Below are 127,495 nucleotides of genomic sequence, written 5' to 3'. Positions count from 1 at the left end.
TTTAGTTCCACCCCCCTGCCATGGGCAGGGGCACCTTCCACCAGACCAGTGGAACCCCATCCAACCTGGCCTTGAACACTGACAGGGATGGAGTAGCCACCGCTTCTCTGGGCAACCTGTGCCAGTGCCTCAGCAGCCTCATAGCGAAAAATTTCTTCCTGATATCTCACCTAAATCTCCCCTTTATAAAGCCATTCCCCCTTGTCCTGTCACTTCATGCCCTTGTAAAAAGCCCCTCTCCAGATTTCTTGTAGGCCTTTTTTAGTCACTGGAAGCTGCTCTAAAGTCTCCCTGGAGCTTTCTCTTCTCCAGGCTGCACAAGGCCAGCTCTCTCAGCCTGTCTTCATAGGAGAAGTGCTCCAGCCCTTGGAGCATCTTTTGTGGCCTCCTCTGGACTCGCTCCAACAGATCCAAATCCCTCTTGTGCTGGAGGTCCAGAGCTGAACGCAGCACTGCAGGTGGGGTCTTACGAGAGTAGAGGGGCAGGATCACCTCTTTCAACCTGTTGGTCATGCTTCTTTTGATGCAGCCCAGCACACAGCTGGCTTTCTGAGCTGCAAGTGCACACTTCCCACTCATTTTGAGGTTCTCATCAATCAACACCCCCAAATGCTCCTCAGGGCTGCTCCCAATTCAGTCCCTGTTATATTAAGAATACAGGCTTCTCATTAAAAGGCAAGGCAGTTGCAACACAATACTGTGATTCAACACACATTCATAATCATTTCTTTTTCTGACTGGCAACGCATATTACTACTCAAGAACCTAATGTGTTTCATATGATCCCAGCATAAATCAGGATTGTCTTTCCTTCTGAAAGGTATCAACAATTGCTGTAAAGTACTTTGGACAACTCTGGTATACATGGATGATCAGGAAATACATCAAGATTTCGTTTCTTTGGCAAGAAAGCATGCATATTTTATTTCTGAATATGTGATAGGTGAGGTGGGAGAAATCCTCCTCAAAGAAATCCTTGGAAATTCAGGCCAGCTTTGAAAAAAGATGGCTTTTTCTTGGGGCAGGATCCTAATATTAACTGGATTTTCTCAGCCTAAAATCTGATGAGCTGAGCTCATCTTTTAAGAAAAGAAGCTGTATGAGCTTTTACTCAGTAATACCTGTGTTGTTTGCTGCTCTCAAATCTGTTATTGATTTGCTGAACTGCCACAACCTTGACAGCTTAGTGACTGTAGTTTTTTTGTTCCAGACATTTTTCACTAAGGTAAGCCGTGAAAAGGGAAGTTGGCCCTTTTTCATATGGAAAACCAGTTGCCCTGAAGGTCACTGGAAAAAAAAAAACAACTTTCTAGACACAGCTAATTTAAGAGACAAAAATATCCTGTGAAAACCAGTCCACACACAGCATGCCCTTTGAGAGAGGGGAAAAAGCTGAGTGTCCTGGGAGAACATTACTCCTGGGCTTGTTCTAGTACCAATGCCCTTTGATACAAAGACAGGTGCTGAGCTAGCACACTCTCTGCAACTGCTGTCAGGAAAAAGGAATACTTTTGCCTTTATTTATGCCGTTTCATGGAAGAGTTTCCAAGGTGATACAAGGAAAGCGAAGGAGCACAGTGCTTGCCAGAATAAATAGCTCCACTAATTCCCAAATCAGTTATGAAAGTCAGGTTGATTTGGTATGAAGTCTCTGACTTTCTCTGCAGTGAACAGCACCTGGCCAAACTTTAATTTGCTGCTGGTGAAAAGAGAATGGTAATCAGTAGCTCAAGCAATGGAACACTGCAAGAAGTGCAGAGCATTACAGCAGTTTCTCTCTAGCAAGAGACCCTCTACCACCACAGAGCCAAATACCATTTAAAAAGGTGAAATACAAGATTGCCTGGTATGTAGAGGCCTTAGGACTGAAGCCTTTAAATGGGTCATTTAAAATGCCTCACTGAATAACACTGTGATGCAGCAGCCTGTTGGAAGATGCCTGCTCCCTGGGATCACTGCTCACCGGACATATCTGTTAGCTGATAGTGAAAATAATTCTGCACAGAATGCCTGAAGTGTCATTAGAGCAGGTTTTTCCAAACCCTTCACTGGAGCCCAGATAGATAGCGAGAGGAGAACTGTTTCCAGGTGTACACTGCTGAAAATGAAAGATGAAAATCTGCCTTTTATCTGTTTAGAGTTCCTGGCCCCAGGGGATGATCAATGCCAGTTGCTTTGGTCAGCAGCTAGTGAGGATGTAATCAAGAACTACCTTAACACCATCTGGTTTAGTTACAGAGGCTCTCTGAGATATGGGGCCAGCAGGAGACAGTCCCTTGGCATTCAGTACCAGGCTGCTCCCTGCCAGCGAGCAGCAGCTATGGCTGTCACAGCCTTTCAGAGCTGTTTCGGCTGAGTCAGGAGTTTCTTTGTTTCCCTGCGCTTTTGATCTTCCATGATGGCTCTGTTTCCCTCCCCTCTGGCTTGCCTGCCCCTTCAGCCAACACCACTGCTTTACCTGCACTTATATTCAGTCTATTAAGTAACACATCCAGCCTCCCAGCTGATATTTCTGAGCAGCTTTGCACCTCTAAGGAAGAAGCTTGTTCCTTCCCTCCATGTCTCTTCAGTCTGCCTTAAAAATAAAAGCACTTACCTGTTTCAGTTTTGTCTACTGCATAGTGCAGTCAAAGGGCACAATACTATCTGACCAAGCAAAGCTAGAGGGACACCCACCCCCCATATATACATATATATATATAATAAATGTATATACATTTATGAGCTTGCACAGCACTTTTCTGTCAGGACATGTTCAGTCTCTCAACCAGTTTTACTCCAGTCCTGTGCAAAGCCCCTTTGATTACCTCGGCAGAACATCCATGCGAAGACCATCTCTGTACCTGACACCATGGTCTAGCCACCCTTCAGCTCCAGCGAAAAACATCTCTATTGCCACTTGTCTGGTTTTATAGGCTTTATGCAACTGCTTTCAGAAATTAATTAATAGTGCTGTTTTTCAGTTTAGGGTCCTAAAGCAGCCATCGCCATGGTGCTGTGCTCTAGGTCGTTACTGCCTCTCCTTGAAGAAATAGCCTCCTTTTGACAAAATATTTCAGGAATAACACTTAAACTAGTTATTGAACCCTGTTTCCCCAAATCACTGAGGTCTTTCCATCCCAACACACGCATGCCCATGAACCGCAGCTCTGATTTTTTTCCTGCTTTTCCAGCTGGGCAAAATTCAGCAAGTGGCCAGTGGCCAGAACATAGCTGATTGCAGAAAGTCTGAATCATGCTTTATTTTCCTACCTAGGCACAGTAATTTGAGCATGATCACACTTACTTAGCTCTTCCTTTATCGTTTGCAGTTTAGATGTAACTGGCCCATGGGTTGAAAAGGTGGTAGAGCAGCAAAGACAAACTCTTCTCCATAAAACCCCTGCTACACTAAAAGCATTCCAGAGGTGACTTTCCCCCCACGTTCTTAGAGCTCACTTCAGACCTGGTGAATTATTCCTGAGGACAAGTTCAAGCTCCCATTACAGCTCTAGTTCCTCGCTGGGTACAGCTCAGGTCATCTTACTAATTCATGATTGTTAGCCAAACTGCTTGCCCATCAGCTCTGCCTCCCTCAGCTGCTTTTAGCACACGAGAGCCAGAAGAGGCTCCAGTTGCAGAGTGAGTTTTGTATGTTCACGGGCTCAACCCCTCTTCTCTTTCTCAATGGGGAAATGGAAGTTGCAAGGTTGGTATCGTGGATTCCTTCCATGGGGCATAAGGCAGTTTCTGTGAAGCCAAGCACATCGGCATGCCTTAGGAGGCAGGGTGTGTGCTCCATTTTGGGAATAACACTGCTTTGAGTTCCTGCAATAATACATTCCCTTCATGGGGGAGAAAAATACTTCGTACCTATTCTGTCCTAAGCATGAAGTTTAAAGCACTGCACCCTGCAGGTGTCTTTCCTCCTAGTTAATCTCATTAAATCTCATCTCTTGTATTCTCACCTTTGCAGGCTCATTTTTTCCATGCACACTCTTTGCAGCTTTCACTCTTACAAGTTTATTTTTAAACATACTGGTTTCTCATCATCATCTGCAGCTGAAGTTTTCTGCAAACTCAGGTACTATGAAGCTGCTTCTGCAGAGCCCTTGAAACCGAGACTCTTGAAAAGCCTAAGCTTACTGGGATGAACGGGTAAGCAGCTAACTAACATTTTTCATCCCAAAATACCTTTCCCTAACTGGGAGGAACGTCAAATAATCTTCTATTTTCTAAGAAACAGTTTGCTTAGTGCTATCCATGTTTGCTTCAATTATAATGTATAATTGACATATTACACAGTCTTGCATTACAATATATTTAACTTTTGTGATTTGTTGATGGTGGTATTTACTTTGATTTAGTGAATTCCGATACACAGCCCACATAGGACTCCTAAATGCTAATTTCTTCCATTTAGGTAGGTCACAAGGGAGGTTGCAAAGGAAAGGAAAAAAAAAAAAAGGTGCCTTAAGATATCAGATGTATTACAGACAACGGTGCTTTTTAATACTAAAGACTCCCCGCTCATTTAGGTCATTTGTAGTAAATACTTGAAGTAATTCAATAAACAGTATGTTTCCAGACTCGCCAAAGCTCTGCTAAACTAAACAAGCATTTTTCCTGCTTGTTGTGCAACAATCACTTCAACCTGAAAATGTCTATGAACTGGATTTTTCTTCCTACCTGGTGTCCAGCCATTCTGTAAGTCATGATCTGTCAGACAATTGAAAAGTAGTGCACTGCAAGTAGTTTTAGGCTGTTTCTGGTAACATGAGACAACCATTTACACGAGGATTCCAAGTGCTTCTGAATGCTACCTCTCCTTTTAAAGTGACTTTATTACTGCATTAAGTTGCTTACAATTACGATCAATAATTATCTTTGTATTCTTTCTTTCCCATCATAGCCAAAGAACTTACTTGGATGTTGTGTGTCATGAATCACAAACAATGAGAACTGTTTTACAGGTTACAGACATATCTTCTGATGCCACTCACATTAGCACCATTTAATTTTGGTTTCCAGAAGAACAGTTCCATGAGTAAAGAACAATTTTAATTAAAGGTGGACACTCAATATTTGTTTCTCCCTCCTCAGCATTTTTTAACCTTTGTTTCCAATTATTAATGGCTGAGATGTCAATACTCTAAAATTAGAAGAAGTTAAAATTTCAGTTTGGTGCCGGGTTTGATGCTGTGGGCTCTAATCCTGAAATAATGATGCAAAATGTAATTGAGTTATGTCTGATGTATTGGGTTCCACATTACAACTCTCAAAACCTCTCAAAACAACTCATCTCCTTTAATTACTACGTAATCTTCTCTTTACCATCAACCATATTAAGAATTGCTTTTCTAAAAGAAAAACATATTTATACAGTATCAAACCAAACATATTGTGAAGTCCCGATACAGCTATATTAAACCCACAACCTTTAAGAGTACGTATCATCTTGAAAAACATCCCCCCAGTCTAGTCAGTAAAAACATTCCCCATAAACTCGCACAAACGCACCTTGTATCATCCTGCTTTTGTTATCAGGCAATGGAGTCCCAAGTCAGATTGTTTTGCTTCAAATTGCTAATTGCAAGCTGTTAGTTTGCAATTCCCTGTATTGTTCCAATAAAAATTTCAGTCTGAGAATAGGAATCCCAAAATAAACTCACACTGGCATAAATATACTAATAACCATAAACACAAATAAAAGGTCCTCCATTAATAAGCTACTGAATGGTTGCAAGTGCACTTTAAATGAAGGCCAACAAATTACTGAAGTGTTCTAAAAAATTATTTTCAGTCCATTACATCTTGTTGCTGCTAAGCAAAACATAAACATTTTGAAATCAAGTGATCTGGTAGGTTTAAAGATGACAAAATATTTCAGTCTTGAATTTGGCAGTCCAGATGGAGGAGTTCAGAGTTATAATGAGAATACTTCTACTGAGACTTGATTTCAACAAAAGGTAGTTAACAGTATAATCAGAATTTTATCTTCTTTTTAACAAGGCAAGTACCAGCAACTGAGTTACTTGGCCACATGATGTAAGTGGAGCTGTTTGCAAGAATGAAACAAAGTCCAAATTTTACAGCTCAATGTGAACCTTTCCAATTTAAACACTGCTAAAAGCATAAACCTATTTTACAGGGCACCATTTGGGCCTGCTGTTAAGTCTTCATCATTAGTTTTATCAAAGCACCATTCTGAGATTTACAATTAAGATGTTCAAGAAAGCTGTCACAGTAATGAAGGACAGAGAGTCCCAGTTTAAAAGTAGAAACAGAGGCAAGTATTATGTCAAAGAAGATGCATCTCCAGAAAAGTCTGCCTTCATCCTCCAAGTAGTTTATGATCTTAAGTTTAATGAGAATGAAGTGCATGTATTCATCATCCTCCAAGTAGCTTATGATCTTAAGTGTAATGAGAATGAAGTGCATGTATTCATCCTGAAACTGCTTACACCTGAACGACACTGCTAATGGCTTTCTGAAAAATTAAGTCAATAGGCATTAACTGTATAACATTTTTATTTTACTGTATTGACATTTTATGCACAAATATTTTATCAGAGTAAAAATAGAAAATAATTGTTTCATGTAAAATTACCAAAAAAATGCAAAACACAAAAGAAATACATAATTATTAGCAGAGTATAAGTGTCTTTATTTAAAGAGTAAAAATTATGCAAAAACCCTTCTGTTTTACAAAAAATTGGGAATATTCTTTCTATGTTTTCCTTCTGGCAGCAACAGAACCACCTTTGACAATATATTCTACATCTTTTATTTTATTGAAGACATCAAGTTAGTCACAGATTTCTCCCTCGGATACAGAGAATGTGACAGTGATTTTACACCATTTGAAAGATTCCTTCTTTGCTAATTAGAACACGGTGGAAAAGGAGGTGATCCCACAATGAAGAACCCAAAGAACTGTCACACCTACTGAAAAGCTGCAAAATAATCAGGTGTATTTACAAAGAAAATGTGGTATACCAGACGTTTCCCCTAGAGGGCTTACCATGTAACAAGACTATTCAGGGGAATAAAGTATTGATAACCAGCTTTCAATTTTGCTGCTAGTTAATCCTCCCATAGCCCAGTTTGATCCAGACAGCTGATATTTTAAGCTTCTCTTCTTTTTATACTGTATTTTAAATAAAAAGGCCTCCATGAACTCTGCTAAACAAAACCAGTGACTTGTATCAAACTTGTAACAGAGCAGTGTTATACACATCATTGCTGCCACTGAACTATTGGCTTCATTTTAGATCTTTGATTCAAGTGAACCTGCATCTACTTGCATAAGTCAAACACTTGCCAACTGGTGGAATCAGGTTACTGTATCAGTAATGAATGGATTGATGGCTGACTTCTTGTGACAGACGCATTCATTGTTTTGCTCAGGGCTTAAGATTTTTTTCAAATACAAAATAAACCCAGCATACTCCGTAGGTGAAGTGCTTTAAGAGCTCAAGAATGAAAATGATATCAAGAGTTACTGAAAGAACCTGGCAAAAAAAAAAAATTCAGAATCATGGTGATGATGATAAAAGTAGGCCAGACCTACATGGAAGATTTCTTGTTAAACAAAAACTATCTGCAGGTGAATATCCACCTATAAACAGTTTTGCCCTCAATGCATCTTTAAAATACACAAGTCTTCTGTGTACTTTGACCTCTGCCTGCAAGCATGACCAGTCCTTTCCAGATCAAGAGCAACAGTCCAGTGCTCTCACTACTCAGTATAAACACATTTTGTTTAGAACGTCACTGTACAAGCACTTTTCATGTAAGGTGTAAGAGCAGCTTGATCCCCCCCAGAATTAAAAGGTTTCCCTTATACATTTGCATTTTAATTGTTACCAGAGGGGGATTACTTAGAGAAAAGTGGAAAAAATGCATTGGTGACATAATACTTACACTGTTTAACAACATGAAGAGGCAAAACCAAACCTAAAATCGCATAATTTTCAGCCACCAAAAGAAACAGTCTGATAGGCATCAGTACAGAAGCTCAAAAGCTGCAGCCTACTTTTTACTGCATGTGAAAGTTTGCACAAAGTACTCTCCGTAGTGCAGAATTCACAATACATTCCAACTATTTCTATTCATCATCCAGACTTCAAATTGCACCCAGCTCTGAAGCATGCATTTGGCTTGTGAAGCTTCCAAAAACACCACTTGAAGTTCAGAAAGAAACTGATTTTAAATAAAACACACATCTTTCTATTTCAATATATGTCAGACTGTACAATAATTTGGAAATCAAACTTCAGTTCTCTGTAAAACTATTTTCAACTTGCATTTTGTTTCTAAACAGGGACTACTGACTGTGATTAACGTAAGTCTTCAGTTACTAAGGCTGACTACCGAGCAGGTATAAGCACCTTGCAGAACAGAGTATTTACTGCTCCCCCCCCTCCCCCTCCCCCCCCCCCAACTACTCTTTGGGTGAGGGCAACTTTCTCAAGTTTTAAAATCACTTGATGGGGGTGGCAGTGGGGAAGATGTTTGTCTTCACTTGTTGCTAAATGGCTAGCCTTAACAGTGTTTTTCAAAACAGGGAAGTATTTGCCCTCATATATGCATGTTATCTACATATTACAATGAAATACTCATAATTGGCTTTTCACCTAAGCCAGATCTAAACCTGGATCTCCTTCAGCACTGATCTCCAGTTCTGTCTACTCTTAGTTTCCCTTGCTTATAAACACAGAAGCTATTTTAAGAACCTGATGCTTTGTAACGTTTAATGAGCCTTTTGGTTCTGCTTGATTAAATGCAAATAATGAACATATTTAACTTTGAAAGTATCGAACGCCATTTGGTAGTTCAGCAGAGAACAAAAGACTGGAAAGGACTGAGTTCACGCAAGCGATCAGCCTGCTTTCTGCAGGTACTCCATTTTTGTAAAAAGTGCTGCAAGAATTACTTTGTACAGCTGTGGACACAGAGCGCTGACTAGTTCCACCTTCCTCGCCCATTTCAGATGGCATACCACAGAGGCCCTGGCTTAAAGCTGCAGAAGCTGTGGTGATCCCTTAACTTATATTGAAATAAATGCTGTTAAAGGATCCAAATTTATGCAAGTCCCAGTTCTTTATAGAAAATCATGCTCTATTCTTTTTTGTACTGTCAAGAAACAAAAGTAGTTTCTAATTCTGACAAAGGTAAGAGCAGCACCTGCTCTGGTTATATAGGAAAGGCCTCAGGTTTCCACTTTCAGTTCCTAGTGCTTAATTATCTTTCTCTGTTTGCAGGGATGCTGTAGCTAGTGCCACTGCTGTAACTGGCTGTGCAATGCCATGGAGCTGCATCTTGGCGAGTTTCTTCTGCTCACATTCCGTGACCAACCGATTCAACTCCCCTGCGCTGTATCCAATGAGAGTTTTCAAGTCGCAGACGAATTTGTACACAAACCTCTTGCCTTGCACTTTGCAGATCATGTCTCCATCATAGTAATACCTGCAACAAATAAATAATAAAATCAGTGTATATTTTCAACATCTGTAACTTCCATACACATTGCCTAGTTACTTAGGGTCACACAGAAGTCAAAATATGAAACTTATTAAGATTACCATATAATTTCGTGCACCAAGGTACTATTTAGGCATTTTCTTACATGAGAAAAGGAAAGAGGGTTGAAAATTGTCCCTGCAACTTGACACATTAAAGAGAAGCAAAATATAGTAATTATTCTATAGGTAGTCTGGACGCACCAGAAATGAAGGTCTTAGAGCAGTTTAAAAACAGACTGGGGGGAGAACAAGTTTTATTTAGAGTTTGCCTTAATAACAAAATGTCGCCTCTCCCCCTCATTAGTCCTTTGCTTTCTTTATTCTTGTCTTTGCTTTTCTGAAGAAAAAATTCATGTTGGAAACAGTTTGAGAATTAGCACTGTAGTACCTATGATACTGAAGCTGCTCTCTCCCTACTGTTTTCAATGATGGAAGTTAAACTATAAAAGCATGTTTGTTTATTTGTTTATAGCTCATATACTGGCAAAACTACATCCTTCATCTTTATTTACAACTAAAAGTAACTTCTCTAACTATGTGTACTTTTTACATTGTGCCACAAAAGAATCATCAGACTAGGCAGAAATGAAGAAAAGACAACAGTCTGTATGACCCACTGCATTCCAGAGACATTATAAAACTTTAGGTGATACCAATAAGACAGAAGTTCGAATTTTACAGTTTTGTTGCTGTTCTTGTCTCACCGCAGGCAGTAATAGAATGCATGTCACGTATCTCATTAAGAAAGCCTAAGTGCCTGGCACATTACTTGGACTTGATGAGCTTAACAAGCTTGTGATAAATTTGGAAAAAAATCAAAAACAACCAATACCCCCCCCCCCAATTTAATTTCCTCAAAACCATCACCCAAATGTAGTACAAATCAGCCCAGATTCCTTGACTGTCTAAACTCAGTCCCCTGAATGCCATGCTTACAAAGCAAAGATGGTCATTCACCAGCAAAATAACTCAATTAAAAGACTAACTTCTGTCTCCCAGCTCTAGCGGAAAAGGTAAGTTACTAAAGAACGCAACCAAATTTCCTCAGACACCTCAAATTCTGGAAAAACAAAACCACAAACCAAACAAAAAAAAAAAAAAGCCAGAAAAAAAAAGCCTTTCAACTTCTTACTTTTGGGGTCAGGATCCAAGCAACAGGACCAAAGCAAAGACAGGATGAGAGAGGCTTTATAGAAAAAATACTGAGAAACCTGCTGGTTGCTGATGTCATACAAGAAGCCACAGAGGTCTGTTACAGTGTACAAGAACTGTCAAATCAGCTCTGCTATTGCTCTGCAGGTAAAGTTTGGTCTGTTTGTCAAAGCTCACCTTCACCTTCCTCCTGAATGACACATAGTTATATAAAAGCTTCCTCTTTGGTCCTCCTCACTTCACCTCCCCCAGGCTACCACCTGTGCCTCCCTCAACTCCTCTCTGTTCTCTTCTCCATATCATTATGCTTGCTCTTAACTGCTACTGCACTCCCACTCAGCACTTCTCCACACCAGCCCCAGCCTGCAAAGCACCCTCTTTGCACCACCTGAAGGACCTGTTGTTGTATGGTGTCCACCACATCCAGCCTCCTAGCAAGGCAATGAGGATTAGTTGTAATGGGTTAGATGAACCCTGCAACCTCAAGGGTGGGAGGATGACTTATGCTCAGTTTTGAAGTACAGTCTTGCAGTACTGTGCAGAACTGAGGAAGGATGTGCGATATCCTGGTGTATCCCTTCTGTGTGAAATAACAGTATAGCTTAGAGCGTGGGAAACTGGGCAGGCATTCATGTTCAATGTGATAGGTACTGGGCACCAAGAAATTGGGGAACTGGGAGCTGTGCTCACCATGTCAATACAAAGAAAATCAGAGTTCGCAAAATGTGGCCACGGCACATTTGCACATATGCCAAGTGCCACTGGATAATTTTAAGCTATTTGACGCTGTACAAACATTCACATTTACATTGTATTATAACACCTGTGCCAAAATAGTGCTGTAGAAAAAATGCTTTACATAACTGAATGTCTTCAAATGATCAAGTCTGCATTACTGATATGACCAGAAACAAAAAGGACAACAAGAAATTAGTCTGCCCAAAACCATGCAAGATTCCCACGTCTTGTGCTAGAAACATTCAAGCTAAAATTGAGGCAATGTAGCCAGAGCAATTTTTCAATATTAATTTGAATGGATTTCTGATTACAGCATTTGCTTATTCAAAAGTCTAGAAAGAATAATACCCATGTTTACAAAACCTTAGTTATTGGAATGTTCTGAGTCACATGAAAACTTTGTTTCAGAGTAATAGAGCGGATGAAGTATTTTTCTTCAAGTCTCACTTCCCTACTGGATAACTAAACAAATGGTGATTTTAGAAAATTTACCAAGGTGTATGTATCAAAAAGAGCTTCTCTTCCATTGTCTTACCCTGCTCAGGTTTCCATACTGCCTGGTTTTCCTACAGCTGAGCAGAAGAACAAGCATATTTCTCAATAATATCAACATCATTTTCTATATTAATCAACAATTGACAGAGTAATTTCAGTACATTAGGAAACTAAATATATTAACATTTAAGAAAACTTTAGCTCGGCAACAGTCTTTATCATGTGAGTAGCAAGAGACGTTAAATATCCCTTCAGACATTCAAGTGGTTAGAGAACACGTCAATATTGATTCAGCTGCCAAAATGGAAACATTCTGAGGAATGATTTCTGTAATTCTGTGACTAAAATATAAATGCAAAACTTCTCTAATACTGATTTATGCAAATTACTGTGAAGACATCTGGTTAATATCCCAGTGATAACATTATTCTAAAGTTCTTCAGCTGCCTTTGAGATCTTCTGCATAGTTTATTGACACACACACCCCCCCCCGAAATTAGCATAATTTACACCGTTCTTATGTTCGAGGAAATTTTCACATATATCTTCAGAACACAAAGGCATACATTCACAAAATCAGGTTGGAAATCTGGGAATGGTATTGCAACAATACAGGCTGGGGAGCAGCTCCACTGGAAAGGCCCTGCTTTGGGCCACACTCTCCTTGAGGCCCTTCTCACCCATGGGATTCTGTGATCCTCCAAAAAATTTAACAGCCTAATATATAAATAATGCAAGAGCAGTCATACAAGACCAGACTAAAGATCTATCTAGAACAGGACAGACTCCAACAGACCAAAAGAGAACACGTAAGAAAAAGCATGAAACTAGAGTAGGCATCTATTGATGCTCTTCCTTGCTCTCAGTGATTTGGGCCTCAGGAACTCATGGAAGTTGCATCTTTCTTTTGTTAATTTGTCCACTTACCTCTCAAACTTACAAAATAATTTGGGCATCCACAATACTCTGTCTAAAGAAGTTAGGAGACAAACAAAAGGATGTAATTTAGTTGTGTATTTGGTGCCTGCCAGTTTCTTCTGATGCCTCCTGTTCATGTACGGGCAGCCATTCTTTACTGACTCTATGCCATTCATGGTTTTCCAGACCTGGGTCCTCCCCAGTGAAAGTACTCATTCACCCTTGTGCATATTGATTTTATTTAAAACCTCCCCAAAAGCCTAAAGGAAGCCAGATTATGGTAACTTTACCATAATTTCTCACACAGCTAGTCTTAAACAGAAGTCAGATTTTTTTTTTAAACAGTGCTAGATGTGTATACTTCCTTTAAAAAAAATAATGTAGCCGAATGTGAAAATGCTGAACAGTAAATCTTAGATCTCAGACTAACTTCACTCATATAAAAAGAGTTCCTAAAACTGCTTAAGTAATTTGCAGGATTAGGCAATACGTATCTTTCTTTAAAAGTAAGTCAGTAATTCTGCGTATTCAGATATCTTCTTCTTTAAGGGAAAAAAACCCAAACCAAAACCCAACAGAAAAACCCAACAACTCAAACAAATACCTCACCCCTAAGACTAGTACAATCTGATGGGAAGGAGTAGCTTCAGAGGATCTGAGAAGATCTGTTTATGCCTTTATTAAAAAAGCTGCAAGTCTTGCATTATGATAGTTGAAATTGCAAAGTGGAAGCAGACCACTTCATACCTGAGCAGTTCCTGAAGTTTCTTACCTCAAAGCTCGACTAAGCTTCTCATAGTTCATAGTGGGTTTGTTTTTGCGCTGTCCCCATTTTTGTGCAACCAGTTCTGGTTGATTCAGTTTAAACTCTCCTTCATCACCAACCCAAGAAATACAGTCCCGAGCATCTTTGTCAGTGAGAAGTTCTAACAAAAACTGCCACAACTGGATCTGGCCATTGTTTCCTGTTGAAATGCAAATAACAAGATCCATTTAAATTAGTCCTTTTTATAGTCCCTTCATATCTAAAATTTTCAACCAACATATTAAAGCAGACCAGCATAGACTGTATGATGGAAAAAATACTTGCACTTAGTTAATTTCTTCTAATTATTCTCTTGTACAAATTTCGAATTTTCTTGCAAAGTCATCAGAATTAATCTATTAAAGGGAAACTGAGGAATACAGAAAAAATAAATACATAAAGATTTCTCACAAATCTGCTCCTACGACTTCAGGAAAAAAACCCAACCCATTATGTAACACTAAACAGAGTCATTTAGACATATATCTGTCCCTAAAACAAAACAGATGTAGAGCTGCTTGTTCCTCTTCAGGCACTCACATACACATACAAAATAGAAGTTGCTTTTTGAAAAAATAGTTTAGTCTCCAATTTCCCCACTGATGTCAGCTGATAAAATCTTGGCCTAAGAATCCTAAATGACATCAGAACAGGCTTTTATGGAGAGTTTAAAATGAATAAAAATTCAAGGGCAAGGAGAGTATTAAACAGAAAAAATCAGAACAGTGAGAGAACCAAAGCAAAATTGTCCACAGGAAGGCCATGAAGATGCTCAGAGGGCTGGAGCACTTTTCCATGAAGACAGGCTGAGAGAGCAGGGCTCGTGCAGACTGGAGAAGACTCAGGGGAGATGTTACAGCAGCTTCCAGTGCCTAAAGGGAGCTGGAGAGGGACTTTTTACAAGGGCATGTAGTGACAGCACAAGGTTAAACTGAAAGACAGGAGATTTAGATGAGATATTAAAAAGAAGTTATTTACTATGAGGGTAGTGAGGCACTGGCATTGGTTGCCCAGAGAAGCTGTGGCTGTCCCATCCCTGGCAGTGTTCAAGGCCAGGTTGGATGGGACTCTGAGCAACCTGGTCTAGTGGAAGGTATCCATTATCATGGCAGGGGGATTGGAAACACAAGATCTTTAATGTTCCTTCCAACCCATTCTGTGATTCTATGAAAAATCACAGCAAGAAAAAGTAAGATAAATTGAGCTATCAATAATCAAAGAGAAATATGTGCGAATAACAGTAATCCCAAAAATAAACTGCAGATTCAGTGTGTAGTTTTCCTGAAGGTGCATTCATTTAAAAAAACAAGAAATCTGAGACTTGTTAAATTCTAAAGTCACTAACAGAGCGGTGTGGAAACAAGTATAGGCTAGGATTCCACAACATGTAGCTTATTTTCTCCCCTTTCTGCAAATGGAAAGCGGAAAGAAGTTAAAAGCTTGAATAAATGCTATGCATGGTTTGAGAGGACAGTTATAGAAACAATCTTAGGCATTTTATTTGCTGCAGGACTCAAAAGCTGCAGCACCACACAGTGCCTCCACGAGGTAACCAACCTGCCAGTTGCTGGTATTATATTTTGTAGTTCCAGTCCTCTTCATACCACATGGACTTCTACAAACACCACATGCAGAATGACAAAGATGTGTTCTACAAAACTGTAATTCAACTTAATGAGTGTTTACTGCACTTGCATTTAAAAATAATGGAGACAATACCTGTTCTGTTCCCAGGGGAACTTCTGTCTTCCCCAGAGATCCTTGGAGCTCTCTGTACTTTAGCTGCCTTTGCACTGCTGTTTATTACTTTAATGGTGGTTGGGGTAGCAGGCTGAACAGATGCTGGAATAATCTGCACAGCTGTAAAGCAGAGAACATTGCAGAACATCAACTGTAAATTGTTGGCACAGAAACAGACATAATATTTCTTATCTGCATTATCATATCATCTATGAGCTAGTTTTTTCCTTTGCTAAAAAGATATACTGTAGAAGTCACATTGCTAAGAATAATTTACAGACTTTTTACCTCTTACAGTGGAAATTGTTGTTTTAGACGCATAGTAGAGATGCCACAATACAGATGAAACATCAGCTTTAATTTACTATCATATGTATTATATGTTTCCATAAAAAAAAAAACCAACAAAACAGACCCTCTCATGCCTTCGTTTTCATCTTTATGTTGTTCTCTGTATGATCTACCCTAATGCATTTTTCTCAGTGGTCACTGTACAGCCCTAAATACCTGCTGTTTCAAACAGCAATTAAACACCCTTCTACTGCAATGGTGTAAGAAGATGCAAATGCTCCACTGTAGGTGGCTTTAACTAGACGCAAACCCAGGATGTAATGCATGGTCTATTTAAGCTGCTTAGAAGTATGCTGAAAATTGATTAATTTCAATAATTCATGACACTGCTTCAGCTGGAAGAATGAGTGTCAGATAACTTCAGTTACTTTAATATATTATTTCTAATATTGGTTTCTAAGGAAGACCTCTTTTCCACATCTCCTTTCAGTTTTTAGAGACACTTTCTTTTGAAATCATAATATTTTAATACATCCATTCATTAATTCAATATATCATAGAATCACAGAATAGTTAGGGTTGGAAAAGACCTTAAGATCATCTAGGCTGGAACCAGAGGAGGGATTCCAACCCTCCTGCCATGGGCAGGGACACCACACACTAGACCATGTCAACCAAAACTCTGTCCACCTGGCCCTGAACACTGACAGGGATGGAGCATTCATCACTTCTTTGGGCAATCTGTTCCAGTACCCCACCACCCTCACAGTAAAGAACTTCCTTATACCTAAGCCAAACTTCCCCTGTTTAAGTTTGAACCTGAAAACTTATAATAGAAAATATAACCTAAAAACCCAGAACTACTCAAGACCTCAAATATGTATCCTAGACAGTTTATTTCAAGAGAGTGGAAAACTGACCATCCAAAAGTAAAAGTGAAAACTCTCATAGTTCAGGTCACACACCACCTTTCTGACAGTAACAAGATTTCGAGAAACCCAACATTTTGCTCTGAAGTTTAAAATATGCTCTCCTCCCCTCACCAAGTAATGTGCCACCCCTCCCCTCCCCTCTCTCTCTCTTTTTTAAGAGAGTGATTTTTTAAATGTTGCACTATTATAGTGCTGAACCAAAGTGCTAAACGTGCAAACAGTTAATTGTGCAAATTAACTGCTGACACAAGTACTTACGCTGATCAATAGTAACAGTTGCTATTTCTCCGGAGTGTTCTTGGCTAGCCAACACATCTGCAAATTAAGAAAGAAACCCAAGTTTTTATTTAATCACAAACTGCAAATCACCTGAAGATCAAGAACTTTCAGATTTCATATCAGAAAAATTCAAAATATGGTAACAGTTTTAAAGAGACATGCATAGCTCAGGGTCTTATGAGCAGAGACATTTAATGTCTGCCATTCAATTTATAGAAATAAGGACATACATTTCAAGGTGAATTTCAAGGTACATATGCATTCTCCATCACCTAAAAGCCTTAGCTAATTCATGCAAATGAAGATGAAAATAGTTTTTAGTCTGCAAAGTTACATTCAAGCATGGTAAATCTGAAATGAACATATGTATTATTGCATCATGAGTATAAACACATCACTTTATCAGTTGTGTACTAAGGATTTCATTGCCTACGCTTAATAATCTTCACTTCTATATGACACAGAGATGTACATTAAATAACTCCCAATCAATATTTAATTATAAAACTATCAAATTTGGGAGATGCACAAACTAAGAATTTTTATTAAAAACAAAGGAGGAATTACCAGTCATTACTTCCTATTAGTTAGGAAGTTTAATAAAAGATGGGCAAAAAGCGTTCAGTGTGCAGACATTTTTCATAACAGCAGACACTTTCAATAATACCTCCTGTCATCCTGTATTGATACCCTCATTTTTACTGCCAATATTAGAATCATAGAATAGTTAGGGTTGGAAAAGACGCCTCACACTAAACCATGTCACCCAGAGCTCTGTCCAACCTGGCCTTGAAAAACAGGGATGGAGCATTCACAACTTCCCTGGGCAGCCCATTCCACTGCCTCACCACCCTCACAGTAAAGAACTTCTTCCTTATATCCAATCTAAACTTCCCCTGTTTAAGTTTTAAACTGTTATCACTTGTCCTATCACTAGAGTTCCTAATGAATAGTCCCTCCCCAGCATCCTTATAGGCCCCCTTCAGATACTGGAAGGCTGCTATGAGGTCTCCACGCAGCCTTCTCTTCTCCAGGCTGAACAGCCCCAACTTCCTCAGCCTATCTTCACATGGGAGGTGCTCCAGTCCCCTGATCATCCTCGCGGCCCTCCTCTGGACTTGTTCCAACAGTTCCAGGTCCTTTTTATGTTGAGGACACCAGAACTGCACACAGTACTCCAAGTGAGGTCTCATGAGAGCAGAGTAGAGGGGCAGGATCACCTCCTTCGACCTGCTGGTCACACTCGATGCAGCCCAGGATACGGTTGGCTTTCTGGGCTGTGAGCGCACACTGCTGGCTCATGTTAAGTTTCCCATCGACCAACACCCCCAAGTCCTTCACTGCAGGGCTGCTCTGAATCTCTTCTCTGCCCAGCCTGTAGCTGTGCCTGGGATTGCTCTGACTCAGGTGTAGGACCTTGAACTTAGCATAGTTAAACTTCATAAGGTTGGCATCAGCCCGTATTAAGTAGAAGGAAAACAACTGCTCACAATTGTTTTCATCTTGAAAGAAAGAAAGGAAGAATGAAAAGAAAAAAGGAAGAGGGGAATAAGTAAAATCAGTTACAGAAAAATCTCCCATACACTTTCGAAGCAGCTCCAAATGGCTCCACAGGATCTCTCCCCGTGGGACACGCTGGAAGAAGTCTTCCTGACTGAGGCTACATAGCTCCCGCCCAGGAATGCTGAGTGCGTTGAGGTCAATGTCAGTCATACTGAACTCCTTCATCACCCACACCACCCAGTGGAGCACCTGGTCTGTTGACCACTGCACAGGGTCTGTAAAAAGAGAGAAAAAATTGCAAATAATATTATCTATTGCAAGATTCCTCCTCAATTGCATAATAACTTCTATAAAAGTAAATACAGAATATCAAGAAGCACATTGTCGTGGTTTAAGCCCAGCCAGTAATTCGGAACCATGCAGCTGCTCGCTCACTCCCCCCTGCTCCCAGAGGAGAATCAAAAGAATGTAAATCCTATCTACGGGTGCATTCCCAGCATCTGGCCTACGATAGATCATCTCTAGAATGGCTGATTCCGTCCAAGGACTGGATGCCTTTCTCTATTGTGGTCCAATTGGCTGACACATAACACCACCCTTGTAGGTAAACCTTTCCTTCACAGCTGCCAAGAGCTGCCTCCAAAGGCTGAGTGCTTGTTTCGCTTCTGCAATTGCTTTGTCAATCCCCCCTTCTCTAGCAAGTGATCCCAGGTGCTTGGCTTCCCTACCTTCCAGTTCATGACCGTTGGCCCCACTGTCCCAGCACTGGAGCAACCAGGTAATGATGTGCTCACCTGGAAGATGGATGAAATCTTTTTGTGTATTCCACAGCTCGGTTGAGGTCTGGGATTGAGAAGTTACCTCTTCCTCTTAACTCCTGTAGTAACTCCTGTTCAGATGCTGTCTCTTCTAGTACATGGATTGCTTCTTCATCTTTCTTCACTGCATGGGTTGCTTTTTGCGGCTATTGTTTGCTTTTCCCCTTGCTTATAGGGGCAACTGATATTGGTATGGATTGGCCATTTGGTTCAGCTGCAGTGTCTGTTGTCGGGGTTGGTGTAGCTGCTGTGCTTGCGGGTTGAGTGGCTGCATTGTCTGTTGCTTTGTCATCAGATCCAGAGACATCTTTTTCCAGATGCTCTGTAGGCATAGGTCAAGCCCCAGCACGTTGCCATGATTTGTCCCTCTCTGGTATGACCAGAATGACAACACACCTCATTTAAGTGTTTTACTTTTTTTTTCAGATTTTGCACTTGTTCGGGGGTGAAGTTCCAAAGCGCTGGAGGGGCCCACTGGCCTAGACAATTGCCAATACTGTCCCACACATCCTGCCACTCATGACTATCCAGCCTCGGGGAGAATCTCTTGGTGGTCCTTGTAGATCATAATTTAACCTTAGACAAGACCTGAGCCTGACCCTCCTTAACTTTTGAGATCAGATGAAATAGAGCATTCTCAAGGTGGTATGGCCGTGGGTATATCGCATCCCCTACTATGCACCAGCCTCTGGGAAGATCGAACGGTACAATGAGCTGTTAAAAACTACAGACAGCAATGGGTGGTGGGACTTTCAAACACTGGGATACACATTCAGCAAAAGCCACCTAGTTGGTCAACACCAGAGGATCTGCCAACAAGGCTGTCCCAGCCCAATCAGAACTTTTACATACATAGAGGGGGACAAAGTTCCAGTGGTGCACATAAACAATTTGCTGGGGAAGACAGTCTGGGTTATTCCTGCTTCAGGTAAAGGCAAACCCACTCGTGGGATTGCTTTCGCTCAGGGAGCCTGACATCATGGACTGAATGAAGTTCAGAGAACTTTATAGGGATGATCCATGGACTAAGGAATGGTACCTCTCTCTTTGTGCATGTATATATACACATACATATATAAGAGACAAAAAGTGATGGTATATTAAAAAATATGGGATCTGAGCATGACATGAACGGTGTGGAATAAGGGGTGGATACTGTCCTGGGTTCAGCTGCAGCAGTCATTTTTATTCTTTCCTAGTAGCTGGTGCAGTGCAGTGTTTCTGACTTTAGCCTGAGAACAGTGCTGATAAGATGCCGATATTCTTAGCTGTTGCAAAGTAATGCTTACTAAGATCAAGGACTTTTCAGTCTCTCATGCTCTGCCAGTGAGGAGGGACACAAGAAGCCAGGAGAAAGCAGAGACACAGGACATGCAACCCAAACTAGCCAAAAGGATATTCTGTACCACAACACGTCATGCCAGTATATAAACTGGGGGAAGCTACTGGGAAGGCCGGGATAGCTGCTTGGGTCAGGCTGGATATCAGTCAGCGGGTGGTGAGCAATTGTATTGTGCATCACTCGTGTTTATTATTTTCCTTTTCCCCTTTTAGTGTTATATTCTCTCCCCTTGTTATTTCCCCTTATTACTGATGGTAGCAGCAGTGGTTTGTGTTATACCTTAGTTACTGGACTGTTCTTATCTCAACCTGTGGAAGTTACATTCTCAGGAGACTGAGAGAGCAGCTGCATGGTTCTGAGTTACCAGCTGTGCTTAAACCATGACACACAGTTACCATAACCAAATCTGACTGGATGGAAAGTTGACTGCTCTTGAAAATTACTATCTCAACAAAAAGGAGACTGGAGGGTGGCCTTTATTTTAGATAAACAGCTATCAACAGTTGAGTGAATCAGCTGCTGGTGGTAATGTCTTCCCCAGTCAGATAGAGAATTAATGTGTGGCTCAGCCCAAAATAAAGTACACGAACTAGACAAGAAGCAAAGGAGATTTGAAGAGACCAATGGCCTTGAGCTGGTTTTAACCCATGTATTCCTTCCTAGCGGCTAGGGACACACAACATCATGATGGTGATTGCATTATAGAGACAAATAACGGGAATCACACTGATACTAGGATTGAACAATATATTGCAACTGTTGTATTTTAATAAGTGTAATTTACTCTTGTATTATGTTTTAGTGTAATTTTTATCGCTTTGATGAGTCAGAAATCCCATACAACATCAACCTTTCTTGAGTAAATTTGATATTAAGCATTATACCCTCCACAACATGCACAGCATTTAAATTCTGTTGCCAAACACAGTACAGATTGTGTACAGTCTGTACAGACAACTCACACAGCAGAGGAACATACAGAAATGGCAATAAATAATCAACTCAAGATATGTGCAATACATGACTTGTTGACTCAACACATTTTAACATAAGAAGTCTGTTGTTTCAAGCAGAATTAGTATAAACAACCTTGAAAGAAGATGGGCAAGTCCAAACATTATCATAAGAACTTTGGTAATGTTGTATGCAATACATTAAAACAAGAGTATGAACTGGAGATGGAAACTAAAGTAGGGATATTTAACTGTCTCAAGGGTAAAAACCAGAAGCAGAGTAATTATGTACTTTTAACTTATGAGACACCAAACAGATGTCACCTTGACAAGTTTTTACGTTAAGAATTAAAGAAAGCAAAGTTTTCTCAGTCTATAAACATTACCTAAGAGCTACAAATTCCATTTTGCTTAATAAGAGAGAGAAACATCGCATCATTTTTCACTGTTGCTACTTAAACCCATGCAATGGGAAAAGCCACAACAAAAGGGCTTTGGTTTTCAAAATTCATCAGCAGTGAATTTTCATCAGAAAGCTGCTAATTTGCTCTTATTGACATAATCTGCAAGGTAATGTAAAACATTTTCTCTAACCAGTTCCATGGTTTCCAAGCTTTCTGCTGTTTCTTTTCCTGGCTTTATTTCTCATACAAATTAGTGTTTTCCTTCTTAGGGAACTCTGCAGTGGTACCAAATTGGGGGATTCTATTAGTAGAAATAGCTTTAACAGCTAAAAATCTGTGATCTTTAGTAAAACTCACTGAAACATAACACAAAGGGAAAGCACATCATTTTCAAGACCTGCTAAATGCTAATTTTCTATTTGCAGCAAAACAGAGAAACCTGTGAGGATGCAAGGATGAAGATACTGAACCCATGCCCTTGTGGATGATGATTATTTACTGACTGGACTTGACTTTCAATTTCAACATAACCCGTCTTTTGGAAAGATTCAAGGAATAATTTCATCGCAATAATTTCAGAGAACTTCACAGAACCAAGCCTCACAACTCTTTGAAGCAAACTGTCCTCTTTTTCTATGTTTTAAGATGTGTAAGTGCTGGGGGAGAGGGAAGGCTTTTTGAGGGGACTATATAAGAACCTTAAGAATATTCAATCACAGAATCAACTAGGTTGGAAAAGACCTTTAAGATAATCAACTTCAACCTCTACCTCGTAACTGCCAAGCCCACCACTGAACTATGTCACTAAGAGCCTTATCTACACGTTTTTTCAACACTTCCAGGGACAGTGATTCCACCACTTCCCTGGGCAGCCTGTTCCAATGCCTGATCACCCCCTCGGTGAAGAAATTCTTTCTAATATCAAATCTAAACTTCCCCTGGTGCAGCTCGAGGCTGTTACCTCTTGCAACATTCTTTATTCATTTTACATTCTTTATTCTCAGAAACTTTCGACTGTATCATAATGTAAAACATAGAGTTGTCTTATTTCAACTCAAGGCCCTGCGACATCAACTCAGGTAACACTGAAAGTTTTATTCTGGGAAGACAGTTTAGCACATTTTTCTGGTATCAAGAGAACACTATTATTAATAGAGATCTCTGCCATCATGAACTAGTATGATTTCCCCGGAAAATCTGTACTCCCATGGCACAAAAAACATTAAACTTTTAAAGTCACTGTTGTGGGTTGTCACAGCAGCATTATTCTTAAAGCAGCATTATTAAAGTTTATTAACAACATCATTCAACATAATAATAACATAGGTTTAAGTAATGCTCTTGTTATATTAATGGGAGAGGACAATGAAAGGTATTAGTCAGCTCCTGATAACACCTCACCTTCCTCCTGCCTCCTCCAAACCATTATGCATTAAACCCCTGATTATCCAGACATAGCATGATGAAAACTAATTTGGAAGTGCTTGCTGCCAACAACCACCACCACCAAAAGGCATGAAAATGCCAATGTTTTAGTATCAAAAAATACATTTAAGATACTGACAAGCTACACATCCTGCAAAGACCTGTGATTTCACTGGAATCTTAAACACTTCCAAGTATCCCACTTGCTAGATACATTCCAGTTTTGCAGGTCTGCTTAGATACTACAGCTTTTTGTGGTGAACATGCCTTGGCAGTACGTTTCTGCATGTCAGAACAAGCAACTCAGCTGGGTAATCTCCTGAATGTGATGCAGGTCTAAAACTCAGTTTCAGTTCAATCCTAAACAGGCATTCACAAATGCTTTTTTCTAATTTAACATTAAATTGGCAGCCTGCTGCATAAAAATATTAATTCCAAAGAGATGATAACATACCAGGATACTTATATTCAGTTCTGAAACACCTTTTTCCAGTATGCAGAAGTACGGCTTTCCATGCAACATCTGATTTAACACCATACTCTGTACTTTACGATCTATGAACAACTTGTTTCAGTGCTTTTAAAGTCAAACCCCACCAAGCACCGAGTCTACTTCACATTCAGACACATGAGAAAAAGCTTTATCACTAACATATATAATTTTAAGGAGGGGAGGAAGAAGAAAACTGCTTTCTAAAAACTGCAATGAAAAGAAGCTTGTAGAGCATAAAGCACTATTTTAACAGAAATATCACAAGCACTGATTCTCTTTAGTCCTTTCTTATGCAGGTTATTTGATTCATACCCATGTCATAAGAAGCTTCTGAGGTATTGGAGCATTTTAATTATATCGCCTGTCCTGGTTTCAGCAGTAGCAGTCATTTTTCTCTTTCTTGGTAGCTGGTGCAGTGCAGTGTTTTGACTTTCAGCTCGGGAACAGAGCTGATAACAAGGATGTTTTGGTTTGGCCAAGGACTTTGTGAGCCTCATGCTCTGCCAGGGAGGAGGGGAAGCCAGGAGGAAGCAGAGACAGGACACCTGACCCAAACTGACCAAAGAGGTATTCCATACCACAGCATGTCATGCCCAGGAGGTAACTGGGAGTTAGCCGGAAGGGCTGAGAGACTGCGGGGTTGGAGGAGGTATCGGTCAGAGCTTGTTTGGGCTGAGGGGGGGCAAGTTATCGGTCGGCTGGTGCTGAGGTGTTGTATTCTCTTCCCTTGTTATTTCCTTTATCATTATTATCATTGGTGGTAGCAGTAGTGATTTGTGTTATACCTTAGTTACTAAACCTTTCTTATCTCAACCCGTGGGAGTTGCATTCTTTTCGATTCTCCTCTCCGTCCCTCTGAGAGCAGGGGGAGGGCAAGAAAAGGGGGGGAAGTGAGCGAACGAATTACCTGACTGGGTTTAAACCACGACATCGCCAAAATTAGTCATTTATGAAAACAAACAAACAAAAAACCCCACCCCAAAACAAACCCCCAAACAATCCCCCAGATGAACAAAAGAACCCAGCCCCCTTTTAAATGCACAGAGTCATGTATTATTACCGTAGGGTATTCCAAGGCGCTCCTGCTCCTTGCGGTAGCCTTCCAATGCTGCAGCCCATCGTGTCACTTGTTCAGAGGTTTCGTCTGAAATTGTTGTAATATGTTTTGTTCCATCCAAGGTTATCACTTGAGCTTCTTCAACAAGGTGAGCTTCAGCCTCTCCATGATGAGCATCTGGATCAATCACTACCTCTACAGTCTCCACAGGCTTTACAATTTCAAGGATGTTTAATTTGGGCTCTAACCCTAGGTACAGAAAGAACAAACACAAAACTTAAAAGACAGCAAAGCAAATATAATTAAAAAGTTGTTTTAAATCTTTCTGATTAACAGGTGTTAGCACACCTCAGAAAGAAACATGACACAAAAGCATCATCAATTTTCTGCAAGTGTCCTAAATTAGAATGACGTATTCTATTATACAGCATATACTTCAGTAAATACAACACAAAACTGCCACTTTATAACACAAAGAATAGAAAATTGTCCTTTTTCCCTCCCCCAGTACTAGAGCTTCCTGATCTGTTTAGGTGATCCATTTCACAAATCTTGAACAGAATGTTCAGCATGTGGCATAAAGAACAAGTATTTTGACCTGTAAGAAATATATTGAATCAAAGGGGGGGGGGGGGGTAGGAAAGCAAACCCAAAAAATCCAGAACAAGCATCCACTTCTTTCCCCCAGCCAAGAGGCATTTCTTTCTGCCTTTACAATATTTCCCTGCTATCTCTGTAATCTACACAAAGGAGTTAGTATCTTCTTTCAGTACTCAGCAAGCAGCAATGTGTTCAACAGCAAGTTAAAAGAAAACTATAAAGTTCTTTGTGTTTTATATCTTTGTATGAAATGCTATAAAAGAACTACAATGGACTATACTTCAGCTGGTGTTTATTCCTTTGAATTTACAGGTAGCTAATCAAATTTTATAAGTTGCTTAAGAGTCAAGTGTCACGGCCTGAATAACAATACAGAAGATCAACTTGAAGTTATACGCAAGTATTTAATACTCGGGTGTTTCTTTCTTTTAAGGGGATGGGGATGAAAGCAACGCCTGTGCTACATGGTCACTCACCTCAGTTTTACATTCAAAAAGAAAGAAAAACAAACCAAACCTCAGGAACTAAATGGAAGGTAATAGTTAAGATATTTATCACCCGCATCCTTTTGAAACTGGAAGGCTGAGCACTGCATGCTACAAGTTACTGGGCATGAATTAAGAACAGACATTCTAGTTCCCTGAAGGGTATTTCTACTCTGTATTTAAAACCAGAAAGCTAGTCCAATCCCCATTACACATGGGGAACTGCAGATTCAACCTAGCACTAGTCACCTGACACTTAGCATTAAATACAAATCAGTTTTACTTAATACTGTTAATACAAACCAGAAAGGCTTCCTTCTAATTACACTGAAACCACAAGAAAACAAAATGTGCTCCCCAAATTTTGCTGATCTACTTGGATGACCTAACTGAAAACAGCAATTAAAATACAAACTACTTCAGTAGGAACTTGTCACTGTTTGTTTGACAATATGGCAACAAACATCTGTAGCTCCTCCCAGAGCACAACATGAATGTTGTCTTCAATGAGTGTTGGCACAATGTTTTACTCTTGACTTCTCATCCGAAGAAAAAACAGATAATAGAGATCCCAGCCTTGCAAACAGATTTTGACTTAACTAAATATACTCTCATAATCGAATCATTCACAAAGCACACAAGCACACCTCACAAAGATGAAGCTGTCACCTACCTAGAAATAAAAAATCTTTTGCCTGCTTAGATACTCATTCTGGTATGAGTAACTACTGACTGTTAACGAAAGCCTCATACTGTAACTGTCACTACCTGGCCCGGGTTTGCTTGAGTTTGGGGGCAGGGGCTGTTGGGTTTTTGGATTTTTTAACTTAGAAATTGATATAATGTTACTATAAAAAAACATTTCAAATAGCATCAATCTATGACATTTATTTTAATTACTACTACTTATAACCACAGCACACAATGGAAGAGACTTTCAGAAGCTATGTGACCATTCAGTGATATTCTCAGTTTTACACCAAGGAATTAGTAGGGCATTCGGTTTACTCACAAGTATTCCCACAATATTAATTTGTCTGTACAACAGACAAACATAACAGCTTACCTTGCCTAGATATTACTTGCACGCTGAGTTGCACTGTTCCATCTGTTTTTACTCCTTGATCAAAAAGACTTCGATCTGGGTCCAGCTTGATAAAAGCAAAATAAACATTACAAATATGAATTAGTCTCACAGTTACAAGGAACTTACTCTCCTTTAAACTTCAGAAACACCTAGTGCCTGCAGCAAATTTTCTGAAGAAGCATGCACATATTTTTAGCACTACGTAGACAAAGAATTTGATTGGAATTTGAAACTCGCCACTCTGTTCTAAGTAGTTTCACAGGGACATTTAACCTAAAAAAAGGCAATGCAATACCTGGAAGTACCTTCACTTTGTGAAAAGTATCCACAATTCCCACTGTCAGTTTTTAAGACTTTCATAAATATTTTTCTCTTTAAAGCAGTATTCTCCCTGTTGTTTCTGGAGAAGCCACAGATGTCTGATTATAATGACAAACAGAACATCCAGGTACACATGATGCAAAACAGTTATACTGTCTAACATGTGGTGATGCCTGTAATCATAGGGAGGCATTTCTTGAGTAATGTTTTGCTATCTATGCACCTGAAGAGTATAAAAACCTTCTTGCTTTATGCAGATTCAAAACAAGATTAGACTTGCAGAAGTTCAGGCAGCAACAAATTACGTGGGTGTCCTGGATTCAGTTGTAATAGTTATTTTTCTCCTTCTTAGTAGTTGGTGCAATGCAGTAGTTTCAACTTTAGTTTGAGAACAATGTTGATAACACACTGATGGTTTTGGCTGTTGTTAAGTAATGTTTACCCTGATCAAGGACTTTTCAGTCTCATGCTCTGCCAGTGAGGAGGTGCATGGGAAGCTGGGAGGAAGCAGACAGGACACCTGACCCAAACTATCCAAAGGGGTATTTCATACCTCAGCAAGTAAGTCATGCCCAGTTATATGGGCTGGGGGAGGAGTTACCCAGAAGGCCCAGATCTCTGCTCTGGTTGGTCTGGGTAGCGGTCGGCAGGTGGTGAGCAACTGTATTGTGCATCACTTGTGTTTATTGTTTTCTTTTCCTTTTCCCCTTTTAATGTCATATTCTCTCCCTTTTTTTACCCCCACCATTACTATTATTAGTGGTAGCAGTAGCGGTTTGTGTTATACCTTAGTTTCTGGACTGCTCTTATCTCAACCCATGCGATTTACATTCGATTCTTCTCCCCATCCCTCCAGAAGCAGAGGGGAGGGGAAAAAGGTGGGGGAGTGAGCGGGCAGCTGCATGGTTCAGAGTTAACGGCTGGCCTTAAACCACGACAGTGAGCTACCTCAGGAAAAGACAGTACTGTTGTTGCCCTCGTTCTTCTTTCACCTGCAAGGTGGCAATTTTTTCCTTTCTTACCCCCATGCCAGGAACCCCAGAAGTATTTTGATTTTATTCACACAGAATTAGTATGTACATATTAAATGGTCTGATGATAACAAAACTAACGTAAGCTCTTAATTGTAATTATTATATCAAATAAAGCATGAATTCCTTGAACAATGGAAGGGACAAAGTATGCAAAATGCTTCTCCACTAAGAGGTTAAGTCTTTCATAGCCTTTCAGTTTACCTGGATATCTTGCAAGCAAATTTCATGTGTATCCAAGGAACACTGCAGTCTGGGTTCCAGCAACTTCCTAAGATTTCCAATTGGTTCATTGATGTCAATTGCTTGACTCACAAATTCTGCTGTTGTAAAGGTTTGCTCAACGATGCTTAAATACCAAATTAATATAACAAATAATTACTTACACGTTAATACAGTGGTATAGGAAAGCTTTATAAAAGTTAGATGTGAACTACACAAAAGGTAATACCGGCTCTGAAATCTTAATACATGCAGAAAAACTCTTAGCTTGAGTAGAGCATGAATTACTAAGTTTGGTCCCATTGATTTTACAGTCATGCAACTTTCATTTTACACTGTTGCCATTAAAAAGTTAGGTTAAATACCGAGATTATTTTCAGATCACCATTTTCAAGAGATTGTCACAATCACTACATTAACTTGCAGATAAACTGATTATGATTTGCCTATACCACACTTAAAAGCTATTAAAGTTAAAAGCAAACAGAGAAACTTAAAAGATAGGGGGGGAAAGGAAGAAAAAACATCTGCCCTCATACAGAGTAACTGTCTATGCCTTTTCACTAGTCAGCACAAGGATTAAGCTTAATGCATACAAGAGACAACCACAAATAACACCAGCAACATGGAGCCTTGAATGAAACATTAGTCATGTGCCATGGTTGTCCTGCAGCTTTGGCACAGGCGTTCAGTAACATCGATGTCATATGACTCGTGTCTTAACCTTAGACATGTTACTGGTCTTTCCAGATTTGCACAGAAGGAAATCAGAAAGTGTACACAAATAGTCAGTTCATAAGTACTAAAAATTTACAAGGAGCTCAGAGTAAGAAGTATGTCGTTTTGAATCAGTTCTCCAAACCAGATTCTTAAGAAGCAGGTGATCTGCCAGCCTCAGCTATTTCTACCCAACACATTAACTGCCTCTCTGTGCTTTGAAAAATAGTTGTAAAAATTATGAGGGGAGCGTTAGGAAGAAAAAACCCCAAAAATTACAAACCCAAGGACAAAGCTGAGGTAATTAAGTCAAAGGATATCTGACTTCAGAATCTACTGTTTAACAAGGGCCCTAACAACAATATAGTCAGATACGGAATGTAATTTCTGCTCTGTAAAAAACAAATGACCCTGTGTAACAGTAAAGTAATGGACTGAGAGGTTCACCTCAGTTACAAGGACACACTGAAGCTGAAAGGTTTGTAGCATGTACATGTAGACATATTCCTACACACATGAAAGCAGGGGAAGAGAACGACTAAGAATGTAGCAAGAGATAAACAACACAGTTTCGGATTTAAGCAATTAAGATTGAAGAACAGTGACAGCACTCTACTGGTTGCCAATAGTGGCTACGGCTCCACTTCAAGAAAACCACCACTGGATAAGAAACAGAATAACTGGAGTGTGCACAAGCAAAATTAAGAACTCTCTATGCAGCAAGAAAGTTGAAAAACTGTGGAAACAATCAACAGCAGGGTTATAGAGATCATACTGAGCCAGACGCTTTTGACAGTTTAAAGTTACTTCTTTTGCCTAGCTAGAAAACACTTGTACTTATTTCATAACCATGGCCATCTCTGAAGCATTACACAATACCTAATAGTAAATAGATTTAGTGTGTGTAGCCACAAATCTGAAGCCAATTAAAGAAAACAAATAATTGAATCAATTGCAGCCTAAGGACCCCCAAAAGCAAACACAGTACCTACCTTTCTTCAGTGCATTCCTGTTTTTCAGTTCCATCGATTTCTATTTCTATCAGCTCCTCTGCTTCTCTCTTAGTCATGGCTAAAATACCTTAAGAACAGACCTGTGAACAGAAAAGGATTTTTTTGGTAAGTCACAGACCAACAAAACTAGATGATAAATTGTGTCCTATCAAACATTTTTTAAACTAAACACTAAAAATAAATATGCAGTGTCAATGAGAATGTTCTCATTGACACTTCAGATTTTCATGCCCTGTAAAATACTGGAGTCGGTTGGAACACAAGGGGGAAAGAAAGAATTAAAACATTTGGTCTGTAAAGACATAGTTTGTATATTATTATGTTTCACTAACCATCCCATACATCATAAGCATGAAATACGTATGATAAAGAACTCATCTGAATTATATTAAAAGTTCAAAATAAATAACATCACCAACTCACAGGAAAAGGAGTAGGACGTAGGAGAACAGAGTAAAAAAAAAAAAAAAATAATAAATCACAGCAGAAAAAGCAAAAGATGTTACTATTTAAATACCCACAAAAGATTAGCAAGATTTCCATCCTGGAATCATTCCTTTCTAGGGTCTACTCTATGCCAAACCCAGCTGTTCATAAAAGAGTTTATTAAACACAAGTTAGTAAGGGAACCTGAAAACTTCTCAAAAGGAACAGTGACCAACTACGTTATACCACTGCTACATAAACGGTTTAAAGAAATCCAAACCGCTCATTATCTCCTTCAAAAACTATTATGTAAAATCAGTTTCAAATAAATCAAGTGCTGCCATGTGACATCAAGCTATAGGAAGCTACCACGGCTTGACAGAAGGTAAACAGCACTTCATTAATAACTTACCACTAGAAGCAGAACCCGAATTTGTTCTGCTCACAGATCTGACTCTGAAAATCCCCTAGCTGCTGGGTAGGGCCCACTGAACTGACATGGTGGCGTACACTGAAGAGGGCCCTGGGAGTCCAATTCCCAGATCACTTAAATCATCTTCATGATAAATGAGGAAGAATGAAACATCACTTCTAAAGAATGCAGGCAAGCTTAATTAAACAACTGAAACAACTGGCACTTGCATGGCTACAAGTGATCTGGTTGACTGTTAAAGATTTGAGCAAAGTCAATGAAAATTCCCAAAGAATCTAACTGGTATCATAGAAAAGGGAAATAATTCATTCCTGTATTAGCAATCAACTTAAAACCCCAAAACAAGAAGAGTTATCATTTTTCTTGTGATGGAGTTTACCAGTAAGGTCACAAAAGGTTTTAAGCTAGGATTTCTGTTCCTTCACGTATTCACAAGTTATTTGAGAAAACTGTGCAGGCCTGCCGAAAGATCATCTGCAGGTCTCATCTTTTTGAATCTTTGAATGATTTCTGGCAGAAAATTTTCAGTATTGGTAAATGCAAAACAATGCACAGTGAGTAAATATTATAACAGCATAGTAACTGTATTGAATTAGGTAAGATATTATGAAGTCCCTATGGACTGGACTTCAAATTGGCAGCTAGACTAATCACTCACTCTTCAAAGGCAGCTTGTGGCTGCATCCCACAGGCTCTACTACATCTCTGGTTACCATGCAGAGGGAGAATTGAGCACAGGCACAGACGGCAGGTATACAGAGGGAGAAAGATGGTTCCACTGAGCACAGATGTGAGAAAGGAAGATGATGAGGGGATTCAGCTTAACCATTGTGAAAACATGTAAAGTCATTAATAGTTCTGAGAAACCTAATGGGGAAAATTACTCAGTCTTTCTCATGCTAGAACAGACAGACTCCTAATGATATAAATCATTTCACACGAAGTCTGTAGAAATTTGTTGCTGATTGGAAGAGTACATAGGTTCAAATGGGACTAAGCTTCCTAAGCCTTCCCTGAAGGCTACTAAGAGACAAGCAAATTGAAACAGCTCAGCTTGCTAGGAAACTCAATATGGTAGCAATACCATACCAAATACAGCAGCATTTGTTTGGAGGAACATAGAAAACCGTGTTTGATTTGTGGAAGGTTCAGCCTACTGATCTCTGTTTGGATCCATTTTTCCCTCAACCTAAAAAGCCCCAAGACTCACCTGCTATCCAAGACAGTATCTGACCATAACGCCTGACACAGGCCTCCATTAACATAAAAGAAGGCACCTGTGAACAGAAATTTTTTTTTTTTTTTTTTTTTTAATCCCTGCATGACAGCCCAGCATCTTTTACTGTTTGGCTTTTGCAGTCAGGGGAGAAGTCCCAGTGATCTGTTAAAAGCTATCTTTTCCCTAGAAGACAAGGAATTAAGTAACACACCCACGATAACAAGGGCACAAACTCTGCTAGCACAATTACTGTCTGCTATCCTACCAAATATCTGTGAAGTGGGGGATAACTACTGGAGCCCACCTGCATTATCATCTTACACTGAAGCCAAATCACTGGGGATATTTGTGGCTCTGAGAAACTCTGGTGTTCACGGATGATTTGGTACTATCAATCCCTATTATTAACAGAACTGTAACACCAACACGAAATAGGTAACGCAGCAGACTACCTTTTTACAGATCGATCAGATTTTGCAAGTTATCAGCTGATTTGGATTTCAGACAGTGGCCCACTAAACGGGGTGGAGGCATACCAAGTTTTAAGTGTTCTGCTTGCTCACCCTCGTCAGGAGTTAAAAAATAAACTCGATCTAGGAAAAGCGGTTGTGCAGCCCGTACCTGCCCGAACACCAGGAAACGAATTATTCACGCCGCCAAACACTCTTTTAGGTTTTCACCCAAAATAAGTTTTACAAACAGAGGCAAGCTTCACGCCCCGGAGAGGCCCGCGGGCCTCGGTCCGGGCTGCCCGACTTGGGACCAGAGCGGGAGAGTTGCACCCTCCTCCCGCGGGCCGGCACCGCCGCGACCCCAGAGGAGGGGTGCCTCTCCGAGCCCCGCCGCCTCCATTTCCCTCTCGCGCGACCCGACCGGCGGTGTCGAGGCCCCTCGGGACAGGGCACCTCAGAGCCACCACCACGGCCCTCCCGCGGGCTGGAGGGGAGCAGGCAGCGCCACATCCAGGCCACTGCATTCCAGCCTCCGGGGAAGGCCGCTCCTCCCCACAGACCCCTGTTCTCCCACCACCACCCCGCCCGCTTTCCCCCTCCCCCTCCTCTCGCAGCGCCTCGTCGTTGTTTGAACCCGAAACGGAAATGAGACTCGCGGCGCCGGGGAGAAACGGAAACAAAACACGGGCCGTGCCGCCAGGCCGCGCCGCAGCTCACTCACCCACTGCCGCTGTCCGGTCGCCGAGCGGAGCGGAGCGGCCGCACCACAGCTCCCGCCGGCCGCGGCTCTCGCAGCTCCCGTGGGTCCCGCCGCCGCCGCCCTGAGGAGGCCGTCGCGCGCTCGGGATTGGGCAGCGCGGCCCAACGCGGGCCCGGGCGGGGAGGGCGCGCGCCGACACCGCCACCCCCCGCGCGGGAGAGGGAACTACAGCTCCCGTCGGCCCCCTCGCGCCGCCAATCCGCGTGTGGGCGCGGGGCTGCTGGTGGCTGTTACTCCGAACCGCTTCTCCTCACCCGGAAGCGCATCGCCGGCTTCCGACGGTAACGGTGCGAATGGGGGGTTTCCGTGCTCACTCTCCCCGCACCTCGACTGGCCGCCGGGCGGGACCGTCCGGTGGCGTGCGCGCCGCCCCCTTCTGTCCGGGTACCCCGTCTGCAAGAGCGCTGGGGTCGGTGGTGTGGCGGCGGGCTGGGCCGGCTTCCCGGTGTGCATTGCGCGGAGAGGCGGGGCGGTGGTAGCTGTGGCGACTCCTGTCCCAAGGTGACTCGAGCTGGGTCGGTGTGGTGCCGCCGAGCGCCGAACCCTTCGCCCCGCGGAGCTGGTGGGTGCTTGGGGGGTGGCTCTTCGTCCGCCGCCGTTGCCTTGTGCTTCGGGCATTCGGGCCCTGGGTGTAACGGCGATTCCCGGGTCGGGTGGTCCAGAGATCGCCATGGGGGGAGCCGTTGGGCCGCGTCCGCTGCTGGGTTGGGCTGGGTTGAAGTTACTACTTTTCCTTTAAGCGAGGCAAAAACTGACATGCTGTGTTTGTCTCGGTGCGGGCAAAGCGATCGTGATCGTGCTCCGCGGGTTCAGCGGCTGCTCGAGTTTCCTTCCCAGATTGCTGCCTGCTTTAAGTGTTTGTTATGGTTTAAAGCTCATCTCTGAACTAAATATGTTGATTTTTTTGCACATTGTGGAAAGAGCTAATTCTGTGTCCCTGTTCAGGGTTTCTGGTTTTTAGCTGAAATACTGGTGTCATCATGATTTTGAACCAGATTTTGCGACTTTCATCCATTTTTCGCTCCGCTGTCTCCACTCACTTGCGCAGAAACATAGGGCTTTCTGCTGTCGTCTTTAATAAGGCAAAAGAGCTCGATCCAGTTCAGAAGCTCTTCTTGGACAAGATCAGAGAATACAACACAAAGAGCAAGTAAGTAGAGGAAATTATTTTGAGGCTGATGGCAAAAGGGGGAATAGCGTTTCTGACAAATGCTGAAATGTGCTAGGTTTGTGGGTTAGTCTGTAAATGCTCAAGGTGTTCTTTCCTGAAACACTTGATGGTAGTGTCACAAATAAGGCGGCTTGTTCTTGCTTACCTAACAGACAATGTCCATTCTTTACCCCATTAGGGATAAAAAAAAAGGTAAACCTGATGTCTGGCTTCCTGGGTAGTTAGGGCATTCAGTACATGCTACACGAACGTACCAGTATGTTAATTTTTACCCATATATGTGTTCCGTAAATAGGAAAAAAAATAAGACCACCACCCTGCCTTTTTTTTTTTTTTTTTTGGTCGGGGTAAAGCAGCTGTTTTTCAGTCCTGTTTGCAGAAGTGGAATGCAAATAGTCTCCAAAAGCAATTGAGAATTAATGGAACTGTGAGGCTGATTCATTAAACAGCTCAAGTTAATAAGCAGTTAATTCAAATGGAATCTTAGATTCTTGTAATGCTTGAATAAACTACTTAATAGGAAATTAAAGCTCTAGCAATTCCATGTAATTTATTTTTGGGAAAGAAATTAGTCATTTCTTCGTTCTGGGAATTCTGTGTGATATATTTTTGGGAAGGAAAGCAGCCATTTCTTAGGTGTATTGTTTCTTAGGTCTATTAGTTTCCACACCTACAAACTAGCCTGCTTATGAAGGTGTATTTTTGGTGGCTTTACCAATCACAAGTGTGATGGCTTAGCTGAGCACTGGTAATCTACAGTTACTATTTTAATTGTTTTACCTTTGTATCCGAAGAAATTCCTGCCTGATTCTACATGAATGCAAGGTGCCCTGCCTTGTCTCGTGAGTCTTTGCTTGTTTAGTACTCAACACGTTCTCTTTGCAAGAACAGTTAAGCTTTACTAGCCAAGATCACTAATTCAGAAATAGCAGAGGTACAGATCACAATTTTATTAGGAAGACCCACCTGGAACAACTGAAACTAAGAATTCTGAAAGCCTGGATACTCCATGTAGCTTTATGTTTCAAAAGGCTACCTCAGTCACTTGGATTTTCATCACTGATAATAGAAAGCCTGTACTTTACTCCAAGAACCCTGTTAATGTGGAAGACCAAAGGTGTCTCATATCTTGACTTTTGGAAATACTTTAAATGGCTTGCTTTAGTTGGTTGTCAGAAAGGTTCTGAATTCATAAATGGCCATAAAAATGTAGAGCTTCCACATGAAACTTCAGGACTGAAGTGTTAATCAGAACTTTCAATGGTTGGTTTGTTTTTTGGTTTTTGTTTCTTTTGTAGGCAAGCTGGAGGGCCTGTTGATGCAGGCCCTGAATTTCAGAAGGAAATAAATGAATCGCTTGCTAGACTTCAACGGGCATATGGTGGGGGAGATCTAACCAAGTTTCCAGAATTTAAATTTGAGGGTGAGTTAACAATCTAGCTTTATTTCTAATTGCAAGTAAGGGTATGTTCACTGACTGGTTTTCTTAAGTAATTCCCATTTAGTTTTTATTTGGTCTGTTAAGTTTCATGTAAGATGCCCTTGGTCAATCTCCTTACTTTTGTAGACTTCACATCTGATTCTATCTGGCTCCTTTTTTTGATTACTTGTCTTTTCCAGTAGAGGTGTGGACTTACTTATCCTGATGCTTAACAAAACTTAGATCTAGCTATCTTAAATTACCCTTCAAAGACCCTGTAGAAATATCCCATGTCCTATTGTTTTGGGGCTTTTTGGTGTGGCTTTTTGTTTGTTTGTTTCTTCTTCTCATCCTTCCAAAGATGTCATCAAACTAATTTCTGAACTAGTTTTCCATGTCATCCAAAGTGCAATCTGTAGAGTTTGTAAGCTCGTCCATAAAGGCAGTGATTTCAGAAAATGAACCCAGAACTTAACTTTGCTACTTATGACTACTCTGTGACTAAATTACATTAAACCTTTTTTTTCGGTTATTTGGGTATGGTTTCTGCTTAACTGCCGTAAGTTTGTCTTAGCATGTTTCCATATTACCCCAATTGATTATGACAAGAAGAATGCTTGTGACAATTGTTTATCAAGAATATAGAGAAACTGCACAGACTCTGTCTGCCTCAGAACATAAAGGCAACTACATTCCTGTAGTTCTTTTTCCTTTACTTGCTTATGTAGGTACAGCTCAGAGTCTTCATTGTTCACAAACCGTTTGAGCTTACCCCACAAAACCTGTCTTTAGCTGTCTTTCTAGTAAGCTGTAAGTAGGTGGGATTCCACAGTGTTCTGAATATGCCAGTGTATTTGGTTTATGTGGCAAGGTTTTGGTAGCGGGGGCCTAAGGGTGAGGTGTGTCTCCACACATCAGACATAGCCAGTTTCATTTGGCTTCAAAATGGACCCACTGCAGTTTGCAGCTGAGCTAGTCAGTGATGCTAGTGCCACCTCTGTGACAACAGAGTATTTAAGGTGCCTTTATTTGTAACCCTCCTGGAGAAGGTGGTTGGGGAAAGAGCAAGAGAGCACAAGGATGGGTATATACCTTGCAGCTAGCCAAGGTCAAGCTACCATAGGCAGACTAACTGGAAACTGATACAGACTAGGAGCACATCTAAAAACATTTTGTGTTTCTGTGGTATTTCAGTTAGATTAAAAAAGGATTTAGTGTCAGATTGTTACTGGTGCAAATAAAACAGAGCATCTGTAAAGCAGGATCTATGGCATTTATTTTCCTAAGTTTTAGGGATGCAGTTTCTTTATATTCAGCTTTATTTCTATGTACTATTTGAAACAATACATTAGTATTTCTTTGTAAGTAAACAAAATCTTTGTGACCGTAGGAACAGCACAAAGGAGGGGGGAGATTGTGCTTTTACCACTGTTGCCTATGCTTAACTGAATTCCAACAAGTTTTCAAAATTAAGTGCCTAATGGGTAGAAACATAATTTTTTGTCTTAGTGAAGATTAAGATGAGCCTTACCTCTCAGACTCTTTGTAGCAAGGAGAACAGGTGTTAATAGTCCACCTGTCAAAAGCCCTAACCCTTCTGAGTTTGTACCTTTGACATCAAAAACTCCTTCATCAGTGTTTGTATGTGGAGAGTATCTTTTGCTGAGTGGAACTGGAATTGTGTGCTCCATTCTGTTAATCAGCTGTAAGACACTAATCAAGGAAAAAGAGCAGCTTGATTACTTGTTCTTACACCAGAGCTATACTGGAAATACTAGTGTCAAGTGCAATAGGTTCTGGTTGATGACTTCATCTTCTCTGTGCCTTCTCCCCTTCCCTAGGTGATGCTAAAGCTGTTTAGGCAGAAATGTTAGTAAGGTGCATGTCTGTCTTAAACTTTATGCATAACTCCTTTAAGAGGGAAAAGACCTGTTGCCAGCAGTTTATTCTTTAGTGCTGCCCACATCCAGTAATATACCCTGATAAAAATTAAGTGGTGGTGTACAAGACTGCAGTGTATAAGAGCTTGCTTTAGCTTGCCGTCTTAATGTTTAGCTTTCTTTAAATAACAAATGACTTGTGCTGTTCAAGGTTGTACTGAAAAGAGGCTAATATGACTTCTCTCTCCCTTTCCTCCTCTAGAGCCCACCTTTGAGGATACTCCAAAGTGATCTCTGCAGGTTGCATGCCAAACAGCAGCATACATCAGTGGAGTTGCTGAACATGGCACCAGTTGTAACTTAATAAATGCAGTGTTGCAGTTCGATTTCAGAAGCGTGAATGATTTAACTATACTGTAAGCGCAGTTAGCTGTGATCTTCAGGTGACTGAGGCAGCTGAGTAGTATTTCTTAGTATTAACTGCAAAACTATGTTGTAGTGTTGAGAAGTTCTGACATTGTTAATGACACATCAAGAAGGAGCTACTTGGTTTTTTGAGTTGATCAGATACAGAAAGCTTCTGCAGAAAAAAATCCCATGAACCCTAAACGAATGGACCTGCAGAGCCAAAACCGTAGGCACAAGGTCTACTAATTTTACAGATGAAGTGTTATTCTTACAGAAGCATCTGACACCTGTTAATGAGGTTGTGAGATTTAAATTTTAATAATTTAACTATTGACACAAACACTTCAGGCTCAGCGCAACTATTTATTTGTGATGCTTCAACAACAAGGATCCAGATACTACAGCCTGAGTTATACTGGCATGATTTTTCTTCAGAATGAAATTACATATGCAGTCTACAGCGAAAGTGAGAGACTGCTTTGTGGAAGAGAAGCTGTAGGCATTTTGTATTAGACAATGAACCACTGTTTCAGACTAAATTACAGGATGCTTTATTCTGTCAGGATAGTGAGTTTAAAGTCTGAACAACTATTTACAGTCTTATAGGTGACTTTGGCAAACCTAATACAATGTCAAGGTACTAAGTTATCAGAATTTCAGGAAAGTTTGAGCCCTTGACAATGATGGGTACATAGGTAGGAGAAGCAGTGGTAGCAAGATCACCAGTGAAAATTCCTTGAGTAGACTGTTGCAAGCTGTAAGAGGGAATCCAATATTGCTGCATGTATACATGAACAAAATGAGACTCGTAGAATGGTTTGGCAGGGAAGAGACCTTATTGATCACCTATTCCTAACCCCCTTCCACTAGACCAGGTTGCTTAAGAAGTCTCAACATATGTTGACTTGTATATTAAATTTAAATCTATCTTTAAATTAAGGGGGTTTGGTGGTCTTGGGAGTGGGAGGCTTGTGCAGTTTGGGGTTTCTTTTCGCTCCTGAAAAGCAATCACAGTTACGTTGACTGGATCTGAACATTGGCAATTTCTATTTTCAGCATGTAGTGCATGGAAACTATTTACAGAGTAGAGGTCAAAAGATCCCTTTGATACTTTTGTATAACAAGTAGTCATTTGATGTCCCTCACAGAGGCAGAAATCTTCTAAATAACAAAGGACTTGGTATGCTTGAAATCCTAAATGAAGCAAAAAAGTTAACATAAGTAATAGTTCAAGGATTTTAACCAGATTAACATTGAGTGTACATTTCAGATGAAACTATGGCATCAAGTTTCATATATATTAGGTGAAGGAATAAGCTTATGCTGTTTTGTATCTTCTGTTTTGATTAAAGAAATGGGTGTTGTTCAATGAGCTTTTAAGGCTATTAATGTAACCTTAAATTACAGATAATAAGTTGCTCCATTTGAAGTTTTTTATTTGGAGCTCCATTCTTGCATCAATCTGAAAAGCTGGAGCAATTAATGTGCAGTTTCTCTCAATGAGAAAGGGGGGTGTGTGGGGGGAAGTAGTAAGTTTAACTTCCATATTCAGTCAAGCCTTAAAGCAACTAAAGCCAAACCTTCCCTTCACTGCTGATTTGGACTCCAAGTTAATTTCCTTGGTTGACTGAATGGGCAAAAGCAAGGCAAAGTGGACGTTTTCACAAGAAACAGCATCATTAACTGGGCAGCTTAGAGGTGATACTGCCAAATAGTGTAAGGGTGGTTGTTACTCTTCAGTTTATCTGATAGCAGGAAAAAGGAAAATAATCCAGAACATTTGAAAGAAAAAGAATAAAAGAAGCAAATAGAACAGAGAGATAAAAAAATTGGAAGCTATAAATGGAAACAGACGGTATCTTCATGTACTGGTAGTGTGTACAGTTTGTCAATGGCAGGATCAGATGTGCAAACCCATCAGAAATGATTAAATTTTGAAGATGTCTAAAGTTCAGACACTAAACACAAAACACTTGCCTTTTCACTTGTAGATTGATAGTTGGTCTTCTTCCTGTTAATAGAGCAGGAAAGGAACACAGGTTAAATAGTGACTTTTCTGGTGTTAGTTTTAACCCTTTGAGAATCTTATTTATGAATAACGAGAATCTTATTTATGAACAAATCCATCAAATGCTTTTAGGTAGCTGCCACTGACTGTCAAGTTACCTTCCCTAGCTTGTCTTTTAAGGTCTTCCAGAAATGATTTTGGCTAGTTCATGGCCAGTATAAATAACAGAGTATTTTGAAGTAATGGGTTTAAACTTAATCCGGGGGGAAGTTCAGATTAGTCTGAAGAGGATACACACAACTGTAGCTGAGTTAGGGGTTTAAACTGTAACTGTAAAAAGCCACATCTCTGCACACTGATCACAGTAATAATGCTTTATTTCTTTTATGACCAACACACTGGTTCTCATAAGGGAACCAGCTGATGTGTAGGAGCAAAGGTTTATTTCAGTGTTCAAAAAGGCCACTGTACAAGAGTTGTGTGAGAAAGGCCTTGAACAATCGTCCTGGATTACTAAATCAGAAATGTATGTGAAGTTTGCAATGATTTGTGTACTACCTTGCATCAGGATACTTACTGGGAAGAGCTTTCCTCTGAAAAAGAAAAAAAGAAAAACAGTTAGCACAAGAGCAGTTTCCCTGGCTGATTTACAGTCCTTTGAAATAGTTATTCTGAGCTTATTCAGCTCTTCAGTTTCTAGGAGATCGTGAACCAATTGTCTCTTCTGGTGTGAGTTTAAACAGAAAAAAGATTAGATTGCTTTCAAAGGTAAATAAACCTCCAGGTGAACATGAACTCTAACAGCAGCTCCGTTAGCTTGTTACTTTCAGGCAGCGGACCTTCTCAGACCCCGACACTGGGCATCCCTTCTGCACGAAGGGTAAACCCTAAGGAGGGTAACTTGGTGCCGAGCTTTTAGCAGTCAGCTTTAAAAGCAAATTTTCCACGTGCACTTTCATCACAACCCAGAAGAGGGAGCCAGTTAACTTAGTTTCCCCTTCGTCGGAACTCGGCCCCTCACATCTTCTAGTGTGAAAGTGAACTTTGTGCGGCTTCCCCTCTCAAATCTAGAGCAGAGAGGCTCCAGGACCTAGGGTTCGGCTCCTTGTTCTCCCTAGATTGCCGTATGGTACCTTATGCGACTGCACAAACGCCTCCGTGTCGTTCTTTAAGTATCTTTTACCGCAGAAGTTGGCAGAAGAAAAAATGTCAGCACCAAAAGAGTTACTGTCGTAATGCTTTTTAGTACCATGGAGTTAGAGCCTTCATGGATAGGAGAATGCATTACTGTCCACAGGAGTGCAGATGCTTTTTTTTCCTTTTCCTTTTTTCCTTTTGACGTAAGAGTGATTTTATTTTACTTACTTGTAAAGTAGCCCTTTTTCTGGGCATAAAATACTCCAAGGCCACATGATGCCATTACCAGAGCCACAAATACTACTGCGGTGATGATACCACTTACATTGAGGTCATCTGTAATTACAAGACAGAAGTCCAATGTTGTAAGTTGTAAAAGTTTCCACTGGCTTTATTTGTTTCCCCCCTAATTACTACAGGCAGCATTTGTAGCGACTGGAGGTCTTTGGCCCAAGCTGTGTAAGTCAGCTGGTAACACTTGAATGTAGATAAGCAGTCCAAAAGCACTACAGTATCATAGCCACATTGACAGGAGTGTTAGACATACTTCAAGCGCTTAGTTCTGGTCAAAATTAGGGAACAACTATGAGACTTCAAGGGATGCATACTCCTTATTAAACCTATCCCAAATAAGCATTCAAGTAGTAGGTCTCTAGGAGAAAATAACTCACAATCTTTAAAAGTCTTAAATCAAGCATTTTCCTATCGTTAGCTTGCCTGAAATAACTGAAACAGCTGATGGCAAGTCCCAGTCCTGAAGAACTCTTCAGGCCAGTTATTTAGAATTCAGTGCTTTTTTATTTTTAGACAGCAAGGCCTTTAAAATTCAGTATGATAAAGACCAACAAATACTTTAGCCCAGATGTAACTGTCCTATGATCCTATGTCCAAAGTTGAACTCGACAGTGGGCTACCAGAACACCTAGCCATTTTTATTTTGAAGGGGATGACTCGTGCCCATTTCCTGATATAATCTCCAAGAGGTTCAGACAATCATTTGTTTTAGGAGAAAGAAGCACAAACTGGCAGAAATATTTTCACAGGTTTTTGTTATATGTCCAATTACCAATTCAGATTGTGACTTTAAGCATACATTAATGGTTGGGAATTTTATCCCCGAAGTTATCAATATTTGTTCATTAGTTGACAGCAATTTAGGACTTTTATTTCCACAGCAGAGGGATTTTATCTAGGTAGCTTGTAGGACACTTGACCAGGATAATAGACCAGGAATGCATGATACAGTGACTTTCAGCTAAGTTCTAAGAAAGCACTGGATAATTGCTTTATGGAATACTTGGACATGAAATTCTGTGCAGTATTTGTTAGGATTTGTTACTATCTGCTTTCCTATCCCATCTGCAAGACTAGTTTTGTATTTTGCCAAAACACTCTCACGTTTTGGGTTATTATAGACTACCAACTTTGCCTCTCTTGCCCTTGCTAAATTCTTCATTACCTAACCAATGTCTTACTTCACCTGCTACGCTGTGCACATGGAAAAGAAATAGGCAACATGGGGTTTTTTTGTGTTTTTTGTTTGTTTGTTTGTTTTTTAAGCTACACTGACTTCTTCAGTGTTCCTCTGGCAGGTATAAATGAGTTCATTCAGTTAAATGTCTGATCTGTTACAGTAAGATACTTTAAGATGTCACATGAATGCATTTGAAAAGGGTTATTTTCTTTATGAAGTGCCAGTGAACTGGCACAGCATCCTCTACTCCTTCCACAAAAGCAATCTGAATTATTAAGACTTTCACATGGGTACTGCTGTTCTGAAGTTCAGTGTTCAGCAACCTAAAGGCTGGTTATTGCAATAATTTTAAGGTACTTAGTTAGCAGCTTTTCTGTGAAATGCAGTGAGATGTGCTTGTGCTGTATGAAAGGAATGCTTTAAGTAGCCACAGTATCTACGTAGAAGGAAGTCATATTATTATTCCTCCCCCAGATGCCATAATCAAACAAAAATATATAATTCTTAGCTTCTCAGTTGTACCACACAATAGAATAATTCCTATTGCAATACTGTTTTCCTCCCTTATTTTGTTTGACACATACCAACTTGCATTCGCTTCACTGAGCATTTCTGAGATAATCCAATCCCATTGGAGGCTTCACAAAAATACTCTCCAGTGTCATTCTTTGTAACTGTGTTAAACAGCTGTTAAGAAAGAGTCCAAAACCATTATCAGAATGGAGAAGAGAAAAAATAAAAATCAGACTTTCCTGTGGGATAGAAATTTTGACATGTCAACAGGGATTTGTTTAACAAAGTATCATAATTCAGCTCCCTCATCACACTGCCTATCCTTCAGCTTCTGGCCTAAGTGAGACCTCTTGATGGACATTTTAACTAGATGGGGTGGATCTATGAGGAGATTCTTTTTCAGTGTATCGGTAGTTTCCAATAAAGTGCATTTTCTTAGACACTCTAATTTCAGAGCCCCTGAAATCAGAATATTTTGTTCATTTTCACAAACAAATGATAATCATGTACTACAAAAATGTGACCCATGAACTTCCTGTGGGAAATGCATCTGTCCCTGTCCGTGGGTGTCGTCCCTTCCTCCCGGCCCCGAATGGCACCTTCTCTCTTCTTCCAATGGAGAAATGCTTAACTGCACTATTTATCAAATACTTTTCACTGGCAAGTACTCTAACCATGCCACTCAAGTCTTGGAAGGCAAATGCAAGGACTGCAAGAATGAAGACCTTAGGTCCACTGTCGGGGAAGATCAGGTTCACCCTTAGTGCTGCACTCCCACTGAAGTGCATGAAGTTGCTATTCCAGATTTTAAGGTGCCACTACCAATAGAACTCTGTTGACATACTGAGAGATCATTCTCACCTGGCACTAGGTAGCTAACTGGCAAGGTGAAATTTGTCATAAATTTTCTATATTCTGCTCATTTTTCATTACTGCAGTCTTGTAACTCACCCAATTTGTATGTATCACTCTGTCTATGGCTTGTCATTAGTCCAAGGCAGAAACCACCTTCTACATTTGTTAGCACATATTTCAGCATGACATTGATCTCCAACAAAGACCTTGTGCATTTCTGGGTTAAGACTCCTGTGTGTCATTGTATTAAACAGTAAATTTGGTCTTCTTTATAGCTGGTTATGACAGAGTTGGTTATTACACTTACCAGAGTGCCAGACTTCTTATTCATGGTATAAGTTATGTTTGCTGCTCTAGCATTGCCTGTTCCTGTCTTTTCCAGTAAGGCAACACCGTTCTTGTACCACTGGTACTCAGATGGAGGAGACCCCTCTGTTTCCTTACAGCTCAGTTGCACTACTGTTCCTGTCATTGCAGAGCTGGGTACCTCACACACTGGAGTAGTTGGAGCAACTGGACAATGAAATTGCACTTGTTACACAGTTTTATCAGTACTGTCTGTAAGACAAGTTTGACAGTCCCTGGTGAGGAGGTGAGCACTTGCATGCGTACTTAGAAACTAGCACGTTAATGAAGTAAGGTGATGGAGACGGGGTTGAAGGCAGAGTCCTGCCACTAGAGAGCACAGCAAAATTTGGGAATTGCTAAAAAAAGATGCCTACTCCCAGCCTCCACCACCATCTGCTGTGCCATCCTGTCTCCAACCTATACACCCTCATGCAACCCCAGAAAGTTTGTTGTACCTTACTTCTTGTATGGGGTCTCTTGCTCGCACAGAGGAGGGATAATTCAGGCAATCCATAGTCAAGCATTCCCCCCTTCCCTGCCCCAGTACTTAAAAACAGAAGTGAGGAAGGTGTCTTTTTATATTAAAAGAAGTTCTGAAAAATGTCTGTCAGAAAGAATTACCAAGATTGGCCACCACCATAGCCATTGCGTAAATACCAAGGAACAAAACTAATTGGACGCTAAATTTCAGTATAAATTAAACACTCCCACATACAGATGCAGGAGAAGTGATCATTCCATCTGCCACGGAGATAAACATCTCTTTTCCAATTTTTATTACAAGAATAGAAAAGGAACTTAGGGTTTGTTTTGGTAACAGGAATCTATGTAGAAGAAAGCTAAAACTGAAGGGGCATGCATGGAACATTAAAACCACAGGTGACACCTTAACAAGTATTCATATTTTTTCCTTGACCGATTTTAAAATCGGAAGTGAAAATAAAACCAAGTGAAATACTAACTAATCCACATTAACTTTCAAAAAAGGTTTGTGAGCAACACACACACACACTTCTTTGGACTCTAAGATTTCAACTTTAAATTAAGAAGCCACGTTTATAAAGGGAAAGCTGTTGAGATAATGGAAGAAAGGAGGAATAAGTGGGGGTTTTAGTAGCTCGTTGTTGGAACTGATCAGAAGTTCAAGAATTTCTCATCCTTTATGAAGGACTTTCAGACTTTACTTTTAACTTTAAAAGATCTATTATTTTTTATAGAAAAAAAATCCAAAACTATACAACAATACCATATAGAAACTACAAAAGCAAATATTTCCTTTTCTCCTTATACAGAGAAAAGAAGAAATCCACCAACCTCTACCACTCATCTATGGGAAAAAATACCAGGAACAATATAAGAAGAATGTGTTCTCTTCCCTGCATTCCCCAATGGGGAAAGAAAACAAAGAGAAAACCCATAAAGAACAACCACCACCCCAAGCCAGCACCACCTCTTCTGTAAATAAAGACCACAGATTGCTTGCTCGCTGGCTGGCACTGCACAGACACTGCAGCAATTTCTCCTTCCAAAAACAGGAGGAGACTGTAGCATATTGAAACGAACTGCTGCTGAGGAATATTTGATAAGTGTTGACAGATGCTGACTTTCCAGTGCCAAACACCATGATCATTTTATCCAGATTCTCAGCCACTGCATGACTTCAATTTTAGTAGAAATGGAAGCTTCAGCAATACATAGATCAGCATACTTGCTAAGTTTCGAGAAGTGAAACCCACACTTACAGCAACAAAACCCTAGTTATATTTCTTTCCAATGCAAGTGTTCATTTGGCAAAGCTCTTTTGCGAGTACCTTGTAGGATGTGCATATGTACATGTGTTTATAAACCCAGCCCAAAGACCACCCAAAAACCCAGCAGCCACACACCATACAGACAACCCTACCATCAACACTCCTTGCTATCATTCAATTCAGTTACAGAAGCCCGGGTAAAAAAGTTTGTACCCAATACTGTGAGAGTAATAGTAGCCTCTCCCAGGCGTTGCCCCTCTTCGCTCTTTGCACTGATTTCACAGCGGTAGGTCCCAGAATCCCTTCTAGTCACATTTCTAATACGGATTCCTGTATTCAGCATCTCTGCTCGGCCTCGAAGATCACCTTTAAGGGAGAACAGAGAGAAGTTTCTCTTCTTTGCTTATGGCAAATGTCTGTGTCTCATTGGCTTGTTCTGAAATCACATGCAATTTATAAACTCCTTTATTCAGGGTTAGCTATCTATCACCAAGGAGCAACATGTAATCCCCTTCCCAAGACAGTAAAAACCGTCCACAACTTGTCCATTTGGTCTAAAAAACAACCTCAAAACAAAAAAAACAAACCTCCTACATCTGTCATATTTTCTAGTTGAAAGGTGGAATGTTTCTTTTCTGCAGATATTTCAAGAAAACATGTATAGCAGCAGTCAGGTGACAAAAAAAAGACATTATCTTCCATGAGAGGGACAGCAATCAGTAACTTCACTACTTTTCAGAAAGAACTGTGAGATGACAGCAAAGTATTTGACATATTAACTTCGCAAGAAAAACAGAACGCATTTAGCAAAGATATTGCCAGACTACCTACAATGGTTTTTTTTTCATTTTATAGGCTGTTATGAAAGTAAATGTACATGCACACACAGAACCATGAGTTCCAGTGTTTCTTTAAACTAAATATATGCAGAAAAAAAAACAAACCCCAAGTTCATCAACAGGACCAGTACATCTTGCAAGCTCTACAAACCAACAAAATCACTGTGCTTTTATTTTACTTCTCAACCTTCATTTGGTTGGTTAGAAGGTACCAGAGACTCATATGAAGCTGAGGTAAGTCCTTTTTAGAACATATAAGCAGAAATTCCACTTCTGAAAAGAATACAAATTATTTAAAATAAACAGCTGAGTTTATATTTTATGTATACAAAAATTGCTGCATTATTCATACCTAAGCCTCCAGTTCTACAGGAGGCTTCAGAAACGTCTTTGTAGCATAGAAGTGCAGAGCTTGCAGTAGTTTTGGGGTGTTTAGATCCAAATGTAATTTCATTTTTGAAAAATGACAAGGAATGTCATTTTCCTTACATTTGAGTCTTACTATATTCAACTTCATTAAAAAATAACTAATCATTGATAATCGTATTAAGTGCTTCCCCTCTCCACACCCCAGGGAAGACTTCTTTCCCTCAAAATGACAGCTGTTCAGTTCCTAATGTTATTCCCCAAAGAAAGAGTCGGTATCTATGCTAGAGGATGACATGTTAAACTATCAGTCTAAGTTTGTAGTACTATAAATTGTACCTGTAAATTCACTGTTGTAGTAGACAAATGAGACTCCTTGAGACTGAATTTTCTTCCATTCTATTCTTAAGTTCACACTTCTGGAAAACTTGTGCTTACAACTAAGAATAGCCTCTAGAGGGGCAAAAAAAAGAAATAAAGAAAATAATGCCAAGAGGACTTTAGCACCGTGTCTTGTCCACGTTCACACTCCATGAAGTTAATATTCTCTCTTCAAAAGAATTTGAGCAGTCAGTAGGGGCCATATCTACTTCTCAAGATGATGGCATCAGGCCTTCTCCAGATTTACACAAACAATCTATTAATTTTTTTCATACTTTGGTGGCCTTCAGATCAAACTTCAGTTGCTGGGGACCATGTTGGATGGGCACAGATTCTGTATTGCTACCCTCATTTTAGGTTTAAATATTTTAATCAGTGAGTATATCACCATTAAAAAAGGACTCTGATCCTGTAAATGATATTTTATGAATTACCATTCTGAATTCAGCATCAGTAGTTTAACTGTTTAAATGTAAACTTAATGCAGGTGGACAAAATGCTAGTAAGATGGTTAAACATTCTCCTAAGTAATTTGTATATTTAGTTACAATTTCACATTAGTTATTGTAAGGGTATGTGGAAGGTGAGAGTCTGCTTCATGAAGGTTTCCCAGTCAAGGACCTATTCAATGCAAAAGCAGTAACAAGTAAAAAGGGCTGCAACAAACAAAACCAGACACACAGACATGACAGATAGGGACTATCAGAGATGATGATAAAGACCATCAGTATTTATTGGGATAAACTCAGTGTTTCAGTACTTCCATTCTCTGCGGAAAAGCATGCTGAAATATACATATCCCCCCACCCCTTCAGTAAATAATTCTTAAGTCAAGGTATTAATACGAATTGTTGGGAGACAACATCAGAGGAAAGAATTTATCCAGACCTCTGACTGGCTCCAAATCCATCAATACAGTACAATTTAGCATCTCCCAGAAACTTCTGTAAAAGAAACAAATACAATACTGACCTTGCCACCTCTAGGCTTCTTCCAACATAGGCCAGAGTATCAAGGATCAAAAGCCTTTATAGTTTTGACAATGCTTGTCTAGCTTTTCTGGAGGCACTGCTCAAACATACAGTCAATCTGCATTAACTGGCACCCTCATTTCCAGTCTAAGCAAACAAGCTGAAGGGCAATTAAGAGCTACCAACTGATCTACCCACTCACCCTTTAGAATCTGACTTCCCAGGTCTGTTCTGTAGAGAAGCCCAAAGCTTCCAAGGGGCCAGACTGGTAGCCTTGGTGATTTCTCATAGGGGAAAAAACGTCTAGACAGACTTGAAAGAAAAAGTGAGGCAGGAGGGCATTCTGTGCCAGAAACACGTTACATACACTGGCCACTCCGAAAAACATGCTGTGCACTCAGGAAGCCTGAGGTTCCTGACTTTAGGTTGAGTGGATGGGTGGAGGCTTCCTGAATCTTAAGATTTGTTAAAGTTTCCTTTCAATTTTGTTTTTGTATCCTTTTAACAAAGAAAAGCCATCATTCAAGCTCAGCTTGCTCTTGCAACTGACCTTGTGACAGTTGGCTGGTCTCATGAGCTAGTCTGTATTAGCTGACATAAAGGCAGCTCAGCTGAAGAGTTCTCAGCTGAACAAGTCACCTCTGTCTTAAATGAGTTGCCCCTTTCTTGCATAGCACATTTTTTTGTTTCAGGAAAGGCTAGCATTGATGCTCTCCCACTAATCTTATGCAGAGAAAGTGAATGGCGTGGAAGAAAGGGAGCACACACAGGCAAGACAAAACATAATAAAACCCTCCTTATATCTCCCCTCTACTACTCCCCCCATACTAACAGAGTCAGCAAGAAGTGTTTCCAGGACAGGTCTACTTGACTTGCATTATGGTAGGTCCACAGGATGCAGTGCATTAGCACAGGCTCTGCCAGACCTGGAAAAGCCATCTAGGATCTTGGACTGGTCTGGGCAATGTTTAACTTGGATTTACATCTAGTCTGAAGGCTGTCATTTGGTTATAGAATCATAGGATATTTCAGGGTGGATGGGACCCACAGGGATCACTGAGTCCAACTCTGTGCTCCTTGCAAGAATACTTAAAACTAAACTATATGGCTAACAGTGTCATCCAGATGCTCCTTGAACCCTGACAGGCTTAGTGCTGTGACCACTTGCCTGGGGAGCCTGTTCCAGTGACCAACCACCCTCCTCTACAAGAACAGGAGTTAGAGAAGAAAAATGCATTTCAGATCAGTTGTATCCAATCGAATACCTCTGTCTATCAGCCCCCACCATTCCCTTAGTGCTGCTACACAAAAAACCTGGCATGGCACCTGACCTATGTTAAACTGATCTCACTTTAACATAAAAAGAGTGAAAGAACAAAATGCACGCTATACATCATACAAAAAGAGCCTAATCAAGCTTTAATATTACCTGAAGAGCTTCTCTCTCTTACGTGTCCTGAGCTCCTATTAAGTTTTACTCCCCAAAGGTGACAAGAATACCTGACAGAAGCCCAGCTGACAGCTTTAGATACCTCCAAAATACTTGATCATTACCACAGAACAGATGAATGAAACCTAAAGCTCAGCAAACACTGCTTTCAAGTCTCAAATCCCCATCTCTCTCAATTTCAACCAAATGTAAAGAACCAAACAAACAAGAACCCCCCTCACAACCCATAGACCACACATACACACTTAGGATCCCTTTCTCACCTACCCAGAAAACATCAGGTTTTCCTCCCTGCCTCCTTAACTTCTCTAGCACATTATTGGAAATAATTTTTCATATGACATACACATATATAAATATGTAAATAGCCATTATAGTTACTAAAAATTAACTGACTTACCATTTTTCTCTCTCTAGTCCCTCACTTCTCTGTCGTGCAAAATAATTAATGCTTCTCCTTTCTATCAGTTCCCATCATTTTGGGTGGAATGAAACCAGGCAGAAGTTAGAGTGGTTGATAAAGGTTGATAAACAAGTCATAGAATCATAGAATAGATAAGTTTGAAAAGGACCTCTAGGGAGCATCTAGCCCAACCCCACATCAAGTAGGAGAAAATGGGGACAAGACCAAGTCAATGCACAGTCAATGCAGATTGTAAGAGCTGGACCACCCAGGAAAAAGACAGACAATCTTAATAGCTGCACAGCTTCTGTATATATAGTTTGCATGTATTGTATTTGTACTAAAAATATTCACAGCAATGCCCATACTGTACCCTTGAACTCCTCTGCTTTTACGTTTTTGTTATCCGTTTCAATGGAAATTCCAGACACTTCACGATCTGCAAAAAGACACAGTTCAGCAATAAGTACTTGTAATTTCATATGTGCATCAGCAGCTACAAACAGTAATTTCAAGACCTCCTTACACTGGGCAAATTAGATATTGTCTGCTAAAGAAAGCACAGGAATGAGAGCTAGACCAGGGCTAGGCTTGTGGGTGGCCTCGAACAATTCATCTTTTCTTCTCCATGCCTTGGCACCTGCAAACAACGGTAATATTTCTCTCTTACAATAGCATGATAACATTTACATGTGAGAAGCTCTATATAAACAGTAGGCATTGATTTATACTGGAGTAATGTCTCAAGTCTGTTTCTAATGGGGGAGACCTGCATTAATCCATAAGTGCATTTTCCATTGTATCCCTGTTAGAAGGCAGGTGTTTACTGAAGAATACCATATACAGCTCCTACAGCATAAAATGGGCGCAGTAATTGGCAGTTACCTCATTCTTGTTCAAGTGAGATGGAAAACATTAATCAGTATTTCTACAGTTTTATATCAAAAAACAATCCAAAACAAAAATTCTGTACATTTTTGGATCTCTCTTGTATCAAGAACACCAAAACTCCAGAGAACATGTGAAATAGCCACTAGCCCTACATCAATCCCCACTCAGCTACCTACTCCCTGACTGGACCTCACTATACACCCTCTCTTAAGAGCTGCTCTCCTTCCAGGAAAGGGCTCCACTTCATTCCCTCATGATTCAGAAGCATTCCTGCAAAGCCCAAGAATCAGTCAGTTATTCCAATTACTCCATGACAGGCTACAAGTCTACCAAGTGCTTAAGAACAACTAAATACAGTTCCTAACACAGATTTACATTAACTCCCCCCCCCCCCCCCAGCACCTTTCTGAGGTGAACAGCTTTTCATCCAACAGTACCCCCAATTCCTTCTCAGCAAGGCTGATCTCAATCCCTTCATCCCCCATCCAGTACTGATAATGGGGGTTGTCCTGATACAGCTGCAGGATCTTGAACTTGGCCTTTTGAACCTCATGAAGTTCTCATAGGCCCACTTCTCAAGTTTGTCCAGGTCCCTCTGGATAGCATCCTGTCCCCCAGGCAAGTCAACTGCACCACTCAGCTTGGTGTCATCTGCAAACTTGCTGAGGCTACACTCGATCTCGCTGTCCCTGTCATTTGTGCAGATACTAAACAGTACTGATCTTGCACACCATCATGGTTTTCTTCTCAATTAAGATCATTCCTTATTGTTCAAATCTGCACTACAGAGGGAATTCTTCATCCAAGAAAAACCAAAACGAAACCAACCACAGACTGTAGTTCTATCAGTATCTATGGCTGTTGCCTCTGAATCATGGAGAAAGAATCAGAACAGGTATTTGAGTACCTGGCACTGTAGCAAAAGTTCAGTGACTCATTCACTGTATCTGGTGTGGTGGGTTGACCTTGGCCAGCTGCTTCACATCCACCCAGCCACTTCCTCACTCCCCCTCCTCAGGGGAGAAAAAACTGAGAAGTTCGTGGTTCAGAAGGAGACAGGAGATGGCTTAGAAGTTACCACCAACCCCAAACTGGACTCAGCTCAGAGAAAACAAATTAGTTCTGTTTCCAGTTAAAACCAGCAGGGGCTGTGTAGTCAGTCCGTAACAGCTCCTCTGATGCTCCTTCCTCTGCAGTTTTCCCCTTCTCTCCATGGGCTGCAGTTACTGTCAGGAGCCTGCCCCAAGATGGATCCCCCATGCACTTCAGGTTCCTTCAAACCCTATCCACTTGCTCCAGCATGGGACCCTCTATTGGATGCACTGTGCATATCTGCTCCAACACGGTCCTCCACAGGCTGCAGAGCAATACCTGCTTCACCATAGTTTCTCCACGGGCTGAAGAAGATCCTCCTTCTCTCCCCTTGGTGCTCTCAGGGCTGTTTCTGACACTTTTCCCCTCACACCCAGGCAGGGTTTTCCCCTTCCTTCCCCAGGTGCTGCCATCATGGCTGCAGGACTCAGCCGTGTCCTGCGGTGTGTCCATTGGATCTAGCTGCTCCTCACAGAGGCCTCTGCAGCCCCGTGACAGCCCCTGGGCACCTACACCCCATATTCCTGTATTAATCTTCAGAGTTGCAACTTGCTAAGTATCTCACCATCCCCTTCCAAATATATGTCCAACATCTCTTGTTTCTAAGAGAATACAGCTTCACACCTGGCAATGTAAAGTGAATTCTCCTATGTGCACATTATCAAAAGATCAAAATTAGTGTGCAACTCTCCTGTCCTTCATATGTTTTAATATTATCATCACCTTTGTGATACCTCAAAATAGTTACAACGTAAGTTTGATATGAAAATAAATAGGAAGTGAAGAAGACAGTTCCAGCAATGCCATTTATATAGCCTTAGAATACTGAAACAGAAAAAAAATATTTGTATTACAAATAGTGCTTGGAAATTTTTTCCACCCCATCAAGAAAGGAAACTTTCCTGTTGGACTTTAGAAATAGAAATAAAGAAAATACACAAAATGACCCCAAACACACACCCTATTGAAACCAGAGGATGGGGAGCCACTTCTCCAGCATCTCCCAAAGTAACCATTAGTCCTGCATGTCCACTCAGAGCCCATCTCCTTGGTTTTGTCTAGAATAAAGCCTGAAGTCATTAAGTCATTTTGCTTTTTACCTATTAAACCCTTTTCAGATTTATAAAAAAAAACAAACAAACAAACTAGCTTTTGACTTTTACCAAACCATGTTTTTTCTAGAATAACACCACCACATATCCTATATGGCAGCAGATAAAAAATCACGTTTACTAATTGAAAGAACATCTTCTTTCATGTCTTCATGAAGAGGAGAAGCCTTTTGTTCTGAGGCTCTGTGAGCAGCTAATAGGTAAGAGCATTTCTAGGCCTCCAGCATGTGTGTAAAGTAATTTATAAATTACTTTTCATCAACCTTTGCTGGCTGAGCACAAACATCTCAAACACATGCAGTTCACCACTGTATTACATTCACCTTTTCATGGGCCTGGAAACTTTTCTCCTCCTCTAATACACGTCACACTGCTCACTGTCATGGTTTAAGTATTCATGAGCTAGAAGCCACATAAAATATGTTTTATGAATTCTGGGGCAGGACCATGGTACATGCTTCTCTCTATGGAAGTTATCACAACATTACCCTGTGTACTTTGTACTGGGAGCTTGCAATTGCACAAAGTCTCCATATTTCCCCCTGCATCAAGGGATTTATAGAATATATGAATATACTATGCAACACAGTAAGTGCAAAATAGTTCAACATTCACACAGCCCTCCTTCCCACACACACAAACCACAGATATACATGACCCTTTTCAAGAAGCAGTAGAGTCCAGAACAGTAACTTAAGGTGGCGCAGATAGCTGACCAAATTAAAACCATTGTATGTTCTGATCAAGCAGAAAGATGGAAGAGCTCCTTTAAGCTACAGCATCTCTTCCTTAAAAATGTTATTTTGAGAAATGTCTCTGCCAACTACTCTGAATCCAAGATTTAAACTTTGGGTTTCAGTTCACCATATAAAGAGCAAGAGTGAAACGATGACATATTACTGTACCAATGAACTTTTTTTTTAATAATATACTTTTATACAGACCAAAAGAAACCCCTATGATGTGTCAGCAACCTTATTTGTTCAGAAGCAAACCCCAGAAATACACACTTTCCATTTGATAATCACTCATACAGCTGTAAAATGATACTACTAGCTGGAGGAATCATTAAGGAAAAGCGTATTAGTCAAACCAAATCAAAGGAAATAGTTTGCCTGGAGGAAATTACATGAGAACAGAATCAAAACAAAGTTATAAGTAAAACAGAAGAAGCCAGCTTGCAGTATTTGTTTTGCCAAGTTCTAAATAGCAGGTGGCCTATAGCAAAGCTTAACAAAGGATTTCAGAGGATACTGTAGATTTAGGAAGTTGGATGTCCCAAGAATAAAGCAATAATGAAGCCAGTTCTCTTTCTGAAATGCTTGAAAGGAAATAGGAAAGCAGACATCTGTTTGGTGTTAGCATCTTTCAGACATGTGACCACCTCAGGATAAGCCATCAGCAACATGCCTAGATGCTGATGCAGGCCTCTCAGCTATGTAACTACTATCCTGAGGTACTCAAACAACAGAGTTTTCTCACAATCACACAACTCAGATTTTTTCTTGGTAGTCTAAGATGCAGTTGCTACAACTGAAAGGCTACCAACCCCACTCCTGGTGGTGTTGGCAGGCTAGACTATGATAACTCAGACACTTAAAAATAGACAGTCAGGGCTCAGACCCACCACTCTTCACACCCATGCTGCTGTCAGCAGTCAGTGTCTAAGCAAACTTCATCTTCCACCAGTTCTGCCTGGTGAATGCTGACCTCCAGCAAACACACTGGAGAGAGATCAGGAGTATTCACAGCCTCTGCAGGGTTTTCCTGTGCTGGACAGAGTCCTTAAGCAATCTCTGAAACTGGTGATTTAAACACCAAATGTAGCCTAAAACAGCTGGAGTAAATCCAGCTTCATTCAGTAAACAACATGAATATGTTATTAAGACTACAAATTTTGGACAAGGGCTAGAAGAACTTATCCCACATCGGGGGGGGGGGGGGGGGGGCAAAAAGTTAAGAAGCTCAACTTCAGTCTTTTAGTTATCTTGGGCTACTTAATTTCTTGAATCTTAAACAATATTTATAGAACAGGATTTACTTGGGAGAGAGTTTATCCAATTCACAAAAACCCCCAGCCCTGTATATCTTCACCCACAGAAAACAAAGGAGTAAACTGAAGGGGGGGTCTGCAGGCTGGGAATAAGCATCCCATCTAAGGCCAGATGGGGAGAACAAGTTTGTATTTTAATCAGCATGGTGTGATCACATAAAGGACAGTAACTTGAGAGAAGGCACATTTTCTGGCTGAGCAGCTAAAGGGATCTAAAACAAAAAAAGGAACTTAAAGAGATTCTTAGCCACCCCTTCACTTAGGTGGTAGCTGTCAGTAGTGCTTCTCTTGTGCTTTGCAAGCTGCCAGAATAAAACACAGCAAGTTCTAGTCATTCAGACCCCAGAGCTGCTGCAGCTCTCAGACTGGTGGTAACACACACATACAGCTCTTCAGAGTAGCTTAACATGCTGTGAAATACGTGGCGTGATTTTCAACACTCCTACTGGCTAATTAGGAAATAGACCTTGCAGATGTTTTTGATCAAGGAAGAAAACCTAGGGATCCTACACTATGCACACATGGGCTATCCCTATGTCAGTGGCAAGCAAGGGAAGTTTTTCTAGCAGCTTGAAGAAACTGCTTTTAACAAAGTTCACTTTATAGTCCTTACAACTATAAGGAAAATGGCTCCTCAATACAAGCAGATGCAGTGCTGGTTTTCTCACACTACAAGTAAGTTCTAATATATCTGTGCTAGTAGTGTTTCAAGCATCAGAGGGTGGCTAATTATTGTATTCCTTAGACAGTACTCAAAATGCAGCATCTTGGTCTTGACTCTACGGAATGAGAGATACAGCAGAAGCAGCAGGCTTTTAGATACTCAGAAGGTTCAAAGAACAGAGGGCTACAGGGAATAAAAGCTTGCTGGTAGGGTAGCACAGCTTAACTTCTTTGTTGTAGGCAGTGCCTTTTCCATAAGAAGATTTATTAACAACCTCATTAAAAGCCTTGTAATGAACCACAATTTGAATGCACAGATACCTGTCAGCTTTCTCTCCCTTTTGATTATACAAGCCCCCTCCTAAATCCTGACATTTTTTCAATTTGTGGAGAAATGGACCACGTTTTTGGAGCAAGGAAAGAGCAGGGCAGTGGGAAGAAACAAGCCAAATCCAATATTTGGTTTGGCTTCTCCTTTGGAAGAACAGCTATTACAGAATTAAAATTCCATCTCTACAGCTGATTATCTGACACACACGAAACCCCTCACCTTCCCCTCACCTCCAGCGAAACCGAAAACATTTCCCCAAAACCCAAAGGCGTTTTCCCCCTTCCAGCCCAGGCTCAGAGCCACTGCACAACGGAGTAACCCTCCATTCCATTTGCTCTCCTGAGCAGAGTTATACATATGAAGCTGATAAGGCCAGCATCCAGACAGTAGGTCAGTTAGATACCCAAGACATACAGTGTCTTATATAGCTATAAAAGATATAAGAGTTTTTCTGGGAAGTCAGCAGATACCCTCTTCACCTTTTCTCTTTTTTATTAAAATATCTCAAGAGCAAAAGCAGTTAAATTAAAAGGAAAAAAAGAATTATCTACAGATACTCAAGCAAGAAAGCAATCAAGTTTTAAGGTATCCTGCCTGCAAGACCTCTATTGAGATAAAGCAAGGTTCACCCTAAAGCATACTTTACAGTGGTTCCTCCAGACAGAGGAACCTGACAAGTATTAAGTTGTTTCAGAAAAACAAACAAAAACCCTCAAAACTTGGACTAAAATGGTAGAGCTTAAATGAACAAGCTGCTCAGGTTCAAATAGTTTTTGTCTACTGCAACACACACTCCTTGGCAACTGGGCAAAATCTCTGTAGCACTATTTTCCCTCTCTTTTCCCACTTAAAAAAGGTGGCTAAGAATTTGAACATGGCTGGAAAGCTAACAACAATTGTGTGTGGATTTAGTACCTGTTACATGTCCAGAAGTCTAGAGCCTAATACAAAAAAAGAGTACTATTTGACTTAGATATAGCATAAAAGTAAAAACAGTCCTTCACACTCTTCTGCTACAGAAAGGAGGGTTTAATTTGCTTCAGTAACTCTGTCTTCATAACGGAACACACTTGAGAAACGGAATGCAGAACTACATTGTCATCCCACCAGGAGTTTTTAAACAGGGGAAAAAGAAGCTTACCCAGAAAGTGAAAAAGCAGGATTTTTACCTGTATTTAAAGCTGGTATTAGATGATCTGAGGAGCTTGCAATCCCACAAAGGAAAGAAGTTTCTGTGTTAAATGCCTCAACTACAGAGCAGAGTAGCAACGAGGTTTTCATTTATAATGCCAGCCTAAGAATGAGTTGATCCTCTGCTTTGTGTGTACTGTTTAGTGCAATCTGGAGGGCCAGCACACCAGTGGATAATGCCTTCATTTTTAACTTTCAAGTAAAGCAGAAAGAAAATAATCTTGAAAGTAATAAGAAACTGAAGTTTTCAGAGCCAATTATCTAAAGTTACCAGTAGTAGTCTTAAGAGTTTAAGATCATGTTAATAATTTATTTCAGGGCAGAACCCCAAGGACAGTCAGCCCTGGAAACACAAACCTGGAAGAGCCTATAGAGGAGAAAGTAGGGAATAAAAATTAAGTGGCACAAAACAAGAATGGAAGAGTTTATTTGGGTCAGCCTTTCTAAAGGAACTGAACTCAATGCACAACAATTCCCCATAAACTGAACAGCCTCCTAAGTGCATTCAGCAGTCCCAACACTGAAAGATTACTATATAAGATGGTGTGGGAAATTCAGGGAGGGAGGGAGACCATATATATAATTAATTATAAAATTTTAAAACTCAATTTTTGCTTTCTCTTTTTCTAGTTGCACAGAAGAGGGGAATGGTTTGAATTCACAGCTTGCAGAGGTTCAATGTAGCATGAAGTTTATTCCAACAGAGAGACAATCCAGAAAGCATATGCCATTAACCAAATAAATATTTATAGATTGCAGTTTTACAAGACTCAAACCTCTGCTACTCTTCTTGTCTCCATGGCAATTCAGAGGGAGCTTCTGAAAATGGGGGATGGGGTTTTAAACTAGTCGGGCTCTCACAAAAAAGCCCATTTTCCAGCCCTCTCCCAGTCATGCCCAACATCAGTTTCCACAGCAACTCATCAGTGGCTGCAAACAGCTTGCAGGGACAGTGCAAGCCTATAGCTGCTTCAGCTGCAGCTTATTTTAAGAACATCAGGATGATGATGTCTAGTACCATCATGTCTCCAAAGACCAAAAGAATAGGCTACAGGAGTAGAAGTCCCTTGCCACTGCTGTCCTGCCCACCTCATACCACACACTGCAGCAGTGATCTGAACAGATTTCCAGTTGCACTATTAGGTGTAACAATTCAGCAAAACACTGGCCTGTGCAAACACCTAGGGAAATTGTAGAACTATTAGATTTACAAAACAATGCTAGGTACCCAGTGCAAACTGTCATGTTCCCCTGAACAACAGGCAATAGTACTAGACTGATTTATATCAACTGTAAAATCAGTCCTGAAACACAGAGAGTTGGGAAACTAGAAGAAACATGTCACACACCCCAAAACCCCCGCAAACATTCTGGCCCACAATTCAAGATAAAGATCTCTGAAATCTCCTATAATTTATAAGTGACTTTTGCTGTAACTGCCAATCAATTTGACTCATGTCATTTTTAAACCTACAGATATACACATTACTTATAAAAAAATCCCCTGAAAACAAATTTAGTTTACTTGCCTACTGTGTCAACCAGCATTAGTCACAGTTCCAGTAAGCATCATATGAAACTGGAGTCCCTGCTCATTCAGAAGCAGTAAAGTCATTCATTCACTGCAGGATCATGTTTCCAGATGCTAGGAAGAACATCAAGATGCTACAGTTTTAAAATGCTCTAAGTAACTACATTGTTATAGTGAAGGAATGTCTCTTCCCATTGTTAGTCTTACTCATTTAAGCTGGAACCCAATTGCCTGTGCATCCTCAGTCCCTTCTCAAGTTCATAGCAGTTTTCCCCCAGTAGGTGTTCTCAATCCTGTTTGATAAATCTAAGCATTTTACAAAGCACTTTCACTGCAGAGGATATGTATATGTATTAAATTCTGGTTTCTAAAGGTATAGGAGTAGCTAACTGTGCATGGCAAACAGATCCTAAGTAGCAGGTAAGATAGGTAATTTGACCAGCTGCACACAAATGTCTCATTTTCAGCAGCATAAGAATCAAAGCTATTTTCACCTTATGTCCCCTACTGAAGGGGGTGATACCTCTGAATTTTAAAAAACCTCAGAAGTCCTCTCTCAAGAAGATGTTGACCTAGAATATACTTCTATACTAATATTCAAAGGATGTAAGAAATCGAGTTTTTTAAAAAAGGGCTTTACACAGGCTTTCTCCATTCAATTTTTGCTGCCTGTGGGACATACTGTGACTTCATTCTAGCTAGCATGTCCATGAAAAAAAGTCAGTCTTTCCAAAACCAGTAGGATTCTCTTTAAATACAAATATTCAGCAAAAGCTTTTTGCAATGCTTTGTGAATTGGGGGTTACTGAGGAGATGTTTTCACTTGAGCAAATTTCACTCAAACCTTGAATTTTAGGACTGCATCCTATGAGTGATAAGCAGCACTAAAGTTAGCTTTCTAACTTTTTTGCTCCAGAATACAGACTAGATTATTTGCTAATATGAAATGAAAACATGATGCCCACTTCTCTCCTAGCCAAAAGAATTTGGTGAATCTTTCCTAATAATCCAAACACAATTGCCAAATTAGCTCATCCCATTTTCATTCACACATGATCTCTTACACTGACAAGTTTACTCAATAGTCTCTTCTTGCCAGAAGCAGTTAACAGTAATGTCTGATGACTATTACTTTTAATCAACATTGCAGTTTACAGTACAAATGCGTATCTTTAGCCTTAATTCTACAGGCCTTTAATAGATAAGTTAGTCCTTTAATATCAAGTTTTATAGAAGCACCTTCTAGCACATTTGAACAAGACTGAAGTCACTCCTTCAATTCAATCAGGGCTGATACATAGCAAGAGGACCTAGAACAGATGATGTCTGGCATGCTTAAAGGAGAAGGGTAATTAGAAGAAATCCTCCGGAAGGTAGAGGTAAGAACAATAGGTCAGTATAATAGATGCCAAGTTTTCCTCTAGAGGGATGAAGGGGACAAAAAAACAAGAAAACCAATCAACAAACAAAAACCACAGAAAACCCACCAAAAAAGGCCCCCAGACCAACAAACCACTATAGTCTTTATCCCATTAAAAGCTACACAAGCAAAATAACATATGGGTAGTCAGATTAGAAAACATGAGACTAACAACACTGGAAAGTTACACAGGAAACAGGAATAAACATAGAGTAACTCTGTGCTTTATTTATTTTTAAATCCAGCATAAATGGTAACTTGGCAATCACTACAGCTTTTCAACAGGAGAGATGTGTTAGAAGCCACATCCTTGAGAATATTTGGGTAAGGTTCAGTAATGAAACACACTGCTGCTTTGCGTCAGAAGAAGGGAAATCTCAGTATGGGAGCTAACATTTACAATTCACTGGTTTTCTGCTTCGTGTAATAAGATTTGATGAACTTGTCTGCAGGTGCTTAAACTAAGAAAGTAGCAGCTGTTTCACTGTTGCAAAAATGAAACAAGAAGAGATGTCAGCAATTCTGTAATGCTGTAAAACAAAAAATAATTCAGGAGACAGAATGAGTTGTATGGAAAACAAATAATCTTGTCAGAATGAGTCAATCAGGTCAGAGACAGAAGTAGTACCAGGAACATGTACAGTTGGTTTTAAAAAGAATTTAATTGCAAGATCCCCATTAGAATTGTTTATTTGTTGTTTTTTTTAGAATAAACCATAAGTGGTTAAGGATTCAGCGCCCTCAGTCTCTACCTTCTGAACCACAACTTAGTGCTTAAAAGTCTGGTGGTTAAAATGGCTATATCTGACATCCTCCAGAATCCAAGTGGTTAAACAGTTAAATCTGGAATGTAGAGCACACACAAGATATATCATCAAAGCCCACGTTGCACTTCTAGAATACTTACTACAGTCAATAGACTGTACATTTCATGAAACAATGACTCCCAGATAGGCATACATGCTGGTTTAAACTACTGTTTGCCATCTACTTTGTCTACTTCTGCACATATTCCATTTATAACCGACTGTTCATGAGATATTGATGCTCTAGAAACTATTACTGCATAAACTGAATTTTCCTTTAAAAATAACACTAAAAAATGCCACTGTGAAGGTGCTTGTGCTCCTTCAACTTAGGTCAGCTAACTTCCATTTAAGGATCTCTTTTTGAGAAAGATATTTGAAGAACAGGCCAAGGACTACACTGGCAAACAGATTACACAGGCAGACACACACTGGCGTAATCACATGGAACACAAACACACAATAAGGTCTCTAGAGTTCATCTCTGGATTCACAGAACAATACATTTTAGTAAGATGATGATCTGGGCATGTTCACATATTTATTCCCACTGTTGTTGTAGGGCTGAGGCTCTTGCTGTGAGCCTTTTTGCTACAAAGCTAGCATCAGAGCTATGAGTGGTTAAGAAATCCAGAAAGGATTAAAAAAATGGTTCAGTGAAGTCAAAACCAGTTGCGTTCAGTTTAATCAAATGCTAGTCTGATTCTAAATACTTATTACCAGCTTTCCAAAGCACAGTGTAAAACAGTCTTTTGGGTTTAGTAGATTGTTATATAGATACTTCCTCTCTCTTACATTTTCTGATGCTGTACTGCAATGCTGAGATACTGATTTTCCTCTCAGGATCCTTTCAAGTGGTTATGACATTACTGTGTACCAGTGAATTATGTTACACCAGGGAGGACCATTGTGCTTCTGAACAGAAGGCATCAGCAGCATTCATTGCAAGAGACAAAGAATACTCAAATACTGACTAAATCATAGAATAGTTCGGGTTGGAAAGAACCTTAATATCATCAAGTTCCAACACCCCTGCCACCTAAGGCTCTGTTCAACCTGGCCTTGAACACTGCCAGGGACAGATTACCTGAACAACCCACTCCAGTGCCTCACCACCCTTACAGTAAAGAACTTCCTCTTTATATCCAATCTAAACTTCCCCTGTTTAAGTTTTAACCCGTTACCCCTTGTCCTATCACTATAGTCCCTAATGAAGAGTCCCTCCCCAGCATCATTATAGGCCCCCTTCAGATACTGGAAGGCTGCTATGAGGTCCAAAACATTTACCTTTCACATAAAAATATTTACTGAAATTCAAATGGAAAGCTACTAAATCTTCTTAGAGGATAAACATCTTTCCTGCACAAACTCTTCCAACACCTATGCATGGCTATTAATGATCTTTTAATTGGACTTCATGTGGACATTAGAGGAGGGAGAGGGAAAGAGGGAAAGAGGGAAAGAGGGAAAGAGGGAAAGAGGGAAAGAGGGAAAGAGGGAAAGAGGGAAAGAGGGAAAGAGGGAAAGAGGGAAAGAGGGAAAGAGGGAAAGAGGGAAAGAGGGAAAGAGGGAAAGAGGGAAAGAGGGAAAGAGGGAAAGAGGGAAAGAGGGAAAGAGGGAAAGAGGGAAAGAGGGAAAGAGGGAAAGAGGGAAAGAGGGAAAGAGGGAAAGAGGGAAAGAGGGAAAGAGGGAAAGAGGGAAAGAGGGAAAGAGGGAAAGAGGGAAAGAGGGAGACACACCCTTTCCCCATCTTTTAAGGAGAACCCTGCAATACTTGTTTATTCTTTAAAAAAAAGGGCAGGCAGGGAGAATAGGGACACAAAGAAACCCCAGCCAGCATTAATACACAACAAAAGAACTGAACCTAGCAATATTTATCATATATTTTTGTTTAGGAACAGTGCTAAACAGATACCAGTGATGTCTTTCTTTGAAATTCTACTGCTATTTTGTTTTTAGAGATAATCATCCTCTATTTAATTATTTCTACATTTATGAGTTGCAAACATCTGAAACAAGCTGATTTTAGTGCATGCAGCGTAAGTTACTGATTAGTTATAATGTAAGTCTTGAGCAACAAAATATATGCTTTTCTCTGTTAGGAATTATTAAAATGTATACCCTTTTCCAAATCTTGACATATAACATCTTAATTGGCAAGACATCACATTAAAATTTGTTTAATTCAGCAGGAGCAGCATTTAAAGAGTCTTCACTCATGTCACATATAAAAAGTATATATTTCTGTTTAGAATTAAACTGTACACATTAAGAGTTAACTTGATAACACACATGCCTTTCATACAGCATGAGTCAGCTAAATGTTTTATTCTCAGCAGAGCCTGACTTTACCCCAATCTAAATTTTAAGTGTTCACGCTCTGGAGCAAGCTTAACACATTAACACCAGTCAATCAGACCCAATAGAGCTCTGTAGCATGAAAACTGCAGCTCGGAGCACCCTGGCTGATGCCACTGAGCAGTGCCTCAAGCCAAAGCTGCTTGGGGTCCCAGCCAGCAGCCCTCCATGGGTCTTGGCACACCAAAGCTGTCTGTTGCTTCTCTTCCCTAGCCTCTGTGCCTTCTCAGATTCTTCTGTATTTAGGCAGCCTCCCCAAATAAAGAGGGACAGCCCTTCATTATTAACAACATGGGACAGCCTACTTGAATCCCAGTTTCAGAAGTGCTCACCACCACTGTGTCAAAGCTGCAAAGCCCTATCACACTCCCCAGAATCCCAGTCAGTTGGTACAAGCATACTTAGATCAAGAGCCACAGACAGCAAGCCAGGAGTTCAAGGCAGAATTTCTCGCCTTTGTTGCTGACTAGCTAAAAGACTGGAGAAGGGGCAGAAAACCCATTTAGGTGGCCCAGTAGTCCCAGGGCCAAGAATTTCCTTTTTAAGACCATTTTGTAGAAACAGAAAGGGCGCTGGAACACAAAAGCTGGCCACAACACTCAGAAAACACACCTACACATGCTACAGATATCATTCCGGATGATGTGCTTTTACTATTTTTTGCCAGTACAGCTACTAGAAGGCTTCAGTTATGAACCAGGGCCTCCCTGCAGTAAGTACTATCTGTATGTTTAGGTGGCAAACTGCTGTCTAACTCACACAATATGTATTCAAACTTTGGTTTTCTGCATATAATTCTTCCATACGTTTACAAGTATTCCAAGTCCAAGCACTTCTCCAACTCTACTTCAGCTCTAGCCAACATACACAAATTCTTAGCATACTAGCCCCAGGAACTACTCTCGATTCCTACTGGGCACTTTCTGCAGACTGAGATACAATAATCAATCATTATGGTTTCTTTATTATATTAATTTGAGCAAAAGTCACTCCTCAAGAATGCATGTTCCATCATTATTTCCAAGTACTACGTTAACAGTCTGTGAATGGCAAATATAGCCTCTATTGTTAACATTATCTGGTATCAAAACAACCATATCACTTTCTATTCAGATAATGCTTTGTTTCTGTTTGAGTCTGATTCAGTGGTTTGGACTGGTTTGAGAAATTAAGGGTTGAACATGCTCTCAAGAAGTTAACAAGTTAATCCAAACAAAACCTATGTAAAGCTATAAAACTTCACACCTGTAGTGTCTGTTCTTTCCAGATCAATTCTTACCATGTCTCACATGTTTAAAAACATGGCTGTTTTTAAACAGCTAGAATCAAGCTGTAGCTATCTCAATGCAAGTTTCATCTTCCCAACTCTTACTGGAAATTGCTAAGTTTTGAGCTTGTAAAAAGTTCGCATTCAAAAAGGCTCATTACCAGATTTTTCTATCATGTCTTTCCCTGCTAATAATCCTTGAGAGAAACTGGATGCCTGCTTTAATTCCTATTAACCAGGAGGGGCTACAGACTTACAAGTTGTTCAACTAGCACTATTGTATTGCATGCTGTTGTTCAAGAATGACTATTTTCCTCTTCTTCCTTCTCCAAAAGCTCCTTCACCTCCCAGTGTATGTCAGAAACTGACAAGTGAACAGACCAGATGTTCAGCTGCCAAGATCACCTTCTGCCTGGTTTAAGAAATTTTTTATAAGCACTTGCATGCTCAATGATATACTGTGAGCACAGAGGTGACATAACTCACTGGTGCCCTCTGGAAAAAAGTGGCCTTGAAAACACAGGTGAGCACTGGCAATCATCCAAATGCTCCTCCAGCCTTATTTGCTGTCTCATTCTTTGAAATACATATTCATTCCCCTAAAACACCCCAGTGTTTAGATGAACAAAACAAATAATTTGTCTTGATAACAAGACACCATAATATTTGCTTTAAGCTTCCTGCAGTGGAATTACAGCACAATCACATACAGCGCTTTGAGGAAGATGAGATGGACTTTTTCTTTAGAAATGTTTTACTAAAACTGTTAGCTCTTTTAAAACTACTCCAGATGGCAAAAGGCACACCAGAAAGTAAACTGAAATAAAGCTATCTTTACAAAATTGGAGGGGGAGTGGGGGATATAACCAAAATACAATTAATTACTGGTAAATTAATTGTCTTTCAGCTTCCACATAACATTTCCCTCGGTTTCCATGTTCCATTAAAGTGCTCACCCCATTGTAATTTAGCCAGTAAACTAGAAAGTAAACTCATAAGCTACCTATTTTGCCACCTATATGAAATAGTGCCACAAAGTTATCACAGTGGAGAAAAAAAAAACCTCAACCAGCCAAACAAGAAAAAAAAGCAATATGATCATTCATTGTATACATACACTGGGACACCATTTTATGCAATTTTTTTTCATCTGGTATCATTGTATAACTTCAAGGGAACCTTAATTTAGCCATTCCATATGGCCCTGGCAAATAGTCTACAATGACAAATACAAATGTCTACCTTGTATATCAAAACAATTGAAGCACAAGATATTTATATCATGATGTGGACATTTCTGGCTGTGTGAACATCTCTTAATAATCTTCCTTTATGTAAGCATTTATCCTGGAGTCACCTCTAGCATTACTAAGAAAATGTACAACACTAAGCCTTACGTTGAGAAAAGTATTCCTAAAAAGGATCGCCAGCTGCAGGGAACCGATGACTGTCTTCAGAAGTGCTCCAACAGAAAGATGGCATTTTGAGTGCTGATGGCCTCTAAGTAGGTCATGCAATCTGTAAACTTTTAAATCCCAGTTTCAGAACTAAATCATTAATTGTTTGTGCCCCTCCAAAAGCACAACCCCACACAAAAAGACAACCCCAAACCTGTCCCCCACCAGCTCCCCAACCAGAAGGGATTGCTGGTTACTTACTGGTACCGTAGAAGATACACACGTCACTGTCAGTCTTCAGTGAAGAAGTACCACTATTATTCACTCATGTGAAATAATGAGAAAACTGGATTTATTTGTTTTTATAGTCTCAGTTGTACAAGGTCATTCTTCCATGCTTAAGATGTGACTACCAGCACCTGAGAAAAACCTAAAGCAGTTACAGCACCCTTTCAGGAAGGGCCAAAGCCTTCTCTAACAGTTTTAGCTCACTTCTTTAAAAACAGGTCTGCACACATTCCCCCCCCCAGTAATATTTGGGGTCAGTGGATGGAGACAAGTTTGGTAACTTTGGGTCACAAAAGATGATCCCACATGCTTTGTCAAGTCTGTCAGCTAAAGAGCAAAGGTGAAGTCAAAGTTACACTACTTGTGAGTTCTTACCTAATAATTTGTGATGTCCTCAGCCAGTTTCTTCAGCAGAAACTGGCAGATACTGTGTTGCTGCCAAAACAGTCTGCAGTAGGAAATATGATAATACAGGAAACAATCGTAAAAATATCTTTGTGTAATTCAGTTAAATAGACAGTGAGAAGACTTTATCCAGGCTCAATTAGGTCTGCTAATCACAGTGTAGCTTTACCTCTCATTATTAATGCCAGATGCCCTATGTTATTCGCAGTTACCAGAAATATATGTCCTGTGACATGAACAAAGAATTGTTGCAATGTTAAAGCTAAGAAAACAGGACCTCAGAGACTGAGGGGCAGCAAAAGCAAGGTCTCCACTTGTACACATCCACCTTAAGTGGAAGAGAAATTGCAGTTGTCTGAATGTGACATTTCCAGGTACATTTCCTGTCTCTTGCATGCAGTAAGGGAAGACAGTCACACTCACTTTTATATTTGCACATCAAATAGTTCAGGTTACTTGTCTCACAGCCTCCTAAGAATACTGCAACACCAGACAGGGACCAGCTCTCTCTGGCTCCTCTCTGCTAGACAGAAAGGAAAAAGACAAAGCCCTCACCACAGAACAGCAATGCTTCTGGCTGAGGCCTCAAAATTAGACAGCCCCTTTCAAGCAGCATGCCTAGGTTTAAAGGAAAGAGCATGATTTGCTCAAATGCAGCAACAGCCATGATTTCCAAGAGACATGCCAATAACTCACAGTCAAAGTTTCTTCTGAGCCCTGAGGATCTAACCAAGAGGGTGAAATGGTGAAGGTTATAACATCAGCTAAAGAGAGGAGCATGTCTCCCTTTTTAAGACAGGAAGGTCTTCCAAACAAGTCCTCAATTTTTATGCGTTCAGAAGCATTTGTGTATCTTGTGCAGTCATCACAGTCCTAAACAACACCACCAACAAAGGCAGGCTGAACATTAGAAACCAGCTTTGCTTTGATATAGTTCATTTTCATTTTTTTTGTTTGTATTTAAGAAGCTCACTTTCATCTGACAGCACATGTTATGGTGTCTAAGAGTCTGTGCAGGCTTGTAGACAACCACAAGTCTACAGCAAAGAAGTACTGTTCCTCAAATAAAACAGAAAGAGAAGGAACCTTTCTTTTATGTATCTACTCCCCACTCCCTCTCCAAACAATAGGTAGTCTGGTTTATATCATTACAATGTACAGATATTACTAAAGAAGTATGCAGTCTTACAAATTTAAGAAATAGCATCTCACCTGAATATGTACTCTGATTTAGAAATTAGAGTAAGTCATAGAATCATGGAATTATTTGAGTTGGACAGGATCTTAAAGCTCCAACCCCCTGCCATGGGCAGGGACACCTTCCACTAGACCAGGTTGCTCCAAGCCCCATCCAGCCTGGCCCTGAACACTTCCGTTGATGGGGCAGCCACAGATTTTCTGGGCAACCTGTGCCGGTGCCTCACCACCCTCATAATGAAGAATTTTTTTTCCAATATCTAACCTAAATGTAGTTTAAAGCTATTACCCTCTTCCAGTTTAAAACCATTCACCCTTCCTCATAAATTTTTATCTTCCTCGTAAAAAGTCCCTCTCAAGATTTCCTGTAGGCCCCTTTACTGGAAGGCTGCTATAAGGTCTCCCTGGAGCCTTCTCTTGTCCAGGCTGAATAACCCCATTCTCTCAGCCTGTCTTCATAGGAGAGGTGCTCCAGCCCTCACATCATCTTTGTGGCCTCCTCTGGACTCGCTCAACAAGGTCCACATCCCTCTCATGTTGTGGGCCCCAGAGCTGAATGCAGCACTGCAGGTGGGGTTTCATGAGAGCAGAGCAGAGGGGCAGGATCACCTCTTTCACCTGCTGGTCAACAACTAAATTAATCCAGCAAACAGGGTTTAACAGAAGACTGGGGGGTGTCAATCTAAATTTTGAGTACATCAGTTGCACAGCACAGGCAATCAGGAAAGCACAGTTTAAAGGCTTCCACTGTCATTCCTACAGCCAGTGCAGTCATGCTTTATGATTTCTTGTTGGGGGTGGGGAAGAAACACAAAAGGCTTTTTTTTGGTCTAAAACCTCTGCATCTAGCTGAAAGATTCCTGAGCAAGGAGGAGTGTTTGCTTTAGAGCCAGAAACAAACCCTTACTTTATTTATTGCTCAAACTATCCCAGTGAGCTCCATCAAATATTTATGTAAGACTACTATTTATCGCCTCTGCATTGTCCGCACACAGACATATCCGTGTCTCTGCATAATCTGGTGCAGCATCACCAGATTAACTTTTAACATAAACTAATGCAGGAAAAAAAAAAAAAAAAAAAAATCACACCTAGAAACTTTCCCAAAAGGCCACTTCATCCGTACTTACTATCTCATCCACAATAGCCATGATAATTAACAACAATCATTTCTGTATATTTTGTAAGCATCTGGCCAACAGATCTTACAAAGTGCTACTTTGTGGCACCATTTAAAACTTCCCAGATAGCATCAGTTTCAGGAGCTCATAGTGACAAAGAACATTATTGAACACCTCTAACTCCCTTATTTTTCCCTAAATTGAAGTAAAAAAAAAAATTTTCTCAGAAATCACTGTTTCTGTTTGTTGTTAATATTTCTTATTAGGTTCTCACTGAAAAGTAATCCAAACCTGATCTTAGTACTGTTTGTGGCTATGCTGACATCCTATGAGCAATTTACAGAGTCTTAACTCTGCAGCTGAGCTACCAAGCAAGTTCTCTACATCTGCTCCACAACATAGTGCTCACACAGTCCATGTACCAACCACTGCTTTCTCTTTTTCATTAGTTTCTGCTCATTCCCCTCCATCTCCAGAGCACTCGAGCCCCATGTTAAGAACCATCCAAGCACCACAACTGACTTGGATATCAGTATTAGTTTTATTGTTCTTGTGAACATACTTGAGCCACAGGAAGAGCAGCAGCAGACTCCTGATTGCCTGGATTTCCCCTGGCTCACACAAACAAGCAGCATTTGCACAACCAACTACAGTCACTTTCTCCATGTAATGACTTCTTATCGGTGCCTTGCTGGTAAACTTTCTCCCCACCTGGTTCTTCTTGGGAATTGGGACAGGAAGAGGAAAAAAAAAAAAAAACAACAGAAAAAAAGGAGGCAAGTGTGACAACAACGCAGGCACTTTGATCCACTGCACTGCTTCCAAACCACCCTCTGTATCATTTCCTCACCGGTCAAAGCCAGCACTGCCAGCAAGCACAACTAACCACAAGGCTGAGCTGCCTGAAGACCCTGAAACAATTATTATTTGTATATTAGTATATGGAAGAGAAAGTCTGTGCTAGCTGCTCATCTAACATCCCAAATTTTCCATAAGGTATCTTAGAGGCAAAGAATGGTGGTGGTGAGGAAAACCCTCCACCAAATGCACCATTTGATGCACAGACATGGACCATTTCAAGCCTCTCCTCAACTGAACCCATTCCTCCTTGGTAAAAAAGGACTTTCTGCACACACAACCTTCTGTGAGGAGGAATGAAAGGTAACCTACAAAACACACCCAGTCCCATCATCGTGGATGCCCCCCACTCACAACGCATTGAGAACCCATCCCAGGCTAGTCCCAGTTGGTCACTTCATTGCCAGACTGTGCTACCTAACTCTGTACAAAGCACTGTTTCCACATGCAGCCTCTTTCCCCAAAACACCAGCAAAATAAAAGCACCATAAAACAGGAACACAGCAAGATGGGATCTGGAAGTAACAGCCTTATCACACAACTGGCACTGCGAATGCTGTGTATTAATCCACTGCTTCTTCACAGGTATGTGATCTGGTTTTCAATTATTTCCATGCGCTTTCCGGGCAGGGCAGCTTTTGCCAACTTAACTTACCATGCTTGCTCCCCCCCCCCCCCCATCTTCCCGTTGTGCTTTTAAGGAGTTAGACAATAGGACCATAAAAACACTGGAAACACAAAGCTGTTCTGGAGCTTGCAGCATCCAGCGCTGGCAACAGAACACACGCTCCCGTCACTCGCTCATGCATCTCGTAAAGGCCATCAGAAAAACAAACCACGCAGCCCGCATCCTAAAGTTCGCACTACTGCAGAAAGCCACTGGCTTGCCCTGAAACAGGCCCGGCTTAAAACAGGTTACATCTGTGCGAGAGCAACAGACACATGGAAACAATCACCGCGCCGTCCCCCGCCTGCCGCGAAGGACTCGCTCGCTCCTATTTTGCTGTTGGAAACGCCACTTGGCTCCTCTCGCTCCGGGGGCGAGGAAGAAGAAATGACCTCCTGCTTCTCTTCTCCCTGCCGCGCGGCTCCCCTGGCCGGGCAGTGCCGCCGCAGGAGCGGCTCCCGGCGGGGCGCGGCAGGGCAGGGCCCGGGCGGCGGCCGGGGAAGGGACTGGGCACCCTCAGGCCGAGCCCCCCTCATCCTCCCGAGACACTTCGGCCACTTTGGGGGTCCGTTCCCCCGCGGCCGGGGCGCTCCCAGAGGGAGCGGTACGCGGTAGCCCCCACACCCGCCCCGCGGGGAAGGGACGCGGCCACTTACAGCTCAGGACCCCCAAGTAACCGATGAGCAGCAGGCGGAGGCTGCGGCTCGCCATCTTCCCGGCAGCGCAGCTCCCCGCCGGCGGCAGCGGTTAATAGACACCGGGCGACGCCGGCGGCGGGGCGTGAGGCGCGGCAGGGAAGGAGGGGGGCTCGGCCTGGTGTCGGCCCGGGAGAACGGGGAGGTGCCTGGCGGGCCGTGGGGTAGGTGCTGCCGTGGGGCTCTGCCTCCGCGCCAGCGGAGCGTTCCCGCCGCCACCCCCCCCAAAACTTATAACGTGTCCGAGGGGTCTCCCCGCCCCGGGCTAGCTCCGAGCCCAGGGATTGCGCGCCGGGTGCCGCTCCACCCTTCCCTGGGGCGTCCGGAGTGGGGACCTGTGGCCGGCAGCAGCTCCTGGCTCATCCCACTCCTCCTGCTTTTCTGCCTCCACATCCAGCGCGATGCTCCGCGCCTCCCGGGGCTGTGTTGTGTAGTATTCAGCAGCTGCTCCCTCCGATTTATTTTATTTTCGAGCTACGAGATCTTCACAAGCTCAAGGACATTTGTTGCAACAAAATAAACTTTTCATTCAGAAAAGCTTAAGCTTCTCAAAGAAGACCACGGTCCCTGTCGGTGCGTTTCCCGAAGTTAAGCCCACCTTGGAGGGGAAATACGAACAAGAGTTAACTCAAGAAACGAGAATTCAGATGTTCGGGTTGAAAAGAGAGCGACGCAGCACTGATTTGAGTTGCGGACTCTAAGCCATGTCACACCGAGTCTTTGTGCCTGTACAGCTGGACCGGACAGAATCCCACCTGCTGTCGAGCGCCTCAGCGCACCAGCACAAGATGGACCGCACGGTGACCTTCAAAGCCTTTTTTTTTTTTTTTTTCCTTAGTTATACCACTTTATACCAGTCTGAGAGAGTCTGGATTAAAAATACAGGAGGTGTAATGGCCCTTTAAATTTATGAATCAGGGAAAATTACTCATCGTGACAGTCAATACTGCATCTGAGTAGTTTCCAACAACATCTTAAAAATACATCAACACTGATGTAACACGGTTCTAAACCAAGCAAAGTGTCATAAGTATTTCTTCGATAATCAGAACAGCAATGTTGGCTATATTTTGTTAGACTGTAGCAAAATGAGGAAAGATTATTTATAAATAAAATCCCTAACAGCTATTTGGATGAAGACCGAAGGAGTAGGATGCCATGATGCTCTTCGTGTCAAAATCTTGGTTTTTTTTTTTACGTGCAAAAATGTATATAGAATACAAGTAACATTTCTGCAAAAAATGTGTGTCTGTATATATATATGTCCAGTACATATTACCAGTATAGTGGTGACCTACATTTAATAAAATAAAAACTGTTCCATTGGCAACAGAAAAATTCTTTATTTGGGGTGGCCCAGCACATGGTAACTTTTAGCATATACAAAGTTTCATTGATTTCAGTAGGACTGCTGTTTAAAGACACATGTGATAGAAATAATGTGTTGACAGAAAATTTAAATATATGGGAGGTGCCTGGTGGAAAAAAGTATAGAGGGGAATGTGAGGAAATGGCAGTGTGGAATTAAATTAAGGGATAGCTCATAAAATGATGAATAAAGCTGATATAATGACAATGAATCAATGAAGGTAATGAAGAGATGAACTGTGAGGAGAAGGTATCCTATTAGACAATAAAATAAAGTGTAGGCTAGTTACAGAAGCCTTCCCACTACAGTAAACACTCAGTTCTAATTGCCCAATGCATAGACTCATGTATACATACATACAGTTTCATTTGCATTTCATTAACATGACCCTTGCACCATAGTAAATCCACTTAAATGCTAAGGGTTTATATGAACATGAGGTTGATGGTTTGGGGCTTTTTTCTGCTCACTCTTCTGCTTCTCTTGCAAGTGAACACACAGTGCCCAGTCCACACATTTCTCTGACCTCTTTCTAGGATGGCTTCACAGTACTTCCACAGTTTCTTCACGTTTCCCTCTTTTATTTCAGCAGCTACAAGCTCACCATTTCTTTGCTTGCTTTGTACAAGTGCAGGAAACAACAGCAATCAAATACGAGCATTCTGAATGCAGTTAGAGGATCACTGGAAAAGTGGTTGTAAATAATAGAGGTAATTCTATATATAAACTTTTTCTTTCTGTATGTTGTTGAACAATGTTAATCCTAAAAATACCCTTAAGTACTTTGTTAGAAGAGCACAAGACTGCTATCCATATTTTTAATCTTTTTAAGTTAAATGTAGCAAAAAATATTTTCATTAACCAACCCATAGAGCCCAATATGGAAAATTTGTACTAGATGCTCAGTTTGACAGTTATTCTTGGAGAGCTTTCCATACAGACTCCTTTTTAGAATAATAAAAATAGTCTATAATTAACATCTGCACACAGCATGCTGGTCAAGAATAGCTATCTTATTTTGTAATAAATATTCTAGTAATTTTCTTTGTATAGAAAAGCCTTTAAGGGTTGTGTGGAAGTGCAACATGATTTCAAGACTTGGATTCTTCTTAATGATCTCAGTGATTCATAAACTAAAAGATCATAATCATTTTACTAGATGGCATCTCAGATAAATCTACATTCTTACATTACAATGGAATTCTTTTTAATTTTAATGAAAATTTCTGTTGCAAATGTGGGGTGCTGATGACAATCTGTCATAATAGTACAAGTTCGCCTCTTTTACTTTCTGATAAAGAGTTCTGTGAAAAACCAATTTTGAAAAATATTTTGCAAAAATCCTGTGAAACACTATAATCTCAAACTCTGTCTTTTATTTGAGAACATTTCACTTTTATTTGCTATAGAATGATATAAATGAATACAGAGAAATTAACTTGTATTGAGAAAATACTCCTTTTGGTGATTTCTCCACTCAAAATAGGTTTTACTTTGAAAGGAGATATTAACCAAATCACCATATATTTATTTTTCTGCATCTTGCATGCTCATTTCTAGAATAACTTTGAGGCATAATTATAAAAAAAATAACCAGTATAACAAATTAGAACTGCAAAACTAGGTTACAAAGGTGTTGTGCTGGAAGTCCTTGAATACATTACAGATAGGTATGAGGAAGGCAATTATGATTAAAACATGCATAGGATAGGGGGAAAAGTAGTGTATTACAAGAAGAGAACTGGCTGCTTAATTAACACCTAAAAGAGTAAGATGTTAATTCTTATGTAGTCAAGACTCATCTGTCTTGGCTTACACACACTGAACTAGAAGACAGTGATGGGGAGAGCTAATGAATGCTCATCCTCATACTGTCATTCAAAAAAAGAGAAATGTCACAAAAGGCCATGCTTCTCTCTTATAGTCCATCCAGGCATAAACTTGACATATCTCAAGTTTATTTGTTGAATTTAGTTTGATCGAGTAGTGTAACCCTAACTTGGTGTAAGCAAGTACACATCTTTTATTCTGTTGATAAGCAGGTAATATGGATGTGTGATGATCTGTGAGTAGCTCATCTCTTGTTTGCAGAGTGAAATACCAGTGAAAGTATCAAAGATTACAGTTCTGCACTGCTTTTCCTTTTTCTTCCTGTGTTTTCTTAAGTTAATTGTCCTTTAAACTTTTTAGCATCTCTTAGCTGAGCTGTAATAGCAGGTTATAGCCCAGCAAGGTTGCTGTTAACTGCTCCTGGTTATGATGAGATGAACAGGGGGCAAGATTTAGAATCTCGAGTGACTGAGGGAGAAAGTATACATAGCTTACCTATATTCCTATTTATATGGAAAGTTGGAGGGCTGATTCTTATTGGAATTTATGTTGTTTAGGTTTTGGTCAGGAAAACATTTTTGAATATTTTTCCATATTTAGAGGAGAAGAAGAAACAGATGTTTTCATATTTCCAAAAAGATAAATGTTATGTTTGAGGTGGTAAGAGATACCATTTGAGACCTGATGCCACAGCCTGTGGGTTAAATCTCTGTAAACATCTTTTTTCCAAGCACACTAAACTGTTGTCATACAATTGTTCCACTAAGTGGTGAAGATGGGAGCTCTACATAGCTGTAGGGTGACTGTTCTGGTGTGATTCTGGGCATCGGGACAAGTTGATGGAAGACTATTTTGTAAAACTGCTAAAATAGATTCAATTTAATTAACTAGTTTAATCACCAAAATGCATATTTCATGCTCTGTGTCACAAATATTTTTTTCTGAAACTCACTGATTGATGTGCTATGTATTCTTTATTGTGCCCAGACTACCAGCCTGCAGCACCTTGAATCTGTCAGCTTCAAAGCCTTGCCCTTTAGGGTGAAGAATTATCAGCAGCCTCATGTCAGTGTGTGGAGAGACTGATATTTACAGTTTAAGGGATATTTGCTTTCTTTTGCAATTTTAACTAGCCTTTTATGATGTTCTGAAGTATTGCTTCAACGGCTATCCACTCCTCTAGTTGCAGTAGGCCTTGTCTCCTTTCTTCTGTGGCATCTTGTCATTTTGCTTTGCTGCTTCATGTTAATTGCTTTAACTACTGCCTGCGAAAAAAAAACAAAAACCAAACCCCAAACTGATTTAGTTGGCAGGTTATCTCCTTATTTTGTATTTTGAAACTGAAAACTGTGAGCAAGTATAGCTTTGAGAAAAGGAGCAACTAAAAATTCAGATGTTCTTTTTTTCCACCAAGCTGTTTTTTATGGCTCTTTAAAGATAGAGTATGCCATAGATCAGTTGCCTGGTGATAAAAGACTAGAGCATGTGATAGAACACTATATCTCTATTTGTTGAAATATTTCATATCCAATGTGCCAGCCAAACTTGAACCAGGAAAGCCACAAAATCTGAGGGTAGAACAGGATAACAGCAATACAAATTACTTGTTCTCAGTAGCTTTTTTCTGCGAGCCTCCCCTCCCACCTCCATTTTCTGGAATGTCTTGTGTAATATTCTCTTTGACTTGCAAAGTACAGTATTAATGCCATTTTTTTGTCAAATGAATTTGACAAAAGAGAGTAGACAGCTCAGTAGCAATCATAGAATCATAGAATGGTTTGGGTTGGAAAGAACCTTAAAGATCATCTATCTAGTTTCATCCCCCCTGCCTCAGGCAGGGACACTTCCCACTAGACTAATCACAGTATCACAGTATGCTAGAGATTGGAAGGGACCTCGAAAGATCATCTAGTCCAATCCCCCTGCCGGAGCAGGAACACCTAGATAATGTTACACAGGAATGTGTCCAGGCGGGCTTTGAATGTCTCCAGGGAAGGAGACTCCACAACCTCCCTGGGCAGCCTGTTCCAGTGTTCCGTCACCCTCACTGAGAAGGAGTTTCTTCTCAAGTTTAAGTGGAACCTCTTGTGTTCCAGTTTGCACCCATTACCCCTTGTCCTATCATTGTTTGCCACTGAGTAGAGCCTGGCTCCATCCTCGTGACACTCCTCCTTTATATATTTATAGACACTTATAAGGTCACCCCTCAGTCTCCTCTTCTCCAAACTATAGAGACCCAGCTCCCTCAGTCTTTCCTCATAAGGGAGATGCTCCACTCCCTTAATCATCTTAGTTGCCCTTCGCTGGACTCTCTCCAGCAGGTCCCTGTCCTTCTTGAACTGAGGGGCCCAGAACTGGACACAATATTCCAGATGGGGTCTCACCAGGGCAAAGTAGAGGGGAAGGAGGACCTCTCTCGACCTACTAACCACCCCCCTTCTAATACACCCCAGGATGCCATTGGCCTTCTTAGCCACAAGGGCACAGTGTTGGCTCATGGTCATCCTGTTGTCCACTAGGACCCCCAGGTCCCTCTCCCCTACACTGCTCTCTAACAGGTCGCTTCCCAACCTATACTGGAACCTGGGGTTGTTCCTGCCCAGATGCAGGACTCTACACTTTCCCTTGTTATATTTCATCAAGTTATTCCCTGCCCAACTCTCCAGCCTGTCCAGGCCTCGCTGGATGGCAGCACAGCCTTCTGGCGTGTCAGCCACTCCTCCCAGCTTAGTGTCATCAGCAAACTTGCTGATAGTACACTCAATTCCCTCATCTAAATCGTTGATGAATATATTAAATAATACTGGTCCCAGTACTGACCCTTGAGGCACTCCACTAGTTACAGGCCTCCAACTAGACTCAGCCCCATAGACTACAACTCTCTGGCTTCTCTCCTTCAGCCAGTTCACAGTCCACCTCACTACCTGATCATCCAGTCCACACTTCCTCAATTTAGCTGTGAGGATGCTGTGGGAGACTGTGTCAAATGCTTTGCTGAAGTCAAGGTACACTACATCAAAGGTAAACTTCTAAAAACCCCACCAAATTACATGCCCCAATTCAACCTAAGCAACAGTGGACAATGTGTTAGCCACAATACTGGTAGTGGTATATACAGAAGCATGTTACCACAAGAGTTTACAATGCTTTTCTGCTTCATGGTGGCATGAAGAACATGGCTCTTAGGGTGTAGTTTCACACCAAGTTGTCTTCCAGGGAATTGCTGTCTCTGGCCATGGATTACTGCTACCACTTCACTTGTGCTCAGAAATGAGTGTACAAAGCTGTATGTTAAGCCAGGTCACTGAAATAATGTGAATAAAACAATCTTTCACCAATACTAATCCTGCAATTTGTATCACTTCAGTGACCTTGTGTTCAGTGCCTTGGGACAGTGCGCTACACTTGTCTACCTAGAGAGTAAGCAGTGAGAAACAGCCAAGAGTGGCAGAGGGAGGGGCAGGAATTTTTAAGCCAGTTTTGCTTTTGAATAAAGATGTGAGCTCAGACCCGGCTTTGGGACCATGTGGGTGATTGAATGTCACAGTCTGTCACTTATGTGTTACTGTTGGGTCACATACTATGGTATAAGAGTGATTATGGAGTTTCTGTTCCCTCCTATGACAACCTCTTATTTTCTGCCCATTATGAGATAACATCCATAGTTTTCCTGAAAGTCAAATGGCCTTATGAAGTCTCATACCTTGTAATTAATCTTGGGCAGTTTTGTTTCCCATCTCTTCTCTGTACCACAAATGTGCTCAGTGTTGTGACAGCTAAAAGTCACGGGACTTCAGCCAAACCCTTCCCAGAGTATTTCTCAGTTGGAAGACTTTTGTCTTTTGGCATTGAGAGAGCAATAGCTGGGGGATTGCAGAAGGCCTGTATGTCCTCCCTGGCTGCTGACAGGGCCATGATGGGCAGCTGAGAGTATCCCCCAGCTGGCCCTTGACTCAGTCCATGGGATTTGAGTAGACCCAGGTGCTTTTACTTTCTCACTGAAGCCTCAAATAGATGTTTACTGCGGTAAACAAAGAAATGATATTGCAGTTGTGAGCCAGCAGGAGTCAAAAATAAGCTTGGAGACTGAATTTTTTTAATTAATCCCATATCTATGCTAATATTGTTTCTCTTCTCTGCCTCTGTGCAGGGGCTGTAGAGATTCCAGCTGAACCCTGCGTGAATTTCCCAGGAGCTTTGGTTGTCTTTTCATTTCCAGTGGGGGGTAAAGCTTTGCACTGTCACTCTGTCAGCTCAGGATTACCAAAAGACAGAGGGCTATAACAATGCTCCTCCTGTAGCCTTCAGGGTGTTACAAGTCCCAGATGGCTTTTTATGTGCATTGTGCTTCCAGAGCAATACCAAACAAGTAGGAGGGACCAGATACCCTACCACCATTTTTCTGAAGATTAAGATGAATAAAAAGTTGCAAAAACTTGCACAAAAGAAGATTTAGAGATTAGAAAGTGGCAATTTAAAACAGAGCCATATAATAAAGTGTGCAGTATCAAATAGGATTTTACTCCTGTTTCTCAAGATTTCCTCAGAGTTACAGAGTAGGGTTTGTTTCTGTTTTTCATTCTCCAAATATATTGAAATTGTCACCTCATAGAGTAAAATGTTCTTTTTATACCCTAAATTGTAAACTTTCTTTGTGTTTTTCTGTTTGGTTTTTTTTTTTTTTTTTTTTTTCCTATTTAAACCAAAATGATTATGTGACGTGGTGTGATCATTGACCACACATTGACCTCAAGCCATAGAATAAAAAGTTAACAGAAGAAATGGTGTAGTTGACTTATAATGACAAAATATAATAAATTACAAATAATAATAGCATCTTTGTGTTTTCTCTGGACCTTTCACCTCAGGGCCATATACTGCTTTACACCCACAGTGATGTAGCCTGCAGTAAGCCTAAAAAATATCTTGCATTTAACTTGTTTTAAAAAACGAAGAAGCAGGGTGATTGACTTGCTGAAATTCTTAATCCATCAAATAATGTAACAAAGGGCACAAATAGCTACTGTACCTGCACACCTTGTTTTCTGGATGAGAGCCCATCTGAGAAGGGAAGCCAGTGCTGGGTACTGAGCCAAGAGGAGCCAGGTGTTCCACTGCTCTGCAGATGTGTTTCCATATTGGAAAATTCTCTGTCTATTACTGGCCCTTGCAGGTATTAACTTATTTATCTTTCCAATGCTGAGTTTAATTACATCCTTTAGTGCTTAATGGCACTAATTCAGTGTAACTGTTTAACACTGGCATTCTTGACAGCTGTTGTTATAGTTTTGCCAACTGGGGATTAGGCTGAAGACCACCATCAGATAAATTGTAAAGCATCTAAACAAACTCTTATTTCACATTTTTTAACACATTCTAATGCAAAGCATGGTTTTCCTGCACATGCAGTAGCTAGTTTCTGCTTGACTTCAATTTTTTGAGGAGGAAGGGCAGTAATGAGATACGGTGTGTTGACCTTGGCTGGATACCAGGTGCTCAACAAAGCCACCCTATCACGCCCCTTCTCAGCTGGACAGGGGAGAGAAAAATATAACAAAAGGTTTGTGGGTTGAGATAAGGACAAGGAGATCACTCAGCAATCACCATCATGGGCAAAATAGACTTGGGGAAATCAGTTTAATTTATTACCAATCGAATCAGAGTAGGGTAATGAGAGATAAAACCAAACCTTAACACCTTTTCCCCACCCCTCCTGCCTTTCCAGGCTCAACTTCACTCCTGAATTCTCCACTTCCCTCCCCACAGTAGCGGGGAGGGGGCTGTGGTCAGTCCATCACACGTTGTCTCTGCTGCTCCTTCCTACTCACACTCTTCCCTTACTCCAGTGTGGGGTCCCTCCCACAAGAGAGAGTCCTCCATAAACTTCTCCAATGTGAATCCTTCCCACAGGCTGCAGTTCTTCATGAACTGCTCAGGTCCCTTCCATGGGTGCAGCCCTTCAGATTGCTCCAGCATGGGGTCATCAGTCGTGTCAGCAAATCTGTTCCTCTCTCCATGGGGCCACAGGTCCTGCCAGGAGCCTGCTCCAGTGTGGGCTTCCCATGGGGTCACAGTCTCCTTCGGGCATCCCTCTGCTCTGGAGTAGGGTCTTTCCCAAGCTGCAGGTGGATATCTGCTCCACCATGGACCTCCGTGGGCTGCAGGGGCACAGCCTGCCTCACCATGGGCTGCACTGCAGGGGAATCTCTGCTCTGTCACCCGTAGCACCTCCTCCTCCCCTTCTGCACTGCTACAAGTAGCTCTGTAGCACCTCCTCCCCTCCTTCTACACTGACCTTGGTGTGTGCGGAGCTGTTTCTCTCACATATTCTCACTCCTCTCTCTAGCTGCAATTGCTCCTGTGCAGTAACACCCCCCTATTTAAATACTGTGCTACCACCATCGCTGATGAGCTCAACCTTACCCAGCAGCAGGTCCATCTTGCAGCTGTCTGCATTAGTTCTGTTGGACACCAGGGAAGCCTCTGCAGTTTCTCACAGAAACTGCCCTGTGGCTCCCAAGTACCAAAACCTTGCCGTACAAACCCAACACAGGAGGTCAGTGCAGGCAGAGGGTGAGAAGCTGGAGTTAACATGGAAACTCGATAGCGTGTGCCTGGTGTGGTCCAGCGCGTGGCTCTGCCACAACAGGGAGCTGGGCACAAAAGCCCCTTTCCACACCAGACCGTTAATGCTGTGATCTCAGAACCACATTTTCGTGCTCCTCAGTACGAGATGACCTTAAGGCCGTCCAAAACGTGCAGGTTTTGGGGATGACACGCTAGTGTCATGAGGCCCGACGAGGCAAAAGGAGAGCAGGGGGTAACGCAGTACACCCAGTATGCCGGAGCTAACACACACAGCGCGCCGCCTCCACGGACAGAGCTGCGGTCCGGGGCCGAGCCCGATGCGCTTCCAGCTCTGGGCCTGGGCCCGGGCGCGTCCCCCCGGCGCCGCCTGGCGGCCCCGTGCGGAACAGCACGAGGAACCTCGGGGCCGCCGCTGCTGTTTCCGGCGGAGCCAGGGGTGGCTGCACCGGGCGGCAGGACTCGGCCGGAGTATGGCGGCGCGCTGGGCTGGCTTTGGCCTGTGGGGCAGGCGCCAGGGGCGGCGTGAGTGGCAGCAGCTTCGGGCTTGTCCTTTTGCGGTGCTTGGAGGGACCCGCGCCGTGCGGGGCGGCCCGGCTCAGGGCCGCGGGCTGAGGAGGCCACCGTGGGGACGGCGGCCGCAGGCGGGAGGCGGTGCCGGCCGGTTTCCCCGCGGCGCGGCGAGGTGGGGCGCGTCCCGCAGGGGCTGTGGGCCGGTGTGAGGGAAGGGGCTTTGCAGCCAGAGACCGTCGTTAAGGTCTCGTTGCTTCAGTTTTCTGTCGTGGCTTCCTGGAGGCATTGCAAGGACCGAGGGTGGATGGGCAGCAAGAGCTGCTGAAGTGCTCACTCTAGGCATATTGAGACGGACGCATGGATCAGCAGTACAGCGGGATGTTTTCCTTTTAGAAACCAGCATCTTACAAAGAGACTTTGAAACTCCTTATCGCTTATTTTAGATCATTCCTTTTACCAGGGTTCATCTCCACATCAACTGTTTCTCGACTGACATCAGAAGAAGTGATTCAGATGCGTAACGAGCTCTTCAGCAAAGAGAAAGACAGACAGTTGTCTCTTTATCCACGAATTGAGAAAATTGAAGTAAAATACACTGGGAAATCGCACCCGGGGAGTGTGTTTGTAATGAACAAAGCTTTGTCTACTCCGTACAATTGTGCCATGCGTAAGTTAATGGACTAACAGTGTGACACTGCTGATGAAAATTGTACTGCCAATTGAAGTACTTGTTATCTCAATTTGAAATGTTAAAATTATTGACATTTTAATGACCAGGACAACAGACGTACATTCAGAATATTTGTCTTTGGTAAGTTTAAAATACATTTATACTAAGGTCCATCAGCAGAAACTGAGTTAATTTTTGGAGGCTCTATTAGCAACTCATCCTCACAAGTAATTTACAAACGTGAAACTTGCAGTTTGTTGTTACAAATGCAGGGGTCTAAACTGCTGACTGAGGAATATGGTTAATAAATGTGTAATAGTTATTTTACTTTGTTTAGACTTAAGTGAATGGCATTGCAAGAGGTCCGTTCTAGCTCTTGTGGATGGTGAAGCCTGGGATATGTACAGACCTTTGACCAAATCTTGTGAAATTCAGTTCCTTACTTTCAAAGATGAAGATCCAGAAGAAGTAAACCAGGTAATCTATATTTTATCCCATAGTAGGTGACCTTTGTTGTGACCACTTGATTCTCTATACCCCTTTCAGTTCCAAGTCCATCTCCTTTCTTGGACTTTGTTGTGAAAGTTCAGACGTTTGTAATAGCTGCTTGGTGCATCATGGTTATCATTAGATGGACAAGCGTGTGGGCTAGGTGATGTGCAATCATCCCTTTCAATCTATATCATGGTATTGTTTTGTGATTTCAGATTTAAATGTCTCCAGGGAAACATCTAGTTTGAATTTTAAGTGCAGTTTTGATTTTTTTTTTAATTGATTCTATATGTAGAATCATTTCCAAATACAAGTTTAAATACTAAAGAAGGTAGCGTTTGGGTTGGCAGCTAGGTTTGTACATCATTCATTTAGATGGCGGTATTCTTTTAGAATGAATAGCTGATGTTCATCTGGTTGGTTTATTAGCTTCTAGGTAATAAATCTGTGTTTTGGAATTCTCTTTATAGGCCTACTGGCGTTCCTGTGCCATGATCATGGCATGTGTATTAAAGCGGGCATTCAAAGATGAATATTCAGTCAATCTAATTAGAGCTCCAGATGTGCCAGGTAAGACAGGTGTTTTATACTGACTGTCTTGCTTTTACTGCTTCTTAAATGAGTGTTTAATAGTCTTGCATAAAACCCCACAACAACCAGAGGCTCCAGTGATTGAAGGTACTTAGCATTGATAAGCATATTATGTGCTGTTGTTGTAGCCTTTAATTTATAGTAATCACACTGAGAGTAATTTTGTTATCGAAGTACAATTGGTCTGTGTGGCAGCTGTGTTTCAGACCACTTAGGTTTTCACAGTAGTAACTTAAGGATATAACCTATTTATTGGGAAGTTATATGGGTAAGGTATTTAAGATGTGATGTGTTTTGTGAAATTTGCTCTAATAACTACATAACTGTGACTGCTAAAAACTGCTACTAAAAATTATGGTGTATACATCAAGTTGGAAGATTATTGAAGTGCGCACAGGGTTAGTAACAACTTCTGCTCATCTGTGGCCTGATTGAAGATTTACAAAAGTGAGAAAGTGCACAGTAGAGGAAGTTATTTAAATAACAAACTCAGTGTAATTATGCATTTGATATAACCAGCACCCAATGTTCTTATATTTGGGGTCCTCCTACAACTGATTCCCTTTTTTAGCGATTTCAGCGTTTGTCTTGATTGGTAAGTGTAGAGTGGATATTTCAGTTCAGGATTTGGAATAATCTTGCATATACTAAGCTATATGGTATTACACTGACATTACATTAAGACTCATTTCAAAGACTCATACAGTGAAATGAAATGAAATTGGTACAGGTTTAATCTGCCAGTTGTAGAATCACAGCTGAAAATTTATATTTTATAAAGGATTTCTTGACATCATTCTGTTTTTCTTATTGATTTTGATGTATTTATCAGAATATGCTATGACAGTGAAATACGTACTTGTTACAAACGTGAATGGTTTTTCTTTGGATTTGCAGTGATCTCTGGAGCTTTCTGTTATGATATAATTTTGGACGATAGACTGAATGACTGGAAACCAACAAATGTAAGCACAATAACTTCTTGCCTGAAAGGTTGTATAGGTTGTCTAGATTACATAGAATCATGGAATAGTTAGGGTTGGAAAGGACCCTAAGGTAATCTAGTTCAAACCCCCCTGCCGTGGGCAGGGGCACCTCACACTAAACCATGTCACCCAAGGTTCTGTCCAACCTGGCCTTGAACACTGCCGGGGATGGAGCATTCACAACTTCCCTGGCCAACCCATTCCAGTGCCTCACCACCCTTACAGTAAAGAACTTCTTCCTTATATCCAGTCTAAACTTCTGTTGTTTAAGTTTTAATCCGTTACCCTTTGTCCTGTCACTACAGTCCCTAATGAAGAGTCCCTCCCCAGCATCCCCATAGGCCCCCTTCAGATACTGGAAGGCTGCTATGAGGTCTCCAGGCAGAGCAGCCCCAGCTTTCTCAGCCTGTCTTCATATGGAAGGTGCTCTAGTCCCCTGATCATCCTCTTGGCCCTCCTCTTGACTTGTTCCAGCAGTTCCATATGCTGTTTATGTTGAGGACACCAGAACTGTACACCATACTCCAAGTGAGATCTTACGAGAGCAGAGGAGAGGGGCAGGATCACCTCTTTCGACCTGCTGGTCACACTCCTTTTGATGCAGCCCAGGATACGGTTGGCTTTCTGGGCTGCGAGTGCACACTGAAGCCGGCTCATGTTCATTTTCTCATCGACCAACACCCCCAAGTCCTTCTCCTCAGGGCTGCTCTAAATCTCTTAAGTACAGTAGTATACATGTAGTCTTCTCTACATACTTGTTCAGTGGTTCTTTTTTGATGGTGGAGAGGGGGCAGTGAGTTTTTTTTGTTTTTGTTGGGTGTATCTATACTAGTATTTTTTTAGGTCAGGGGTACTCCCTCGCAGCTAATCTCCACATTTACCACATGATGGCTCTCATTGCAGGGTGCTCGCAGAGCACACAGCCTGGGTTCCTTTTAGGTGAAACTAAACGTTGAGCTGTCCTTCAGGTGCTTACAGGTTTTAGGTCTGTGGGGCTAGAGTAAGTTCTAATCTGAAATACCATTCCAAAACCAGTTGATATGGCTGTTGGGACCTCAGTGCCATCTTTGTTACTCTACAGATCTGCTCCTACTCAGCCATTCCTGGCTGGTAATGTCGATGTAACAATAGTCTTTGTGTAAGTAGAGCCCTCTGAAAATAAAAATGTGTTTAGTATATGTATTTCCAGATAGTGGTTTACAGCATAATCAACTTATTGTTGTAAAAGAACTGTGAGAACATTCAGATGAAGCTCTTCTTAATACCTTGCTTATATATATCATACTCTTCAGTAAATCTAATGGTCTAAAACCTAAGTTTCATAACTGTTTGGTAGCTGGTGTGATCCTAGATGTTTTACTTATCTGGTGCTTACTCATGTTCTTGTGCCCAAATATCAGTGGAGGTGTGTATGGCTAACAGCAGTATCGGTACAGTGCAGAATTTTTCTTCAGTGTGGTCTTTGTAGTTGAAGTAACTTGGTTTGGCGTATTTTCTATGAGACATTATAAATGTAATTTCTCCTAATAACAGTTTATTATTTGTTAATAAATCTGAGTATGCAGAGGTTTGGATTCTGGATCAAGGTGATCAATTTCTGTTTATTAATTATTGAGTATTTTTCTTTTCCCTTTGATTCCATCACAATAGAGGTAATTTATAAGCAGAGTCATGACTCTGAGAAACAAGACACACAAAAGAGTGTTTAAGAGTAGCAAGTCTGTATGTGTATATATCATGGAGGGAAAACCTGAGAAGTTTGACTTCAACTAATATATATTGTTTCTGATGGAAAAGTGCTTATTGATTTGACTGGGTATTGAATCAGTCCATTTAAAACGGTGATGATTTGTAGCAATCTGTTGCTGATAAATAGTAAGAGTTACAGTCCCACAGCATTGTTCTTGCATTTAGGCTTTACTGTAGATGATCATTGGTGTTTTGACTAATATTTAGTGTTTCTTATGCTTTGTCTATTCATTACAGCTGTGAAACAGTGGTGGCAGTTTTATATGTATCAATTGTTTTTCTAGGACAACTTCTGTTCTCTTACAAGGGATGCTGGAAAGCTGATTCACAAAGACCTGCCATTTGAAACACTGCATGTTGAAGCAAAAGTAGCACGTGAAATGTTTCAGCATAACAGGTGAGTGAATTTGCCTTTCTTTTGGAAGGGCAATTAGAAATTCATTTAAACCTCTACTTGGTTTTGTAAATGTAAAATACGACAAGACAGGTGAAGAAAAAAAGTACTTCTCTCACTACCCTAAATGAGCCTGCCTTCGTTCTCTTTGTCCCACTACCTTATTTCATTTTGAATATTCTCTCCAGAGAGCACTGGGCACCTTTGGATGTAGTTTTGTGATAAATGGAAAGACTGTTGACTTCTTAGATTTCACTGCTTTTAAATCTAAGATCTCTGGTGATTAGACTTGGTGTACTAGTTACTCTCTGCCTTTGCTGAAAGGCCTGGTGAGGCCGCATGTGGAGTACTGTGTCCCATTCTGGGCTTGTCAGTACAAGAAAGACAAGGAGCTACTGGAGAGGGTCCAGCGAAGGGCCACAGGGATGGCCAGGGGTCTGGAGCATCTCTTTTAGGAGGGGAGATTGCAGGAGCTGGGCCTGTTTAGTCAAGAGAAGACTGAGAGGTTATCTCATTAATGCATATAAATATCTCAAGGGTGGCTGCCAGGAGAATGGTGCCAGACTCTTTTCAGTGGTGCCCAGCAATAGGATGAGGACAGTGCCCATAAACTAAAACACAGGAAGTTTCACCTCAACATGAGGAAGGATTTCTTTACTTTGAGGGTGGCAGAGCACTGGAACAGGCTGCCCAGGGAGGTTGTGGAGTCTCCCTCTCTGGAAACACTCAATACCTGCATGGACATATTCCTGTGTAACCTAGTGTAGGTGGCTGCTTCTAGGGGGTTGGACTAGATGATCTTCAGAGGTTCCTTCCTACCCTAATGATTTTGTAATTCATATTTTGCTATCTTCAAATGGAAACTTGCTGAAATGCAGGTTTTGAGCTCTGCAGGGGGAAAATGGTTAAAATACTGTGGCCTGTGCTATAAAAGAAGGCTTGTTCAGAACACTCAGTTTTTCTGAAAAATTGCTGAAAAAACACTTGGGCAGTGTTTCAGGATTGGGGGTGGAGGGAATTCTGTGGTCCACAGCTTTTTGGGGGTTAGAGAGAAGTGGGGGAAAATGGTAAATAGTTAGTCTTTAGCCGCTCCTCACAGGACATGCCTCACAGCCCTTTCACCAGCTTTGTTGCCCTCCTCTGATGCAGTCAAGGACCTTCCCATCCTTCTTAAATTGTGGGGCTCAGAACTACACACCGTGCACAAGGAAAGGTCACCAGCACTGGTCATTTCTGACCAGCTGGTTATGCTGTATCTGGCACACCCCAGGATGGGGTTTGCACTCTTGGCTGCCAAGCTACGCTCCTGACCCTTACTGAGTCCACTGTCAGATGGCACCCCCAGATCCCTTTCTGCAGGGCTGCTTTCCAGTCACTCCTCTCCCAGTTTATACTTGTGCTTGGTGTTACTCCCTTCCAATCCAGCATTTGGACTTGTTAAATTTCATGCCATTGACAACTTGTCCAGAAAGATGCTGTGAGGGAAGGTATCAAAAGCCTTACTAAAATCCAGAAAAACTACATCCACTGCCTGCCCTTTATCCACTAGATGGATGACCTTGTCATAGAAAGATACAAAAGTGGTTAAACAGGACTTTCCCTTTGTGAAATGTTAACTGTGCCTGATGACTGCGCTATTCTTTAAATTCCTTTCAATGGTACCCAGTATAATCTCCATATTTTTTCCAGGAACTGAGGTTAGACTGGTCTGTTCAACTTGCTTATGACACATGTCAGTGTGTGTTGTCGTTTAAAATTTAGAATTTAAATCTGTTTGAAAGCTCATGTAAATACCAGCATGATTTTTAAGAATGCACCTTAAGTCAATCTCTTAATTATTTTTATAAGAACTGGGTATTAGAGGTGAGGATTTTTTAATTTTTTTTTTTGTCTTGTTCAGATACAAACTGGAGATGATTGAACAAAAAGCTTCGCAGAATATGGAAGGAATTGTAGTGTTACATAGGTGAGCAAAGCAACTCATTCTGTAATGCTTCACTAAAAGATTTGATAATGTTGCAAGTACTCCTTGCAGGTGAGAAGACTAAGTTACTTGTGATAGTTTCCAATTTAGAAATCACTTTTATTCGTTGCTCTTAAGTTGTTACTTGTTTTTTTTCTTCTTCATACAATCACTGTTTTATGATACCTAACACTTGGTGGATAAGTTAGCGGTGGTAAGTGCTAGAGAAGTCTCACTGCTTTTATATAAAATCTAAATAAATCTCTAGAGCTTGAGAGGTTAAATAAAATACAAACCAAGTACTTCTTTGAAAACAAGAGTTAGCGTTGCATAGTGGACTTTTCTTCTGAAGCTGTCAAGATCTTCCTAACTGGCAAGCTAGGGAGTGGAGCTGGCTCCTGGGATAATAGTTTTTAGGCTGGAGGCTGGAAGCTTGTGTTGTATCTCAGGCATGTAAAAGAATTTGTGACTAGCTTGGGCTAGCGTTTTATAGATGTCTAAATTGTTCTGTATTTGATTCTGGAGTCCATATTTCTCTAAACAACAGATGTCTCTGCAATTGCAGTTCTGGAAATTATAGAAAGATGTTGTGTCTGTTGTTCTCTGTTATGAGAGAATGGGCTTACCTATTGAATTTTGGGAGACATTTGTTCTGAATATCCTTTTGCTGTACATATTTTTGTCTCTCACTGTTCTTAAGTGATTTGCATTTTTTCAAGACTTGAAGGGGAAGCATGTGTGCAGGTTGTGAACGTTGTATTGTGGAAAATACGTTATCTTGGAGACAAATCTTCTGGTGAATGACAGATTTGTCCCACTTTTAAAGCCAGCATGGCTTTAAAGATTTGTTAAACCTGGGATCTTCTTTCTAGACTCAAGGTTTAAATTTCATAAGTTCATTTTAGGCAAATTATGTAACTTGTACTTTTGTTTCAGGAAATCTAGAAATGCTGAACTGGGGATTTATTTAGATTTGGTTTGGCATTTGTGTGGATTTTCTTTCATCTGTTCTCTAGATAGGAATTTGCTAATCAAACATAAAAACAAATAGGCTTGTACTGCTCTCTCAATATATTTGACATAAGTTTGGGGTTTTTTTCTTTTTTTTATCTCTCCCATCAGATTTGGTGACTTTGTAGATGTCAGTGAAGGTCCTCATATTCCAAGGACAAGTTTCTGTTTCCAGTATGAGATAACAGCAGCCCATAATCTTCACGCTAACCAATCTGAATTGATAAGGAGATTCCAGGGTGTGTCCCTGCCAGTCCATTTGAAGGTAATTAATCCATTTTTTACAGGTTTTCCTTTTTTACATTAGGGCACTTGGCTTACTTTCTGGTCTTCACTGTATGCTGTGCTGGTAGCTGAACAGAATTCAGAGGTGAGAACAGCTGCGTAAAGGGAAGGCCCATAATGGTGACTGTGTTGGATATTTGGAATTTGTTTTCCTGGAATTACTGTGAATGTGAAACAGAACTAGAAAAGTTTGCTTCACAGGGCCCTTGATATTTTCTTTCAGTACTGAGGGTGTTGTTTTGGTTGTGCATTTTCTGCATGGAAATTTTGTTCACTTTGCTTTAGTTGTGCATACTAATCTTCTGAAATTGCGGCTGTTGACAGTGTTTAATCAGATTTGGGAAAAGCAGAACTTTGAATTTAGATGCCGTTTCAAGGTCTTTCATTACACCAAAGTATAACAACCACAATAACAAAAAAAATCCTAGTACTAATCAGTTTCCAACAAAGGCTTTGCAGAACTATAGGTGGAGGCAGGAGTCTTTCTTCCCATTCCTGTTGACTCATATGCTTGTGACAGGTGGTCTAGCGTGTGCTGTTGTCTCACTTGGGGAAGTTTTCAAGGGACAGGTGTGCATGGGTTCCTCACCTCATGTCTGTGTCCCCTTCCTCATCATAAGATTTTAGTTCTCATTTTTACCCACCCCCTCAATGATTCCACACAACAAATAGATGTGATCAGCAGAAATTTATTCAAGTGCTCCAAAGGAATGTGGGCAAATTGGATACTGGAATCAGGAGCTGTTAACATCCGAGTTAGGGATTGTTACGGTTTTGTGTCAGCATTTCTATACATTTGTCAGAATCTATTTTAAGATTTTATTTAATGTTTTACCTGCACTAACATAATTTAATGGCATTTAATACAGGCTCACCACATCGTGTGGCACAAACTGCTGGAAAGATCAAAGAGGCTGGTAAGTTTCATTAGTGGTGAAGTACAGTTTACCAAATACAAAGATACACTGTGATAAAGGAGAATTTGAATTATTAGGGATGGGCAATATATTCAAGAATGCATCTTTAGGAATGGAAATATTCAAAGCTGAATTAAAATTTGATGCACAAGAAATCTAACTGCCGAACTGCTGTGTGGTAGGTTTGAAAGGACACATGCATACATGTTTCTTACAAGTAAAGGCAGGGATAAAATCTAATACCACTGGGTGAACCTAGGTGGGAGTTACTGGAGATATAAAGGGAATGCTGTTTCGGTAAACTGCATAAATGCACTAGTTTGAGGGGTTTTTTTTCCTGTTTAAAACCTACATTGAAAATAAGTTTCCTACAAACATTCTTCTGTTAAACAACCAGTGTTTTGAAGTTGAAATGTGCTTATCCAAGAGAAACTTTACAGTGTCTTAAGTAAATGCAGAAGACCAAGTTTTTAAGATAAGTGGAACTATAAAATATCGTAAGCTGCATATAATCAGAGACTTGCTAGCAAAGCATGCTCAGGCATTGGAAATCTTCATAAGAATTAAACAGCAGATGTTTTGGGATCTTCAGATGAAATATTTTACTTATTTGTGTGGTAAGAGAGAAGCGCTGCATGTCTTCTGAAACTTTTTAGCCAAGGGTGTGTTCAGACCATAGCCCATCATATTTTCCCATAAAATTAATTTGAATACACGTGTCATTCAGGTTGTTTCGTTTTGGAGTCAGTAATTGTCTTTGTAGGCTGTCCTTGTTAATGTGACAGTACAAGGGGAGGATTTCTAGGGTCAAGGAGAATTAAATAATTAAAAAAATATAACAAAATCTCTGTGTGCAGGTCACTGAAGAGCAATATTTGGAAGCAGCAGCTGAACATCATGAGGCAAAAGATGGAACTGAAGAAGAAAAAACTGCATCAGTTTAAATTAACCTCTAAATGTACATAATAAAATGTGTATTTTTACATGGCTTATTTGTGCTGTATATAAAAATAGTAATTAATTTGAATTCTGTGGACTTAAATCATGGCTAAAGCTGTTATCAGAAATTTCAATCCACTTTAAAGTTTTCTTTTAAAGTGTGTGTGTGTGTAATATTTCAGTTGTGATAACTGATCTTGCAAGTTACCCGTGCCCTTATCTTGACAGCAATTGTATGTGTCCGAATGTTTTACTCTGTGGTTAGTATAGCTTGGCCTACAGACAGTAATTGAAGTGGCAGCTGCAAAGGCCATCCCCTTTATCTTGTTATAACTTCAAGACCCCTTGTTTGGTCTTCCATGAAGAAAGTATTTGTTTCTCATCTTTGACCTAATGTGTTTGTTTCTTGCTGGAACTTCCTGATGGAATTCTATTGAGTTCTTTGGCTACTGCAATAGGAAGTTAAGACAAATAATATCTAAAAAAAAGGAGAAAACATCCTCTCAGAAGGACTTAAAGGGTTACATAATACTATTATTTTACTAATTTTGGTTTCCTATTAGATATTGTTGTGTTTCCAGTTGAGAAGACTCCATTCAGTAGACAGCTATGCAATTGCCATTGCTTTATTAACACAAAAGTAGCAGAATACAAAAGCTGAAAAGTTCTTTGAGTTCAGTATTTTCTGCTGTACCAGTGCAGTTAAAGATAAATTTCCAGAATAGCACCAGGAATGTAGTCCATTACTTGCATCCCCAGTGTAGTAAGGTTTTATTATGCATGTTCATTCTTTGATATTTAAATATGGGGACTTCAGTTAAATTTTACAGGGTTTTTTCTGTTAGATGATGTTTCCCAACATCCTGTGTTTTCATCTCCAGTTCATTAGAGCTGCTCTCATTATACCAGATGAGATTTTTATTGCTTTTTAAAGTACAAATACTTTTTGTGAATTTTATCCCAATTACTGGTTTTACTGTTAACTGCATCACTTGCCTTCTAATCAACTGACACTAGTTTTGGAAGAGTAGGATAGCAGTTCAGTAAAATACATTTACGTAAGGAAATCTTGCCTACCTTAATCAAACTAAACAATAAGTAAGCAAACGCTGAATGTGTCTTACCACAGAAGAAGAAATGCAAGTGTTGAAAGTAGCTTTTTGTGAAATTGCAGAAATCCTCTTAAGGGATGTGTTAAATTACATTTGTTCCCGTGCTGAGGACAATCTTTAGCTATGCAGACTTACTGGCATGCAGTGGAGTTTGAAGTCCACCAGTATGTTAACAGTCTGTGACCTCTGGTTTAGTTTCCTGGTATATACAACACTGTTAAAGTATAGCTAGTGAAAGTTCAGAGTACCTGAAAACCTGATTTTATTCTTTCTTCCTCTTGATTAATGTTGCAGAGGACTTTTCATAATGGTATCAGATGCTTATTTTTTTAAATAAGATTCTTGATTCAGAGTTTGCGTGAAGAGTACACACACATTTTATACATTTCCGTAAGACTAAATGATCTTTGCACTGATCAGAATGTCAAATATTTGTGTTTCTTTTAATTCTTAACATTCCAGAGTATACGTTGGTTTACCTTTTGCTCTTTTCCTACTGCAAAATTGGTTTCTGTTTTGGGGAACGATATTTCCTGGGATGTTTCGTTTTGTTTTTTTTTGAGGTACTTGCCATTTGTGATTAACCCAAAACCATACTGAAATGACGCTAGTGTGATCTGATCTAGATGCTCTCTTTTGGATCACCAACCCACACAGCCTCCTGATGCCTGCTCTGTATTTTGGGAGTCCTGTTCGGAATTAATCCTGGAACCCACCACCTACAGAGCAAGGTGAGAACGCTGCTTCCCTTTAGGGCGTTTATTTAACCTTAGCTGGGATTTCGTGTTGCAGAGCTTCTCAGTGGTCTGGCTCTGGCGGGGGAATGCACAGCAGAGCATGGGTAGCTCCCGCCGCTAGGTGGGACCAGTGCCTTAGGGAACAGAAGGTGGAAATTCAAACTTCTGATAACTGATAATAGCTCACATTTTGTCTTACGTGGGCTCCACAGGGCAGGCCTTGCCTTAGGAGAGATGGAGCTGGAGGATGTCTTTGAGAAGTGCCAGGGTTCTCGCACAGGACAGTAGCAGTTAAAAAAGAACTGGGTAATAGTTGCACTTGCAAGTTGAATTTACGCTTCTTTCTTACCACGAATACAGCGGTGACAGCATTATTGGAAGTAGGAGATGGAGATTCCATTCCCTGTTCTGCCAGAGAGGGATTCAGAACTACATGTGCAGGGGGAAACTTCCATAGTTTTTTGGTGGGGGTTGGATCTGAAGGTACTTTGAGTAGTCCCTGCCCAATCTGTGATGCCACTACTAGGAAACAACCCCTGAACATTTGTTGAATGACCATGAGAACAAACGGAAACAGTGCTCAGTGTTCATGGCAGGCACAGAGCAACAGGGGAAATTGGTCCCTGAGCTCAGGGCCATTTGTGTGCTTTATCACTGATTGTTGGCATATAAAATGCTGAAATTGTCTACCAAAAAGAATGTAACAGGAGCTAAGCTGGAGTAACGCTTCCTTTCTCTCTTTGTCTTACGGATTTCTGAACTTTAGCTTGAACTGCAGGATGGTACCAGCCTGGAACTGGTACTCCTGGAACTATAGCTGTCTACCAAACCTAAACCTGTGAGGCAATATAAAATACCAAAATGAGCTTAGGTATGGCAAAGCTCTGTATGGGTGTGGATTCTAGATGCGTGTGCGCTGTCCAGCCTACCATGGGATCTGGCCCAATCTTCTCCATTGGAAGTAGCTAAGAGTCACCGTAGGTCAGTTAAAAAAGAGACAGCAGCCCTTGCGAGAGAGCGGCTGACATGGCGGGGGGTGTTCCCACGGTGACGGTGACCACCCCCCTGCCCCTTGTCTTGAAAGAGCCTCTGAGAGGGCAGCGACGTCGCTGCCCACCAGGCGCAGGGAGGAACAAGCAGGTCGTGTTGCTGACCCTGTTGCTGGTGTCCGACTGCGGACCAATATGGTTGCCTCCAGAAAGAGAGCTTGCAGTAAGGTGACTACAGCAACTCAGACATAGAGACCCCGTCCCAAACCGTGGCTGTTCAGGTCTCTGGGTGCAGGGAGTGCCAGAGCCTGCTGCTGCCGGGGGAGGGAGGACAGCATTTCACCTGCGTGAGGTGTGAGCAGGTAGAAGATCTGCTTAGCCTGGTGGCAAGACTTAAGGAGGAGGTTGAGATGCTGAGGACCATCAGGGAGTGTGAAAGGGAGATTGACTGGTGGAGTAACTCCCTGGCGTGCCAGTCAGAACGGTTCCAGGGAGATACCCCCCAAAAGGGGAAGGACCCCCTGCCCCCTCGCACAGAGGGGGATGGCCCAAGACAGCCCCTGCCCTGTAGCTGTTGCGCAGAGGTAGGGGACCAAAAAGACGACGAGGGTTGGAAGCGAGTTCCGGTTCGGCATCATGGGAAACCCTCCCCCTTTCCTGCCCTGCTTCCCCAGGTGTCCCTCCGTAATAGGTTCGAGGCTCTGGATCTTGAAGGAGGGGTAGGTGAAGGTGTGGTGCAAGGCCAGCCTACAAGGCCACACAGGAAAAGGCAGTCGACTTTGCACCTCAAGACTGCCTCTGTTAAGAAAGAAAGAAGGGTCATTGTAGTAGGTGATTCCCTTCTGAGAGGAACAGAGGGCCCGATATGCAGAGTTGACCCTCATCATAAGGAAGTGTGTAGTCTGCCTGGAGCCCGGATCAGGGATATCACCAGGGCGCTCCCCAGCCTGGTGCACCCGACAGACTACTACCCGCTGCTGGTCTTCCAGACAGGTGGGGAGGAAGCTGCTTCCCGTGGTCTGAGGGGGATGAAGAAAGACTACAGGGCCTTGGGGTGGATGGTGAAAGAGTCTGGGGCTCAAGTGATCTTCTCCTCACTCCTTCCATCTTCCACTGATGATGTGGGACGGAATGGGAAGATTCAGTTCATAAACAATTGGCTTCGAGACTGGTGCTACAGGCAGGGCTTTGGATTCTTTGATAACGGCTGGTTTTATAGGGCACCAGTCTGGACAATGACAAGTGGGAAAGGTTTGTCTCACAGAGCTAAAGGATGCTGGGGCACGAATTAGCAGGGCTCATTTGGAGAGCTTTAAACTAGATTCGAAGGGGGATGGGGTTGTAGCTGGGCTTGCCCCAGTGGGGCAGCACTCCAGAACTGATGAAGACTGGGAGGCCTCCTATAATCCTAGGGTGAAATCGGTGTGCTCAGCTCGCTCCCTGGAATGTCTGTACACCAATGCGCGCAGCATGGGAAATAAACAGGAGGAGTTGGAAACCTGTGCTAAGTCAGGTGACTATGATCTGGTGGCAATTACAGAGACGTGGTGGGACAGCTCACATGACTGGAATATAGTCATGGAGGGCTATGTCCTTTTCAGGAAAGACAGGCCAGCCAGGAGGGGTGGTGGGGTTGCTCTTTATGTGCAGGAGCAACTACAATGCACCGAGTTCTGTCCAGGAGCAGATGATGAGCGAGTTGAGAGTCTGTGGGTGAGAATTAAGGGGCAGGCTGGCAGGGGGGATACTGTTGTAGGTGTCTGCTACAGACCACCAGATCAGGGTGAGGAAGTTGACGAGGCCTTCTACAGGCAGCTGAGAGCGGCCTCACAGTCACAGGCTGTGGTCGTCGTGGGGGATTTTAACTTCCCTGATGTTTGCTGGAAGGACCACTCAGCAACCCAGCCACAGTCCAGGAGGTTCCTCCAGTGTGTGGATGATAACTTCCTCCTGCAAATGGTGGATGAGCCGACCAGGAGAGGAGCGCTGCTGGATCTCATCCTCACTAACAAGGAGGATCTGGTCAAAGCAGTAAGGGTTGAGGGCTGCCTTGGTTGCAGCGACCACGAGATGCTGGAATTCAGGGTCTTGTGTGGTAGGACTAGTAGAATAGCAAGTAGAATTGCAACCCTGGACTTTAGCAGGGCAAACTTTGGCCTTTTCAAGCAATTGCTAGGGGAAATCCCGTGGGCAAGGCTGTTTGAAGGTAAAGGGGCCCAAGATGGTTGGTTGGCATTCAAGGATCGCTTTTTCTGTGCTCAAGATCGGAGCATCCCGACACGTAGGAAGTCAAGGAAGAGGGCCAGGAGACCTGCGTGGCTAAATAGGGAATTGCTGGGTATGCTCAAGTGGAAGAGGAGAGTTTACAGATCATGGAAGGAGGGGTTGGCCACTTGGGAGGAATATAAGGCTGCTGCTAGAGGATGTAGGAAGGCAGCTAGGAGGACTAAGGCCTCCTTAGAATTAAACCTGGCGAGAAGGGTCAAGGACAGCAAAAAGAGCTTTTTCAAGTACATGGCAGACAAAACTAACACCAGAGGCAATGTAGGCCCACTGATGATGAACGGGCTGGGTGCCCTGGTGACAGAAGATACAGAGATGGCAGAGTTACTGAATGCCTTCTTTATCTCTGTCTACTCTGCTGCAGGCAGTCCTGAAGAGCCCTGTACCCCTGAGACCTTAGATGAAGTCAGGTCAATGGAGCGGTTTGCCTTAGTCGATGAGGAATGGGTTAGAGACCAGCTGAGCAATCTGGACATCCATAAATCCATGGGTCCAGATGGGATGCACTCGCAGGTGCTGAGGGAGCTGGAGGAAGTCATTGCTAGACCACTCTCCATCATCTTTACCAAGTCTTGGGAAACGGGAGAGGTGCCTGAGGACTGGAGGAAAGCAAATGTCACTCCAGTCTTCAAAAAGGGCAAGAAGGAGGACCCGGGTAACTATAGACCGGTCAGCCTCACCTCCATCCCTGGGAAAGTGATGGAACACCTTATCCTTGGTGCCATCTTAAGGCATATCAAGGATAAGAGGGTTATGAGGGGCAGTCAACATGGCTTCACCAAGGGGGGAATCATGTTTGACCAATCTCTTAGCCTTTTATGAGGAAATAACATGGTGGATGGATGATGGCAGAGCGGTGGATGTAGTCTACCTTGACTTCAGCAAAGCATTTGACACAGTCTCCCACAGCATCCTCACAGCTCAATTGAGGAAGTGTGGTCTGGATGATCAGGTAGTGAGGTGGACTGCGAACTGGCTGAAGGAGAGAAGCCAGAGAGTTGTAGTCTATGGGGCGGAGTCTAGTTGGAGGCCTGTAACTAGTGGAGTGCCTCAAGGGTCAGTACTGGGACCGGTATTATTTAATATATTCATCAACGATTTAGACGAGGGAATTGAGTGTACTATCAGCAAGTTTGCTGATGACACTAAGCTGGGAGGAGTGGCTGACACGCCAGAAGGCTGTGCTGCCATCCAGCGAGACCTGGACAGGCTGGAGAGTTGGGCAGGGAATAACTGGATGAAATATAACAAGGGAAAGTGTAGAGTCCTGCATCTGGGCAGGAATAACCCCAGGTTCCAGTATAGGTTGGGAAGCGACCTGTTAGAGAGCAGTGTAAGGGAGAGGGACCTGGGGGTCCTAGTGGACGACAGGATGACCATGAGCCAACACTGTGCCCTTGTGGCCAAGAAGGCCAATGGCATCCTGGGGTGTATTAGAAGGGCGGTGGTTAGTAGGTCGAGAGAGGTCCTCCTTCCCCTCTACTCTGCCCTGGTGAGACCGCATCTGGAATATTGTGTCCAGTTCTTGGCCCCTCAGTTCAAGAAGGACAGGGAGCTGCTGGAGAGAGTCCAGCGAAGGGCAACAAAGATGATTAAGGGAGTGGAGCATCTCCCTTATGAGGAAAGACTGAGGGAGCTGGGTCTCTGTAGTTTAGAGAAGAGGAGACTGAGGGGTGACCTTATTAGTGTCTATAAATATATAAAGGGGGAGTGCCACGAGGACAGAGCCAGGCTCTACTCAGTGGCAAACCATGATAGGACAAGGGGTAATGGGTACAAACTGGAACACAAGAGGTTCCACTTAAACTTGCGAAGGAACTTCTTCTCAGTGAGGGTGACGGAACACTGGAACAGGCTGCCCAGGGAGGTTGTGGAGTCTCCTTCCCTGGAGACATTCAAAACCCGCCTGGGCACATTCCTGTGTAACATTATCTAGGTGTTCCTGCTCCGGCAGGGGGATTGGACTAGATGATCTTTCGAGGTCCCTTCCAATCTCTAGCATACTGTGTATGTGTGACACCAACCATCTGAAAATGGTAATGTTATTATGCTGTGGTCTTCCACAAGATTTAACTCCAGTCATGGACCGCATTAACATTCCTTTGGAGTAAAAAGAAAACCTATTTTTTAGTATCTACTAGTATAATATCTATGACTTAATATACCTGCCTTTCAGGCGAATCAGCTATGCAGAAAAAATACATGTAAAGGTCAAATGACTGTATTTATATTTGCCATCTAATTCTTAACTTTGCAGGTTACTCAACTTACATTCTGAGGAGATAAATTGTAAGGAAGCTTATGCTTGGTTTTTGTAACATGTATATGAATCAGAATGGTAAGTGGCAAGACCAAGTTCCTCCTTAACATGTCTTCTATTGGCATGTGTCTATATAGAATGGAAGTCCACGCTAGGGAGTAGAAAGGTGGGGTGAAGTAAGGAAGTTGCAGCTGGCCATTGTTTCAGTACTGTGTCATTCACTGAGGGCAGTACTGTAGTCCAAGTACGCTGCTCTCATGTTAATTAAAACCTTTGAAGAAGAAAACAAAGATCTCTTGGTGGTGCAGGCTTGGGGTGCTGTAATGTAAATGAGACTTCTCAATGCAATGAGGAACCAAAGAAAATATCGTGTAACATCTTCCTTTTGTGAGCACAATTGACATAATAAATGTAATCACTTATTATTGAGCTTCAATCTATATATGCCACAGGGGAATGTAAGTGGCTCAACAACAATACAAGCTCAACAGTATTTCCAGATTTCTGCCTTTCACAGGAAGCTTAGTTTTAAGATTGTCACTCTGTGTCAGTCATGCAGCTAGGTGCCCCATGAGCACTGCAACCATGTCAGGGCAGCACTGGTTCTCTGGCAACTGCACATGGAGAAGACAAACAGCAGTGACCTGTGAGCCTGGGACTCCCTTGCTTAGGGACAACCCTTAGGAGCTCAGGAACCACCTTGGCTTCTGTAGGAGAACTGATGCTGCCAAACCTTGCCTCAAATGGTGAATGAAATCAAACTGCTTCAACTGTTTCACCCTAGCCACAAGAAATGAGAATTTCTATCAACTCTCCTCCTTTCTTTTGCCACAAATTCCTCCCCATTTTCAAAGATACTTATCCCTCAAAATGAATAGGCATATGCTTTTCTTTAACAAAATGTGCCTCACCACTCTCAGAGCTAAGGCTCTGACTTTGTAAGGGATAAAGCTAGCTTTTGCTTTTTGATGGTCATGGCACCTGGCTGTATGCATCCCTGGGGAAGTAACTGAGTTTAACAGCCTGACTGGGAAAACATTTTACACCCTACAGCTGTTCTGTCTGAATGGAAAAATTGCATTCAGTGAGACTGTTCATAGGTGAGACTTTTATATATGTGAGACCATTGATTCATAAGTGCCTGCGGTCTCAAGGTGCTCCGTAATCATACCTCATGCTGGGGGTCCACAGTCAAAACACTACAAACAGAAAAGGGTATAGGTATTGATACAGCACAGACATTAACCTTATTTCTGAATTAATGGTGAGTACTTTGAGGTTTTTTGTTTCACCTTCTGCTTCCCCATCAAATTAATGTTTCATAATAAACTATCCATTAAGCAAATTTAATTAGAGTCTAAGATAGAGAGTTTTAAAGACTGGCTGTGTAACTCAGGTTTTGTGACTGTGAGTACGCAGTATCTGTGTACCTTCCACAAGATAAATATATCAATACATACCTATTTCTCTGAAATTTTCTGAGATGACTTCTAAAAGTTTAGAATGCACTGGTAATCCTAAGGTAAAACAAATATATTTTGATTTTCTCCCAGTGATCCATTGACCCATTTCTCCTAATAAACTGACAATAAAACCTCAGAGAAACCTTTTCTATAAGATTTTCTCTTACATATAATAAAATTCTATTGAAATGAACGGAATGCACAGTTACACATGCAAAGAGTTTAATTCATAATTTTTCTTTCCTAAATAAAATGAAGAAATGCAGTATTTATGTGGGAAGTAAAGCCAGAAGAGCTGAAAAACAATAAACCGAGATAAAACCCAGGTTGTTGCATTCAAAATGTCACACGTTCTATATCCTAGTAAGGACCTACTATACACAAAGCTGCTTTTCTCCCTGTTTTTTCCAGCGACTCTAAACCTAGCAAACATTCTAGAAATCATGTCTTCATGCAGAACAACTCATCTTTTTACATGTAGAACGGACGTTTTCCCAGCATAGCACTGACTGATTCACGATTTCTGCTCTCCTCCCACAGCAGCAGCTTGTTCCATGTGAATTCTGGTAAGAGGCATGATACAGTGTTAATGCTAATATGTAGGAGTCAGTCAGAGGTAAAAACCCCTATCACGATTAGCATTAACAACATACAGCCTACAGAAGAACTCCAGAGTCTGGAGTATAAGATGTAAAGAACAGAACCACTGTTTTTTCCCCTTGATATACCTAAAAGAAATAAGAAAAAAAAAAAAAAAAGACTGAAATGCATATTAAAAAAGATGTCAGAGAAAGGACAGACATGAGAGAGTAAAAAGATTTTAGTTGGTTAAGTACACAGGACCCATCTGCTGTACATTAAAAAACAGTCAATCCTGCAATTGTTTTAGTTACTTTAGGACTAGAGCACATTCACTATTCTTCTTTGAAGGCTTTTCCATCATTCTGCTTATTGCATTTCTTTGTGCTGCTTTACTTGCATTGAGCAGAAGGAATATAGTTTGTAGCATGGTCTTGCCTAATTTTGTATTCTCTTAGATATCAGTTAAGGAAGACTTCTACTATCAGCCACGTTCCTCAAAATGTTAAGAATTCAAGATAAACAAAAGCAAAAATTACTTGGGTTTATTTTTACTTAAATAAGACAAAATGACTATCAGGAGAGCTGACTGTTTAACAGGATGTAAGAAACAGAGCTAAGAAATAATAACATAGTTTCATCAGTATGCAGTATTTGTGATTAAGCAACAAATATTCCTTAGGATTCTGGAATAAATACGCACTGAGCAGAGAGGAAACCTGTTGGACAGACCTAGTTGCTGGTCTAGGATCCATATACAGGTGTCCTTCACTCTTGTTACAGTAGGCTAAAGTGAGATTAATGACTACAATCATCTGTGTTGAACAGCACGTTGTTTGCTAATTGCCTCTTAATATTAACCAGTCACTGATGCTTTGACTATAATATTAATAAATGCTAAAATTTTTTGACCAGTTGAACATACTTTTTTAAAAATTTCTTTCAGCCTATTATGATCTCTATCCTGAAAAATAACAAGGAAAACATAGTTTTAGAAATCAATAATTCAATAACATATTTCAAAAATCTGCAAAGAAATCATATAATGAAGTTGCAATGCACTCAGGAGAAGAAAGGTTAGAGAATCCTCATTATCTATCCAATTATCTGAAATACTTTTGCAATTCTCAGTTACTTACATTGGTAGTAAGGATGGAATAGTTAAGACAGTCCTTCCAAGCAGTTTTAAATAGGCCTAAGTAATGCCCAGTTAGGTTTCTGCAAAGTATGTCTTGATTGAAATATTTTTTCCTTTATCCATCATTCTAAAAGAAAGTCTCAGCTCCTGGGCAGAGTTCAGAAATGCTTGAATCTTGTTTGGTTTCTCTTTGGTCTCTCAGTAACCACTTCTTTAAAAAAGAGTTTGTTGCTTAAGCAGAAAGTTAACAAGAAAAACAGTATGGGAAATGAGAGAAAGCATACGTAAGACGTAATTTTGGTGATCTTTTTTGTATGTAAATGTAAAGAAACTTATGTACTTTTATAACTTCCCTACTCTTATTAACACATGTTTTAAGAGGAAGTTGAAATGTCATAGTTAGACTGTGATCTAATTTAGAGATTTTAGGGAAATTACCTTTCACTTTGTGCCACTCTAAATGAAACCCGCCAAGTACTTGGTTGTGATATGTAAGTGGCAAACAGAAATTCCAAGGTGAATATAAAATTTTGGTAGGCAGAAAAAAGTGGTTTAGAAATTTCCAAACCTCAAATTTAAAATGATGATTCAGAGCTTTGCTGACTGTTCAGCATAAACTCCTACTGAAGTCAGACACTCGGACCTGTGCTGTAACATTTGCATTTGTGGGCAATGAAGCAAACAGTTTCTAAACCTATATATCAGTACTCCTAAATGTTCTGTGCGCATATGTGGTATGGGTGTGGAGGGTGAAGGGTGGAGGTCATGGGAGGAGAATGAGTTACTTCTACCAACAAAAGGCTACAATCTTACCTGAATTTATTGTAGATGAACCTGCTTTGAGCGGGGATTTGTATTTGATGACCTTCAGAGATCTCTTCCAACCTGAACTATTCCACATTCAGCTATTATGCTTTTAAAGATCCTGACTTCTTATTCACTTGCTGTCACCCAGTGGGCATACATATTTATGAAAGGCTTGATGCAAAACCATTGTTCTTCTTGTGGGAACACTAAATTTGGTTTCATTAAGCTTTGGATAAGGGTGATACTAGGCAGTAGGAAAGAGCTTTGCTACAAGAAGCTTCTCTCACATCAGTCTGTTGCCCTCATAACATTTGTAGAACATGTTTGTAAATTTGCAGCCTTTTAGATATGTTTCAGGTGCTATTCTTCACACAGTACTTCTCAAACCCTGTTTCTTCCGCATCTTTTTAAGATTTTTATCTTTGTCAGTTGCAGCAACCATTTGTGGTTAACAGCATTTTCCTCTTCATTCTGCCTTACCTTGTGTTCAGTCTTGGATGTTTTTGAAATCCATCACTTGAATAGGTCTAATAACTGTTTCTCTAAAGCAGCTGAATGAATGCTGTACTTGAACATGCCTGCTTCCAGCATTACTGTTGAGCAGTGGGAGAATCAAGAGACTTGAAACAGCATTTGGTTTCAGAGCTAGCCCTTTTAAGCAAAAGAGGGTAAGTGTGCAGCCATAACCACAGATGAACTTTTGTCTTTGGTCATTTTCTGCTCCCATGATCTTGGATTTATGTAATGGGATGGTTTTGCCTAGGCTGGCATCCTAGCATATTAATTTTGGGTTTAACAGCTGCATAGTATCTCCAAAGCTGTTTTGCTGCTATGTGCTAAAGGCAAAACAAAAAAAAAAGAATCATGCTTTATCAGGAAGTGGTGAGAAATGACACGTGTTTCCTCTTGCTGAGCCTTTGTAACAGCCTTTTACACAGCTGTCAGATTTCCATTGCATGAACAGATACCTATAATGCTGCCTGTCTTCTCACACAGCTCAAAAAAATGTGGTTTAGCCATCAGTGGAAATGATGACCATCTACTCTTGCTTAAATATTATAAAATAAAATCCTCTGTTATTTCCCTTGAAACATTAAAGAAGAGAAAAAGCTCTTAAGATGTGGTATGATTTCCAGTACAAATGACCAATTGGTCAACTAGGGGGGATCATTTGTTATGAATCTGGAATAAAATTCAACCTTTTGTCTTTGGATTGCAAGGAAGGACATGCCAACTTTGACAGTACTTCCCATGTAGAGGACATGAAGTGGGTCTCACATCACCCAACTGCAACTGTAGAAAAATAAAGACTACCGTCTGTGCTGTGTATCCTCCCGTAACACCACAGAGAGAAAGGGAAGTGAGCGTGGGCCAAAGGGTAACATGCAGCACCTATCTTACATCTTTCTTGGAATGTTGCAAATTGCCCACAGGAGATGCCTATTTCCTTGTATTTGTCAAAACTAAAATTTGGCTTAGTATACAAGAGTGCCTTTTAAATCTGCCTTCCTCTGCAGTCATGACAAAATCTTTTTTTTTTCTTTTTTTTTTTTTTCAGTAGAAAATAAGACCAAAATAATATGTACCAGTTTCACAGATGTTTTTACCCTTTAATAGCAGAAATCTAGTTTTGACTGAAAGAGAGTTGGGATTGGAGTACATTCTATAACTTATTTAATCTCCTACAAAAGGCTGTTACACACAGACAATACACCAGATGTCCATTTTCCGGTGCCTTATTTAAATTTTCAGGAGGATTTAAAGTCCTCTTTTCTACTCTAATTTCTCAGAAAGAAAAGCTATTCTTTTTAAAACACTTAGAAAAATACAGAATTCAGGTCTCCTACTGAAGGTACTGGAAGGGCTCCAAAAATGTGTATATGGATAGAAGAGGCTTTTCCTTGCTGCACTTCCCTCAAAAAATCAATGTACCTCTATGTACCTTTCACTTTATGGATCAAGTAGCTGGATTTTTTCTTTAATACTATATTTCAGCTATTTTGCTTTTTCCTTTGTAAAAAACTAATAAAAGAAATTATTAATCTTAGGGTTTGGCTGCCAAGTCTGAGTTCAGAGCAAATATTTTATGACCAAATTAAACCTTAGAGTTTTCACCAGAAAGGTCTTAATGCTGAGCATGGAGCTCCCATTTTGTCAGTTTGGATGTGCATTTCAAGAAAGCTATATGAAGCTCTTATTTGGGCATTTTAAACATCTTCATTTTTAAAATAATTAAAACAAACCGTAGCTATATGATGCAAGCCTAATGGGTACCATGTCCAAAACTACCTGTATGGCCAAAATTAAATAATTCTAACTAGTTACTTTTCCCCACCTCAAAATGTCTTTGGCAAGCTCTAAGCAAGAGAATAACTGCAGATTAGTCCTAAGTCTCTTCTAAATATATATCTGTAACACTGTAGAAATTACATTCCATATTACATGGCCTAAACTATTCATCTCGAAACAAAAGATGGAGGGGTTGTGGGAGCTAAAAAGGGCATGCATCTCCCATGTCCTCTTAGTCGTCTGCAGACACCTTTCTCGTGCATGCTATCCCACCAGAGCAGACAGCAAGGGGTTTGGGTTTGTATTCACTCGAGACTGGTTATCCATGTGTGATTCTGGATGGCTGAAGGCATATTTCCATGGGGATGCCTGCTTGGGTGTTTCTGCGTGTGTGCAGAAGTGTTGAAGTCTTTCTGAGTCCTGAGGCTTGTGAACCCTGCCCGAGGGCCCCTTCCCTTGGCCTGCTCCCATCTCCTGTGACATATGAGCTTCTCATCCAAAAAAAAAAAAGGACACACACAAATAAACAAAAAAGTCAAAGACCCAAACTGAAAAACCTACCTGCTGCGAGGCAGTTTCATTACACAGAGATGAAGCAAAACCAATGCAGAAAGAAGGCCACAGACTTCCTTTGTTCCATCTCACGGGTTAACCATTATCACTGAGCTCCGGCTCCTTTTTTTGTTGTTTGCTTTTTTTTTTCTTCTAAAGAGAGAGAGTGTGAGAGAGAGAGAAAGAAAGAAGGCAAACAAAGGTGAGAAAAGGTAACTGAGGCAGGAGCAGTTGCCACAGAATGTGTTGGTCTGGCTAGTCGCCTGATATCCTTGCAGCACAAGTGAGGTGAAGAAAGCCTGCTCCAAACAACTTGAGACCCTTTATAAGTCGTGAAGGTGACTCATAAGTAACCGACTTGTCGTGCCTTTAGTAAATCCCCTGCTTTCTTTTTCTGAGAACAGAGCTTCAAAAAAAAAAAAAAGAAAAGAGAAAAAACAGAATGCTGAAGGAAAACAGAAAACTCCAATCAAACTGAGGAGTTTTTAAAAATGCACCATGTACTTTCCTTCCCTCAGACAGTTTGGCATCAGCCTTTGAATTGAGTAATAATAATAAATGCAAGTGATTGTTTAGTAGTGGCGGTACACTTAAGTTACAGGTATGTTGTGCGAGAGAGAGTTCATGCAATATCCTCAGAGATCTAACTGGAGAGGGAGTTTACTGTGGTGAGCTGATTACTGCTGTTCTTACTTTTCCCTCTATTACTTTTTCATCCAGAGCTGTGCTGCATGGACTTCTTGTTTTTTTAATTAACCCTGGCAGATCCAGGCAGAAAGGAAAACCACCCCAAATAAGGAGAGATGGATGAAATTCTCCCTGTTCTCAGGAAATGTGAGGAGACACCTGACAACTGTAGCTGGAACAGTTGCGAACATCTAAAACCAGGGACAAGTTCTAGCCAAATTAGGGTGTACATGGCAGACTGTAAAACAGTGGATTGTGAAAGCCTGTTGTTAAAATTATATGGCATTTTTAACATTCTTGAAAGACCACTGGAGATGACTGGAAAAGCAGGTTGGCCTAAATGTAAAGGAGTTATAAATTTATACATTTCTTAGGTTCTGAACATATTCCCAGAAAGATCCAGTTTGTGAATTTCCAGCAAGGAAATGTGTGGCTTCTATCTCCTGATTTTCCTCAGACACTGAGGGTTGTATGCTCTCAAAATGCTACATTTTCACTACAAATAACAGAATTTCTTTCGCCTCGTGGTTTGGAAGCTCAGTGATATTTTATAAATGTATTTGAATTCCAGTACTCATTGAGATGGCTGAAAGGCAATGGTTCTGTGTGCCAACCACCCAAATATAGGGAAATAAAAAAATCTACCAAACTGCATCCTACACTCACTGTTCTTTTTGGTTTAGGTGTGCAATTCATAGAATCATAGAATAGTTAGGGTTGGAAAGGACCTTAAGATCATCAAGTTCCAATCTTCATTTTCCCCGTGGAACCCAGGTAAGTTTGAATGCTTGTTTGCAGATCTGCACTTACATGACTATATCTGATGCTCACACCTCATTAACAATATGATGGATTTTGGCTCCTGTGGTTTATAGAGTAAAGTCTGAAACTGTAGCTAGAGTAGTGGTGTTTCTCTGACACCTCTCATCTGAGGTGAAGCAGCTCCGACAAACACAATTAGTTTTTATCCCCAAGGTCCCCTGATCTGGGGACATTGCTATCGCCCATGCTGCTGGGGAGAAGGAGGCAGTACGCCTGTCTGTGCTCTAATACTCATGCGTCTGGATGGGTGGGTGGGTTATGTCAGCCGCCCTTCTGTTTTCTTCCTAGACCTGTGGGTTGGAAGGAGACTGGATTTTCCTTGGGCCCTTACCCAGGAAAAGAAAAACCACTGACCTACTTGGTCCTCTCCCCTACGTGTCTTCTTTTGCTTGGTATTTGATGTAGAGCCAAAACTTGGGGCCAGTTTTTGTGGGGAAGAAGAGTTCAGTGAGATTAGACCCTGTGATTGTCTCCAGCCTGATTATACTACCACACAAACATCTTAATTTTTACCCCAAATACTTCTTTTAACTTGCATTTTTACTTGATTTCAGTCTGAATTGGAAACCTATATTCCTAGGGAGGTGAGACTTGTGGAATCATACTTGGCATGTGTATTTCTGTGTGTGTATCTCTTGGTCTCCTCTCTCATGGCTTGAAATCATGGGTTAATTTGAATTGACAGTGACAGAGTGATATCTCAAGGATACGAAGCTCCTATTGTTCTTGTGAAAAAAAGTGAACAAATTAGGAAAGACCTTTTTAAAATTTCCACTTATGGAAAGGACCGTAATTGGAGTTTAACTTGTTAAATATTACAGAGTCCACATGGGAACTCAATTACAAATCCATGGGTAACCAAATTTTGTTCATTTTGCAACTCACAAAATGACATGGTTATTAAGGGATTATTAAGGGATTACATTAAATTCATGAAAAGACCAATTAATACATCCATCAATAGACAATTTTAGGTTAAAAAGCAAATAAAATCCTAATGTTGCTAAGAACAATATACACGGGTAATTTAGCAAGAAAGCTATCAATTAGGCATTGATGCCAGTTTGGACTAGCCTGATTAAGGTTATGTGTGCATTTGTGTTTGAAAGCTGGCAAGCAATTAGCTTCAAATGCCATTTGAAGCTGTGAAGTGGCCTCATGTCATTGTGGTCCAGAGTGCTGCTGAGGCTGCCCCATACTTTATTCCTGCTCCTCTGTATTTCACTCCCTAAACTGGAGTTTTGCACCTTACAGCGATTATCACTGTGGTTCTGCACTAAATTATGGCACAGAACCACAGCATAATTTCCTTGGATAAGCATAAACACCTTTTGTATTTTAAAGTGTGTGAATATGATTTTAGTGGCTACACCGAGAAATGCAAAGCAGTAATGCCTTGAAAGAATGCCACAAAAAGGACCTTTAGGGTCATTAAAAAAAAAAAAAAAGCACTTCTAAAAGCATGCATATATTTTTTAAATTCCTGGAGTCTTTCTAGTTGTTCAGCGTACATAGAAACATAAATTTCCTAACTGATGTGGTAAAGATGGTTAGGTTTCCTGTTGTCTATGATGCTCTATGAGATATGCCTGACCAACAGAGGGCAACACATTCATACAAGCAATAGACTGGTCCAAAACTGATGGAAATCAAAGAGAGTTTGAACTTAATATAACACTGGTCAGACACAAAACACTCAATACTATTTTCACTTGTGATAATGGTTATGGATCCTAATGACATCTATTAGAGAGAGAAGCAGATCACATTTTGAGTTCCATTAGAAAATAAACAATGAAAAAGGTGGAAATGTCACATTTAATTCAAACTGTTTAATGACCGAATTTAGTGACAGAAGTACCATCTTCAAATGCAGCTTGTTTGTGAGTACCTGCAGGGTTTAAAGTATAGGTAACCAAAAAAGGTAATAATGTAGAGGCAGCAAACTTCTCTTTAAATTAACTGCAGTTTTCTTCAGACTTTACAACCTCATCTTTTTCTTTCTGAAATAAATTGTTGTATTTTTTAATGCAGTTTTTTAGCTGAAAATTCCAAAATTGCTAAAATTAGGCTTTGCAATAAAAACTGAAATATAAAGAAAATAAGAAATTTTATTTTCAGTACAGTTTTAATATTTTATGAACATTGTGGCACTGATTAGACAAGATATTTTTGAAGTACTTTAAAAGGTAACATTTCAATTAGCCAAAAATTATCCTATATGTTTTATGAATTCTTGTCACACTGCCTAGCGAAGTGTGTAAAATATAATTTGGGATGGATGTTTGAAGCTTTTTCAAATCTTCTCTCCCTGTTCTCCTCTTTCCCTTTGCAGCAGCTCTGACACTTAAACTTGTGCAGTCCAGGGTCTTAATGACAACTGAGATGCTTTTACAGGAAAACAGCTTTGTTTTGTAGGCACCAAAATTCTGCCCACTCTAAGTGCCTATCACTTTCGTGATAGTGAAAACCTCCTGGTCAGTCATAGAGAAGCCAGAACATGGTTACTCAGATCTATCTTCCTTTTCTGATTCAAAGGTCATAATAAATCCTAGATGCAGCATTAAATCCTGATGAATAGTGCCTTCTCTTTCTTTACAGTCTCTCTTGTCCATGCAATGGAGTTGCTGCTTTCTAGAGATGCCATGGAAGCAAGATGTTTTGGGGCATCTACTTTCCTGTGGAACTTGTAGCCTTGTCTGAGGAAGTAGTGCTAGAGCTGCTACCCCAGGAGCTGGGGAGGCTCAGAAAAGCAGATGAGATTATTGTGGTCCTCCTCAATTCATGTTAAAACTGCCAGTAAGAAATCCAGAAGGATTTCTCAATAGGCTGCACAAGTAATTTGAGTGCGGCTTGGAATCCTTTTCAGTGAAAAAGCTGGAGATCAGGCTTTGAACATAAATTCCAGAGCCCCTGTGTTCAAAGCCCTTGAAGGAAGGCAGCAGTGATGGAGAAAGCTTCTTTAAAAGCTACATCCTAGAGAAAAAAAAGTTCCTTCTACTTCTTTAAGGAAAGGAAAAGACTGGGTTGTGGAAAACAATAAAAACTAGAACTAGTAAGGAAAACTCTAATATGAAAAGGAAATGAACATTATTGTGAACTGCTTTTGAGATTATCTTACACAGCAGAATTTTATGTTTGTAAAATAAACATTTTAATGCATCCTGCCTAAGTCTGAGTATGACTGAATAGAAAGGTTTTATTGGAAATATGTTCAGTAATGCCAAAATACTATGTGTAATTTCTAAATGCTTTGAGTTGTATCCAGACATCAAAGTATAATATAGAATATTTTGGTTTGGGTAGAGGGAAGCATTTTCTAAATAATAAAATAATAAAAGATGCTTTTGTAGCAGAGTTCAGAAAAATTACATCTGTGTGTATTTCCTCCTGGCTTATTGAGAACTTCTTGGAGCTTTCCTGTTCAGCTGTGTAATGCAGTCTGCAATTACATTAGCAAAAAGTCGCCATTGAAAATATGGCTGAGGAAGTTAATCACCACAAAAGTGTGTTTAGTTAATGTTTAAGCTGAGACAAGAATACATATGTAACCTTATACAGGAAAGTTTTATGTTTCTATTTTTTCTCCCCTCAGTCTTTGTAGGTGTGGGCTGAAGGAACTAGTATGATTCCTGCTTGGAGAAATGATCTTCACAAGTTGCTGAGGTTCCTTACTAAGCTAAACAATCCCATAGGTATGTTAGCTGGGAGCCAGCGATAAGATTAGGCCTAAAACTAGAAGAGATTTTTTTCTCCCATCCTAATCTAGCTATTACACTTGTCACTTTCACAGAGAAGGGGAAAAGAAATAGGAGCTGTGCAGAAAGCTGACTGCCTTCAGTGTTGTGGAATCTCCTTCTAACCTGCAGATTATATGCTATATGCTTTCCTTAGGTGGTATTTGAAAACTACCGTATTCCTTATTGTAAGAACCCTGAATAGCCAAGGTAGTACTTGTATGATCTTTATATAAGCTACACAGAAAAATGTGTAGATCACATAAATGCCCCTGAGTGCAGACCCGATATCAAATCCTTCAGTTCTTTTTTCCTCCTGAAAAATCAGAATTACATTTTTGGGAATTAGAAGAACATTCTTACAGATTATTGATCACTTAGGCTGAAGCAAACTGCCAGCCTGTGGAATTTATTATTTCAGAAGCTTTATTGTATCTCTGAGGGTTTTTTTTTTACATAAGCCAGGTTGATGCAGTGAAAGACGTGTTATCTCTTATTCCTGCCTTTCCCAAGATAAATAGTTTCAGATGTGAAATTGAACTAAGGGACAGCTGACTTCAACAGTAACCATTAACTGCTTGAATTTAGTGAAGAATTATAATGATACACCAAAGGTATGTGGGAGCATATCCTCAGCAAGAAAGTGGGAAGTAGAACAGCAAGAAGCTGCAGTTCAGCATTTATGAGAATATAAGACTGGATACAAAGCAAAAAAAAAGGCTAGGCAAGCCTCATGTTTCCTCACAGGAGAAGAGTTGGCAGTATTTAATCTGAATTAGGGGCTATCTGCAGGTATTTGTGAGAACCATTTGAAGGTCAAAAATCTGTTCCCTGAAACATGACCTATTGTGCTTTTGAAGTTGATTCTCATGCTGCTGCTTTCTGAGCTGCATCTGTGTACCTGTTCGGTGATTTTGTTCTGTGGCTTTGCAGTATAGTCAAATGAAGTGAGATAAGGTGGTCTCATAGCATGAAGTTCCTTCCAGCCTGATATTATTCAGTGGTTCTGGCAGCAGTGTTCAGCTCTCTGTAGAATTTAGTACAGATAAAGGATTTTGTTTTTTGAGAAGAATACAAATAATCTACTAATAGTTTAGCAGACAAAAAATTCTGCTAGATGGAGTTAATGGTATATACATTTGGGGACTTGGATCTTGATTTTAAAATCCTTGCATATCTCCTGTGGTTTAAGCTAAGGACCTCTGTGTTGTCTTCTCCAGATTAGATTGCAAAGTTTTATTAATGTAAAATATTAGGATGCTTTCAGTGAGTGGGTGTTCTGATAAAACATCATCTTCAGAACTTTACGAATTATTAAGAATTCCACAAGATATCCTTAATACAGTTCCAGACTTTCTTTTTTTCCAGATGTCTGGGGAAATTTATAATCTTTCCTACTCAGTCTGCACACCTCTAGCAATCCAACGGGAGGTTTCATCAAGAACTAAATCAGAAATATCTATCACACATTGAAAATTTAGAGCTGTATCCGAGCTCATGGCACAGCTCTGTTTCAGCACCATACTGGGCTGTCAAATCAAGAACAAAACAGATGTTTATTTCCTAGGATGAGAGAGTATGCTAACGTTCAGCATGAAAAAAATATTATGGGGCTGTTAGAAAGAGCAATATTATAAAGAAGGGCCATTAATGAAAACACCCACCAGTACCTTTTGTGGATAAATAAAATAATTAGTCAATGAGTAGAAAAAAGGTTCTTAAAGAAAAAAAACAACCACTCTCCCTGCAACTACTTCCCGTTAAGACTGTTTTTATTTTTCTAAGACCTGCAAGGTTACAAGTGTGTAAATATATCATGAATTGAAAGGGTTAATGGATTTCATCTACTTCTCTTATACTCACAGGAAAACTGCTTAGGTTGATTTCCTGTAACCTAGAGAGCTGTATCACAACATGAAACACCCAGCTGACAGTTTTATGGCAAGAAATGGAAGAGGCAGCTCTATGAGAGGGTGCTTCAAAGAGAGTAATGTGGGTGGGGAATTTTTGCAAGCGATGCACAAGTCAGTTCAGAAATTTCTGAAGAAGTCAGTCTCCAATCAATGATCTTCCTTTCTGTAAAGTACATGGGATTTTGTGCCTTTTTCGGTGATGAATATTTCCCTCACAGAATCCCCTTAATGACAACACTGGCTGTTTCTACAGAAACATGGGATTAAAAAAAGACAAAAGATTGGTAACAAGTAACTTTATGTTATAGAGAGAGAGATGCTGAATGAAAAATTATGTGTTTGTATGCCTCTTCTATGCTCTTGTATGTTCCTAGGAAAATAAGTATTTTCCTAGGAAAATATTTATGAAGTTATTTATGAATAACTTCATAAACATAAATCATCTAAACATATTGTAAACATGATTACAAAATTGCATTTTCTTTTTAAGTGTCAGTAATGTTTATTAATAAAAGTCAATAAGGTTTATTAATAACAGCAGCAATGGTATCACCTAATAATTTAATGCATAAGTAATTTACTTAATAACAACAATTTCTCATTAATTATAAGCATTCTCATTCAAGAAATGTATGAATAGGTAAGTAAAACAAGAGCAACACATAAATAAAACAAGGCAGAGGGCTGGTTTCAGTGAGGTAACACACCTCTGAGAAAAGACTTTAGGCAGGACAGTGTCAGACTTAAAACTAAGTCGTAGCTGGGAGCAGAATCTCATTGGGAAGGGAAGATCTCACTGTAACCAATATCACTGTAACCAATATCACTATAACTGTACTTCTATTTAGCTTTTCAGAAAAAAGAAAAAATAGAATCTTCCATTTTTCAGGTTGACATCCTGAAAACTAGGGGCTGCAGGGAAGGCTATGTGTGAAGGTGTTTCAGTGCCACGAGGAGCCCTAGGGATCCTACTCGTAACTTGCTGAAAGAATAATCAAGCCTCAAGGATCTGGCAGCATGTTACCAGCATCAGGTTGTCTTGAGAAACCAACTAGTAATTATGTGCCTAAAAATCATGTCATTAAGTCATGTCTAACATAGCCTTCAAAAGAGAGTCTATGGCCTTTGATAGGGCCAACAGTTTTACTTTGAGTCACAGCCTCAACTGATTTCTTCTCTGTTAGATGGAGGAATGAAGGAATATATCCATCTAATTTAAAAGAAAGCAACACAGGTCCGAGATGAAAAAAAGGTTGAAGGACATGGTAACATTGAGGACTGGATACCCTGCGGTTTTGTTCAGGTGAGGAGCACTTCCTCACATGGCAGTCCTGTGTTGGGTTAAATAAGATTACACTTTTGTCTGTTAACTGTAGGATCTGGACTATCTCTTCCTCCTACATTTCCGGAAGTGGAGAAAAACAAAGAAAAATACCCCAAACCAGAGCCTGACTCAACAGCAAACACATGAACAGGGAAGTAGCATTATACCTAATAATGCTGGCTGACAGTGTCACAGTGCAGCAGAATATATCTGGATCCACATAGGTCTTGGTTCTGTGAATGACCTGTTATACTTTAAAGCTGTCAGCTTGAGCGTGGCTAACATGGACACACATGATTTCCCCACTGCAAAGTGACGCTGGAGGTGAAATTCAGCTAGTACAATGCAGTTGGAGGTCTGGACTAACTGGGGGCTGTTTCCAGCATCTAGTAGGCTGTGGGTAGGTATTCCAGGGAGTCTCTGGCACACTGGGGTGGTTGTGTACCCTCAAGACACATCCCTGCTATGAAGTGCAAAGCCCAGGAGCCAGAGAAAGTCTGGCTTTGGGAAAAAGTCCCTACATCTTTGCATAGCAGGAAATGCAAAAACCTTCTGAGACCAAGGTTCTTCTGCCCTCCAGAGCTGCTGGATAATTTTGCTAAGGCGTCCTAAAAGGATCCTAGAACGGGGCAGTTAGGTCCTGAGGCAGACCTAACGGTATAGGGAAGTGGTACTCAGGGGCCACAATCCTCTGTGTTTGGAGCTCACACCAGAGAGATGAGGTGGCAGGAAACCAGGGGGAATGCTACCTGCTGTACAGTGAAAGTCTTCTGAAAGAGAAATGTTTCCACAAGGCTTATGTTCATAATAAAATTGCACTATATTGCAGGATTCTTTATCAACTTTATATGAGGTCTCCAAGCGCAAAGACCTGAAGTCAGAAGCAAAATACCAGTGCATTGATTTAGAAGTGGTACAATAGGTTTTCCTGTTCTTTCATGTGTTCTGCATTTCAGGATCATGCTTTTAGTGTTTTTGTGTGCAGCTGTGAGGTTTTGCAAGCTTCCTTGGGTAAAAACTGGAAGTGTGATGTTACTGTGGAATTCTGGAATCTGAGTTTGCTAAGAAAAGCACCTAATATCCTGACACCTCAGTGCTGGGCTCAGCAAAACAACCACTGCACAACTTCTTTCTTTCAGTTTGTCCTTCCTTTCCCTGCATTCTATCCTGCAGGAAGAACAGGTGGCAGAGTAGAACAAGGAAGATTTGGTGTCATCCAAAAGATTTCCCTCTGTGACTTGAGCTCTATGCAGTAGCTGACAACTGAGCACAAAGTGAAATTTAGGAGGGAAATATTCCCTTCTAATCATTTAAAACATCAAACAACTATGTTGCTGCATATTCAGTGCTCACAAAGAGATAAGTTACTATGAATAATCAGCCATGCTTTCAATGTTCCCTCCCCCCCAAAAAAAATATTGTTTCTCAATGAAAGAAATTATTTTGGAATGGCACTTTCATGTCATAGGTGAAAAAAATAAAGCAAATTTATCTGACAAGTTGGAAAAGCAGGTCATATTTTTCCATTTCTTTTCAGCGTGCACAGCAAGACCCACCTGGCTAGAAAGTTTGCTGACAAAGCAGTGCTGAGGAGGTGAAAAGGGATGATCTAGGTGGAGGAGATGAGACAGACCAGTACCTGTAAAACTCCTCAACCCCTTCAAGTTTATTTGGGATGAGGAAGCTGGTTACAAATAACAGTCTATTACTTCTAGGAAGTTCATGATAAAGATGTACCTCAGTCTGCCATTGAAGGTGCGAATGAGCTCAGTGTGTGTACATGCATATGGCTACATCCTCTGCACCGGCCCATGGCAGTGCTTTCCGTAGGCCACCAGGTGACTGTGTGCCATACGGTCACTTCTCAGAATACTAGATGTATCTATGAATGATTTTCAGAAAGACAAGGCAACAGCAGCTGGAGGGTCAGTAGATCTGTAAATTAATCTATGATCCAAGGAGACACACATAGTTACACCATACACACAAACCCTTATTTCCTTAGTTCCTAAGGATCCAGTGACAACTTCTTTTCTATAGGATGTATCTACACTCTAGCATAAAATGAGAGCCTTCAAGTATCAAATATTACCTGTTTCTTTGAAATTTCATCCTTTGAGAGATGAGCATTTATAAAGCAGAGCACACAAGTATCAACAAGAAATGTATCTGGTATTTTCATGCCCATCACATACATATCATATCCGCTTTTCTAGGTGACATAGCTTCATACGTAAAACTTTTAATTTCTGAAGTGACTCATGAAATGCATGCAAGCTCTGTTTATGCTTCCTTCACCTTCTTAACAAAGAATGCCAAACCACTGAACGTTAGGAAGCGTTCCTACTTCATTTCTTAGAAGTTTTTTCTGTTCCCCTTTCTAATGAAGGCTGCCGTTATAGTCATATATCAAGAATGATTCATGTAACACAAAATAAGTTTACATATGCCTTACTTTGTGTACTTTCACTTATTCATAAACTTACACATTCATTCTTAGTTTAGATTTTATTTAATTCCTATATAAGGATGTGTGTTCCTTTACTTACAGAAACACCATTCTCCACATTGCATAGAATTTTGTGCATAACATCTGTTGTCTGGGCACTTGGATGCTTTACTTTATAAAAAAACAAATATTCAAAAAAGAATTCTAAAAACCAGCTTTTCAAGGCACATGTATTTCTATCTCCTGTGTGTCGTATTACAGGCGGAAGGCTTTAACTTTTGTTTTCTGCTGACCTAATTTTACTGTTTTAGTGATTGATAGTAACTTTTACAGCAATTTGCTTGCATTGCTGCCGCAGATGTCGATCTACAAGATTTCCAGACATTTGCCAACACAGGCTACTGGATATTTGAAACTCCTGGTAAGAGGTGCCAGGTATAGGGCAGGGTATAGCTATTTCATATGAAAACTAGAACTGAGAAGGTTCTGATGCATGGGAAAGGTCAGTCTTTGCTTGACACTTACTGCACATGCAAGTGAACAAGTCTGTTAGTGGAATCCTTTGTTGCCAGGGATGTTTCAGGGAATTGTTCTACTGGACTTTGATCTTTCTACAGGAGCAATTCTGAGGTTCCTTTGGGCTTAAGTGCAAGCAGGTTTAAATATTTGACAGGGGATTCATCTCATGTGAGATGCACTTCTGTGGTATTGACATCTGTGTCTGTGTTAGTTACCCTGGATTCTCTGTAAGGTCTGTAAATGGCAAGAAACAGACTTTTTTGGACACAGTTTGTCTGGCCTGTTTTATATCTCTGATTTAGATTGAGGTGATTTGTACCCTGAAAGACCCATTTGTGTCCATGACTATACAGAAAATCTATAATTTTATCTCAGATGCTGAGTTATACTTACATTAGACACTACATTTTTTCAGCTGAATCCTATGCACAGAGCCCAGGCCAAGTCAAAAGACAACCAGAAAAGCACATGAAGTGCAGTAACCTCAGCATCCTCCTCAAACAGGGGATTATATAGCTAGAGTGATTGAGATGCAGTACTAGTTACCAACATTACCAACATAAACACAATTGCAAATTTTTTTTTGTGGAATTATTCTACAAGATTTATTTACTTTACAAAATTACCATTTCAATTTTTATTTGGCTTTATTTTAAACATATGGTGTTACAGATGAATAGTTGCCAGCACCTATAGTAAATGCTTGGAGCAATGTAGAGATATCCCAGCCGCTCCAGCCAATGAGCCAGCTTCAGCTGGAGCTCGGCTCAGGTGCCTCTATACAAATGTCCGTAGCATGGGGAACAAACAAGAGGAATTAGAGATGTGGGCACGTCTACGGGGGTATGATATAATAGGCATCACAGAAACATGGTGGGATGGCTCCTATGACTGGAGTGTTGGAATGGAAGGTTACAGGCTCTTTAGGAAAGACAGGCCTGGCAGGCGGGGAGGGGGAGTTGCCCTTTATGTTAGGGATAGGCTGGAGAGTATGGAACTCTGTCTGGGGACAGGTGAGCAGTCCACAGAGAGTTTGTGGGTCAGGGTTAAAGGGAATATAGCTATGGGAGACATTACTGTGGGGATCTGTTACAGACCGCCTGATCAAGGAGAACCTGTGGATGAAGCACTCCATAGACAGATAGGAAAAGCCACATGCTCGCAGACCCTTGTTCTCATGGGTGACTTCAACCACCCTGACATCTGTTGGAAGGATGGTACAGCCTGGCACAAGCAATCCAGGAGGTTCCTCGATTGTGTAGAAGACAACTTCCTTCTGCAAGTAATAGAGGAGACAACAAGGAGAGGTGCCATGCTTGACCTTGTGCTCACCAACAGGGAAGGGCTCGTTGGAAATGTGACTCTCCAGGGCAGCCTTGGATGCAGCGATCATGAGATGCTCGAATTTGAGATCCTCAGGACAATGAGAAGCGCGTGCAGCAAGCTCACTGCCCTGGACTTCAAAAGAGCAGACTTTGGCCTCTTCAGGAACCTGCTTAGGAAGGTTCCATGGGATACAGCCCTAGAGGGCAGGGGGGCCCAAGACTGTTGGTTGATATTCAAGGATCACCTGCTGCAAGCTCAGGAGTGTTGCATTCCAACCAGAAGGAAGTGCAGCAGGAGGGCCAGGAGACCTCCTTGGATGGATAAGGAGCTCCTGAGGAAAATTCAAATGAAAAAAGAGGCTTATAATAAGTGGAAGCAAGGACAGGTGGGATGGGAAGAGTACAGGGATGCTGCCCGGGAAGCTAGGGACCAGGTTACAAAAGCTAAGGCCCAGTTGGAATTAAACTTAGCTAGAGGTATTAAAGATAAGAGGAAGGGATTCTACAAGTACATAGCAAATAAAAAACAGACTAGAGAGAATGTAGGCCCCCTCAGGAAGCTCTTAGGAGAACTGGCTACACAGGATTTGGAGAAGGCTGAGGTTCTGAATGACTTCTTTGCTTCAGTCTCCACTGGCAAAGGCTCTGACCAAGCCACCCAAGTCTTGGAAGGCAGATGCAGGGACTGTGAGAATGAAGACCTTGCGCCCACTGTAGGAGAGGAGCTGGTTCGAGACCATCTTAAAAATCTGAAAGTGCACAAGTCCATGGGTCTTGATGAGATCCATCCGCGGGTCCTGAAGGAGCTGGCAAATGAAGTTGCTAAGCTACTGGCCATCATATTTGAGAAATCGTGGCAGTCAGGGGAAGTTCCCAATGACTGGAAAAAGGGAAATATAACCCCCATTTTCAAGAAGGGGAAAATGGATGACCCAGGGAATTACAGACCAGTCAGTCTCACCTCTGTGCCTGGCAAAATCTCGGAGCAGATTCTCCTGGAAGGCATGCTAAGGCACATGAAAAACAACAAGGTGCTTGGTGACAGCCAGCATGGCTTCACTAAGGGGAAATCCCGCCTGACCAATTAGGTGGCCTTCTATGATGGGGCTACAGAACTGATGGACAGGGGTAGAGCAGTTGATGTCATCTACCTGGACTTGTGCAAAGCGTTCGACACTGTCCCACATGACATCCTTGTCTCTAAATTGGAGCAACATCAATTTGATGGATGGAACACTCGGTGGATAAAGAACTGGCTGGATGGCCGCATGCAGATTTGTGGTCAGTGGCTCAATGTCCGACTGGAGACAGTAACGAGTGGCGTCCCTCAGGGATCGGTGTTGGGACTGGTCTTGTTTAACATCTTTGCCACTGGCATGGACAGTGGGATTGAGTGTGCCCTCAGCTGATGATACCAAGCTGTGTGGTTCGGTTGATACGCTGGAGGGAAGGAATGCCATCCAGAGGGACCTTGACACGCTTGTGAGGTGGGCTGATGCCAACCTCATGGAGTTTAACCATGCCAAGTGCAAGGTCCTACAAGGTCCTGGGTCGGAGCAATCCCAGGCACAGCTACAGGTTGGGCAGAGAAGAGATTCAAAGCAGCCCTGCAGAGAAGGACTTGGGGGTGTTGGTTGATGAGAAAATGAACATGGGCCGGCTTCAGTGTGCGCTTGCAACCGAGAAAGCCAACCGTATCCTGGGCTGCATCAAAAGGAGCGTGACCAGCAGGTCGAAGGAGGTGATCCTGCCCCTCTACTCTGCTCTTGTGAGACCTCACCTGGAGCATTGTGTGCAGTTCTGGTGTCCTCAACATAAAAAGGACATGGAACTGTTGGAACATGTCCAGAGAAGGGCCACGAGGATGATCAGGGGACTGGAGCACCTCCCGTATGAAGACAGGCTGAGAAAGTTGGGGCTGTTCAGCCTGGAGAAGAGAAGGCTGCGTGGAGGCCTCATAGCAACCTTCCAGTATCTGAAGGGGCCCTATAGGGATGCTGGTGAGGGACTCTTCATTAGGGATTGTAGTGACAGGACAAGGGGTAATGGGTTAAAACTTAAACAGGGGAAGTTTAGGTTGGATATAAGAAGGAAATTCTTTCCTGTTAGGGTGGTGAGGCACGGGAACAGGTTTCCCAGGGAGGTTGTGAATGCTCCATCCCTGGCAGTGTTCAAGGCCAGGTTGGATGAGGCCTTGGGTGATATGATTTAGTTTAAGGTGTCCCTGCCCACGCAGGGGGCTTGGAACTAGATGATCTTAAGGTCCTTTCCAACCCTAATGATTCTATGATTCTATGAATACTTGAATTTACTGTGACATGATCTGAATATGACGATAAGATTCCATGATTAAAAAATTAAGATATCAGGAGAAAACATCTGAAATCCATTAATCAAAATTACTAAACAGAATTTATAAATTTGCATTTTTGTTTACAACTGGTTCGAATGCATTACTGGGTAAACATACCTATAATGATCTCTATTTGTTGAAGACTGTAAATAAGGAGAAAGTCTGGGCATCTGTCACTGCGAGGGCATTCTCAGCAGGCAGTGATTACAGCTAACTGATGAGTTTCTATTTATGGAGTGCCATGTAAGAAAATTCATCTTGATCTAATTATCAAACCATGATGTGGCTATTTATATGCAGAAATTCAAATTTTGATAACCATATTTGAGTTCTTTAGGGCTTTTTGTCATACACAAATGATCACTTCTGTTTAAAGTTAGTAGACTGGATTTACTGCCTTCTTGTCTGTTCCCCTGATCTTTGCAAAGCCACAGAGTAAAAAGAACTGACAGGAAAGGAATCTAATCACAGCTTTGCAATAGTATACTTTATACCTTTCATTAGATGTGTATCTAAGGATCTACTGTAATGTGGAATTCCTACCTCCTGGTAAACAGATAAGGCAAGTTTTCAGTTTAGGATTCAACCAAAAGAGGGTGTTACCTGAACCTTCATAAGCATCAGCTGCAACAGCACTTGAAGTTGCTTGACCACACAAGATTTTGGCTCCCTGGATGTTTCTATTATGGCAGCAAATGAGATTCTTGAGGGAGGACTGAATTAATTTGTGAACCTGGTGATATTTATTTGAATGTTTGCATGGACATATTTGTAGTATTTTGAGTGTGAGCAATACCTTTTCTTGCGTTCTGAACTGTAGACTAGAGATAGCCCATATACTTGGCTCACAGTGCTGTGCCATGAAAGCAATTGCCTCACTTGAGTGTCACCAGCATTGCACGTTCCAGAAAAATTCTGTTGCTCCCCTTTTTCAAACAGGAAATGCCATATAATTTGTCAGATTTCTCAAAACAGGACTGTGTTTTTACCACAACATTTGCAATGTGAAACAAGATTACTATATTCTGACCTCTGAGACATGCACATGCACAGGGGAAGGAAGAATAATGACTTTAAGAAAAGTTCTTACTTGGATTTCAGCAAAACCTGGGGAGTTGGGTGACCTATAAGGGCTTGGTGCAGCGAGAGGACTTTGTGTTTGAGCTCAATGAAAATGAAAGTTGTTTCATTCCAGTCAATTATATTATGGCTTTACTGGAAATTTGGGATGCTCAGTTCCTCTTGGGGGGTAGGGTACTAGGTAAGTTGATTTGGCAATTAAATACTGAACAGAGGTGTAACATTTAATTTAAAACCACAACAGTAAAACTTTCTGGATGGTGGACATGCTCCTACTGATTTTTTAGAAGCAGTGAGAGTGTACCAGAGTTTTCCATTGGACCAAGTTTGCTTAGAAAATATGTAAAATAGAGTTAAATGGAAGCAAATTCTATAATACAATCTAGAAATATGATTAGATGGAACACTGATGGAGTAGGAAGCCAGTTCTCTTGCAGGAAATAATTGTTACCTCATTAATTGAACGGATTCTTAAATGCAGTCAGTTATTCAAACACTTATTAACTAATGTCTTGTGTTCTTATTGCTGAAGCCCACAGTCCAATGTACCATAGCATATTTATTTCCTTTGAATATTATGTAAAATTAATAAATATTCACTGGAAAGAATTAATGAATTCATTCATACTGGTCCCATATATATATCCTAATGTTGTATCTGTGGAACATTGCCACTTGCTTCAGTGTGAATTTACCTCGGTGAAAGCTGGATCCAATTTATGAAGACAGAAAATCTGAATTATTTCTAAAAAGAAAGAAATATGTATTATATACACAACATTGTAGGATATATCACTTACACAGAGACATTGTTAAAGCATACTGCTAAATTAAATAGAAAGCCTTGTGTAACAGTTTTTCTTGCATGCAACTATAACTTATTTTCAAGTAGTCAATGACTCAACAGGTAGATGAATGTTTTTCAAACAGATTTCTATTGTTGAAGTAGAAAATTTCATCTGGGTTTTTTGCTTAGCTTTTTTTTTTTTTTTAATTAAACTTGACACTCAGGTGATATCTGTCATTCAAAACTGAAAACCAAGTCCCAGAATGACAAACTGTTTTAAGCTTCAAGGATAGATATGGAGTCTTACACAAATATCCCTTCTCCGTGTTTCTGTTCAAGAGGTGAATCTGATTTTTGGTGGCCTGCAGTCATTTTAAGCTGAAAATCTCATTAAACAAATCGGTGTGGGGTTTATTTGATATATATCTTGGGAATGTTACAAGGGAAATCTAAAATACATCTCACTTTTAAACTTTTCATCCTGAAACTTCATGTACTCACATGAAATTACTCATGGTTCTTACCAGCTACAGGGTAGAGGTGAGCTCCCAAACTTATCTTTTGGTCTCACAGATGGCAAAGTGAAGCTTTCCCTTCATTTGTGCTGGGACTATAGGCCTCATGATATTTTGTTGTGTTGACTTAGGGTCTTCAAAACAATACTGATCTAAATACGTACTGTGATAGCATGGGATGAGCAATGTACAGTTAGAGAAATTGTCTTTTGGATAATGTAATGGTTATACTAATATTTTACTTAAAGCAGACTTTATGATTCTAGCATTACACACCATCTGCCCCCACTGGGTTTCTGTGAGTGTTCACAGTGATTTAACCAAAGCAATTTTTGCCTCTTACTACTCACTGGGCTCTTTTGTGTGCAGGCAAAGTGTAAGGCATGACCAGAGACCTAAACCTTCAATGCTTCCTGGAAGAAGAGTGAATGGTTGTGCACACAAAGTGGGAACTGATTTGTTTAATAATATGTCAAGGAGAGTGCATCTATTATCTTTTTGTGATGAATAGAGCATAGTGAAAGTAATGATACTTGTCTTTGTTGTTATGACTTTTTTTAATTAGCTCATTTTTAATTCCTCAAATGCACTTCAAATTCTCTTATTCCAGGATCACGCCCAGATAAAATATGAAGTATTTCTGAAACTTTCAGTGCCTGTGGAGTACTTCTCAAGATGACATTGTGGCCTTCATCTCACTTTCATTCCTAGTATCTGGCAGAATCCTACTCAGCAGCCTGCTGCTTTGACAAATGCTTTTAATGAGCTTTGGAAACTTTATTCTAATCTTAGAAATGATGATAACAGTGTTTGACTTCCGGTGAACGAGTAATTCCAGCAAAGCTAAAATGACTACTCAAAAGTTTAAAGTGGAGTATATCTGTTTGCAAATCCAGTGCGTGAATTTCTGCAGGATTTATGGAGATCGCTGTGATGCACAGGAGAAGATGGAGAAATAATTTTTTCTATCCCTTGTAACACACACTTGAAAAATGACTTTACCTAAAGAGTATTTGCATCTCGTTTTTGATTTGGCAATCTATTTCCTTCTTGGGACTTACAATTGTAATGAGTTTATTTTGGTATTTTAAGGCCACTAAATCACAGGTGGAGAGAGGTTGTAGCTGTAACAGAACCATTATTTTCTCTGGATACCTACATGCCATTAAATTTCCTGATAATTCCAGTTGTTTCTTGTGTCCCAGGGTGGAGATGTTTTACTGTTTCATGCATGTGAGTAGAGTTCAGTGGTCATACTGATTCACTCTTTTTGTTTACTCTTTCATCTCTTGACATTTGTTTACCTTAATTTTTGTGAACTTATGTGCTTTTCCCATGAAGACAAAAAAAAAAAAAATCAAAATCAAGTTTGCCACCAGAATACAGACAACAATTTAAAAATATTTATTAATTTTGTCTGTATTGATAAATAAATGTATCCTTTTACTGCAGTCTTAGAGTTATGATGAAGCAACATGGCTTACACAGAGGGGACTTTTAATTAAAATACTTACAGAAAAAAACTGCAAATGAGGGATGTGACTCAAGGAGCAACATATTTTTTAGTGATCTTGCTTACACGGTGTCTGGAACACAACAGCTCTAGTTTTTGTCTAGGGCAAGTTAGACCACTGTTGTGATTCATCCTAGCAATTCTTGATTTGGTACATTGAATGGGAATTCCCACTGAACAAGGGTAATTTAAAAGAGTTCTTGTAAGTGAATTTCTCTATCTCAGTGTATTTCTTATCTCAGCCCAGTTGTAAAGATCAGGACTTTATCACCCCAAATGTGCATCTGCTGATATGTTCACTCTGCTCCTCATTCATGTTCCCTCTGTGCAAAACCGTGGGGGTACTGCACTGTGTAATGTGTGGGAATGATGTCTTCATACTAGTGCAGCAGAAAAGCAAAGACTGCAAAACAAGCAATTCCCTCTGACTTCCCTTCTTATCACAGTAACCTGTGCTGATTTCCCAGCTTCCTCTTCTCCTAACATAATTATTTTTCTTCTGAGCTTCCTTTTCTCCCTTACTTTTCTTCAGTTCTTTCATATTGTGCTCACAGTCACTTCTACCTCATCGATCAGATTATATCACTCTCAGCTCAGACTCCCTTTCTGTTACTTTCATCATCACTATTCAGTTTCCTGTCCATTAATACAGCTCCGGAGGTTCTATGTGTCTCCAGCCTTTGTTGTAACCATTGCTTTGCTTCTGTCCACAACTTCTTTCCTTCTCTTTTTTGAATGACAATACTTATCTTCGTGTGGCATTCATCTCTCAACTGTCACACATGAGAAGAGGAAAAAGCTTCCCCTTCAACTGTTATTTCAGCAGTTTTCTTAACACGGACTCTCATTTTACAGACTATGCCTTACTCTTGGTCTGTCTTGCTGTGTCAGTAAGACACGTTTCAAAATATGTAGGTTTTATTTAATGGTGAGAAATATTTTGAAAACTTTCACCTCTTCTCAGGTTCTTTCTCTTATTCTGGATAATTGTAATGATTGCAACTATGTCTGGATGCCAAAGTGGCATGTTTGTTTGTCTTGTATCATATCTATTTTTTTCTTATTTTTTCCAATATCTTCAGAAATGGATGTAGAGGGGTTTTCTGTCATCCTTAATGTCACCATGCTTGCCCTTACATCCCTTCAGTAGAAGAAATGTTCATCCCCTTCACCTTTTCCTTTCCCCTTTCTCTCTTACTTCCATGCCTTCCTCTCAGTGTAAGATGCTAACACATTAATCCTGAGCCTTGACTCAGTCCTTAGTGCCCTGTTCCTCTATTCTTGTTCTTTTGCTGCTGAGAATTTTTTGAAGGAAATCCAGTACAGCCTGTTCCCTTCTCCATCAGCCTTTTCATCTTCCAGGACAAAGAATTATATTCCTTTACTGGATTTCATGGCCAGAGATACCACTTACTGTAATCCTTGACTTTTTTAATACTGCTTTCCTCATTGTCTCTACCCGCTTATTTGTCTTCTATTCCAAATCTATCTCGCTTCATCAGAAACAGATTAAATCCCTTATGTTCTCAGCCCTCTTGACTCCTTGGCTTAGTTATCCAAGCCACTTTCAGTCTTTATCAGCAGTCCTGGCTAATCAGGAAGGCCCCAGTTTACTGGAGGTTAGAAAATGTGA

General features: G+C 40.9%; 4 protein-coding genes across 10 annotated transcripts; 2 read left to right on the top strand and 2 right to left on the bottom strand.

The window, feature by feature from the left end:
* Nucleotides 1-6,492: 6,492 nt before the first annotated feature.
* Nucleotides 6,493-33,975, bottom strand: GABPA (GA binding protein transcription factor subunit alpha). Of its 3 annotated transcripts, none has more exons than XM_062622129.1 (10): nucleotides 33,872-33,975; nucleotides 30,307-30,407; nucleotides 28,580-28,724; nucleotides 27,003-27,087; nucleotides 24,855-25,100; nucleotides 18,440-18,634; nucleotides 16,836-16,892; nucleotides 15,334-15,474; nucleotides 13,582-13,774; nucleotides 6,493-9,450 (listed from the first exon to the last, which is right to left on the bottom strand). In XM_062622129.1, the coding sequence occupies exons 2-10, from the start codon at nucleotides 30,381-30,383 to the stop codon at nucleotides 9,222-9,224; spliced, it is 1,368 nt and encodes a 455-aa protein (XP_062478113.1). In that variant the 5' UTR covers nucleotides 30,384-30,407; nucleotides 33,872-33,975; the 3' UTR covers nucleotides 6,493-9,221. The 3 variants fall into 3 exon arrangements, with proteins under 3 accessions (XP_062478113.1, XP_062478112.1, XP_062478114.1); XM_062622128.1 differs by lacking the exon at nucleotides 33,872-33,975 and adding an exon at nucleotides 33,579-33,655; XM_062622130.1 differs by lacking the exons at nucleotides 15,334-15,474; nucleotides 33,872-33,975 and adding an exon at nucleotides 33,579-33,660.
* Nucleotides 33,791-38,474, top strand: ATP5PF (ATP synthase peripheral stalk subunit F6). Of its 4 annotated transcripts, none has more exons than XM_062622135.1 (4): nucleotides 33,791-33,904; nucleotides 34,579-34,767; nucleotides 36,087-36,211; nucleotides 38,351-38,474. In XM_062622135.1, exons 2-4 carry the CDS (start codon nucleotides 34,598-34,600, stop codon nucleotides 38,377-38,379), a joined length of 324 nt encoding a protein of 107 aa, XP_062478119.1. In that variant the 5' UTR covers nucleotides 33,791-33,904; nucleotides 34,579-34,597; the 3' UTR covers nucleotides 38,380-38,474. The 4 variants fall into 4 exon arrangements, with proteins under 4 accessions (XP_062478119.1, XP_062478121.1, XP_062478120.1 ...); XM_062622137.1 differs by having other exon boundaries at nucleotides 33,838-33,898; XM_062622136.1 differs by lacking the exon at nucleotides 33,791-33,904 and adding an exon at nucleotides 34,050-34,118.
* Nucleotides 38,475-38,839: 365 nt separating this feature from the next.
* On the bottom strand, nucleotides 38,840-72,513 carry JAM2 (junctional adhesion molecule 2). 2 transcript variants are annotated; one of them, XM_062622132.1, is made up of 10 exons: nucleotides 72,297-72,513; nucleotides 51,366-51,431; nucleotides 48,127-48,240; nucleotides 46,796-46,948; nucleotides 44,791-44,996; nucleotides 43,700-43,802; nucleotides 41,870-41,977; nucleotides 41,063-41,097; nucleotides 40,474-40,507; nucleotides 38,840-39,690 (listed from the first exon to the last, which is right to left on the bottom strand). In XM_062622132.1, the coding sequence occupies exons 1-8, from the start codon at nucleotides 72,349-72,351 to the stop codon at nucleotides 41,078-41,080; spliced, it is 825 nt and encodes a 274-aa protein (XP_062478116.1). In that variant the 5' UTR covers nucleotides 72,352-72,513; the 3' UTR covers nucleotides 38,840-39,690; nucleotides 40,474-40,507; nucleotides 41,063-41,077. The 2 variants fall into 2 exon arrangements, with proteins under 2 accessions (XP_062478116.1, XP_062478115.1); XM_062622131.1 differs by having other exon boundaries at nucleotides 41,082-41,097.
* Nucleotides 72,514-82,538: 10,025 nt separating this feature from the next.
* On the top strand, nucleotides 82,539-92,673 carry MRPL39 (mitochondrial ribosomal protein L39). The gene is made up of 10 exons (XM_062622127.1): nucleotides 82,539-82,644; nucleotides 83,093-83,299; nucleotides 83,640-83,779; nucleotides 84,265-84,364; nucleotides 85,283-85,350; nucleotides 87,405-87,517; nucleotides 89,415-89,480; nucleotides 90,600-90,753; nucleotides 91,643-91,690; nucleotides 92,548-92,673. The coding sequence occupies exons 1-10, from the start codon at nucleotides 82,593-82,595 to the stop codon at nucleotides 92,632-92,634; spliced, it is 1,035 nt and encodes a 344-aa protein (XP_062478111.1). The 5' UTR covers nucleotides 82,539-82,592; the 3' UTR covers nucleotides 92,635-92,673.
* The last annotated feature ends 34,822 nt before the right edge of the window (nucleotides 92,674-127,495 follow it).

Source organism: Pezoporus occidentalis, unplaced genomic scaffold, assembly GCF_034315485.1.
Source record: "Pezoporus occidentalis ecotype Australia unplaced genomic scaffold, CSIRO_AGI_Poc_V1 ctg24, whole genome shotgun sequence".
In the NCBI taxonomy this organism is placed as follows: Eukaryota; Metazoa; Chordata; class Aves; order Psittaciformes; family Psittacidae; genus Pezoporus; species Pezoporus occidentalis.
The sequence above is the reverse complement of the archived record's forward strand: the minus strand, read 5'-3'. Positions and strand labels throughout refer to the sequence as shown.

Bases quoted from the DNA above. Each gene is read 5' to 3' on its own strand.
- ATP5PF (XM_062622135.1), top strand. From the start codon at position 34,598: ATGATTTTGAACCAGATTTTGCGACTTTCATCCATTTTTCGCTCCGCT. The intron at 34,768-36,086 runs GTAAGTAGAGGA...TTTCTTTTGTAG, and splicing joins GAATACAACACAAAGAGCAA to GCAAGCTGGAGGGCCTGTTG. The intron at 36,212-38,350 runs GTGAGTTAACAA...TTCCTCCTCTAG, and splicing joins TCCAGAATTTAAATTTGAGG to AGCCCACCTTTGAGGATACT.
- JAM2 (XM_062622131.1), bottom strand. From the start codon at position 72,351: ATGGCGAGCCGCAGCCTCCGCCTGCTGCTCATCGGTTACTTGGGGGTC. The intron at 44,997-46,795 runs GTACAAACTTTT...TTCATTGTCCAG, and splicing joins TATTACTCTCACAGTATTGG to TTGCTCCAACTACTCCAGTG. The intron at 43,803-44,790 runs GTAAGTGTAATA...CTTTCTTAACAG, and splicing joins ATAAGAAGTCTGGCACTCTG to CTGTTTAACACAGTTACAAA.
- GABPA (XM_062622129.1), bottom strand. From the start codon at position 30,383: ATGACTAAGAGAGAAGCAGAGGAGCTGATAGAAATAGAAATCGATGGA. The intron at 28,725-30,306 runs GTAGGTACTGTG...TTGGTATTTAAG, and splicing joins CAGGAATGCACTGAAGAAAG to CATCGTTGAGCAAACCTTTA. The intron at 13,775-15,333 runs GTATTGTCTCCA...GCATTTCAACAG, and splicing joins TTCCCCTGGGAACAGAACAG to GAAACAATGGCCAGATCCAG.
- MRPL39 (XM_062622127.1), top strand. From the start codon at position 82,593: ATGGCGGCGCGCTGGGCTGGCTTTGGCCTGTGGGGCAGGCGCCAGGGG. The intron at 89,481-90,599 runs GTGAGCAAAGCA...CTCTCCCATCAG, and splicing joins GGAATTGTAGTGTTACATAG to ATTTGGTGACTTTGTAGATG. The intron at 91,691-92,547 runs GTAAGTTTCATT...CTCTGTGTGCAG, and splicing joins TGGAAAGATCAAAGAGGCTG to GTCACTGAAGAGCAATATTT.